The following is a 144,179-nucleotide window of genomic DNA, read 5'->3' on the forward strand; positions in this document are numbered from 1 at the left end:
CAGGCAGGGAGACGCAAGGCTTTCTTACCACCTCCTGTGGTAAAGACTTCATGGCACAACAACGTTTCCATGAAATCAAAACACTCTTAGTCATGTGCATTCTCTCGCCACCATATAAATCAAAGCATTGTTTTGTTGCAATTGTTCCATCGTTTGAGAGCATTATATTCTGCCGAGGTGACATTCTCAAGGTTTTATTTCTTATAACGGCTCGACAAAGGTTCTAGGCACTGAGAGGATCACCTCCCAGTAATATGAACCATTCCAGTATTGATCAGGATAAAGTTCTGTTAAATTGCAAATAGCACTGAAGTACATTATAGTCTCAAGAATTTCTCACTTGGCTAAGATCCTAAGGCAAATATGTTCAAATCACCACATTTTTTTGATGTGCAATTGTTATTCCTGTTTATTTGTGAAAAAAAGGTAGATTAGATATTGCTTTGTCTGATTTTCACAGATATTTGGTTTACGTACAAGAACATGCACTGTAAAAGGGTGCGAGACATGGCATAGGCCAGGCATAACGTAAAACAGACACACATTCATGAAAATAAAAAGACAGTTGACAGACTTCCCCAGTGCTTGTGCTACCTCAGTTTGCTATGAGACTTGGCTCAGTTTCACCAACGGTGTCACTACCACATCTACCTTGACCTGGACATCCTGTATAGCTTTGCACTATCCCTGACCACTTCTCTCTCTCCTTCTTCAGGCATATTTTACCGCAAGTCCTGCGCCTCGTCCGGGGCTTGCCTCATATCCTCGTCAGGCTACCAGCAGTTCTGCACTGGAAGGATCAACTCTGTGTGCATCTCCTGCTGTAACACACCGCTCTGCAATGGGCCCCGGAAGAAGAACCGCCCGGTCCCGTCGGCCGCCACCTCTTCATTTTCCTCCCTTCTTTTCCTTCTGGTCTCCCTCACGCTGGTCTCCCTCTCTCTGACATAGACCGAGAGGCGTCCATTTGTCCCCTGCTCTACCCGAAGATAACACTAGAGTATTATGAGAATACATATAGGCTACAGTACATAACTGTACGTAGTGTATTGGCCACATCAGACTCTAGTATCGTCTTTGGAGAGGAATCCTATACATAAGAGACTATCCCAGGAGGTTGGTGGTAACTTAATTGGGGAGAACGAGCTCGTGGTAATGGCTGGATCAGAATGAGTGGAATGGTATCAAAGACATCAACCACATGGTTTCCAGGTGTTTGATGGCATTCCATTTGCTCCGTTCTGGCCATTATTATGAGCCGTCCTCCCCTCAGCAGCCTCCTGTGGACTCTACAGCGTCATCTTTGGATCGGATACTCAAGAGCTTAAGACTCTTTGGAAGGATCCCCTTTTATAATCCTGGTGTTTTGAGTTTTTGAGAACTGAATGCTTGCCATTGCCTCCTTCTTCTTCGTCCCTCCCTTGCCCTCCAATCCCCCCTTGCTTACTCTGTAGGTTCCCTATTGGGGGCAATGGGCACTGACCTCATCAACGTCGGTGTTCTCCTGTTTATAGGAAGATCGAACGCTTCAGATCAATACTCCTGATGATTAGGAGTCAGACGTGATCATAGTCAGTGAGTACTCAGCAGCCGTTTAGCTGTGAGAATTGTGTTAACTCATCATGGATCTGAGTGTAGAGATGGTACTGACAGTTGAGGACATTGAGCAGTGAGTTGTAGGGATTTTGGAGATATATTTAGATGTCTGCATCATTTACTACTAGTACAAGTTCTTGTTACAGTAAGTACTAACTGCAGGATCGCATGTCTTATATCATTTGTAAGTACAGATGTGTGATCTTAATTTGACCAGTTTCTCACAGCAGGAACATATTCCTACAGCAACAAATCCTACAGAAATGTGAATTATTGTGTGGGTTATAATTAATGGACATTTTCGTAAGGGTTGATACATTTTTTGTTTGGGAAACCAACATTTTAAAGTGGAAAATACAACATTAGAAGCCTTTAAAAATCTTGAATACACTACAAGTTTGCTTTTCCTGCTGTGCAGAAAATTCCCTGCAAAACAGGGTGATCAAATTAAGATCCTATATCTGTATATACCCAATTACTTTCTTGGACTTCACATACTGCTGAAAGACACAAGGGATTTGTTCTTAAACGTTATATAAATTGACATACACTACTGTTCAAAAGTTTGGTTCACTTAGAAATGCCCTTGTTTTTTAATTTTAATTTTTTTGTCAATTAAAATAACATCAAATTTATCCGAAATACAGTGTAGACATTGTTATTGTTGTAAATGACTATTGTAGCTGGAAATAACAGATTTTTTATGGAATATCTACATAGGCGTGCAGAGGCCCATTATCAGCAACCATCACTCCTGTGTTCCAATGGCACATTGTGTTAGCTAATCCGAGTTCATAATTTTAAAAGGCTAATTGGTCATTAGAAAACCCTTTTGCAATTATGTTAGCACAGCTGGAAACTGTTGTGCTGATTAAAGAAGCAATTAAACTGGCCTTCTTTAGACTAGTTGAGTATCTGGAGCATCAGCATTTGTGGGTTCGATTACAGGCTTAAAATGGGCAGAAACAAATAACTTTCTTCTTGAAACTCATCAGTCTAAATGTGATTTTCTTTCAAAAAACAAGGACATTTCTACGTGATCCCAAACTTTTGAACGGTAGCGTATTCAATAACCTGTTATTAGCTGTAGTCATTTACAGGATGATAATAATAGTCTGTATCAACATCCAACTTCAACTTTCAACTTTAAAAACTTTTTTGGGGGTGTGGTTCTTCAAGTATATTTGAAGTCATTCAACAGTCCTTATAGTATATCTCCGCTTTTTAGTTGTAGAGCTTTATGCAGTTCTGTTATTCATAACTGATTCACAAGTTCACATTAAGGACATTTCAATGCAGGGATGCATATTATACCATTTTCTGTACAGACATGAGATATGTGGCTGTCATTGCTGGAAGGTCAGATTATAAGTATTGGTTATTGTAGCTACCTGCTAAAACTGCTTAGAGGAGCTTTTTAGTGTAGTTGCTCATCTGGAACTATTGACGATGTTCGTATAATGCTCATTCAGCAGCATAGGTCCTTTGGCACACAGTGACTCACGGAACGCTCACCATGCGCGGCGTGTCGTGGAATGGATCCCTTAGCTATAAGTGGAGAGGCATAGTTGATGGATGCATTTACTCACCAATGCATCATGTACAAATATTGCTCATACTTTTATGTCTTACTGAAATCATATTCTCTCTCTTTCTATTGATGTTTCCTATCTGATGGATTGTCACTTGAAAGTGCCAGAGAGCGCACAAACACAACTACAATATTTTGGATTGTGTAAAATGATCCACATGAACCATTGGAGTGAGCGACTGGTCCAAATGCTTCTATTGACCCCTGAAACTGACGTCACTCACGTATATCAGAGTGTATATGACTACTGAAGGTTGAAGTGACAATGTGGAGTTAATTTGACAAAAGGGTACAGACAACAGTGCAGTAGGAAATACATGACGAGGTGTTTATTTATGTTGGCTAGTGTTTCTTTCTTGGTTCTTGTGCCATGGGCTTTTGCCAGTCATCGTCAGTATTAGCTTTAGCAGTAGCTTTACAGTCATCTACTTTGTTTTTCTTTTCAGCTGATTCTATTGCCAGTCATCGTCAGTATTAGCTTTAGCAGTAGCTTTACAGTCATCTACTTTGTCTTTCTTTTCAGCTGATTCTATTGCCAGTCATCGTCAGTATTAGCTTAGCAGTAGCTTTACAGTCATCTACTTTGTCTTTCTTTTCAGCTGATTCTATTGCCAGTCATCGTCGGTATTAGCTTAGCAGTAGCTTTACAGTCATCTACTTTGTCTTTCTTTTCAGCTGATTCTATTGTCAATTGATGAGTTATTTATTCTGCTGAAAAGGCAGCACAGAGACTGAAGGGAAGACCATTCTTTTTGGAAATACAGCATATATGAAATGTAAATAGATTTCAGAAACATATCTAATAACTTACTCTCATTACTCCAATACAATTGTATTTGATTTGATTGGATTTATTCATTGGCCATTGTAATTATTGAAAGGCTTTGCAAAGAGATTAATGTAAGAAGTATGTCATGATGCATCCTTCAAATTAAAAGATAGTGGTTAAATTAAACGATAATGATACAGCGTTTTTTCCTTATTTGATGTTTATCTTGAATGTGTCAGGCATTGAATTAACAGGTAGACATGTTTAACAGAATTGGGGTATTATGGGTAATTTTTTTGATGGTCTCCCTTAATTGGTCTTCTGTGAAGAGTGATTGTATATTCTGCCCATGTGAAATGCAAATAAAGAGTTGTGACCAAAAACAATGCTTGTGAAACAGCAGACTCGCCATTCTGTTTTCAATATGTCATAAACAAATAACATATTTATAATAACATTTTTGATTTGATTAGTTGCTTTTCTTCAAAGGGCAGTTTACGTTGAATGACCTCGGGCATCTTATAATGCCAACCTCCTTTGTTGGGGAGTTAAGGCTTGTCTGTAAATGAGACATGGGCCTAGTTAGGTCAGCCTCACACTGGGAGAGAGAGATGGAGGATGAGAGCAAGGGAGAGAGGGATGCCCGACACAGCCGTGCACCACGTTTAAATGAGAGACACAGGGTGACGGAGGCTGTGAAATATCCTGTCTCGGAGTCTAGCTTGAAATTTCAGTGACCTCCAGCGGGTAGGGTTTATCTTATTATTCACCACCAGACACAGTACGCACCATGTGGACCTTGCTCCATGTATTGCACCGTCTGGAAAATGGATATCACAGGGAGATGTCCCTGCATTTCATATTTCTGTAACTTCCACACGGCTAGATGTAGGCTAGGGCAGAATGGAAAACATTGAAGTGGTTTCATCGATTAACGTTGACATCTACAGTTGAAGTCGGAAGTTTACATGCACCTTAGCCAAATACATTTAAACTCAGTTAATCACAATTCCTGACATTTAATCCTAGTAAAAATGCCCTGTTTTAGGTTAGGATCACCACTTTATTTTAAGAATGTGAAATGTCAGAATAATAGTAGAGAGAATGAATTATTTCAGCTTTTATTTCTTTCATCACATTCCCAGTGAGTCAGAAGTTTACATACACTCAATTAGTATTTGGTAGCATTGCCTTTAAATTGTTTAACTAGGGGCAAACGTTTCAGGTAGCCTTCCACAAGCTTCCCACAATAAGTTGGGTGAATTTTGGCCCATTCCTCCTGACAGAGCTGGTGTAACTGAGTCAGGTTTGTGGGCCTCCTTGCTCGCACACTCTTTTTCAGTTCTGCCCACAAATGTTCTATAGGATTGAGGTCAGGGCTTTGTGATGGCCACTCCAATACCTTGACTTTGTTGTCCTTAAGCCATTTTGCCACAAATGTGGAAGTATGCTTGGGGTCATTGTCCATTTGGAAGACCCATTTGCAACCAAGCGTTAACTTCCTGACTGATATCTTGAGATGTCGCTTCAATATATCTACATAATTTCACCATGATGTCAAGCAAAGAGGCACTGAGATTGAAGGTAATCCTTCACACATCCACAGGTACAACTCCAATGGACTCAAATGTTGTCAATTAGCCTATCAGAATTCGCCTATCAGAAGTCATGACATACTTTTCTGGAATTTTCCAAGCTGTTTAAAGGCACAGTCAACTTAGTGTATGTAAACTTCTGACCCACTGGAATTGTGATACAGTGAATTATAAGTGAAATAATATGTTGGTTAACAATTGTTGGAAAAATTACTTGTGTCACACACAGAGTAGATGTCCTAATCGACTTGCCAAAACTATAGTTTGTTAACAAGAAATTTGTGGAGTGTTTGAAAAATGAGTTTTAATGACTCCAACCTAAGTTGTATGTAAACTTCCGACTTCAACTGTAAATGGACAAAGCATCCACCCACGCACCTGTTTCACCACTCCCAATTTCCAATGACCACCAACTGTTGTAATTCCATTATTACAGACAATACTAATGCAATAGAAGTTCATTTGAGATTTTTTTTCTCAAAGATGACATTATTAGGTTTCTCTAATGACAACTATAATTGTGTTGGAATATGACGACCCATTCGTGACCACTTATTAACCAGGTCTTCAGAACATTGTCACTGTTTCGCTGTTTAGCCTTGAACAAACTAGTGTTACCATTATAATATCTGTCCATTTAACAACAATAATTCATTCCATTTGTCATGCACATTTCTCACACCCAAGATGCTACATTCTCCCCCACAGTAGGTGAGGGACTAAATCAACTGTACCGTATCATGCTACTTTCTGCCGTCCACTTTGCGTACCACACGATCATTCACTTTACATTGTCACCACCTTCAATTATCATGCTACGAAAAGCAATAAGGAGTTCGGTGCAGAGGCCAATTATAACCAAGCTGCTTCTTGCCATTCATTCATACACGTGGAAGTACACGTTTCACTGCAGTCAGGCACGAACAAGCAGGTGCTAACAAGCAAAACGATCATTTGCTTCAGGCAGGAAAGAAAGTAGAGAATGGTGAAGTATGTGGGTTTCTCCATAGTATAAGAAACTATTGATTGGACCTTTTGACGGTGATACAGCTCAAATGCGTGTGTAAGAGAGATCAGCTGTGTCAGGGTCGTCCTCTGTCTTCCTGGTGTGTGCGGTGACAGACAGCCCAGTGGAGTCATAATGTAGGCAGTGAGCAAGTCTTACGCAACACTCTTCCTTTTACATAGCACGGTTCTGCCATTTCGAGGCAACACAGACGTATGTGGCTCGAAGCAATAGAGTGATATTCTATCAGATGTCTTCAAATATACCTCGAAAACATTGCAAGTGCAACATTTGTTTACAAAATGGAGCCTTTGGCTTTCTCCCACTACGCATCTGTCTGGGGAGAGAGGGCCAGACTGGCTCCTCATACAAAAGAGGAGAATGAAGTATAGTTGACATAAATGTTATAACAAGGCTGGTGGAAAATGTCAGCGAAATAAGTTTTTTTGGTCAACAGTCAGCAGAAAGTCTGATGTGTCCTCTGCGAGCATGATTGGGCTTCTCCTGGAGTTAGCACTATCTCTGTGTGCGGGTTTCTAATAGCATAGACAAAAGCCCAGACTGCCCACTTTAGAGATAGTCACTGCTGGTTTTCATTCTGACCTGATAAAGGCAAAATAAAATAAGAGATCACAATTTTAAAACTCATGAATAAAAACACCTAGAGAAGCGGTATGAATACAAAGCGGCCATGATTGAAAACCTCCCCTCTAATGGTACTCTACACTGTTTCTCACAATGTCTTGCTGCTTTTTTCAAGCGTCTTGGAGGGGAATACAATTACACTAGAACACATTGAAGATGTGATTGTTATGGCTTCTCAACAAATAAACTTTTTGGGAAAATAGTTTTAGGCGTTTAACAAGATAACGTGCATTTCAGAAGGGGCTGCTGCAGGCATATAAGGGATTTAGAAACCGATTCTATGCGTCTCTCTAAGGCGAGTTTAGATTTTTTTTGGCGTAATTGGCCTATTGTCCAATCAGTCAGCTCTGGAAAATATGTTCAATGAATGGGCTAACGTGACGGATTAAAACACCAATTAGTGGAAAAAAATATTTAAATTGGACTGCCTGTGTAAATGCAGCCAAAATGACATTGTCTGTCAGTCTCTCATTGAATGCTGATTCACCAGGCCTAAAAGCCCCTTCAGTGAGACAAAAAGCCCCATGGTTCATTTACAAGCTCTGGCAAGGGCAATGGTGCCCCAGCGTATAGTCATTCCCGCAGAGATATAAAATCAATGCATGGAAGGCTCCTGGTGTATCGGCAAACACCTGGCACGTGTTCCCAACAAAAACCTTGGCTTTCTGTGAGCTGTACTGGGCCTTGAGGTCTCTGTTTCTGCCCGGTACGTTAGACTAGCATTAATGTCTCATTAAACTCATGAGCTTTTAGATGATGTGCTTGGAGGGGGGGGGGGTGAGGAGACATCTTTCACCGCCACCATTTTTCTTGTTGTTGTTATCTACTCTCCTTTAGGAATACGATGGTAACAACGAGCGTCCACTCTCATCCACATCAACTGTCATCCATGTCTGAAGTGAGGCTTACGTGCTTCCCATTTGATTGCGCAATGATGGACCAACAGCACATTTACAGTGTTAATAAGTCCCGGTAGTAATATGTCGAGTAAACACACACAAGCTCATAGGAGGAGGTACATGTGAGTCGGAAAGCAAGTACGTACTCTTCATACAGTACATGACGGTTAAGTCTCAGCCGGTGGGATAAAAGCATGCGGTTAGATGCACAAGATCGCAGAGAAACCACAGTGCTGAACACAGGCAAAGCGGACTTTCCGGTACCTTCTCGAACAGGATCATTAAAGCAGCGGCAACTGCACCCTGCAGCAGAAAAAGTGTTGGTGACAGACAGCGCTATTAAGCAGAGAGGCTGTGTGGAAAAGGAGAGAGCCAAAGGATTGCGATAGTAGGAGAAGAGGGGGTACTAACTGCAGACTACAGACCTCCAGGGGGTTAAGAAACAGCAAAAAGACAGATTATTAGATATAATAGGGCTACCTCTGCTTCGGCCCTAATGATGTTTGTGCAAACATAGTCATATTACGGGGTGCTGGTTGAAACACTCTAGTTGATGAGGGACTGAAACTCATGTTTGATTTGTTTACTTTGCAAGTATGTTAGCCAGGATGGCAAAAGTATTCATATTTTGGGAAGGATCGTGTACAAGGTAGTTTTTGGGATGGGGTAGAGGAGGTGGGTCCAAAACCCTAGGGGCATCGTAAACACCCGACTTCTAATACTGACTTGATAGGATTATTTTCAATGTGATTGATCTGAGTTATCATGTCACATGTGGGGGGGGTACCAGGCTTCAGCAGCAGACTTAAACAATTAAATGGCATCACAAGTACACTGCTAAAAAAATAAAGGGAACACTTAAACAACACAATGTAACTCCAATCGAGCACATCTGGGACATCATGCCTCGCTCCATCCGCCAACGCCACGTTGCACCACAGACTGTCCAGGAGTTGGCGGATGCTTTAGTCCACGTCTGGGAGGAGATCCCTCAGGAGACCATCTGCCACCTCATCAGGAGCATGCCGAGGTGTTGTAGGGAGGTCATACAGGCACGTTGAGGCCACACACACTACTGAGCCTCATTTTGACTTGTTTTAAGGACATTACATCAAAGTTGGATCAGCCTGTAGTGTGGTTTTCCACTTTAATTTTGAGTGTGACTCCAAATCCAGACCTCCATGGGTTGATAAATTTGATTTCCATTGATAATTTTTGTGTGATTTTGTTGTCAGCACATTCAACTATGTAAAGAAAAAAGTATTTAAGAAGAACATTTCATTCATTCAGATCTAAGATGTGTTATTTTTAGTGTTCCCTTTATTTTTTTGAGCAGTGTACATTCTGTTGCATACATGCACGGTCAGGGCAATGCACAGAACTTCTGGGGGGCAGGTGCTCAAAACAAAAGGACACACAAAAAGAACAATTTGTAACCGTGGTCTCCGACTCTTTGAGCAGTTATGTCTTTGATGATTTAGTTACATACAGTGCCTTGCGAAAGTATTCGGCCCCCTTGAACTTTGCAACCTTTTGCCACATTTCAGGCTTCAAACATAAAGATATAAAACTGTATTTTTTTGTGAAGAATCAACAACAAGTGGGACACAATCATGAAGTGGAATGACATTTATTGGATATTTCAAACTTTTTTAACAAATCAAAAACGGAAAAATTGGGCGTGCAAAATTATTCAGCCCCCTTAAGTTAAAACTTTGTAGCGCCACCTTTTGCTGCGATTACAGCTGTAAGTCGCTTGGGGTATGTCTCTATCAGTTTTGCACATCGAGAGACTGAATTTTTTTCCCATTCCTCCTTGCAAAACAGCTCGAGCTCAGTGAGATTGGATGGAGAGCATTTGTGAACAGCAGTTTTCAGTTCTTTTCACAGATTCTCGATTGGATTCAGGTCTGGACTTTGACTTGGCCATTCTAACACCTGGATATGTTTATTTTTGAACCATTCCATTGTAGATTTTGCTTTATGTTTTGGATCATTGTCTTGTTGGAAGACAAATCTCCGTCCCAGTCTCAGGTCTTTTGCAGACTCCATCAGGTTTTCTTCCAGAATGGTCCTGTATTTGGCTCCATCCATCTTCCCTGTCCCTGCTGAAGAAAAGCAGGCCCAAACCATGATGCTGCCACCACCATGTTTGACAGTGGGGATGGTGTGTTCAGGGTGTTGCTTTTACGCCAAACATAACGTTTTGCATTGTTTCCAAAAAGTTCGATTTTGGTTTCATCTGACCAGAGCACCTTCTTCCACATGTTTGGTGTGTCTCCCAGGTGGCTTGTGGCAAACTTTAAACGACACTTTTTATGGATATCTTTAAGAAATGGCTTTCTTCTTGCCACTCTTCCATAAAGGCCAGATTTGCGCAATATACGACTGATTGTTGTCCTATGGACAGAGTCTCCCACCTCAGCTGTAGATCTCTGCAGTTCATCCAGAGTGATCATGGGCCTCTTGGCTGCATCTCTGATCAGTCTTCTACTTGTATGAGCTGAAAGTTTAGAGGGACGGCCAGGTCTTGGTAGATTTGCAGTGGTCTGATACTCCTTCCATTTCAATATTATCGCTTGCACAGTGCTCCTTGGGATGTTTAAAGCTTGGGAAATCTTTTTGTATCCAAATCCGGCTTTAAACATCTTCACAACAGTATCTCTGACCTGCCTGGTGTGTTCCTTGTTCTTCATGATGCTCTCTGCACTTTTAACGGACCTCTGAGACTATCACAGTGCAGGTGCATTTATACGGAGACTTGATTACACACAGGTGGATTGTATTTATCATCATTAGTCATTTAGGTCAACGTTGGATCATTCTGTGATCCTCACTGAACTTCTGGAGAGAGATTGCTGCACTGAAAGTAAAGGGGCTGAATAATTTTGCACGCCCAATTTTCAGTTTTTGATTTGTTAAAAAAGTTTGAAATATCCAATAAATGTCGTTCCACTTCATGATTGTGTCCCACTTGTTGTTGATTCTTCACATAAAATACCGTTTTATATCTTTATGTTTGAAGCCTGAAATGTGGCAAAAGGTCGCAAAGTTCAAGGGGGGCGAATACTTTCGCAAGGCACTGTAAGAGCAAAATATGACCACATCTGAATGGCTAATAAAATGCCACATATTTAATGAAAATTTAACGACGGCTGGCAGGCAGTGTGTTCAGAGCCACAACGACTAAGTAATATATATATATATATATATATTTATTTTTTAAACCCAAAACAAAAGGACACTTTAGAGACTGGAACGTCAATGAAAAGGAGCATGTGCTCTACGCAGGTAGAGGCCTATAGGACATAGCATGTGCCTGCATGTGGTGTTCATTTACCACGGAAAAACGGGCGTGCATTATACACGATAGTGTCTTTGCCTCGATTGCTTTGTGCTCTCAGACATCCTGAGTTATGTCTAAACGTTCCAAGTTATGAGGATCAACTACACAGCCAGGCTGATCAAAACCAGCTAATTGACGAAAGTAAATGTTCGTTTTCTCTCCCACTCTCAAGTGATATAAAAATAAAGTGTCTCAACTTATCTTTTTCTCAAGGGAGCTAATAAAGAAAACGAAACTTAATAACAAATCTGTTTTGATCGATTCATCTGTGTTGTTAGGGATGGGAGCAAAAGAGGATCTATATCATTAGGCAATGGGAAAGCATTAACAAGCCTTGGGGCCTACACTAAATACATCAAGCCACCAGAAGAAAGCCAGAAGATAAAAGAGACTGTATTAATCGCAATAATGTTGGTCGAGAGAACTCTTGGTGCAATGTCCTGTCGTTTTACACTGATTAAAATAGAAGCCGGCACTTGGAATCCAAAAGTAATGCTTTATAGATGGAGACATGCAGTGATGGAAATGGATGTCTTGTAAAGTCAATCTAGTGTTCGTCCCAAATGGCACTATATTACCAATCTAGTGCAAAACTTTAAACAAGAGCCCATAGAGAATAGGGTGTCATTTGTGGCTCGCGTTAATCTAGTCCAGTCATTTATCTCCTAAAGGAAGATGTGATGTCTCAAAAGTTTTTTTTACAAGTTTGGGATAATCATAAACAGATTCCCACTTTTTCAGAGTAAAACATTGAACTGTCCCAGGATTCAGAATTGATAGACCCCTGACTATAGACTGAAATAACAAATTTGATTAGATAACAATGAAAGAAAATCTGACATTTTACTGATGTAATTTCTTGTTTTTCATTAGTGTAACATGTACAGCACCAGTCAAAATATATTTGAGATTCTTCAAAGTAGCTACACTTTGCCTTGATGACAGCTTTGCACACTCTTGGCATTATCTCAACCAGCTTCACCTGGAATGCTTTTCCAAAAGTCTTGAAGGACTTCCCACATATGCGGAGCACTTGTTGGCTGCGTTTCCTTCACTCTGCGGTCCAACTTATCCCAAACCATCTTAATTGGGTTTAGGTTGTGTTGATTGTGATGCACCACTCCATCACTCTCCTACTTAGTCAAACAGCCCTTGCACAGCCTGGAGGTGTGTTGGGTCATTGTCCTGTTGAAAAACAAATGATAGTCCCACTAAGCCCCAACCAGATGAGATGGCATATCGCTGCAGAATGCTGTGGTAGCCATGCTCATTAAGTGTGCCTTGAATTCTAAATAAATCACAGTGTCACCAGCAGAGCACCCCCACACCTCCTCGTCCATGCTTCATGGTGGTTGGAACCACACATGCGGAGATCATCCATTCATCTACTCTGCGTCTCACAAAGACACGGTTGTTGGAACCAAAAATCTCAAATTTGGAGCTGCAGAGGTAACTTTGGGTCTTCCTTTCCTGTGGCAGTCATCATGAGAGCCAGCTTCATCATAGCGCTTGATGGTTTTTGCGACTGCACTTGAAGAAACTTTCAAAGTTCTTGACATATTCCGTATTGATTGACCTACATGTCTTAAAGTAATGGTGGACTGTCATTTCTCATTGCTTATTTGAGCTGTTCTTGCCATAACATGGACTTGGTATTTTACCAAATAGGGATATCTTCTGTATACCACCCCTACCTTGTAACAACACAACTGATTGGCTCAAACGCATTAATGAAGGAAAGAAGGCACACCTGTTAATTGAAATGTGTTCTAGGTGACAAACCTCATGAAGTTGGTTGAGAGAATGCCAAGAGTATGCAAAGCTGCCATCAAGGCAAAAGGTGGCTACTTTGAAGAATCTCAAATATAAATATATTTTGATTTGTTTAACACTTCTTTGGTTACTACATGATTCCATATGTGTTATTTCATAGTTTTGATGTCCTCACTATTATTCTGCAATGTAGAAAATAGTAAAAACAAAATATTTATTATTGAATGAGTAGGTGTGTCCAAACTTTTGACTGGTACTATATGTATTGTATTTGTGATGCTGTAGATATGAACACTTACAGTACGTACAAAACATGCAATATCACACATATTCCATGTGGTATGGTGAGTATACAGTATTCCCTCAATATTCCATTGTTTAGTTATCACAACCGGCTGTATAACCTCTCTTCCCACAACGTGTATTTTCAGGTGTATGACTTCCATCCGTGTGCCTCTGTTAATCCATTGGAAGGTGATTCATCTTGACCCGGGAGTTTGCTCTACAGGTGCTTCGCTCTGTCACTAGTAAGCATTTTCATGAGCTCCTCCAGATTGATTGTCACAGGTTAGTTTGTCACCCACAAATAGTGGATGCTGTTGCACTTGATGCAAACAAAACGAGTCACCTAGGTATTGAGTGGTATTGCTATTGTTTTATGTGAATGTTGCTGTTAGGTTTACTTTAGGTATCTCATCCAACCTCCCACGCCTGAAGTCCCCTTTGGGTAACGCAAGTTATGATATTTAAATGGAATAAATAACTTTGTTGCATCAGATTCACAACAGTCACTTCAGATTGCATTATGTTATCATCATGGAGTAGGTCATAGTCCCAAAACCTCAAATAAACATAAATATTATAAATCAGGAAACGATGCCTACAGCATTTTGATCTTGTTCCCCTCAAGGACCACATATATTGACATTATTCATATTCATGCATTTGTCCTTTGGCCTGGCTATCTTTAAAACAAAAGTGAAACCAACGTTTGACATGTGTTTTGCAAAAGTGTAACGTAGACGCAGGGAGTCAGAAAAGTGCAGTGTGAGTTTAATAACAACAAACAAAAACAAGAGCCGTGTCGAACAAGGAAACATAAACAATACTACCCGATGACTGATGGAACAGAGTGCTAGATAAATGGTAAGTCATCAAGGTAGTAATGAAGTTCGGGTGTGAAAGGGGATGGGGCGCATGTGTGCGTAATAATGGTTGCCAGGTGACCAAGGTAAAGTTGTTTTTATATTCACACATTCAACAGACATTCGCCAAAAGCCATTTAAAAAAGTAAAAATCAATAACTTATTCACTGTTTGTCAAAAAAACATCAAACTAGGTATGATGTAGTCTATAAATGTCTAGCATACCTTTACGACCTTTGTGTTGAGGAATTTGATTGATTTGATAGAGGGCAAATAGTCCATCTAGAGGGCTTGTGGTCAAAGTTCTAATGAGTCTGTTAAACCCTATTAGAAGGGGCCTGGCAGAAAATTCTGCATCTTTAGTCATATTAAAATAGATTACAGGAAAAAACTACGGGATGAAGGGGTCAGGCCTGACTAACAAATAAGACAGGTGGATGGATCAAGAGGACCAAGATGATCAACATGGACATTCCACAGTGAAGACTGGCCCAAATCAGCACTACATAATAATTTCAGCAGGGAGGTGTGCAACTACTACCCATTATTTTACTAGGCAAGTCCGTTAAGAAACTATTTCTTATTTTCAATGCCTAGGAACAGTGGGTTATCGGCCTTGTTCAGGGGCAGAATGACAGTTTTTAACCTTGTCGGCTCAGGGATTCGATCTTGCAACCTTACTAGTCCAATGCTCTGACCACTAGTCTACCTGCCTAGTACTACCTACATCACCAACATAGGTATTACCATATCCCTTTAAATTCCCATTACTTGAAGAAAGAACCATTTGAAAACATTTGAAAACATACAGAAAGACAGTGGTCTTAGAAGGGTATTTCTACTTTTAAATACATTTTGTGTGAATGGATGGAAATTGAGCAATCCAATTTTTAAAAATCCAATTAAATTTGAAAATGTTCCTAATTGCAAAAGCATGTAACAGAATTTGGGTATTCGGAACTGTAATTTACATGTAAATAAACATAACCCTGTTTTATGTTTTTAATACTGCAGATAGAATGCTCTGTGTGCCAGAGATGGCACCATTCAGCTTGTCTGGGGATGACAAAGAAGGTCTTCAACAAAACCAAAATAGAAAATGATTGGAAGGGGCCTCATTACTGTTAGATTAGAGACGTATAAATAAATTACTGTTGTGCCATGTAACTACTTTAAAATGTGGAACTGTTGCACTAAAAATGCAAACATTGATTTGGCATACCATTTAAGATTGTAAACATTGTACAAGTGTATGTAAACATGGTCTAACTTCATATAGAACAAATTGCACTTAAAATGAACATTTCTTTAAAGTTATTGCAAATAAATGCATATTTTCACTTTTTTTCTGCGACAATCACTGAATTAGTTATTGATTTCTTCATCTTTAAATGCAATATTTGAGATTTTATGTATGTCTACCAAGTCAAAATTGGAATTTCTACTCAAAGCAAAGGTTGTAAAAGTATACTAGACATTTATAGAATAAATCATACACACTTTGATGTTTGTGACAAACAGTGAATTAGTTATTGATTTATACCACGCTAAATGGCAGTTTTATAGATTTGATGTATTTCTATCAAGTCAAAACTGGAATTTCTACTCAAAACAAAGGTTGTAAATGGATGCTAGACATTCATAGAATAAATCATATCTATTTCCATGATTCTGTGACAAACAGTGAATTAGTTATAGATTTTTACATTTATAAATGGCTTTTGGCGAATGTCTGTTGGGTGTCTGTTGAATGTGTGAATATAAAACCAACTTTATCTCAGTTGCCAGGTGTGCATAATAATGTTTTTTTATTTCACCTTTATTTAACCAGGTAGGCAAGTTGAGAACAAGTTCTCATTTACAATTGCGACCTGGCCAAGATAAAGCAAAGCAGTTTGACACATACAACGACACAGAGTTACACATGGAGTAAAACAAACATACAGTCAATAATACAGTATAAACAAGTCTATAAACAGTATAAACTGAAAAAAAAAAAAAAACATTTAAAAAAAAATGTGTTGCCAGGACCGTAAGTTAGTAGACCGGTGACGTCGAGCGGGAGTAGACATGACAAAAAGAGCTTGAATCCATCACCTCAAGGGAGTAAAACTGACTAAATAGTTGCATTTATTTTCTCATGCACAGATTTTGACAACAGCAACTAAGTCAACAGCAACTAAACAAACGGGTTTAGTTGCATTGGGGCAGGTAGCATTCTCCTGGCTTCCGCCAAACCCAGATTCCCAAATGCAAACGCGTTCTCTGAAGTGAAGAATCACGCTTCGGACTGCCAGATTGTGAAGCGTGATTCATCACTCCAGAGAACGCGTTTCCACTGCTCCAGAGTCCAATGGCGGGTAAGCTTTACACCACTCCAGGCGACGCTTGGCATTGCGCACGGAGATCTTAAGCTTGGCACGGCTGCTCGGCCATGGAAAACCATTTCATGAAGCTCCCTCCGAACAGTTTGTTTTTGCTGACGTTACTTCCAGAGGCAGTTTGGAACTCGGTAGTGTGTGTTTCAATCTAAGACAGGTGATTTTTACGAGCTATGCGCTTCAGCACTTGGTGGTCCCGTTCTGTGAGTTTGTGTGGCCTACCACTTCGCGGCTGAGCTGGTGTTGCTCCTAGACATTTTCACTTCACAATAACAGTACTTACAGTTGACCGGGCAGCTCTAGCAGGGCAGACATTTGACGAAGTGACTTGTTAGAGAGGTTGCATCCTTTGATGGTGCCACGTTGAAAGTCACTGAGCTCTTCAGTAAGGCCATTCTACTGCCAATGTTTGTCTATGGAGATTGGATGGCTGTGTGCTAGATTTTATACAACTGCCAGCAAGGGGTGTGGCTGAAATAGTCAAATCCACTCATTTGAATGGTGTGTCCACATACTTTTGTATATTTAGTGAATATTTCTGTCCAGGTCCTGTGCAATGATTGGATTGGCATTCATCCTCTCTTTCTATAACTGGGGTCTTCAACCTTTTTCTTGACCAGGGAACCCCTCCCGAGCAAATCAGAGACCCAGGGACCCCTTTCATACATTAGGAAAAAAAAGTTTTTTTTATTTTTATCACGTCTTGTCTTATCAACAGGTGAATGATAATGTCCAGGAGAAGTGTTTTAACTGTACCGCAATTGAGAATCGATTCACGTTTAGATGGAGTATATGGTAGATAGGAAGGTCCAAATAATGAACAACTATCATGACTCAGGATATGACCAGGATGCAGACACAGGAGGCAGATAGTTTGGTTCTCAGAATATGTATTATAACAATGGGCAGGCAAAGGGCAGGTCAAGGGCAGGCAGAGGTTTGTAAATCCAAGGCAGAGTCAATCAGGGACAGAATGGCAGGCAGGCTCAGGACAGGCAGAAAGGTCAGAACCGGGAAGACTAGAAGACAAGAACTGGAGAAATGGGAAACACACTGAAAAGACCTGACAAAACAAGACGAACTGGCAAGAGACAAACAGGCAAACAGAAAACGCAGGTATAAATACACAGGGGATAATGGAGAAGAATAGGAGACACTTGGTGGGGGGTGGAGACAAGCACAAGTAAGGTGAAACAGATTAGGGTGTGACAGGACCCCCCTCTGCCCACCCACCCCCTTAGGGGCGCCACCTGGCGTCCTACCCGGGCACATACCTGGTGAGTCAAGATAACATGATTTGTGATTTCTTAAGCCAAATTTACTTCTGAAATAATTTAGGCTTGCCTAAACAAATGGGGCAAATACTTATGCAACGACTATATTTGAGTTATTTAATTGTTATTCATTTGTAAAAAAAATATATATAGAAATATACATGTATATACGTATATACATATACACATATATACATATACATACATATTTTCACTTTCACATAGAGTATCTTGTGTAGATCAACGTTAAAAAAAGTACAATTTCTATTTCAATCCCACAAAAAACGTATGTGAAAACAGGGGGTGTACTTTCTATTGGTACTGACTGTGCATTGTACTGTCAAATGCATATTGCCACCTACTGGTGAAATAGCAATATACCCCAAGTATAATAATTTACTGTATGCATCCTCTTTCTTATAGCAGCCCTTCAAATACAGTAACTCTGGCACTATACATTTAATATTAAATGACTGGAATCAAATGTACCTTTGAAAGGTTTCTCAGCTAAACTGTATTTATTTGTCAGCTTTTCCTTATCCCATCCTAATGTCAACACAGTAAAGGAATGGTTTCTCCCACTGACTGGAGACTGGAGAGTACCGTTTGAACAAGAAGAGAAAGCTGAGGGCTTTGGGAGGATACAGGGAGTGAGGGACCACCGAAGTGAGCGATGGATGACTCTTCCTGGAGAGAAATAAGGCAATGTTCTATAAAGCTCAAGGATTGGATCTAGTGGAGCCGCAAGATGGTCCTCCATGATGGATCCAGCTCTAAGCCCCAGAGCTCTCTCGGCTAATATATCTTCTTTATCAGTGGCCTTCCATTCCATGTGGTCATGGTGGAAAGGAATACAATCCTCCTTGGCTGGTTGATGGGAGGTAAATCAATGATATCATCTTTAAACAGAGCAGATCGGTGGAGATGGTTTTTGTGGGGGCTGCAGTAGCCTATAGCTTCGAGGGACACATAGCTCTGAAAAACCGAAGTAAAGAAAGATTCAGGTTGGATAGTCGACGGCTATTTGCCTGTAGTTTTCCTTACGTCCACCAAGAGCAGTTAGTCAATAACTCTTTATCCACTATTCCTAAAACTTTCACACTGATTCTAGCTAACCTGATGGCATAGACACACATTGTTTTGCCGATTTAAATTTCACATAATTATTTATTAACATTTTTGAATTTCAAAAGCTCCTTGGTCATGTGACCTACTGACTTCAAACAAAGTTCAGAATGTACAGTCATGGCCAAAAGTTTTGAGTGACACAAATATTAATTTCCACAAAGTTTGCTGTTTCAGTGTCTTCAGATATTTTTTCAGATGTTACTATGGAATACTGAAGTATAATTACAAGCATTTCACAAGTGTCAAAGGCTTTTATTGACAATTACATGAAGTTGATGCAAAGAGTCAATATTTGTAGTGTTGACCCTTCTTTTTCAAGACCACTGCAATCCGCCCTGGCATGCTGTCAATTACCTTCTGGGCCACATCCTGACTGATGGCAGCCCATTCATGCATCAATCAATGCTTGGAGTTTGTCAGAATTTGTGGGTTTTTGTTTGTCCACCCTCCTCTTGAGGATTGACCACAAGTTCTCAATGGGATTAAGTTCTGGGGAGTTTCCTGGCCATGGACGCAAAATATCAATGTTTTTTCCCCTAGCCACTTAGTTATCACTTTTTCCTTATGGCAAGGTGCTCCATCGTGCTGGAAAAGGCATTGTCTGTCACCAAACTGTTCCTGGATGGTTGGGAGAAGTTGCTATCGGTGGATGTGTTGGTACCATTCTTTATTCATGGCTGTGTTCTTAGGCAAAATTGTGAGTGAGCCCACTCTCTTGGCTGAGAAGCAACCCCACACATGAATGGTCTCAAGATGCTTTACTGTTGGCATGACACAGGACTGATGGTGGCGTTCACCTTGTCTTATCCGGACAAGCTCCTTTTCCAGATTCCCCAATCAATTGGAAAGGGATTCATCATAGAAAATGACTTTACCCTAGTCCTCAGCAGTCCAATCCCGCGACCTTTTTCAGAATATCAGTCTGTCCCTGATGTTGAGAAGTGGCTTCTTTGCTGCCCTTCTTGACACCAGGCCATCCTCCAAAGGTCTTTACCTCACTGTGCGTGCAGATGCACTCACACCTGCCTGCTGCCATTCCTGAGCAAGCTCTGTACTGGTGGTGCCCCGATCCCGCAGCTGAATCAACTTTAGGAGACGTCCTGGAGCTTGCTGGACTTTTTGGGCGTCCTGAAACCTTCTTCACAACAATTGAACCGCTCTCCTTGAAGTTCTTGATGACCCGATAAATGGTTGATTTAGGTGCAATCTTACTGGCAGCAATATCCTTGCCTTTGAAGCCCTTTTTGTGCAAAGCAATGATGACGGCACGTGTTTCCTTGCAGGTAACCATGGCTGACAGAGGAAGAACAGTGATTCCAAGCACCACCCGCCTTTTGAAGCTTCCAGTTTGTTATTTGAACTCAATCAGCATGACAGAGTGATCTCCAGCCTTGTCCCCGTCAACACTCACACCTGTGTTAACAAGAGAATCACTGACATGATGTCAGCTGGTCCTTTTATGGCAGGGCTGAAATGCAGTGGAAATGTTTTTTGGGGATTGAGTTCATTTGCATGACAAAGAGGGACTTTGCAATTATTTAAATTAATCTGATCACTCTTCATAACATTCTGGAGTATATGCAAATTGCCATCATACAAACTGAGGCAGCAGACTTGTGAAAATGTATATTTGTGTCATTCTCAAAACTTTTGGCCACGACTGTGCACTCAGTGGCCCTACACATTGCACATCCTTGTTTGTCCATTTTCATCTCACAATTTTACATGAATATTTCAAAATGTAAAATGTCAATAGAGAATGTCCAATGACTACCCAACTATATTGCACACCCTTTAGTTTGTCCATTTTCATCTCACACATTTTTACATAAAATGTAAAACAATTCTAATTTCAATTGTTCCTTGGTCATGTGACCTACTGGACTCAAACAAGGTTCAGAATGTACAATTGTGGGCCTACATATTGCACACCCTTTTGTTTATCAATTTTCATCTCACACGATTTTACATAAATTTTTCAAAATTTCAATAGCTCCTTGGTCATGTGACCTACTGACTTCAAACAAGGTTCAGAATGTCTACTGACTACCCTTTTATATTCCACACCGTTTAGTTTGTCAATTTTCATCTCACATGATTTCGCATACATTTTTCAAACGTAATGTGACCTACTGACCTCAAACTACTTTCAGAATGTCCACGGACTGGCGGAGTTCTCTTTTCTTTGTAAAGGGCAGTGAGCCCTGGAATGGGTTCACCCCAAGAGAGGGGCCCAAGCCCTGGAAAGCATTGCGGTTTCAGCGGCATCTGGTGAGCTCTCCCTGGCCCTTGAAAATCCGGGAGAGAGGGTGTAAATCTCACTCCGGGCGGTACCCATATCTGCAGCAGGTCTCCAAGGCGAACAGCCTCTGGCATGTTATAACGCGCACCGGAAAGTTGGCAAAATCTGTAACTTCGGGCGGTTGGGGGAGCAGTCATTCCTCAGCCCTCCTCTCGCACCCATTGGAAGTTCATTGTGCGGCCCATCTTGCACCCATTGGAAGTTCATTGTGCGGCCCATCTTGTAGTCTCTCGTGCGTGGTCTCGCAAGGTCTCGCAAGGGGCTGCATGCGGGGGTTCGTCGGGGTGCTGTCTGTCAGCGGGCCGAAGGCGGAATGGTTGGGGGTTGGGTCCGGCAACTCTGGAAGCGCGCCGGGCCCTTCTCGTAGATCTCCCCAGCTACGGTGCTTGCCGGCCCCACACATTGTAGGTGGGGAGGTCTCCTCTATGCTCACTAGACTCGAGGCAGAGACTAAACCCATTGGCATTGCATGGATCTGGCTCATGCCCTATGAAGTGGGAAGAGGTATCTCCAGCTTGTCTGGGGAGGGAGGCCTATATAAAACAGACAGAAGAAGCCTAGGTTCCCACTGGGCACAGATCACTGAATGTCAACTTGATCAAATTCAAAGGAACATACCAACATGTCACAGTCACAATTTTTCCAACATCATGACACTTATTTGGAGTCTGTGGCTCAAGTGGTTTGAAAGCTATTGTCTATCCAACTTGAAACTGATTTTAACTCGGTCTCTGAAAATGATGGAAACTTTTGAGATGGTCTTGGGTGAAACTGATCACTAATGCAGTTTACTTCTAGGATAGAGAGAAGAGAGCTTGGTTTTCATGTTCACCTAAAAGGTCAACCTAACGCATTGATACAATGCATTTTAATGTCATTGATTTCTATAGCGTCATGCAATGTTCAAAGAAGATATTATATTCAGATAGTCTACTGCCCTCATATCAGTCGTCACAGAATCCTGTCCGTGAATTGACTGAACACAGTTATTCTGCTGCTACTACACAAACTATCGGTACATTATAGAGAATAATTGTTTAATATGTTTACATTACAATCAGAAAGTGTACATTCGCTTACCCTTCTGATAAGGTGCGATATGAGAAATGCTTTAACAAACGTTATGATCAGCGTCACGTCAGCCGCTTTCAACTTCCGCATCAGGTCATTGCGGAGGTAACATCACTCTGCGGGTTCAGGGTTCCGCCTCTAAACTAGCTAGCTAAATAAATGGTTATCCCTCTACCCAAAACAAACGAATTTCCTTTTTATAAGACCCATTGGAATAAAGCAGCAATTCACTATTGCACTCTGCAGTAGATATTTAAGAAAACATGGCTGGACGTCTACCGGCTTGTGTAGTTGACTGTGGCACAGGGTAAGTAGCAAGTGTTAATGCTAATAGCTAACTAACTGATTCATTGGCTTTAGCTAGATGCACCCAGACAGGTCAGAAATGTTGGGCGTGCAAAGTAAACCAATCAAGATAGCTAACTAGTCACAACAACCTTAATTTGCTTAATTTCGTTTAATCCAGCCAGCAAGCTAGCTAGTTAACCATTTTAGGCATTACAAGATGGCTGGTTAGTAGCTCATTTCAATCAGGGTTCCCCACTCGTTAGACGCTACATTAGTAACTTTAGTATGCATTGACTTTAATATTTTACCACAGTCTACGTGACTGTTTCAATTTATGGAAGCGTATAACTGGCCTAGTCCACAGACAGTTATGCCACCTTTTAAGATTAGTGGTTTCCAACCTTTTTCGGTTACTGTACCATCAACTGAAATGTCACTGCTCGGACTGAGTACCCCTATGTGCATTTTACCAGTAGGCCTATGGTCTCACGACCATATATATATATATATACCCCCTGTGGATGGCTAAGTACCACCAGGTTGTGAACCACTGCTTTAGATCATGCATCATTAGGATCTATATAACCCACTGAACTTTCTCATGCAATGCTTTTGTTGTAGGTACACAAAGATTGGATATGCTGGAAACACAGAGCCACAGTTTATTGTTCCTTCATGTAAGTATTTCTGTATCATACAGCAGCGGTTCCCCAAACTCTGTGCACATTTTGTTCCCCCCCCAGCACTAAACAGCTGATTCAAATAATCAACTAATCATCAAGCTTTTATAATTTGAATCACCTGTGTAGGGTTAGGGCAAAAACCACTCCCTGGGGTCCCAAGGACCGAGTTTGGGAAACGCTGTCATACAGTCTTCTAATGATAATGTACCATGTTCATTCATATGTAGCTCTTGATCATGAGAATCAGTTCCTTTCCATAACACATGAGTCATTGGACCGTACTGAGGAGTTTTGTTAAGAGCCACGACGCATTAAGACGCATCGCTTGCAGTATGATTTTGGAAGCTTAAGGACCTTATCTTTTATATCAGCGAGAAATAATTAAAATAAAAAATAGGGTTAGCGTTTCCACACGGCGATATGTCCATGTAAAGGTGCTTGTTTATGGAAAACGGACAGAATAAGGGCTAAATAGCTATCTGCGTCTCCAAACACCTGCATCCTTACGTTCAATATGACAGTCTGGTATGGGAATCTGAGAGTGAGGAGAAAAAACAAACTAACCAGAATAGTCAACACAGCCAGCAAAGTAATTGGTCGACCACAGGCACATTTGAGCATTCTGTTCTATAAAGCAACCAAAAAGAAGGCACTGGCTTTTGTTGGCGACCCCTCCCTCCCTCCCTCTACACGCTCAGTTCGAGAGGCTTCCCTCTGTCCGGCACTTCAGAATGCCCATGGCCAAGAAGAACGTGTTCAAACATTCATTCTTTCCTTGTGCTGTTGGACTACTAATTGCAAAGTCAATTGTATCGGTTTATGTACTTATCTATCTAGTGCAGTTTAGAAAGTGGTCGTTTGTGAGTGAATCTATTAATGTCCTCTGTTAGTGTATGCAACATGATGGACTGACTCGTTTAAATGTGTATGATGTGAGAATGTACAGTTTAAGTCGGAAGTTTACATTCACCTTAGCCAAATACATTTAAACTGTTTTTCACAATTCCTGACACTTAATCCTAGTAAAAAGTCCCTGTCTTAGGCGGGTTAGGATCACCACTTTATTTTAAGAATATGAAATGTCAGAAAAGCTTTTATTTCTTTCATCACATTCCCAGTGTGTCAGAAGTTTACATACACTCAATTAGTATTTGGTAGCATTGCCTTTAAATTGTTTAACTTGGGGCAAACGTTTCGTGTAGCCTTCCACAAGCTTCCCACAATAAGTTGGGTGAATTTTGGCCTTATTCCTCCTGACAGAGCTGGTGTAACTGAGTCAGTTTTGTAGGCCTTGCTTTTTCAGTTCTGCCCACAAATGTTCTATAGGATTGAGGTCAGGGCTTTGTGATGGCCACTCCAATACCTTGACTTTGTTGTCCTTAAGCCATTTTGCCACAACTTTGGAAGTATGCTTGTCCATTGTCCATTTGGAAGACCTATTTGCGACCAAGCTTTAACTTCCTGACTGATGTCGTGATATGTTTATTCAATATATCCAAAATCGTTTTCCTCCCTCATGATGCCATCTATTTTGTGAAGTGCACCAGTCCCTCCTGCAGCGAAGCACCCCCACAACATGATGCTGCCACCCCTGTGCTTCATGGTTAGGATGGTCTTCTTCGGCTTGCAAGCCTCCCCCTTTTTCCTCCAAACATAACGATGGTCATTATGGCCAAACAGTTCGGTTATTGTTTCATCAGACCAGAAGACATTTCTCAAAAAAGTGTGATCTTTGTCTCCATGTGCAGTTGCAAACTGTAGCCTGGCTTTTTCTATGTCGGTTTTGAAGCAGTGGCTTCTTCCTTGCTAAGCGGCCTTTCGGGTTATGTTGATATAGGACTCGTTTTACTGTGGATATAGATACCTTTGTACCTGTTTCCTCCAGCATCTTCACAAGGTCCGTTGCTGTTGTTCTGGGATTGATTTGCACTTTTCGCACCAAGTACGTTCATCTCTAGGAGACGGAATGCGTCTCCTTCCTGAGCGGTATGATGGCTGCGTGTTCGCATGGTGGTTATACTTGCGTACTATTGTTTGTACAGATGAACGTGGTACCTTCAGGCATTTGGAAATTGCTCCCAAGGATGAACCAGACTTGTGGAGGTCTACAATTTTATATCTGAGGTCTTGACTGATTTTCCCATGATGTCAAGCAAAGAGGCACTGAGTTTGAAGGTAGGCCTTGAAATACATCCACAGGTACACCTCCAATTGCCTCAAATGATGTCAATTAGCCTATCAGAAACTTCTAAAGCCATGCCATAATTTTCTGGAATTTTCAAGGCTGTTTAAAGGCACAGGCAACTTAGTGTATGTAAACTTCTAAACCACTGGAATTGTGATACAGTGAAATAATCTGTCTGTAAACAATTGGTGGGAAAATGACCTGTGTCATGCACTAAGTAGATGTCCTAACCGACTTGCCAAGACTATAGTTTGTTAACAAGAAATTTGTGGTGTGGTCGAAAACTAGTTTCAATGTCTCCAACCTACGTATATGTAAACTTCCGACTTCGACTGTATGTGATTATTTTAATGGAAGGTGATGCCAAAGAAAAATGTCCATCCTGGATGGACAGTGTTATTCTGTTCTAAATGGAAGATGGATGCCACAAATGTGTTTTCACTGAAAATGTCTGTCTGCTGCAACTGTTAATACAGTGAGTGTGCATCTTGCATTTGTGAAATTATTTTGACGTGATATGAGAGTAGAGGGATTTATGTTTTCAGAAACATACCGCAATTGAGATTCGATTCAAGTTTAGATGGAGTATTTGTCTGTTTTGGCTTTCAGAGCCAATTTACCCTTTAAATAGAAAGTCCTTGGTCTATTAGGATTAACTTTAGGCTACTTTAGTCCATTATTTGGCTAACTCATAAGGCGGACATACTGTGTGGTCATTAGTTAAATGAATCTGCTGAAAGCATTTTGGTATCGGTCCTTCCTGTTTTTCTTATCTGATTGGAGTGGTCAAAGGATGTAGGCGAGCACGCCTAATTCAACAAATGTAAAACCACAAAGTTTGAAGTTGGCCGCCGTCCTCTAGCATTGAGTCATCCAGAGGACACTAAATGGCAATGCTAGCTTGTTAGAGGACCGTAGACTAGTTACTCGGTGACCAATCCAAACCATTTTTGGCTATTTTCAATCATCTTAGCCTATTGACTTGTTCTCAGGACTTCAAAGCTGTCCAGACACAGCTTGAAAGGAAGCTGACTTGAAGTAGCCGGTAGATTGATGACGTACACTTTTAGAAGCCTGGATGGATGACAAGTAGGCCTAAACATTTAGAGGCTCCAAGGAAGTAGTTGAACGAGCAATGTTCATCGTTCGACATTATAATAATATATAATGTATGCCATTTTAGCACACTTTTATCAAAATTTACTTAGTCATGCGTGCATACATTTTATGTACGTGTGGGCCCAGGAAACCAAAGTGCTCTTGGTAAATCTCAACTTTGTCAATGAAGTTACATTATGCAGTTAATTAAAGGCCCAATGCAGCTGTTTTTATATCAACATCAAATCATTTCTGGGTACAATTTAAATACCCTACTGCAATAGCTTTCCATTAAAATGGTTAAAAAGAAACAAATGGCTTTTTAAGCAAAATATTATAATTCCCAAGCAGTAATGTTGCTAGGGCTGTTTGGGAGGAGTCTGAGTGGGGATGGGAAAAAATAGCAGTTATTGGCAAAGCGGTTTGGAACTCTCTTTTGTTATTGGTGTAACACATTTACCATCTTGTGATGTCATCAGGCAAGCCATAACTCCACCCATTTAAAAACCTGCTGATTAGAAGGTCCTGTATCGAATGTATTTTCAAATCAAAAGAGTGATGGCGCTCTCCCAGAAGCTTAGCTGGTGGGTAAAACACGTAAATTCAGACAAAACAAAGGGGTGTAATGGGTTGGCACTCAAAGTTGTTGGATAAAGCTTACCTCATTTATTCAATGTTGTGAAAATAATTAAAAACATAAAATAACGAATCTGGTTAAATGGAATATGTGACATTAATATTAGTCAAACATTTATTCCAGTGATAGAATTGTCTAAAAAGCACAAGTAGGTTAAATTTGGTCATAGAGTCAGTCGTCCAAAACACTTACTTATGGGTTTGGTTTTGATTTCAACCATGCCCATTACCGTGGGATACATATCTAGTTGTAAAGCAGAACACAGACAGCGAGACAGACTTACCCAGCAGCACAGAAGATCGGACTTTGTTTACATAAAACAACTCGTCACAAAAATATTTTACTTGAGAAATACTGCACCAAACACCTTAGCTAGATGTAAAACCGTGCGACTAAAAGCACCTCGGCAAAAACGTTTTTTTTTAATTACAGAATTCTTGAGTTACTATGAATTCCAAACCACTCCCATATTTGTGTATTTATTTTCCCTTCTGTACTTTAGTTATTTGCACATCGATATAACACTGTACATAGCTATATTATGACATTTGAAATGTCTGTATTCCTTTCAAACTTTTGTGCGTATAATGTTCATTTTTAATTGTTTATCCATTTCACTTGCTTTGGCATTGTAAACATGTTTCCCATGCCAAGAAAGCCCTTTTGAATTGATTTGAATTTAATTCATTCTGACTATTTTGAGAAAGTGATACTGACTTTATTCCTACGGTGTCTCATGAGGGACAAACCTCCGTAACCGCCACATCGAACCACACCCCCTGACTGAAATCTTGTTTTTCGTAATGAGCAACCGAAAAACTCATGCAGAGTCAGTATCTCTTTAAAATGTGGCTATTTTTCTTCTGATTTTATAAGACAAGTCGAAGTAATAGGCCTGCCGCTCATTGATTTTCCTCTGTTTAGCATAGGCAGTTTGCTTTCCCTATGCTTGATTTAATCAGCTCACCTGTGTAACGTTGCCTATCAGCACCCTCAAGATGTTCAGCCTATCAGCACCCTCATGATGTTTCAATCAACAATGTCCTAATCATATGTAGGCTGGTACTAAGGATTAATGGAGTTGAATCTGCCTAAACTTCAGGTATTGCCATCAAAGAGTCGGCCAAGGTTGGAGACCAAGCCCAGCGCAGGATGACGAAGGGGGTGGACGATCTGGACTTTTACATCGGTGACGAGGCAATAGACAAACCAAATTATGCAACAAAGGTACATTGCATTTTCCAGTGATGGAGGTTTACTTAAAGGGGAAGTCTGCAGTTGCTGCATACGTTTTTGGACTTTAATGATATTAGTTCTGGAAGAATATAACTTCAATATGCCTCATGGGCTTAGTTCAACTGGCATATCCCATCAGAACCGAAAATATCATCTATCATCTCCGATGTTTGTAAACAAAACATGGTGAAAACTACGATGTTGGATGGTCATTCTTTGCAACCATATCTATCTACGGATTTTTAGCGCGGTTCAATTTCTTCAGCCCAATTAGTCAGCTTTTCTCGAATCAACCGTGTCGGGGAGTTCGCTTTGTTATTGCCCCTTTTTAAAGTTTAAATGTAAAGTCATGTTGAAGGCCTGTTAGAACTGAGTAGCCTAATGGAGATATGTTGGGTGTGGTTGTTCCCCTTGTAACAGTGGCCCATTCGTCATGGGATCGTGGATGACTGGGATCTCATGGAGAGGTTCATGGAACAGGTCATCTTCAAGTATCTGCGGGCAGAGCCCGAAGACCACTACTTCCTCTTGGTACGTTCATAACATGCACGTTAGTGTGGAAAATATGCTATTTAGTAGCAGGAACCTATGGTATTTGTACTTTTCTTTTCCACAGACAGAGCCTCCTCTGAATACCCCTGAAAACCGAGAGTACACAGCAGAGATTATGTTTGAGTCCTTCAACGTTCCAGGTCTTTACATCGCTGTACAGGTAAATCCTCTCTGTTCTTGGTTGGTTCTACATAATCTCTTCCCTGCACCTCGTCATGTTCAAGGGTCAAGTCAAACTTGATTTTGAGTGCATTATCACAACTCTCAACACACTTCAAAGAGGAAATGAGGGTGTCCGTGAAACTCCTGGGTGGATCTCAATTCTGGGTCCCTTTTCAAAAAAGGAGTAGGAGTGCTGAGCTAGGTTCAGAACTCCCCTGACTATATAATTGTATTGATTTGTTATCTAAAATTCTAAAACTGATCCTAGATTTAGCACTCCTTTGCGAATACGGGTTGTCGTCATTAGTGGAAAGTGACACGGTCTGTGTTTTCCACCTCAGGCGGTCCTGGCGCTGGCAGCCTCATGGACCTCCAGACAATTAGGCGAGAGGACCCTGACGGGGACGGTGATTGACAGCGGTGACGGGGTCACCCACGTCATCCCAGTGGTGGGTGCATTCGTTCGATCATCATTCCATACAGTCTTTACTAGAACTGGGTCATGTTTAGTAGGTAGCAAACGTTTTGAAACAAAGTGGAACGGGGAGGTACTTCCTAAACTTGTCCAACAAGAGTACATTTTCTTAATCTGCTGTAAATGTTTGGAACCGTGTGCCCTACTGAACACTACTCGGATGTATTCTAACTATATACTATTGCTAACACATACATGGTAACGTTACGTTACTGTACGAGTGATAATAGATTGTGTTGTCAATCTGTGTTGTTTTTCTTCCAGGCAGAAGGCTACGTCATCGGTAGCTGTATAAAGCACATCCCCATCGCTGGTCGAGACATTACCTACTTCACCCAGCAGCTGCTGAGAGAGCGGGAGGTGGGCATCCCACCAGAGCAGTCATTGGAAACAGCCAAAGCCATCAAGGTACCAGCACATTTATAACTTTTTTTGTTCCCTTCACAAACCAAAGGAATTATTACCTGTATTATTTGTGAGCATGTCTCAGGTTAAACAGCAGAGGTCAGTAGTGCTGCACCATTGACCAGAGATGTACAGTCACAGATCATGACTCCTTGTTAACTCTTTGGCATCTACCCAGTGTCTTATGTACACTCGGTTATGACTTACAATTAATAATGGTTCCATATTGTGTTCCAGGAAAGGTTTAGTTATGTCTGCCCTGACCTGGTGAAAGAGTTCAACAAGTACGATACGGACGGCTCTAAGTGGATCAAGCAGTACACGGGCATCAACTCCATCAGCAAGAAGGAGTTCACCATCGACGTGGGCTACGAGCGCTTCCTCGGCCCTGAGATCTTCTTCCACCCAGAGGTATGATCCCATTGATTTTCAATATATACTGTTGTGCTTGTGTTATGTAATGTATTGTATCTAGTGCTGAGCGATTTTGGTTCGATTATTAAAACATAATCACAGATTTCGGTTTCAATATTATTTTGAAAACATGAAATGCGTTGTTCATTATGTGGGTTGAATACTGTAACAACACAGAATAAAATAATTAATAAAAGTTGACGTGTATAAAATTAATAATGCTGACGTGTATAAAATTGAGCACACAGCCATGCAATCTCCATAGACAAGCATTGGCAGTAGAATGTCCTTACTGCAGAGCTCAGGGACTTTCAGTGTGGCACCCTCATAGGATGCCACCTTTCCAACTAGTCAGTTTGTCAACTTTCTGCCCTGCTAGAGCTGTGCCGGTCAACTGTAAGTGTTGTTATTGAGAAGTGGAAACATCTAAGAGCAACATCGGCACAGCCGTGAAGTGGTAGGCCACACAAGCTCACAGAACGGGACCGCCAAGTGCAGAAGCGCATAGCGTGTGAAATTAATCTGTCCTTTGTTGCAACACTCACTACTGAGTTCCAAACTGCCTCTGGAAGCAACGTCAGCACAATAACTGTGTCGGGAGCTTCATGAAATGGGTTTTGATGGCTGAGCAGCCGCACACAAGCCTAAGATCACCATGCGCAATGCCAAGCGTCGGCTGGAGTAGAGTCTAGCTCGCCGCCCTTGGACTCTGGTGCAGTGTAAATTTGTTCTCTGTAGTGATGAATCAGGCTTCACTATCTGGCAGTCCGACAGACAAATCTGTGTTTGGCGGATGCCAGGAGAGCGCTACGTGCCCAAAAGCAATGGTCTGGGGCTGTTTTTCATGGTTCGGGCTAGGCCCCATAGGTCCAGTGAAGGGAAATCGTAACGCTACAGCATACAATGACATTCTAGACAATTCTGTGCTTCCAACTTTGTGGCAACAGTTTGGGGAAGGCCCTTTCCTGTTTCAGCATGACAATATCCCCGTGCACAAAGCGAGGTGCATACAGATATGTTTTTTTGAGATCGGTGTGGAAAAACCTGACTTGCCTGCACAGAGCCCTGACCTCATCCCCATCGAACACCTTTGGGATCAATTGGAACGGTGACTTCGAGCCAGGCCTAATCAGCCAACATTAGTGCCGACCTCACTAACGCTCTTGTGTCTGAATGGAAGCAAGACCCTGCAGCAATGTTCCAACATCTAGTGGAAAGTCTTGAAGAGTAGAGCCTGTTATAGCAGCAAAGGGGGGACCAATTCCATATTAATGCCTATGATTTTGGAATGCGATGTTCAACGGGCAGGTGTCATATGATGTACCTCGCAAAGTAACAGCTGCTCTCTATGTCACCTCACGACCACTCTTCTCTGTTCAGTAGCAAGCTTAAAAGAAAGACTGGACAAGTAGATGCACAATGGATTATGGTCATTGTAGCTAATTACCACGTTTTAATGCGCTAAACTATATAGAATATTGGCTTGTTGGAAACTACTACATTGTACAGTTCAGGCTGGATCTGATTTGTCTCTAGAGAAACTGTGAGACGTGCGGCATTGAGCTCACAGGGAAAAAAACTGAACGAATTGGAATTCAAATAATTGAACTGACATTTCTGTTAATCACTCGGCTCTAATTGTATCATAATAACATTGGTTGTACTGTATGTGTTGTACTTTCCTCCTCCCCCAGTTTGCCAACCCCGACTTCACCCAGCCCATCTCCGAGGTAGTTGATGAAGTCATTCAGAACTGCCCTATTGACGTCAGACGTCCCCTCTATAAGGTACGCCTGGGGAGTTCAAGTTTGTTTTTATCTCTTTCACATGACAGGCGACAAGAACATTGCGTTTGACAATAGAAAAGCAGTCCTTGTGATTTACTGAAACTATATACTTATGCCAGATACTGAGACTTGTCTCCATCCAGAAGTTATGAGATTAAGTAGGAGGATGAAATGTTTGACTTTCTAAGTGATCTATTCAGGAGTATGTCGAGGTTCCAAGTGTCTATTTACCTTGTCTGTTGCTGTGCAGAACATTGTGCTCTCTGGAGGCTCCACTATGTTCAGAGACTTTGGCCGACGTCTGCAGAGGGACATGAAAAGGACAGTGGACGGCAGACTGAAACTCAGTGAGGAACTGAGCGGTGGCAAGCTGAAGGTGAGAACCGATTTGACATTTGACCTAGTCAGCTGATGTACTCTATAAGGGATGCTACAGCTTTATGGGTGTTGTGGCTCCTAAAATGTTCAAAATGATGTAATATTTTTGAATTTAGGTGTTAGGTGTTATTGGCTCAATAATGACATGTTTCGTGTTCTCTTGCCAGCCCAAACCCGTCGACGTGCAAGTCATCACTCACCACATGCAGAGATATGCTGTTTGGTTCGGCGGATCTATGTTGGCATCAACTGTGAGTTCTAAAACTTAGTAACATGAGTTAACAAAGATCCCTCTATCAGATATATATATATATATTACTGCTCAAAAAAATAAAGGGAACACTTAAACAACACAATGTAACTCCAAGTCAATCACACTTCTGTGAAATCAAACTGTCCACTTAGGAAGCAACACTGATTGACAATAAATTTCACATGCTGTTGTGCAAATGGAATAGACAACAGGTGGAAATTATAGGCAATTAGCAAGACACCCCTAATAAAGTAGTGGTTCTGCAGGTGGTGACCACAGACCACTTCTCAGTTCCAATGCTTCCTGGCTGATGTTTTGGTCACTTTTGAATGCTGGCGGTGCTTTCACTCTAGTGGTAGCATGAGACAGAGTCTACAACCCACACAAGTGACTCAGGTAGTGCAGCTCATCCAGGATGGCACATCAATGCGAGCTGTGCCAAGAAGGTTTGCTGTATCTGTCAGCGTAGTGTCCAGAGCATGGAGGCGCTACCAGGAGACAGGCCAGTACATCAGGAGATGTGGAGGAGGCAGGGTGCATGTGTCTGCTCAAACGGTCAGAAACAGACTCTGAGGGTGGTATGAGGGCCTGACGTCCACAGGTGAGGGTTGTGCTTACAGCCCAACACCGTGCAGGACGTTTGGCATTTGCCAGAGAACACCAAGATTGGAAAATTCGCCTACTGGCGCCCTGTGCTCTTCACAGATGAAAGCAGGTTAGCAGGTTCACACTGAGCACATGTGACACAGAGTCTGGAGATGCCGTGGAGAACGTTCTGTGCTCGCCAGAGGTAGCCTGACTGCCATTAGATGCCGAGATGAGATCCTCAGACCCCTTGTGAGACCATATGCTGGTGCGGTTGGCCCTGGGTTCCTCCTAATGCAAGTCAATGCTAGACCTCATGTGGCTGGAGTGTGTCAGCAGTTCCTGCAAGAGGAAGCCATTGATCCTATGAACTGGCCCGCCCGTTCCCCAGACCTGAATCCAATTAAGCACATCTGGGACATAATGTCTCGCTCCATCCACCAACGCCACATTGCAACACAGACTGTCCAGGAGTTGGCGGATGCTTTAGTCCAGGTATGAGAGGAGATCCCTCAGGAGACCATCTGCCACCTCATCAGGAGCATGCCCAGGCGTTGTAGGGAGGTCATACAGGCACGTGGAGGCCACACACACTACTAAGCCTCATTTTGACTTGTTTTAAGGACATTGCATCAAAGTTGGATCAGTCTGTAGTGTGGTTCTCCACTTTAATTTTGAGTGTGACTCCAAATCCAGACCTCCATGGGTTGATACATTTGATTTCCATTGATCATTTTTGTGATTTTGTTGTCAGCACATTCAACTATGTAAAGAAAAAAGTACTTAATAAGAATATTTCATTCATACAGATCTAGGATATGTTATTTTAGTGTTCCCTTTGTTTTTTTTGAGCAGTGTATATATATTCTACTGATGTAAAAGCTAAAGACAGACACGTGGAGGCTTTGTTAGCCTTGGCTAGAATGTAAAATAGGAAACTTGAAAGAAAGTGTACACCAACAAATAATAACGGTCATATCTACTCTTTCATCAGCCGGAGTTTTACCAAGTGTGCCACACCAAAAAAGACTATGAGGAAATCGGACCGAGCATTTGCCGCCATAACCCTGTCTTCGGGGTCATGTCTTAAAAAGGACTTCCCTCAGTTATCACTGGAGCTTGCAGTTTGGAGCAGAGTGGACGGACAGAGGCAGAGTGGCATTACTGCGCTACGGTCGCTGCTTAATCCAGCCTATTTCCAGGGCTACGGTTAAAGACAAAATACAGGAAGAGAATGACAGAAATAGAATGACTAGATTCTATTCCTATGGAGAATGACTCATTCATCAACTGCAGACCAACTATCAGGCTGACAAACGGGGGGTGAATATCTATGTAAAAGAGAAGGAAATGGGGTCTTAAAGCATTTTCAGAGCAATTGTGTGGACACAGAATAATGTTCAAGATAATAAAGGCAACTCATGTATGGTTAAGTATGTGCCCGACGTATGTTATTATTATGGTATCCACACGTACAGTTGGATTATATTTAGTCAATAGCTCTTTTTTTCAGATGTTCAAGGGTAGAGCTTGTTGATATTTCATATTGAGTCTTTTTATATATAATATATATACACACACAGTCGTGGCCAAAAGTTTTGAGAATGACACAATATTCATTTTCACAAAGTCTGCTGCCTCAGTTTGTATGATGGCAATTTGCATATACTCCAGAATGTTATGAAGGGTGATCAGATGAATTGCAATTAATTGCAAAGTCCCTCTTTGCCATGCAAATGAACTGAATCCCCCCAAAAAAACATTTCCACTGTACAGGGATTGGACCGCTGAGGACTGGGGTAAAGTCATTTTCTCTGAATACCCTTTCCGATTGTTTGGGGCATCCGGAAAAAAGCTTGTCCTGAGAAGACAAGGTGAGCGCTACCATCAATCCTGTGTCATGCCAACAGTAAAGCATCCTGAGACCGTTCATGTGTAGGGTTGCCTCTCAGCCAAGGACGTGGGCTCACTCGCAATATTGCCTAAGAACACAGCCATGAATAAAGAATGGTACGAACACATCTACCGAGAGCAACCATCCAGGAACAATTTGGTGATGAACCATGCCTTTTCCAGCATGATGGAGTACCTTGAGTACCATAAGGCAAAAGTGCTAACTAACTAAGTGGCTCGGGGGAACAAATCATCAAAATTTTGGGTCCATGGCCAGGAAACTCCCCAGACCTGGAGCCCATTGAGAACTTGTGGTCAATCCTCAAGAGGCGGGTGCACAAAAAAAAACACAAATTCTGACAAACTCCAAGCATTTATTATGCAAGACTGGGCTGCCATCAGTCAGGATGGGGCCCAGAAGTTATTTGACAGCATGCCAGGGTGGATTGCAGAGGTCTTGAAAAAGAAGGGTCAACACTGCAAATATTGACTCTTTGCATCAACTTAATGTAATTGTCAATAAAAGCCTTTGACACACTTATGAAATGCTTGTAATTATACTTCAGTATTCCATAGTAACAGTAACATCTGACAAAAATATCTAAAGACACTGAAGCAGCAAACTTTGAAAATTAATATTTGTGTCATTCTCAAAACTTTTGTCCACGACTGTACACATGCATACACACACTACCGTTCAAAGGTTTGGGGTCACTTAGAAATGTTATTGTTTTGAAAGAAAAGCATCTTTTGTTCGTCCATTAAAATAACATCAAATTGATCATAAATACAGTGTAGACATTGTTAATGTTGTAAATGGCTATTGTAGCTGGAAACAGCAGATTTTGAATGGAATATTTACATAGGCGTACAGAGGCCCATTATCAGCATCCATCACACCTGTGTTTCAATGGCAAGTTGCGTTAGCTAATCCAAGTTTCTCATTTTAAAAGGCTAATTGATCATTTAGAAAACCATTTTGCAATTATGTTAGCACAGCTGAAAACTGTTGTGCTGATTAAAGAAGCAATAAAACTGGCCTTTAGACTAGTTGAGTGTCTGGAGCATCAGCATTTGTGGGTTTAATTACAGGCTTAAAATGGCCAGAAACAAATCACTATATTCTGAAACTCGTATTCTTGTTCTGAGAAATGAAGGCTATTCCATGTGAGAATTGCCAAGAAAATGAAGATCTTGTACAACGTTGTGTACTACTCCCTTCACAGAACAGCGCAAACTGGCTTTAACCAGAATAGAAAGAGTGGGAGGCCCGGGTGCAAGACTGAGCAGGAGCACAAGTACCTTAGTGTCTAGTATAAAAAACAGACTCCTCACAAGTCCTCAACTGGCAGCTACATAAAATAGTACCCGCAAAACACCAGTCTCAACGTCAACAGTGAAGAGGCGACTCCGAGATGCTGGCCTTCTAGACAGAGTTCCTCTGTCCAGTGTCTGCGTTGCCCATCTTAATCTTTTTATTGGCCAGTCTGAGATATGGCTTTTTTTTTGCAACTCCCATCTCTGTGTCGCCTCTTCACTGTTGACGTTGAGACTGGTGTTTGTTTCTCAAACTAGACACTAATGTACTTGTCCTCTTGCTCAGCTGTGCACCGGGGCCTCCAACTCCTCTCTGGTTAGGGCCAGTTTGCGCTGTTCTGTGAAAGATGGTCAGTTTTGTTGTTTCTTTAATCAGAACAACAGTTTTCAGCTGTGTTAACATAATTGCAAAAGGGTTTTCTAATGATCAATTATCCTTTTTAAAATAATGAACTTGGATTTGCTGACACAATGTGCCATTGGAACACAGGAGTGATGGTTGCTGATAATGGACCTCTGTACGCCTATGTAGATATCCATTCAAAATCAACCGTTTCCAGCTACGATAGTGAATGTTGTAAATGACTATGTCTACACTGTATTTCTGATCAATTTGATGCTATTTTAATGGACTCAAATGTGCTTTTCTTTCAAAAACAAGGACATTTCTACATGACCCCAGACTTTTGAACGTGTGTGTGTGTGTGTATAAATCATTTTTTGGGGGCCAGAACCCATAACTACCCATGTAATATTGACAGTAGATTTATTCTCTCAAACTAATACAGTCTTACCATCCACAGTTTCTTTTTTTTGTTGTGTGGTCGTGGATTGGTTTGGAATGATCCATGAATCCCTGAATCATACAATATCTTTACAAAGTAAGTTACATTTATCAGTTCAATTGAAATGACGGTTAGACCATCATTGCTGTCGAGGGTCTCGTGTATTTGACCATGTACCAAATCTGTGGATTTCAACGCCCACCCACATTCCAATAAAGGCAGACAGATATTTCTATAAATGTGTCTCGATGGATGTAACCTGAAAGGACTATTTTAACGGTACAGTAAGTGTATTAAGTCTAGAAGGTGCTTTCGCTACATTACTTTCAAACCAAGGTGAATGAACAATGCAGTGAACATGAAAAGTAAAGGATATTCAGCAATCTTAGTAGGACAATGGAATATTTCTTCAGAATCTCTCCCCCAACACATTCCAGGAAGTGTATAAGTTGGTGGAAAGATGGTGGATAAATAGAGATGTTTAATATGTCTGTTAACCATTTAAAATAAAGGTTCCTGTCGGTAGAGAGGTTCCATCTCATGCGGGAAAGCATGCTCACACGAGCTCACGGTTCCTCCATATAGGTTGTGTTCCCCTGCTCAGACATTGCATGCGTCAACCAATGGTTGTGTGCCGCTCATAGACGAACAGATTGCGATAACATATGTGTTTAGCCCTTAGTTGATATTTAAAATTAACTATCCAGTTGTTTTTAGATCTGGTATGTGTCAGCAACACCTGGGCAGAGGAATGCCCAATCTCTGGCATGCTCATGCAAGAGCATGCCAGTTACACAGGCAGGGCTTTTTTCAATGGAAAACTGCCCAATAACATTCAAGTCACTGCAATATTACTGTCTGATCACCGCATTTCAAAAAGAGGGCTCGCGATTTTAAACAATCGCCACACTTTTACAGCCCGAAAATGGTTCAATCAAGCCATACTTTTCCCTCGCCAGTGCATTTTCGTGACACATTGGACAGGAATCACTGCAAAATGTCAGAGTTGCCAGAGCAAATCAATTATTTTTGCCCGCAACTATCACAAAAAGCACCAATAATGCTGCATTCATAACCAACTGGAGATGGTAATTAGCCGTAAATACCAGTTGGATGCATTCGCATGCTTGAACTAGTTGAGAAACGTTGATTGGCTAATGGCCAACAAGGTGCGTTCACCATAAACTAAAAGTACAGCTACAGTGTCGTGCTTGTAAATAAATTGTAGTGTTCAAAACCAAATTAATGTGGGTGAAGTTGGTGCTCAGGAATGATGGTGGTTTCAAGACAACTGGAAACTTCCCCCTCAAAATGATGCTCAAATCATGACATCATTGATCTTCCGGTTGTAAAGTCAGAGCTCTAGCAAGATACCCGAGTTTCCGACTTGGAATTTCCCGAGTTGACCACTCAAGATAAAGGAGCTGGAATTCCGTTGATGACCACTCAAAACTATTTTTCCCAGGTTCCCAGTTGTCTTGAACGTACTGAAGTCGGAAGTCAGAGGTTTCCGAGTTCCTAGATCCGAGTAGCCAGTTGTTTTGAACGTGGCATCATAGATGTGTTTCATACTTGTAATTACGAATTGGAGGGGTGTTCAAGTGGATTCTTCCCAGTCGTATGTGGTAATACCATCTTCACACCTGGTTAAGACCGCAGCATACAGTGAGGCAAAAAAGTATTTAGTCAGCCACCAATTGTGCAAGTTCTCCTACTTAAAAAGATGAGAGGCCTGTAATTTTCATCATAGGTACACTTCAACTATGACAGACAAAATGAGAAGAAAAAAATCCAGAAAATCACATTGTAGGATTTTTAATTAACACATTTTGTCTGTCATAGTTGAAGTCTACCTAGGATGAACATTACAGGCCTCTCTCATATTTTTAAGTTGGAGAACTTGCACAATTGGTGGCTGACTAAATACTTTTTTGCCCCACTGCAAGTTTAAAAAAAAACTTGACCATTGAGTCAATTTTAAGCTTGTCTTAGAATGATGGGAGTCATGGGAGGTGGGAGTCATAGGTAAATGCAATTCAACATGGCTCCAGGAACATGAGTATGCCAACATAAATGGACGGGCTGGACAGGTCTCTTCTTTTCTGAAACACGGTTCTCGGACAAGATACCCCCCATGGCTATCCAACTCGATGGATTCTCCATTCACCAGACGGACTGGACAGTGGAGACGGGGACATCTAGGGGGGAGACATCAACACCAACTGGTATGCTAACTCGAACGCGGTAGAAGTGTTGACCCACTGTTCACCTGTCTTGGAATACCTGATGGTCAAATGCCGACTCTTTTACCTCCCGAGGGAGATTTCAGCTGTCATCTTGACTGTTGTATACATTCCACCACAGTACAAGAAAAATAACAACCTGGCACTTAACGAGCTTTACAAGGCTATAAACAAGCAAGAAACGATACATCCAGAGTCTGCTTTTCTGGTTGCCGGCGAGTTTAATTCCGCGTCACTAATACACGGGATGCCCAACTTCCATCAATACGTCTCAAATGCCACTAGGGGTGATGAAGTCCTACCACTGTTATTCTACCCACAAGTCAGCATACAAGACCTTCACTCGTCCGCCATTCGGCAAATTAGATCATGACTCCACACGTCTGCTTCCTGTTTACAAGCAGAACTCAAACAGGAAGTACTGTGACTCGCTCTGTTGAAAATGGTCACTAGAATCAGAGATAATGCTACAGGGCTGCTTTGCTAGCACTGATTTGAATATGTTTTGAGACTCTGTCGCCGGCATTATTAGAAAATATATCGGCGCTGTTAGCCTCTTCCCCAATTAAAAGCTCTGGAGTAACACAGAGGTTGGCGCTAAACTAAAGGACAGTGCTACAACACACAGAGCTATTGTAGACAACTCTGAGGCCATGGCAGAGGACAGGATAAGTACAAGAAGTCCCACTATGACCTCCGCGGAGTCATCATGAGAAAAAGGACAATATAGGAATAAGGTGTAATCATACTACCCAGGCTCCGACGCCCACCACGCATGGCAGACTACAGTCCATTACGGATGACAAAGAAAGACCCAACCGTGATCTGCCCAACGATGCCTCTTTACCAGACGAACTCCATGTTTTTTATGCATGTTTTGACAACAACAACATCGTGCCAGGTGTGAGGGCCCTCACCGACCGTGTGGATTGGGTGATCTCGCTACCCGAGGTCGACGTGAGAAAGGTCTTTAATCAGGTCAACACCCGCAAGGCCGCGGGGCCGACAGTATTCCAGGGTGCATTCTCGGAGCATGCGCAAAATAGCTGGCAGGCATATTCACGGTCAGTTTCAACCTCTTCTTGTCCCAGTCTGTAATCCCCACCTGTTTTAAGATGAACACCATTATTCCTGTCCCCAAGAACTCTAAGGCTTCATGCCACAAGGACTACCGCCCTGTAGCACTCACTTCTATAATCATGAAGTGCTTTGAGAGGCTGGTTATGGCACAGATTAACTCCACCATCCCAGACACCCTAGACCCACTCCAATTTGCATACCGCCCCCAACAGATCCATAAATGATGCAATCTCAATTGCACTCCACACTGCCCTCACCCACCTAGATAAGAGCAATGCCTACAGTGCATTCGGAAAGTATTCAGACCCCTTGAGTAGCTCAGTTGGCCTTGAACTTCTGTGGATTCAATGAGAACCGGCTGTCGTCCTCCCCTGCATTCGTGATAAGATATTTTTTTGCTAACAGACGACGGTGTCTCTGGCTCGCCGGTTTGCCTGGGCGGGGGTCCCGGGCAAGACAAGTTTGAAAACCCCTGCTCTATGGCACAGTGGAGAGGCAGGCATCAAGGTTTAGACAAACTTTTGCAAATCAAATGCTAGGCTACTAGCATGGGGAAATAATATCTAGATGCTTTTTTCCAGGGGAGATTAATTTAATGAATTGTCTTGCTGGGCTGTGGAACAGTAGACGCACATTGATAATTCAAATGGAACTGGTAGCAGGCATTACCCGGAGATAGGGTGGCAGGTAGCCTAGAAGTTAAGAGCATTTGGCCAGTAACAAAAATGTCGCTGGGTCGAATCCCTGAGCTGTCCAGATAAAAACATCTATCGATGTGCCCGTGAGCAAGGCAATTAACCTTAATTTATCCTGTAAATCGCTTTGGATAAGAGCATCTGCTAAATAATGTAATTGTTGTGAATAACTCCGTGCTATCAACCAATCAGGATCCAAACAACCTGTTCTTTAAAAAGTCAATAAGACCCTCGAACCGGGTAATTATCGTGAACCCTCCTAAGGGCTGTCACACGGTAATCCCTGGGTTCTCATGCCTTATTGCTTAAATATGACACAATGAGTGCGTGTTATGTCAGTGTATCCAAATTACGCCAAGGACATTGGCCACATGAACTAATTGTAACTCATGCTTGTGTTTCATTACTGGTCCTGGGTTTAGCTGAGGACACCAGAGGGGATGATGACATTCCCTAAGCATGACTGACACATCTGACTACCATGATTTAACATACCTTTAGGTTTGTCAAAGTTTCTTTACTTTGTTAGCATGCACTGGTAAAGTTATCGTTTTAGTATTAATGGGATTTATCAAAAAGTATCTTATTCCCTTTTGGTAGAATAGATTGTACTAATATTGCCAATGTCAAATGTTTAGATCTTCAATTAATGGTGAACTGAGTAGGACTCAAATACACGTAAGGCCCGGGTTATACTTATTTATGCTGGAATGAAGAAGTTTTGCGCTCGTTAGATATTGGGCGAAGATGGTAGGCAGCACATGGCTCATTTAACAGTTCTTCATAACGTTAGTATGGCTCGGGCAGGTGAACAATTGCTTTGCGTTTCGCTTGTGCCGAAGTGGCATCGTGAAATTTTGCTCCTTGCAATTGACAACTGAAGACTAAGTAAGTGGTAAGTGCGTTTTTAACTCATCAAAAAAAATATTTGAATTCTGTGCTGTCATTAAACGTTCCACAAAGCTAAATTAGATGTGTATTTAACATTTTCCCCTTCAAAGGCCCATGACCAGACGTCTGACATAATTCCCGAAGCTCACTGGAGCAACCCACTGAAAGATCTGTCCACCATCAGACTGTTCGGCATGTCCTGAAGTCATCAGGTGAGAATCACAACTTCACCTGTTGGTTAAATGTTTGGAGACACATTTTCTTTTGAACATTACTGAAGGGTTCATTGGTCTTTGTTTTTTATACTGTATCCTAATCTGTGATAAAGTTAATCAATGTACTTAACATTGACTGTCTTGAGTGAATTATATATACAGGTTTTATTTGAATAGTACACATTTGGAGCTAAAAGCTGAATTGCAGCATACAGTATATACTGCAGGCCCACATGCAACCGATTAAACAACATAGAAAGTACATGATCCTATATTCATCTGAAAGCAGACTGAAATGTATTTATCAAACACCTACGGACATTCTGTGTACTTTGTCATTTCAACTGAAATGTATCATTCAAATCACAAAACCTGTGAAGAATTTATGCCACTAATTTGTCTTAGTTACCAGTCCTTTCCAATTGGATGGACTTGTGATTTCCCGCCCACCCACACAGACACCCATATCTTCTTGAGCAGCCTCCTAAAGCAAAAAGGGTGTAGTGTGTATGCCTCTATACATTGAAAAAGCGTATTTTCCCTGTGATAGATGCATGCAAAATGTATTTCCTGAAACCTTTTCATATAATGTAAACTCCCATAGTGTACTTGTCAAAAAACTCTGCCTTTTCAAATATTATTATAACCGTACCATGTCATCTAAGATTTAGGTGCTGGGATTTAGAGTGTTAGACTGCTATGAGTAGCCCTTTCCTGAATTCAATGACCAAAAGTGCACTCTTTGGCCTCATGGGTGGAATGTTATTAATATATTTCATAACTAATAAGGATTATACACAAAATAAAACAACGAAAATCCAGTGTTTCTATGTCAAACGGTTTTGTTATATTTCAGTCTTCTGTGATGTATATAAAGTGTAATATTCATAGCTGCAGGAAGTAGTTTGGGGGGGGGGGGTTGAGACAGGTTATATCGGTCTGCTAATACAGGACTCGTAAAGGCCCAGTGCAATGCTGACTGCAGGAATGTCCACTAGAGCTGTTGCCAGAAAATGTTACGTTCATTTCTCTACCATAAGCCGCCTCCGACATTGTTTTAGAAAAGTTTGCAATACGTCCAACCGGCCTCACAACCGCAGACCAAGTGTATGGCGTTGTGTGGGCGAGCGGTTTGATGATGTCAACGTTGTGAACAGAGTGCCCCGTGGTGGCAGTGGGGTTATGGTATGGGCAGGCAGGACCTACGGACAATGAACGCAATTGCATTTTATCGATGGTAATTTGAATGCACAAAAATAGCGTGATGAGATCCTGAGGCCCATTTGTGAGGCAATTTCTTTTAAAGGTATTTGTGATCAACAGATGCATATCTGTATTGCCAGTCATGTGAAATCCATAGATTATGGCCTAATGAATGAATTTCAATTGACTGATTTCCTCATATGAACAGTAACTCAGTAAAATCACTGAAATGGTTACAAGTTAAGTGTATATATTTTCAATTCAGATTTTTTAGGGTGTGCTGCAGCACCCTCAGCACCCCTACTTCCCTTGGCTATGGTAATATTTGGATGCAAACTCAAAATTGAATACATTTCAACTCTATATATGACATGGTACATGTCTTTTTTTAAGCCCATAACCTTGTGTGTGAGTTGTACACTTTTGTTTCAAAGCAGATTTGTTTAAGACTACCAAGAATCACTGTGTGACCCTGATTTAGCTTACTGACCACTTTAAAAGGCATTTAGATGTACATTTAGCTGAGGTCAGCTGTGCACCTACTCTGTCCTATTGTATGCTTGGTAAGAGCAAGCATACAATACTGCTTCATGTGAGGTATTACAGTTTTTTTTTAATGTCAGCAAGGGCCAGTCATAATGGTCCCTTTGTGTCTTGGACGATGTTAGTAGTAGTTTGACATGAGCTATTACCATAGTTTGATTCTTAATACATTTTTGCCCAACACATAATTAACTTTTATGAAAACAGTGTCAGGTGTGCTGTTTGGGGTTAGCAGATGAAGCACACGAATGCTAGCTAGCTACTCAGCTTGCAAATCAGAGTTGAAATGAGGTAACTGTAGCTAGCTAATATTAGCTGGCAAGGATTTTAGCTAGTCCGTTTGTAAGCATTATAGACCTTTACATTTTTGGGGAAATATCTGCATCTCCATCATTCTGAGGTATGATGTCAGGGTATATTTGATGTTACGATCTTGCTTGCGTTGTGCTACATTATATATATATACAAAGGTATGAGGACACCTGTTGGTGGATTTGGCTATTTCAGCCACACTCGTTGCTGACAGGTGTATAAAATCGAGGACGATCTCCATCTGAAAACATTGGCAGTAGAATAGCCTTACTGAAAAGCATAGTGACTTTCAATGTGGCATCGTCATAGGATGCCACCTTTCCAAAAAGTCAGTTAGTCTAATTTCTGCCCTGCTAGAGCTCTGCCGGTCAACTGTAAGTGCTGTTATTGAGAAGTGGAAACCGCGAAGTGGTAGGCCTCACAAGCTCACAGAACGGGACTGCTCGCGTAAATATCGTCTGTCCTTGGTTGCAACACTCACTACCGAGTTCCAAACTGCCTCTGGAAGCAACATCAGCATAAGAACTGTTTGGCGGTAGCTTCTTGAAATGGGATTCCATGGCCGAGCAAGCCTAAGACCACCATACGCAATGCCAAGTGTTCTCTGGAGTGATGAATCATGTTTCACCATCTGGCAGTCCGACGGATGAATTTGGATTTGGCAGAAGCCAGGAGAATGCTACCCGCCCGAATGCACAGTGTCAACTGTAAAGTTTGGGGGAGGAGGAATAATGGTCTGGGGCTGTTTTTTACGGTTTGGGCTAGTTCCAGTGAAGGGAAATCGTAATGCTACAGCAAACAATGACATTCTAGACAATTCTGTGCTTCCAACTTTGTGCTAACAGTTTGGGAAAGGCCCTTTCCTGTTTCAGCGTGACAATGCCCCCGTGCACAATGCGAGGTCCATACAGAAATGGTTTGTTGAGATCAGTGTGGAAGAACTTGACTGGCCTGCACAGAGCCCTGACCTCAACCCCATCGAACCCCTTTGGGATGAATTGGAACGCAGACTGCGAGCCAGGCCTAATCGCCCAACATCAGTGCCCAACCTCACTAATGCTCTTGTGGCTGAATGGAAGCAAGTCCCTGCAGCAATGTTCCAACATCTAGGGGAAAGCCTTCCAATAGGAGTTGAGGCTGTTATAAAAGCAAATGGGGACCAACTCCATATTAATGGCCATGGTTTTTAAAGGAGATGTTCCACGAGCAGGTGTCCACATACTTTTGGTCCTGTAATGTAAGTGTCAGTGTTGGATTGAGGAGAGTGGTTTTTGCACTGCTGCTATTTGGAGATCAACATGTATTCTCTATAATTATGCCAGTATTCATCCTCTGAGTCCTCTCTCAGCTTCAGCCCACACTGTTGACACACTGCCTCCTCTACATGTGTGTCTCTTCATCATAAAAATTCACCTCAGTGTGAAATAAAAAAAAGGAACTATTAGGATCAATGTGGCAATTATTAATGTTGCCGATGGAATGGAAGCCTAAATGGAAGTGCTACAAAGTGAAAACCTACTTGTACACTTGCAGTTTTTAAATAATTGTGTTGTCTGCACAGTGAATAATAGTCATATGAATAGTATTTACATGCATTAATATTACCTCCCCCAGCTTCACGACTTTCAGGTATTGGTTATTTTTCATCATGACGATATGCATAATAGCTCATTGATAAAGCAGCGGTATTGTTAGTTATGTAAGAATGTGAAGAAGCTGGCAATGATTCATTTCCCACTGGGCAAAAACTGGTTGAATCAACATTGTTTCCAGGTCATTTCAACTATAAACCAAAAATTGTAGTAAGTTCGAATATACATGGAAAACTGATTGGATTTGCAAAAAGCCATCAACTTAAGTGAATTTGGGATTTTTTTCACCCAATATTTAACCTAACTGTAATGAAATGTTGAATTCACGTTGAATTCACATTAGTTGACAACTCAGCCAAATGTAAATCAAACTAGACATTGAACTGATGCCCAATGGGTTGTCCTTACAAAGGTACTGTTCACTAAGTGTACAAAGCATTAGGAACACCTGCTCTTCCTATGACATAGACAGACCAGGTTAATCCAGGTGATGTCACCTGTTAAAACCACTTCCATCAGTGTGTGTCAAGAACTGCAACGCTGCTGGGGTTTTCACACTCAACAGTTTCGCGAGTGTATCAAGAATGGTCCCCCACCCAAAGGACACCCAGCCAACTTGACACAACTGTGGGAGTCGTTGGAGAAAACATGGGCCAGCGTCCCTGTGGAACGCTTTCGACACTTTGTAAGAGTCCGTGCCCCGACGAATTGACACCGTTCTGAGGGCAAAAGGGGCTGCAACTCAATATTAGGAAGGTGTTCTTAATGTTTTGTACAATCAGTGTATACTTAACGTACAGCAGTCATGGATCATCTTAGCAAGTGCTATGCACATCCCATGAATGTGATAACCAAACAGATAATGAGCTCTGTTGATTTATTTTACAGTAACATAATTTCCACTTGTCAACCATTCAGTAAAGGTAACATGTATTTGGAAAGAGAGAGCATAAGTGAGTGGGCTCAACATGCCTTTGGGAACAGCCTGAGGATCTTGAAGATAGCTCCCCATGTACATATTCAGGCAGTGTGTAGGCACGCCAGAAAACCTCCAGTCCACGTGTTTTACAATTTTCTCCAGCGGGACTTAATCTAAGGTTAGCTCTTCAGGGAATGTGAGTGAAACGTTGTGAGAAATGTATTAGGCTACTGCAGTGTTCAACAGATTGTGGTCCTCGAAGCAGGTCAGTGAAGGCGACGGAACAGTGTTTCAGCGGTGCTTAACAGTATTTCAATCTGAACCAAGACATACATCATATCAAAACATTACATTTCAAGTCTTACTTCTAAAATTCAGAGGAACCAAAAAAAGACAAACACTTGACAAAACAATTGAATAACCCTTTTCCTCAGCTTTAATATCTTTTGAAAAATCAGCTGTAGCTATTTATTTTTTACTATCCCTTCTCCACGTGAAGCAACCCCAGTAAAACAAGTAACATATTCCGAGTCTGCTTTGGAGCGAGATGTGTCAGATATATTTTTCACAGAGGGAGAGAGAGGAGCAGCGACGGAAAAACTCATCACCAGGAGGCAACAAAGATTGAATGCAGCAATTGCAAAGTATTCTAGACACCGAACACATTTGATAGCAACACGCACCCTGAGCTTGGAGAAGTCTAGACCACATTTTCATTTGTCTTTATCAATTTGTCTTTACCTTCGTCAAAGGAAACTGTGTCCAATATGAATCAAACAGCCTGCGTCTCTCATCAAATACCATGCCAGTCATCTAAGGATATGGTAAGTGTGTTTATTTTATAATGCACGATGTGCACAACCTACTTATAAATTCAGATATATGTCATATTTTTCCTATACCTAAAGTCTACAGTAGCCTAATCCTGTAGCTTACAATGTTGCCTGTATAAGAAAGGCATTGTGAGCAATGGTTTGAACAGGTGTGTGCAAACAATCGAATTCATAGCTCCGTTTATCCATCACTGTCAATCACAATGGTGGGTTGCTCAGGCTAAAAGTAGTCTCTTCTGGACTTGAAAGATGAATGAGTATCTGCACAGCTTCTGCCTTTATAGAAAATAGTTATTCAAACAATCTAATCACCCAGAACCCAATCTTGTGTGTGTCATTTATAAATCTGTCACGAGACTCTATGCAAACAATTAAACCCTGTCATATGAAATGATTATGGTGGCTGCATATTAAATGGATATTACAGTATATTAATCAACATCGGAAATACCAAAAACAAAGTGACCATTACTGGTCTCTTAGCAACAACGGTGATTGCATGGTCTGCACCATAGAATTACAATCCAATGGGTTCTATTTCTATGTCTGCAAATGTAGTCCCTCTAGAGACCAGTGGCGGTCGGTGCTGTTTAAGATCAGGGAGGACGATTATTTTTGTTTTAATGAGCATGGCCTTTTTTCTATTACAGCATATTGGATGACTGTCATTCATATTCCATTCCCCTAGCTCAATGTAACATACGTGATAATCAAATTTTAGGTTTAGGTTGCTACAACCTACCCTGTGAAAGAAAGTGTACAATGTAGGTGCACAGGTCGAGAGAAATTTGAGTAATCAAGATGACAGACATTGACACATTCAATGTCGCCTTGCACAATCTTGCCTGCATCTAGCTGATCTAGGATGTAATCATAGAGTTACACAGTCATGATACCCATAACATCTAGTGGTAAAAAAAATGGTAAAAATGGCGCCCAAAGAAATGGCAGCAGTTTTACGGGCTCCCAACCAATTGTGCTATTATGTGTTTGTTTTTTTGCGTTATTTGTAACTTGTTTTGTACATAATGTTTCTGCAACCGTATCTTACGGCAAAAAAAGAGCTTCTGGAATTCAGGACAGCGATCACTCACCTCAGATTAGACTAAGATTCTTCTACAACAAGAAGGACGCACAAGACATTCTCCAAACACCCCACAGGGCCGACATACCCGTTATTTGCAAGAGGAAGCGATGCAGGTACAGAGGACAAACAGCTGGATGCCTGGTCAGGACCCGGAAAAGGCAAGTGGGAACGCTGTGCATATTTGTAAACAACAGCTGGTGCACGAAGTCTAAGGAAGTCTCTAGATTTTGTTCGCCTGAAGTAGAGTATGTTGTGATAAATAAATACTTGCCTAGAGAGTTTTCGACTATACTTTTTGTGGCTGTTTATTTACCACCACAGACAGATGCTGGCACTAAGACTGCACTCAGTCAGCTGTAAAAGGAAATAAGCAAACAGGAAACCACTCACCCAGAGGCGGCGCTCCTAGTGGCCGGAGACTTTAATGCAGGGAAACTTAAATCAGTTCTACCAAATTTCTATTAACATGTTAAATGTGCAACCAGAGGGAAACAAATTATAGATCACCTCCACATACAGAGACACGTACAAAGCTCTCCCTTGCCCCCCATTTGTTAAATCCGACCACAACTCTATCTTCCTGATTCCTACTTACAAGCAAACATTTAAGCAGGAAGCACGAGTGACTGAGTTTATAAAAAAATGGTCAGATGAAGCAGATGCTAAACTACAGGACTGTTTTGCTATCACAGACTGGAACATGTTCCGGGATTCTTCTTATGTCATTGAGGAATACACCACATCAGTCACAGGCTTTATCAATAAGTGCATCGAGGATGTCGTCCCCACAGTGACTGTACGTACATACCCCAACCAGAAGCCATGGAATACAGGCAACATTGGCACTGAGCTAAAGGGTAGAGCTGCCTCTTTCAAGGTGCGGGACTCTTACAAAAAATCCTGCTATGCCCTGCGACGAACCATCAAACAGGCATAGTACACCGGGGCCGACGCTCGTCTTATGTGGCAGGGCTTGCAAACTATTACAGACTACAAAGGGAAGCACAGCCGTGAGCTGCCCAGTGACACGAGCCTACCAGACGAGCTAAGTCACTTCTATGCTCGCTTCGAGGCAAGCAACACTGAGGCATGCATGAGAGCATCAGCTGTTCTGGATGACTGTGTTATCACGCTCTTCGTCGCCGACGTGAGTAAGACCTTTAAACAGGTCAACATTCACAAGGCTTCAGGGCCAGACGGATTACCAGGACGTGTGCTCCGGGCATGTGCTGACCAGCTGGCAGGTGTCTTCACTGAAATTTTCAACATGTCCCTGATTGAGTCTGTAATACCAACATGTTTCAAGCAGACCACCATAGTCACTGTGCCCAAGAACACAAAAGCAATCTGCCTAAATGACTCCTGAACCGTAGCACTCACGTCGGTAGCCATGAAGTGCTTTGAAAGGTTGGTAATAGCTTACAGTAACACCATTATCCCTGAAACTCTAGACCCACTACAATTTGCATACGGCCCAAACAGATCCACAGATGATGCAATCTCTATTGGGTCACACTGCCCTTTCCCACCTGGACAAAAGGAACACTTATGTGAGAATGCTATTCATTGATTACAGCTCAGCGTTCAACACCATAGAACCCTCAAAGCTCATCACTAAGCTAAGGATCCTGGTACTAAACACCTCCCTCTGCAACTGGATCCTGGACTTCCTGATGGGCCACCCCTAGGTGGTGAGGGTAGGTAGCAACACATCCGCCACGCTGATCCTCAACACTGGAGCTCCCCAGAGGTGCGTGCTCAGTTCCCTCCTGTACTCCCTGTTCACCCACGACTGCATGGCCAGGCACGACTCCAACACCACCATTAAGTTTGCAGATGACACAACAGTGGTAGGCCTGATCACCGACAACGACGAGACAGCCTATAGGGAGGAGGTCAGAGACCCTGGCCGGGTGGTGCCAGAATAACAACCTATCCCTCAACGTAACCAAGAGTAAGGAGATGATTATGGACTATAGGAAAAGGAGGACCAAGCACGCCCCCATACTCATTGACTGGGCTGTAGTGGAGCAGGATGAGAGCTTCAAGTTCCTTGGTGTCCACATCAACATCATACTAGAATGGTCAAACACACCAAGACAGTCGTAAAGAGGACACGACAAAGCCTATTCCCCTCAGTAAACTAAGAAGATTTGGCATGGGTCCTGAGATCCTCAAAAGGTTCTACAGCTGCAACATTGAGGGCATCCTGACTGGTTGCATCACTGTCTGGTACGGCAATTGCTTGGCCACTGACCGCAAGGCACTATAGAGGGTATTGCGTACTGCCCAGTACATCACTGGAGTTAAGCTGCCTGCCATCCAGGACCTCTACACCAGGCGGTGTCAGTGGAAGGCCCTAAGAATTGTCAAAGGCCCCAGCCACCCCAGTCATAGACTGTTCGCTCTACTACCGCATGGCAATTGGTACTGGAGTGCCAAGTCTAGGACAAAAGGCTCCTCAACAGTTTTTACCCCCAAGCCATAAGAATCCTGAACAAATACCCAGACTATTTGCATTGTGTGCCCCCCCAACCCCTCTTTTTACGCTGCTGCTACTCTCTGTTTATCATATATGCATATGCATAGTCACTTTAACTATACATTCATGTACATACTACCTCAATTGGGCCGACCAACCAGTGCTCACCTAATTGTCTAACCGGGCTATCTGCATTGTGTCCCGACACCAACCACCCACTTACCCCTCTTTAACTCTACTGCTACTCTCTGTTCATCATATATGCATAGTCACTTTAACCATATCTACATGTACATAGTACCTGAATCAGCCTGACTAACCGGTGTCTGTATGTATCCTCGCTACTTTTATAGCCTCTCTACTGTATATAGCCTTTCTTTTTACTGTTGCTTTATTTCTTTACTTACCTATTGTTCACCTAATACCTTTTTTGCACTATTGGTAAGAGCCTGTAAGTAAGCATTTCACTGTAAGGTCTACACTTGTTGTATTCGGCGCACGTAACAAATCAACTTTTATTTGATTTGATTTGAAATAGTTCAAATCATTTTTCCACCATTCATTTTTCCCATAGGGGATTTTAGAAACACTTAAAATACGGGCTGTGTTTCGTGTAGGCTTACCTTAGTGTGATGTTTTGATAACTGTGTAAATCACTCTACGACAAGGTGACTTTTATCAATATATTTGCCTGAATTTACCCCCCCCCAAAATGAAACGCTAATTAGCTGCTAATGTGGCTATCATAAAGAACTACAGATGAGGATTTGGACAAGACTGATCAAATGCTAGCTAAATGTAGTAATGAATAAATTGGCAAAATTACTTTAAATAGACCATTCTGTGAACTGTCTTGTGCAAATTTTAGATTGACACAATACCTCTTATTAAAGGTGTCAGCTAGAGATGACGTTCAGGAGCTTGCTAGGATTTGTAGTCTTGCATGATGTCTACTGACGCGAATTATCATTTTTTTAAATCTGAGATTAAATAGAGCCGAATATATTGATAAAAATCACCTATTAATCCAACTGTTGCAAATGAAAGTTTCTATTAGACAACTACAGGTTTGTTTATCCCTTTTTCGTTACATTTGCTTCCATTTCAGAAAGAATCGGCGGAATGAATACACCCCTGTTCACACGCAGTTCACTTTCATAGCAGCGACATACAAACAGCATGATCCCTTTAATCGTTGGATAATTCCTTCTCGCATCTACGCGCCTTCTTCCTCTCACCTTTTCCCTTCGCTTGTGGACTTCAGTGCACAGCACATCAGCTGTTTGTGACCAGGCGAAAAAACCTTTCCAAGTCAAACCTTCATATCATAGCCACTAACAACGACACACAGCCAACATGGTTGTCACCATGTTAGCTAACGTCAAGTCAACATACTACTTGAACTAACGCATTAGTAAACCCGCTACAATCATGCAGTACAGTGTACAGTTGGCAAGCAGTTTAATTTCTTCAAAACTGTTCAACTAGTGTCTTTCTCTCTCTTTGAATCAACTACTCACCACATTGTATGCACTGCAGTGCTAGCTAGCTGTAGCTTATGCTTTCAGTACTAGAATAATTCTCTGATCCTTTGATTGGGTGGATAACATGTCAGTTCATGCTGCAAGAGATCTGATAGGTTGGAGGACGTACTCCGGAAGTTGTCATAATTACTGTGTACGTTTATGGAAGGGGGTCAGAACCACGAACCTGCTAGGTTTGAATTGAAGTCAATGTACCCAGAGGAGGACGGAAACTAGCTGTCCTCCAGCTACACGATGGTGCTGCCCTACAGTGCTGTTGAGGCTATCGTAGACCTCCATTGCAAAACAACGTGTTTTAATCAATTATTTGGTGACGTTTATATGTTTTGTATAGTTTTTTCTTTTTAAATGTTTCACTCTTTATATTTTTCTGAAATTCACTGAGGAGGATTCTCCTCCCCTTCCTCTGAGGAGGAGCCTCTTCTGCTAGAGACATAGAAGGCTGCATCATCGATTCAAGGCAAGTGCTATGTTTGGGCAGTAAAATACACATTTCATTGGCTTAACCAAAGATAATATATATTTTTTTGCTTTGGTTTATCTTCACCTCTGAATGATATAGAGCATGTTTGGCACAGATATACTGTACATTTAAATCTGTGATATTGGAAGGGGGATAGGGATCTTTCTCTCCGAAGCTGACGTGAGTAAGTTTTTTAAACTGGTCAACACTTGTAAGGTCGCAGGGCCAGATGGTATTCCAGGGCATGTCCTCAGGGCATGTGCAGACCAGCTGGTAGACCTCTCCTTGTCCATGTCTGGAATTCCCACATGTTTCAAGCTGACTACCATCATCCCTGTTCCCCAAAACTTTATGGCGTCCTGCCGCAATGACCCTGTAGCACTCACATCTGTAATTATTAAGTGCCTTGAACAGCTGATCACTACACATCAACTCCATCATCCCAGACCCACTCCAGTTTGCGTACCACCAGAATTTGCACCCCACCCTGTCCTCTCCCACCTGGAAAAGAGGAATACCTATGTGAGAATGCTATTCATCGACTGTACCATAGAGCCCTCCAAACAACAAATTAAAGAACATTTTGAAGATTGTTCCACAAATAATACATATTTACCTCACATCTCTGCACATTGTACATTTGGTACTGGCACTGACCCCGCTTATAGCTTCCTCTCTTACTTCTCTTGTGTTTTCATTATATATATTATATTCAAGTACAGTGAAATGTTTAACTTGAAAGCTCTACCCCTTTAATCGTTGGATAATTCCTTCTCGCATCTACGCGCCTTCCTCCTCTCACCTCTTCCCTTCGCTTGTGGACTTGTGGACTTGTGGACGCTTGAGAGCTGTTTGTGACCAGGCAAGAAAACCTTTCCAAATCAAACCTTCATATAATAGCCACTACACTACAAATAATATATATATATTATTTGTTAAATTACACAGATTATATGATAATTTAACAAATAATATATAATATATAGTATATAATATATATTATTTGTTAAATTATCCTGCGTGTAGTGTAGTGGCTATTATATTATATGAATATATATATATAATATATAGTATATAATATATATTATTTGTTATATTGAATGATGCACTGTGGAGTAGAGCTTTCAAGTTAAACATTTCACTGTACTTGTGCATGTGACAAATAAAACTAGAAGGAAAACTATGATCCTCAAAAGAGCTGTGGTATTAGGATTTGCCCAAGGAAGTGTTTAACTCTATAAAGTGAAGCTGTCTCTGAGTGTGACAGGCAGGTTTTAATCCCCTCATTTAAATGCATGATTTATAGTGTGGATTCTTGCTCAGAATTCTGCTCCAGAAATGCTAATGTGGACTACAGCAGGTTTTGGAGGGTAGATGTGACCAAATAATTGTATTATTGCGGCTTGACTACTTCAAGATTGTCAGCAACTAATTTGTGTTTGTTTTAGTGTTGACACTTCGGTAACAAATACATTTCTCAAAATTACGAGAAATTATGTAATTCGGATATTACTTTTAACATGATTTCAAGTTCACAGATTAACACCCTGCTCACAAGTTTGTTTCATCTACTCAGTATGTACACTGAGTGTACAAAACATTAGGAACATTGAGTTGCATCCCCTTTAGCCCTCAGAACAGCCTAAATTCATTGGGGCATGGTCTCTACAAGGTGTCGAAGGGATGCTTGCCCATGTTGACTCCAATACTTCTTACAGTTGTGTCAAGTTGGCTGGATCTCCTTTGGGTGGTGGACCACTCATGAGACACACAGGAAACTGTTGAGAGTGAAAAACACAGCAGCGTTGCAGTTCTTGACACAAAGCGGTGCACTGGACACCTACTACCATACCCTTTTCAAAGGCACTTCAATATTGTGCCTTGCCCATTCACCCTCTGAATGGCACACATACACAATCCATGTCTCAATTACCTCAAGGCTTAAAAATCCTTCTTTAACCTGTCTCCTCCCCTTCATCTACATTGATTGAAGTGGATTTAACAGGTGACATCAATAAGGGATCATAGCGGTCACCTGGACTCAACTGGTCATCTACGCCATGGAAAGAGCAGGTGTTCCTAATGTTTTTTACACTCAGTGTGTATGCATTGGGAATAAGCACAAAGCAGGATCAAAAGACTGTCAGAAGCTCAATAAAAGCTGTCAGTGTCTCTTGTCTTTACAGAAAGATCATTTTTTATTTGAACTAGGCAAGTCAGTAAAGAACAAATTCTTATTTACAATGGCTCCCAAACAAACCCAGACGACGCTGGACCAATCATGGCCAGATGTGATACAGCCTGGATTCGAACCAGGGACTGTAGTGACATCTCTTGCTGCGCCACTTGGGAGCCCATTAAGTATCTGAGGATCATAGCGTGCTTCACACCCCCACCAGTCGACACACTGTAGATCCACAGACCATGTCGTTTCGATCAGACAGAGTGAAAACGTAGAGAGAAAGAGAACTAAGGCAGGTAATGCTGTCGCATAGCGGTAATGCATTATATTGAAGTCATCCTTGCTGTATGAATCACATACATGCACATCTCATGCTTGGCCACTAGAGGGTAACACTATCTTATTTGTACTGCCATCAAAGTGAACTACATCTTTATGGCTGAGGTAAATTAATGTAACCCAACATTGAGGATTAATTATGTCATTTCACAGTGTACAGGCCAGGGACAGAGGACTGATGGGATACAAGGTTAAGAGTACCCTTTAGGGTAAACAAAAATATGAAACGTTCTGTGGCTACCCAACATCCCTGCTCATGAAATCACTGTGGAGAACATCAAAGGCTGATGTAAGAAATGGACCATTTCACAGCAATCTGTGAGAAAATGTAAAGCCCTCAGCTAGGTGCTCTTTTTGGATAAATGGACATCTTTGTGAGTTGTTATACAGTTTTTCCACTGAGTTATGACAGTAGGCTGTATCCATCAGTTCTACAAGATGTTCTGGAACAAGAAGGAATTCTCTGTGGATAGTGTGCTGATAGACTGGAGTACCAGACTGTTATATCAACTTTAAACTTCATTAAAAGTAGCAATTTTCTGGCAGGAATAAACCTAGAACTATGTGCAAACATTGTGTCATGTTTTGTCATTTATTATCATGTCTTGTCCCTGTGCTTCCCATTCTATTCGTTTCCCTCTGCTGGTCTTATTAGGTTCTTTCCCTCTTTCTATCCCTCTCTCTCCCCCTCCCTCTCTCACTCTCTCGCTCTCTCTTCTCTCTATCGTTCCGTTCCTGCTCCCAGCTGTTCCTATTCCCCTAATCATCATTTAGTCTTCCCACACCTGTTCCCGATCCTTTTCCCTGATTAGAGTCCCTATTTCTCTCCTTGTTTCCCGTACCTGCCCTGTCGGATCCTCATTTATATTCACCGTGCTGTGTCTATGTTTTGCCCTGTCGTGTCGTGTTTCCCTCAGATGCTGCGTGGTGAGCAGGTGTCTGAGTCTGCTAGGTTCAAGTGCCTTCCCGAGGCAACCTGCAGTTCTCGATCAAGTCTCCAGTCTGTTCTCGTCTTTACGTGTAGTATTATGCTTTTTGTTTTGTAAAGTTTATTCTGGATTAAATACTCTGTTTTCGCCAAGTCGCTTTTGGGTCCTCATTCACCAGCATGACAGAAGGATCCGACCGAGGAATGGACCCAGCGACTACAGACGCTCGTAACACTGCCGTCGAGATCCAAGGAGCCATGCTCGGCAGACACGAGCAGGAATTGTCTGCTGCTCGCCATGCCGTGGAGAACCTGGCCGCTCAGGTTTCCGACCTCTCTGGACAGTTCCAGAGTCTTCGTCTCGTGCCACCTGTTACTTCCTGGCCTGCCGAGCCTCCAGAACCTAGGGTTAATAACCCACCTTGCTACTCCGGGCAGCCCACTGAGTGCCGCTCCTTTCTCACCCAGTGTGAGATTGTGTTCTCTCTCCAACCCAACACATACTCTAGAGAGAGAGCTCGGGTTGCTTACGTCATTTCACTCCTTACTGGCCGGGCCCGAGAGTGGGGCACAGCTATCTGGGAGGCAAGGGCTGATTGTTCTAACAATTACCAGAACTTTAAAGAGGAGATGATTCGGGTTTTTGACCGTTCAGTTTTTGGTGGGGAGGCTTCTAGGGTCCTGGCTTCCCTATGCCAAGGTGATCGATCCATAACGGATTACTCTATAGAGTTTCGTACTCTTGCTGCCTCTAGTGACTGGAACGAGCCGGCGCTGCTCGCTCGTTTTCTGGAGGGACTCCACACAGTGGTCAAAGATGAGATTCTCTCTCGGGAGGTTCCTTCCAGTGTGGACTCTTTGATTGCTCTCGCCATCCGCATAGAACGACGGGTAGATCTTCGTCACCAGGCTCGTGGAAGAGAGCTCGCATCAACGGTGTTTCCCTGCTCCGCATCGCAACCATCTCCCTCCTCTGGCTCTGAGACTGAGCCCATGCAGCTGGGAGGGATTCGCATCTCGACTAAGGAGAGGGAACGGAGGATCACCAACCGCCTGTGCCTCTATTGCGGATTTGATGGACATTTTGTTAATTCATGTCCAGTAAGAGGCCAGAGCCCATCAGTAAGCGGAGGGCTACTGGTGAGCGCTACTACTCAGGTCTCTTCATCTAGATCTTGTACTACTATGTCGGTCCATCTACGCTGGACCGGTTCGGGTGCTACATGCAGTGCCTTGATTGACTCTGGGGCTGAGGGTTGTTTCATGGACGAAGCATGGGTTCGGAAACATAACATTCCTTTCAGACAGTTAGACAAGCCTACGCCCATGTTTGCCTTAGATGGTAGTCATCTTCCCAGTATCAGATTTGAGACACTACCTTTAACTCTCACAGTATCTGGTAACCACAGTGAGACTATTTCTTTTTTGATTTTTCGTTCACCTTTCACACCTGTTGTTTTGGGTCATCCCTGGCTAGTATGTCATAATCCTTCTATTAATTGGTCTTGTAATTCTATCCTATCCTGGAACGTATCTTGTCATGTGAAGTGCTTAATGTCTGCCATCCCTCCCATTTCTTCTGTCCCCACTTCTCAGGAGGAACCTGGCGATTTGACAGGAGTGCCGGAGGAATATCATGATCTGCGCACGGTCTTCAGTCGGTCCCGAGCCAACTCCCTTCCTCCTCACCGGTCGTATGATTGTAGTATTGATCTCCTTCCGGGGACCACTCCTCCTCGGGGTAGACTATACTCTCTGTCGGCTCCCGAACGTAAGGCTCTCGAGGATTATTTATCTGTGTCTCTTGACGCCGGTACCATAGTGCCTTCTTCCTCTCCGGCCGGGGCGGGGTTCTTTTTGTTAAGAAGAAGGACGGTACTCTGCGCCCCTGCGTGGATTATCGAGGGCTGAATGACATAACGGTTAAGAATCGTTATCCGCTTCCCCTTATGTCATCAGCCTTCGAGATTCTGCAGGGAGCCAGGTGCTTTACTAAGTTGGACCTTCGTAACGCTTACCATCTCGTGCGCATCAGAGAGGGGGACGAGTGGAAAACGGCGTTTAACACTCCGTTAGGGCATTTTGAGTACCGGGTTCTGCCGTTTGGTCTCGCCAATGCGCCAGCTGTTTTTCAGGCATTAGTTAATGATGTTCTGAGAGACATGCTGAACATCTTTGTTTTTGTCTATCTTGACGATATCCTGATTTTTTCTCCGTCACTCGAGATTCATGTTCAGCACGTTCGACGTGTTCTACAGCGCCTTTTAGAGAATTGTCTCTACGTAAAGGCTGAGAAGTGCTCTTTTCATGTCTCCTCCGTTACTTTTCTCGGTTCCGTTATTTCCGCTGAAGGCATTCAGATGGATTCCGCTAAGGTCCAAGCTGTCAGTGATTGGCCCGTTCCAAGGTCACGTGTCGAGTTGCAGCGCTTTTTAGGTTTCGCTAATTTCTATCGGCGTTTCATTCGTAATTTCGGTCAAGTTGCTGCCCCTCTCACAGCTCTTACTTCTGTCAAGACGTGTTTTAAGTGGTCCGGTTCCGCCCAGGGAGCTTTTGATCTTCTAAAAGAACGTTTTACGTCCGCTCCTATCCTCGTTACTCCTGACGTCACTAGACAATTCATTGTCGAGGTTGACGCTTCAGAGGTAGGCGTGGGAGCCATTCTATCCCAGCGCTTCCAGTCTGACGATAAGGTTCATCCTTGCGCTTATTTTTCTCATCGCCTGTCGCCATCTGAGCGCAACTATGATGTGGGTAACCGTGAACTGCTCGCCATCCGCTTAGCCCTAGGCGAATGGCGACAGTGGTTGGAGGGGCGACCGTTCCTTTTGTCGTTTGGACAGACCATAAGAACCTTGAGTACATCCGTTCTGCCAAACGACTTAATGCCCGTCAAGCTCGTTGGGCGTTGTTTTTCGCTCGTTTCGAGTTTGTGATTTCTTACCGTCCGGGTAGCAAGAACACCAAGCCTGATGCCTTATCCCGTCTGTTTAGTTCTTCTGTGGCTTCTACTGATCCCGAGGGGATTCTTCCTTATGGGCGTGTTGTCGGGTTGACAGTCTGGGGAATTGAAAGACAGGTTAAGCAAGCACTCACGCACACTGCGTCGCCGCGCGCTTGTCCTAGTAACCTCCTTTTCGTTCCTGTTTCCACTCGTCTGGCTGTTCTTCAGTGGGCTCACTCTGCCAAGTTAGCTGGTCATCCCGGTGTTCGAGGCACTCTTGCGTCTATTCGCCAGCGATTTTGGTGGCCGACTCAGGAGCGTGACACGCGCCGTTTCGTGGCTGCTTGTTCGGACTGCGCGCAGACTAAGTCGGGTAACTCTCCTCCTGCCGGTCGTCTCAGACCGCTCCCCATTCCTTCTCGACCATGGTCTCACATCGCCCTAGACTTCATTACCGGTCTGCCTTTGTCTGCGGGGAAGACTGTGATTCTTACGGTTGTCGATAGGTTCTCTAAGGCGGCACATTTCATTCCCTCGCTAAACTTCCTTCCGCTAAGGAGACGGCACAAATCATTATCGAGAATGTGTTCAGAATTCATGGCCTCCCGTTAGACGCCGTTTCAGACAGAGGCCCGCAATTCACGTCACAGTTTTGGAGGGAGTTCTGTCGTTTGATTGGTGCGTCCGTCAGTCTCTCTTCCGGGTTTCATCCCCAGTCTAACGGTCAAGCAGAGAGGGCCAATCAGACGATTGGTCGCATACTACGCAGCCTTTCTTTCAGAAACCCTGCGTCTTGGGCAGAACAGCTCCCTGGGCAGAATACGCTCACAACTCGCTTCCTTCGTCTGCTACCGGGTTATCTCCGTTTCAGAGTAGTCTGGGTTACCAGCCTCCTCTATTCTCTTCCCAGCTTGCCGAGTCCAGCGTTCCCTCCGCTCAAGCGTTTGTCCAACGTTGTGAGCGCACCTGGAGGAGGGTGAGGTCTGCACTTTGCCGCTACAGGGCACAGACTGTGAGAGCCGCCAATAAACGCAGGATTAAGAGTCCTAGGTATTGTTGCGGCCAGAGAGTGTGGCTTTCCACTCGCAACCTTCCTCTTACGACAGCTTCTCGTAAGTTGACTCCGCGGTTCATTGGTCCGTTCCGTGTCTCCCAGGTCGTCAATCCTGTCGCTGTGCGACTGCTTCTTCCGCGACATCTTCGTCGCGTCCATCCTGTCTTCCATGTCTCCTGTGTTAAGCCCTTTCTTCGCACCCCCGTTCGTCTTCCCTCCCCCCTCCCGTCCTTGTCGAGAGCGCACCTATTTACAAGGTACATAAGATCATGGACATGCGTTCTCGGGACGGGGTCTCCAATACTTAGTGGATTGGGAGGGTTACGGTCCTGAGGAGAGGAGTTGGGTTCCGTCTCGGGACGTGCTGGACCGTTCACTCATTGATGATTTCCTCCGTTGCCGCCAGGATTCCTCCTCGAGTGCGCCAGGAGGCGCTCGGTGAGTGGGGGGTACTGTCATGTTTTGTCATTTATTATCATGTCTTGTCCCTGTGCTTCCCATTCTATTCGTTTCCCTCTGCTGGTCTTATTAGGTTCTTTCCCTCTTTCTATCCCTCTCTCTCCCCCTCCCTCTCTCACTCTCTCGCTCTCTCTTCTCTCTATCGTTCCGTTCCTGCTCCCAGCTGTTCCTATTCCCCTAATCATCATTTAGTCTTCCCACACCTGTTCCCGATCCTTTTCCCTGATTAGAGTCCCTATTTCTCTCCTTGTTTCCCGTACCTGCCCTGTCGGATCCTCATTTATATTCACCGTGCTGTGTCTATGTTTTGCCCTGTCGTGTCGTGTTTCCCTCAGATGCTGCGTGGTGAGCAGGTGTCTGAGTCTGCTAGGTTCAAGTGCCTTCCCGAGGCAACCTGCAGTTCTCGATCAAGTCTCCAGTCTGTTCTCGTCTTTACGTGTAGTATTATGCTTTTTGTTTTGTAAAGTTTATTCTGGATTAAATACTCTGTTTTCGCCAAGTCGCTTTTGGGTCCTCATTCACCAGCATGACACATTGGCTGTAATAGACTATATGTAGGAGTATCTAAATCTTCACCTTAGATTGACCTGTACTTCCTGTTTGTTTGTGTTTTTGTCGTTGTCAGTAGATGTTGCCCTGACTCAGAATGTGCCTCATAACGTCTATTAAAATTCAGCTGGATTTAATTAATGCACAAGGTTACCTACTGTAAGCTTCACAAAGGGTTTGGGTGTTCGGGATGTCTGTGTTCCAAGAGAGAAAATAAAGGGATTTATGAAACTGTGTGTCATGCAGGTGAAAGAGGACCCAAAAGCGACTTGGCGAAAACAGAGTCTTTAATCCAGTAAAGTAAATACAAACAAAAAACACAACTTTCACTCGAAATGACGAGGACAAACTGGAGACTCGATCTTGAACAGCAGGTGAACAGCAGGTTGCCTCGGGAAGGCACTTGAACCAGACAGACTCAGACACCTGCTCACCACGCAGCATCTGAGGAAAACACGACACGACAGGGCGATACACAAACACAGCACGGTGAATTCTAGACAAGGAACCGACAGGACAGGAACGGAACACAAAGGAAGAAATAGGGACTCTAATCAGGGGAAAGGATCGGGAACAGGTGTGGGAAGACTAAATGATTGATTAGGGAATAGGAACAGCTGGGAGCAGGAACGGAACGATAGAGAGAAGAGAGAGCGAGAGAGTGAGAGAGGGAGGGGGAGAGAGAGGGATAGAAAGAGGGAAAGAACCTAATAAGACCAGCAGAGGGAAACGAATAGAATGGGAAGCACAGGGACAAGACAAGATAATAAATGACAAAACATGACAGTACCCCCCACTTACCGAGCGCCTCCTGGCGCACTCGAGGAGGAATCCTGGCGGCAACGGAGGAAATCATCAATGAGTGAACGGTCCAGCACGCCCCGAGACGGAACCCAACTCCTCTCCTCAGGACCGTAACCCTCCCAATCCACTAAGTATTGGTGACCCCGTCCCCGAGAACGCATGTCCATGATCTTATGTACCTTGTAAATAGGTGCGCTCTCGACAAGGACGGGAGGGGGAGGGAAGACGAACGGGGGTGCGAAGAAAGGGCTTAACACAGGAGACATGGAAGACAGGATGGACGCGACGAAGATGTCGCGGAAGAAGAGTCGCACAGCGACAGGATTGACGACCTGGGAGACACGGAACGGACCAATGAACCGCGGAGTCAACTTACGAGAAGCTGTCGTAAGAGGAAGGTTGCGAGTGGAAAGCCACACTCTCTGGCCGCAACAATACCTTGGACTCTTAATCCTGCGTTTATTGGCGGCTCTCACAGTCTGTGCCCTGTAACGGCAAAGTGCAGACCTCACCCTCCTCCAGGTGCGCTCACAACGTTGGACAAACGCTGAGCGGAGGGAACGCTGGACTCGGCAAGCTGGGATGAGAACAGAGGAGGCTGGTAACCCAGACTACTCTGAAACGGAGATAACCCGGTAGCAGACGAAGGAAGCGAATTGTGAGCGTATTCTGCCCAGGGGAGCTGTTCTGCCCAAGACGCAGGGTTTCTGAAAGAAAGGCTGCGTAGTATGCGACCAATCGTCTGATTGGCCCTCTCTGCTTGACCGTTAGACTGGGGATGAAACCCGGAAGAGAGACTGACGGACGCACCAATCAAACGACAGAACTCCCTCCAAAACTGTGACGTGAATTGCGGGCCTCTGTCTGAAACGGCGTCTAACGGGAGGCCATGAATTCTGAATACATTCTCGATAATGATTTGTGCCGTCTCCTTAGCGGAAGGAAGCTTAGCGAGGGGAATGAAATGTGCCGCCTTAGAGAACCTATCGACAACCGTAAGAATCACAGTCTTCCCCGCAGACAAAGGCAGACCGGTAATGAAGTCTAGGGCGATGTGAGACCATGGTCGAGAAGGAATGGGGAGCGGTCTGAGACGACCGGCAGGAGGAGAGTTACCCGACTTAGTCTGCGCGCAGTCCGAACAAGCAGCCACGAAACGGCGCGTGTCACGCTCCTGAGTCGGCCACCAAAAGCGCTGGCGAATAGACGCAAGAGTGCCTCGAACACCGGGATGACCAGCTAACTTGGCAGAGTGAGCCCACTGAAGAACAGCCAGACGAGTGGAAACAGGAACGAAAAGGAGGTTACTAGGACAGCGCGCGGCGACGCAGTGTGCGTGAGTGCTTGCTTAACCTGTCTTTCAATTCCCCAGACTGTTAACCCGACAACACGCCCATAAGGAAGAATCCCCTCGGGATCAGTAGAAGCCACAGAAGAACTAAACAGACGGGATAAGGCATCAGGCTTGGTGTTCTTGCTACCCGGACGGTAAGAAATCACAAACTCGAAACGAGCGAAAAACAACGCCCAACGAGCTTGACGGGCATTAAGTCGTTTGGCAGAACGGATGTACTCAAGGTTCTTATGGTCTGTCCAAACGACAAAAGGAACGGTCGCCCCTCCAACCACTGTCGCCATTCGCCTAGGGCTAAGCGGATGGCGAGCAGTTCACGGTTACCCACATCATAGTTGCGCTCAGATGGCGACAGGCGATGAGAAAATAAGCGCAAGGATGAACCTTATCGTCAGACTGGAAGCGCTGGGATAGAATGGCTCCCACGCCTACCTCTCGCCAACCTCGACAATGAATTGTCTAGTGACGTCAGGAGTAACGAGGATAGGAGCGGACGTAAAACGTTCTTTTAGAAGATCAAAAGCTCCTGGGCGGAACCGGACCACTTAAAACACGTCTTGACAGAAGTAAGAGCTGTGAGAGGGGCAGCAACTTGACCGAAATTACGAATGAAACGCCGATAGAAATTAGCGAAACCTAAAAAGCGCTGCAACTCGACACGTGACCTTGGAACGGGCCAATCACTGACAGCTTGGACCTTAGCGGAATCCATCTGAATGCCTTCAGCGGAAATAACGGAACCGAGAAAAGTAACGGAGGAGACATGAAAAGAGCACTTCTCAGACTTTACGTAGAGACAATTCTCTAAAAGGCGCTGTAGAACACGTCGAACGTGCTGAACATGAATCTCGAGTGACGGAGAAAAAATCAGGATATCGTCAAGATAGACAAAAACAAAGATGTTCAGCATGTCTCTCAGAACATCATTAACTAATGCCTGAAAAACAGCTGGCGCATTGGCGAGACCAAACGGCAGAACCCGGTACTCAAAATGCCCTAACGGAGTGTTAAACGCCGTTTTCCACTCGTCCCCCCTCTCTGATGCGCACGAGATGGTAAGCGTTACGAAGGTCCAACTTAGTAAAGCACCTGGCTCCTGCAGAATCTCGAAGGCTGATGACATAAGGGGAAGCGGATAACGATTCTTAACCGTTATGTCATTCAGCCCTCGATAATCCACGCAGGGCGCAGAGTACCGTCCTTCTTCTTAACAAAAAGAACCCCGCCCCGGCCGGAGAGGAAGAAGGCACTATGGTACCGGCGTCAAGAGACACAGACAAATAATCCTCGAGAGCCTTACGTTCGGGAGCCGACAGAGAGTATAGTCTACCCCGAGGAGGAGTGGTCCCCGGAAGGAGATCAATACTACAATCATACGACCGGTGAGGAGGAAGGGAGTTGGCTCGGGACCGACTGAAGACCGTGCGCAGATCATGATATTCCTCCGGCACTCCTGTCAAATCGCCAGGTTCCTCCTGAGAAGTAGGGACAGAAGAAACGGGAGGGATGGCAGACATTAAACACTTCACATGACAAGAAACGTTCCAGGATAGGATAGAATTACTAGACCAATTAATAGAAGGATTATGACATACTAGCCAGGGATGACCCAAAACAACAGGTGTAAACGGTGAACGAAAAATCAAAAAAGAAATAGTCTCACTGTGGTTACCAGATACTGTGAGGGTTAAAGGTAGTGTCTCAAATCTGATACTGGGAAGATGACTACCATCTAAGGCGAACATGGGCGTAGGCTTCTCTAACTCTCTGAAAGGAATGTCATGTTTCCGAACCCATGCTTCGTCCATGAAACAACCCTCAGCCCCAGAGTCTATCAAGGCACTACATGTAGCACCCGAACCGGTCCAGCGTAGATGGACCGACAAAGTAGTACAGGATCTTGATGGAGAGACTTGAGTAGTTGCGCTCACCTGTAGCCCTCCGCTTACAGATGAGCTCTGGCTTTTACTGGACAAGAATTAACAAAATGTCCAGCAACTCCGCAATAGAGGCACAGGCGGTTGGTGATCCTCCGTTCCCTCTCCTTAGTCGAGATGCGAATCCCTCCCAGCTGCATGGGCTCAGACTCTGAGCCAGAGGAGGGAGATGGTTGCGATGCGGAGCAGGGAAACACCGTTGATGCGAGCTCTCTTCCACGAGCCCGGTGACGAAGATCTACCCGTCGTTCTATGCGGATGGCGAGAGCAATCAAAGAGTCCACATCTGAAGGAACCTCCCGGGAGAGAATCTCATCCTTAACCACTGCGTGGAGTCCCTCCAGAAAACGAGCGAGCAGCGCCGGCTCGTTCCACTCACTAGAGGCAGCAAGAGTGCGAAACTCAATAGAATAATCCGTTATGGACCGTTCACCTTGGCATAAGGAAGCCAGGGCCCTAGAAGCCTCCCTACCAAAAACTGAACGGTCAAAAACCCGAATCATCTCCTCTTTAAAGTTCTGGAACTTGTTAGAGCAATCAGCCCTTGCCTCCCAGATAGCTGTGCCCCATTCTCGAGCCCGGCCAGTAAGGAGTGAAATGACGTAAGCAACCCGAGCTCTCTCTAGAGTATGTGTTGGGTTGGAGAGAGAACACAATCTCACACTGCGTGAGAAAGGAGCGGCACTCAGTGGGCTGCCCGGAGTAGCAAGGTGGGTTATTAACCCTAGGTTCTGGAGGCTCGGCAGGCCAGGAAGTAACAGGTGGCACGAGACGTAGACTCTGGAACTGTCCAGAGAGGTCGGAAACCTGAGCGGCCAGGTTCTCCACGGCATGGCGAGCAGCAGACAATTCCTGCTCGTGTCTGCCGAGCATGGCTCCTTGGATCTCGACGGCAGTGTAACGAGCGTCTGAAGTCGCTGGGTCCATTCCTTGGTCGGTTCCTTCTGTCATGCAGGTGAAAGAGGACCCAAAAGCTACTTGGCGAAAACAGAGTCTTTAATCCAGTAAAGTAAATACAAACAAAAAACACAACTTTCACTCGAAATGACGAGGACAAACTGGAGACTCGATCTTGAACAGCAGGTGAACAGCAGGTTGCCTCGGGAAGGCACTTGAACCAGACAGACTCAGACACCTGCTCACCACGCAGCATCTGAGGAAAACACGACACGACAGGGCGATACACAAACACAGCACGGTGAATTCTAGACAAGGAACCGACAGGACAGGAACGGAACACAAAGGAAGAAATAGGGACTCTAATCAGGGGAAAGGATCGGGAACAGGTGTGGGAAGACTAAATGATTGATTAGGGGAATAGGAACAGCTGGGAGCAGGAACGGAACGATAGAGAGAAGAGAGAGCGAGAGAGTGAGAGAGGGAGGGGGAGAGAGAGGGATAGAAAGAGGGAAAGAACCTAATAAGACCAGCAGAGGGAAACGAATAGAATGGGAAGCACAGGGACAAGACAAGATAATAAATGACAAAACATGACACTGTGGACAAACAAGATGAATCCTTGAATTGTAAAACTTGAAATCGAGTAAATCTTGAAATCAATTTGTTGGTGTTATGTCAATTAATCAGTAATCCCTATTTTGTTCCATCCATAGCATTGCAGTTTACAGTATAGGAATAAGTGTTATGTGAATATTGGGGACATTATATGTTTAGTAGTTGCCCATAGCTTCCCCACTGTTCCCCCATTCTGTCAGGTCAGTATAAACAGGAACAGGTGTAAGCCCACCTGGTGCAACCAGCCCCAGAGCATCACTATAGGACATACAATGTTGCCTGGCTGCCTTTGCTGTGTATTCCTTATTAGTAAAGCTTTGCCCAAACAAGTAGAGCCCTCCATGATCCGTGATGTCACTCCAGGAGCAGACAGAGAAGGGGGAGGGCTATTTCTGGAGCAAGGGTGGGGTCAGTGGGGGCAAAAGCCTTCCCCATCAGCCTCATCTTTTGAAATGCTGCTATTAGCCATTCTTGTTCTCGTTCGTTTTACTGTGAAAGGGGAGGGAGGGGTGGAGAGGAGGATCAGTGTCCAGACCAGGGCATTCTGATATGGAACATTTCAATAATTTCATGTGGAAGAACACAATGGAATTCTAATCAATCTTACTTGTACTGTACACAGAACAGAAGGGAGATTTGATGGTTGGTTGTCTTGTCATAATGTATATTGAGGTACTGGATTATTTCTGGGTATGTAAATAAAAAATGAAGAGGCCAGGCCAGGGCTCCTCCCTGTGACATCTGCAGGCTAGATTAGTGGCGCTGATGCAATGTTTGGAAACACACTGGAACAAATTACACTGCATTACTGGCTGTGTTAACCTCTGGACAAATTACTCAACCGTTAAGGCGAAAAAGCTCAGTGCTAAAAGTGAATCTACACCGGGCAGGGGAGAGGAAATCAGCATATAAAAAAATGCTCTGATAGGAGGATTTGAATGGGGGAAATATTTCGATAAACGTTTCCAAAGACGACCCAGAAGGACATTACAGAGGTGAAGTGTGTTTTGGCGGATCTCAACACTCCACTTACATCCCCCCGATGGGAGAGGGGGTATGTCAGAAGGGAGTTTAGAGAGTGGTTGCCTTTGAGAAAACAGCCTCTGGATTTCTACCAGACAGGCTGTAGTCCCTGGAGGAATGCTGGATTAAGAGCAAGACAGAGGAAGGGGTAGACAGGGGAAAGGGATGTGAAGAGTAAGGATCCAGTGCCTGGCTGGAACGGATCCCTGGAAGAGAGATGGCCATGAGAAACATAGACACAGGCCCGGTGGCTAGTATGGATCCCTGGAAGAGAGAGGGCCATGAGAAACATAGACACAGGCCCGGTGGCTAGTATGGATCCCTGGAAGAGAGATGGCCATGAGAAACATAGACACAGGCCCGGTGGCTAGTATGGATCCCTGGAAGAGAGAGGGCCATGAGAAACATAGACACAGGCCCGGTGGCTAGTATGGATCCCTGGAAGAGAGAGGGCCATGAGAAACATAGACACAGGCCCGGTGGCTGGTATGGATCCCTGGAAGAGAGATGGCCATGAGAAACATAGACACAGGCCCGGTGGCTGGTATGGATCCCTGGAAGAGAGATGGCCATGAGAAACATAGACACAGGCCCGGTGGCTGGTATGGATCCCTGGAAGAGAGAGGGCCATGAGAAACATAGACACAGGCCCGGTGGCTGGTATGGATCCCTGGAAGAGAGATGGCCATGAGAAACATAGACACAGGCCCGGTGGCTGGTATGGATCCCTGGAAGAGAGATGGCCATGAGAAACATAGACACAGGCCCGGTGGCTGGTATGGATCCCTGGAAGAGAGAGGGCCATGAGAAACATAGACACAGGCCCGGTGGCTGGTATGGATCCCTGGAAGAGAGAGGGCCATGTGAAACATAGACACAGACCCTGAGGGATCTGAAGTGTGTCAGTGCTGTACTTGTTCTATCCCAGAGATAATTGTCTCCCTGCACTGACATACATAGACAGCTGTTGAACGGCAATATATTTTTATATTCTATGTAGACCTCAATGTCCCATAGGGGACCAGTATGGAAAAGAAGTATGGAAATGCATGCACTCCCTGTCTGCTAAATGACTGCAATGTAAATGTAAGGTTTGAAGCGGTTATCACTATGCTGTTGATAGTTGTGCTTTTGCTTTTGCCAGTTATGTACTTTAGCTGCATTGGGCGTTTATTTTGATGTTAATTCAGTTCCCTGTTATAATGCATCCTTATGTCAACTGGCTCTGGGCGAAGATGAATCCTAGTGGCATGTTTATCTCCTTCCATTCTTTCTCATTTGTTTCATTGGATTTCTCTAATCACAGCAGATCATCACCACATCGAAGTGAACCTTTGTAATGGTCTGCATGCTGATTTAAATGTTAGCTGTGCTGTACTGGTGTTTGATGGGAGGTGGGCTACTTGTTCCAATGGTAAGGACAGCGCGGGTCAACAAAAACAATTGACCTGTGCATTATTAGTGCCAACAGGAGTGGGTTAGAGTTGTTGAAACTTCCTCATATTTCTATCTGTCTGTCTGTGACTTTCAGTGTAACTATCTGTATGCCACTACACCTCCTCATTAACCCCACACAGTAGATAAAGTCAGGGATATAGTCGGTGTAGCTGGCGCTCCGACAATCTCCTTCTGAGCTGGTTCACTGACTATAGTGCTTATGTGAGGCAACGGGGCTATGTCCCAATTATCTCTCCTCCTTCCCGAAGTGTGCACTTCACTTCCCTTCACTGGTTTGAATGGGAAATGGCTGGCATCAGAAATAAGGTGGAAGCTCTCACTAGCCCGTGCCTCCACCTCATTCTATGATTTTCGATTTTTGGAAAGTAGTCGACGAGTGCACACTTCAGGAGAAAGGAGATATTATTGGGATGCACCCAGGGTAACTGAGGCACTGTGTGTTCAGTTTGGTGTTGAGCGCCGACTCTCTACACTGGTGTATTTGGGCTTTTCAAAGGCTTAGGCTAGCCCGTGGGCAGCACATCCCAACTCAACCATGCTCATTGTCTTCCAGTACATGTCCACTGCCTGTTTAAGTATTCAGAGGAAACGCTCTTTGGCTAGGTCAGTCTATTGCCATAATAACAGATGACTTGATGAGGACTCTTGTCTTGTTCATCCTCTCTAGTGTCTACCTCTGGATAGGAGGCAACATAACCTGTTTCAGAGTTCATGTTGTTCTGCAGTCCTGTTGTCTGAGTGCTTTGCTGTTTTCATCGCTACTGTAGGCGTCTGTTTAATAAGTAAATGTAGTTGATGCACTCTTGACCCCGTGCCTCAGAGTGGCGAAGTAGGCCAATGCGTAGGGCCTAGTCTGTTTAATGCATGATTGAGTTATGAGACTATAATCTGCAGCCGTAATTGAGATTGAGAGATCGACAGCCTCCTGCAGGATAATATTGTCTGTGCATTGTCTTCCGGAACACGGTCTTGCAGGCTCTCATTTGGGCCCTGGCGGTTAGGAACTCCTGGTCTGCATCCCGATTCCTTATATAGTGCACTACTTTTGACCAGAACCCTATGCCGGCCTAGTCAAAAGTAGCGCACTACATAGGGAATAGGGTGTTATTTGGAACACGTCCCTGGAGGTCGGCCGTTTGAGAGTATTTCAGATTAGAATATTTGATTACTGACATCAGTGGAGCTCTGGGCCTTGAGTAACACATGAAGCATGTGTCTTCTCCTTGCACAAGAGAGGAATGAAAATGAAGATTATAGGCGGTTTGTCTGTCCACAACGATAATATGTCTTTGACATTGCCCAACCAAAGATCACTGTGAAGATTCTTGGCAAAAAAAAAAAAAAAAAAGAAGTAGAGACTAAGTGACGACACCTCTTAGGAAATAGAGTTGCATCTTGCAAGCTCTCGTTTGAGTCGTTTCCAATGACCTACAATCCTAATAGACAGACGAGACTCCTGCCCTACCTCAGCCTCTCCCCCGCTGGGAGAGCACACCAGGCTAAAAATACCAGGATATCACACTTAGAAAACCACCTGGAGCTATAGACGAACCCTATTCATCGACTATCTATAAATGGTGTAGCCGACACATCGAGGTCAATTCAAATTGAGCTATGATGATTACGGTGTTTCAAATTGCCACAGCAAGATATTCATACGGGATTGTTTTGCATTGTGTTCTTCGGATGTTCGCCATGTAAATTGCCTCAATTAGTCAGAGCATGAGTAAGGAGAGAAGGGAGGAAGGCTCCTATACATGTTCATTGAGAATAGAACAACACAACATGGACTCTGTCCAGTCTAGAGGATATGACTGAACTTCAGCACTCTAGTGGAGGTAACACCTCTCCTTGAGTCCGAGCGAGGAGGATTTAAACACGCACGCATGCACACACGCGAATGCAACACACGAATACACACACACACACACACACACACACACACACACACACACACACACACACACACACACACACACACACACACACACACACACACACACACACACACACACACACACACACACACACACAGTCTCTGATTTCCTGTTTAAATATTTAATGGGAGAGTGGTTTTGATTTCTCTCTCTCTTCTCCTGCTCATTCCAAATGATGTTCTTAATGTGCACCCATCTGGTTATAGACCTGGACATAGCACCGTTTCAGCAGCTATGCTTGTCTTAAATGATGTGTTACACTGCCATATTTATAGACCTATCCAAGGCCTTTGATACTGTTCGAACATCCCCTACTCATGCAGAGGTTGTGTGAAATGGGCCTCGGCCAGGGAGCTATAAGTCAAGTTTCCTTGATTTTACTAAAGGTGTCCCGCTGGGGTCTATTTTGGGACATGTCCTCTTTACTATTTATTTAAACAATATTGGTCTATCCTCAAAAACCTGTAACATGTTATGTATACGATTGCCCCTACTGCTGACAAGGCTATGTTAGATCTTCAATCTGATTTTGTTGCCTTGCCAAAAGACCTTGTTGATTTAAAATGTATACCTAATGCAGGAAAAACTACATTTACGTTGTTTTCTAATTCTCATAGAAATATTTGAGATAATTTACACATTTATGGATTGGATGGTTCTCTCATCGACGAGGTTCCCGCCTATAAATAACTGGGCGTTTGAATTGACAAAAGCAATGGACATTTAAAAAACACACAGATTGAACTAATTAAGAAGCTGAAGCTAAAGTAGGGTTCTTTTATAGAAAGAGATCATGCCTCTTCCTAAACAGCAGGCAGCAGATTGTACAGGAAACCTTCCTGCCTGCTCTTGATTGTGGTGACACCATTTATCAGAACGCAGCAGCCACTACTCTAAAACCCTTGGATACTGTGTACCATAGCGCGCTTCGCTTTATCACAGGCGACAGGTTTTAATACTCATCACTGCATCCTTTATCAGAAAGTCGGCTTCATCAGAAAGTCGGCTGGACTTCTATAAATTCCCGTTGTTTTTTTTTTGCAAAGCTCTGCTGCACCAGCGTCCAACATATCTCACTTCTCTGTTGAAGTAGACAAATAGGAGGCACCAAACCCGCTCACAGGGTTGGTTAACTCTTGAGGTTCCTGGTGTCTCTACCAGCCGAGTTAAATCAGCCTTTAGCTTTAATGCATCCCTTGTTTGGAAGAATTTACGAACCTCATTGCGTCTTGAATCACTGGTGCCAATAGGGCACAAGGGAGGAAGGGATTCACTGAGGTCCGCGAGTGTTTTTTTGCTCGATTGTGATAAAGTATTGGCGTTGTTGAAACGTAGTGTATCCGTAACTGCAGTATTTTGTTGTTCCTTTTTGGCTGTTTTATTGGGTTATCATGTCGATTTGGGAATTGTTTGCTCTCAAGACAACATTGAGAATGAGACCCTGGTCTCAAATGGGCTTCCCCGAATAAATTAAAGTTAAATAATAAAACAAAAATGTCACTTATACAGCATCTCCCAACTCCACAAAAAGCCAATTGAAGAAAAATATCTCCAGGCTGTTTATTACCTTTCCTTTCTCCTTTGATTTTTTTTTAGAGAGGAGCTCGGGAGCTGGCTTGAATAATATGTAAAGGTCAATCTCAGTCACACCTGCTGCTGTTCTATCACTGATGTAACCTGGCTGCTATTCTGATATTTTGATTGGTCATATTTGTAAGTTAGAGTTCTTTAACGCAGATTTGGCGAGTTGGATCACTTTCCATATAGTGGTGCTTTGAGATGTCTTGTCATAGTAGTATTGGCTCTGTCCCTGTCCCTCTCTCAATATCTTCTATCTCTCTCTCTCTCTCTCTCAATCTTTTCTATTTCTCTCTCTCTCAATCACTTCTAAAGGGCCGACGAAAAGTATTCAGACCACTTGACTTTTTGCAAATTCTTTTATGTTACAGCCGTATTCTAAAATTGTTTACATGTTTTTTCCCCCTCATCAATCAACACACAATACCCCGTAATGACAAAGCAAAAACAGGTTTTTATAATGTTTTGCTAAATATCGCATTTACATACAGTTGAAGTCGGAGGTTTACATACACTTAGGTTGGAGTCATTAAAACTCATTTTTCAACCATTCCACAAATTTCTTGTGAACAAATGATAGTTTTGGCAAGTCGGTAAGGACAACTACTTTGTGCATGACACAAGTAATTTTTCCTACAATTGTTTACAGACAGATTATTTCACTTATAATTCACTGTATCACAGTTCTTGTGGGTCAGAAGTTTACATACACTATGTTGACAGTGCCTTTAAACATCTAGGAAGTTTCAGAAAATTATGTCATGGCTTTAGAAGCTTCTGATAGGCTAATTGTCTTAATTTGAGTCTATTGGAGGTGTACTTGTGGATGTATTTCAAGGCCTACCTTCAAAGTGCCTCTTTGCTTGACATCATGGGAAAATCAAAAGAAATCAGCCAAGACCTCAGAAATAACATTGTAGACCTCCGCAAGTCTGGTTCATCCTTGGGAGCAATTTCCAAACGCCTGAAGGTTCATCTGTACAAACAATAGTAGGCAAGTATCAACACCATGGGACCAAGCAGCCGTCATACCGCTCAGGAAGGAGACACATTCTGTCTCCTGGAGATGAACATACATTGGTGCGAAAAGTGCAAATCTATCCCAGAACAGCAGCAAAGGACCTTGTGAAGATGCTGGAGGAAACGGGTACAAAATAATCTATATCCACAGTAAAACGAGTCCTATATCGACATAACCTGAAAGGCCGCTCAGCAAGAAAGAAGCCACTGTTCCAAAACCGCCATAAAAAAGCCAAACTACGTTTTGCAACTGCACATGGGGACAAAGAGCGTAGTTTTTGGAGAAATGTCAGCTGAGACAAAAATAGAACTGTTTGGACATAATGATCATTGTTATGTTTGGAGGAAAAAGGGGAAGGTTTGTAAGCCAAAGAATACCATCCCAACCGTGAAGCACGGGGGTGACAGCATCATGTTGAGGGGGTGCTTTGCTGCAGAAGGGACTGGTGCACTTCACAAAATAGATGGTGTCATGAGGTAGGAAAATTATGTGGATATATTGAAGCAACATCTCAAGACATCAGTCAGGAAGTTAAAGCTTGGTCGCAAATGGGTCTTCCAAATAGACAATGATCCCAAGCATACTTCCAAAGTTGTGGCAAAATGGCTTAAGGACACAAAGTCAAGGTATTGGAGTGGCCATAACAGAGCCCTGACCTCAATCCCATCGAAAATGTGTGGGCAGAACTGAAAAAGCGTGTGTGGGCAAGGAGGCGTACAAACATGACTCAGTTACACCAGCTCTGTCAGGAGGAATGGGCCAAACTTCACCCAACTTACTGTGGGAAGCTTGTGGACGTCTACCCAAAACGTTTGGCCCAAGTAAAACAATTTAAAGGCAATGCTACCAAATGCTAATTGAGTGTACGTAAACATCTGACCCACTGGGAATGTGATGAAAGAAATAAAAGCTTAAATAAATCATTCTCTCTACTACTGTTCTGTCATTTCATATTCTTAAAATAAAGTGGTGATCCTAACTGACCTAAAACAGGGAATTTCTACTTGGATTAAATGTCAGGAATTATGATTAACTAAATTTAGATGTATTTGGTTAAGGTGTATGTAAAACCTCTGACTTCAACTGTAAGTTTTCAGACCCTTTACTCAGTAATTTGTTGAAGCACCTTTGACAGCGACTACAGCCTCAAGTAGTGCTTGCCTACGGAGCTGTGAGGGGAACGGCACCTCAGTACCTCCAGGCTCTGATCAGGCCCTACACCCAAACAAGGGCACTGCGTTCATCCACCTCTGGCCTGCTCGCCTCCCTACCACTGAGGAAGTACAGCTCCCGCCTAGCCCAGTCAAAACTGTTCGCTGCCCTGGCCCCCCAATGGTGGAACAAACTCCCTCACGACGCCAGGACAGCGGAGTCAATCACCACCTTCCGGAGACACCTGAAACCCCACCTCTTTAAGGAATACCTAGGATAGGTTAAGTAATCCCTCTCACCCCACCCCCCCTAAGTTTTAGATGCACTATTGTTAAGTGACTGTCCCACTGGATGTCATAAGGTGAATGCACCAATTTGTAAGTCGCTCTGGATAAGAGCGTCTGCTAAATGACTTAAATGTAATGTAATGTAATGTCTTCTTGGGTATGATGCTACAAGCTTGGCACACCTGTATTTGGGGAGTTTCTGCCATTTTTCTCTGCAGTTCCTCTCAAGCTCTGTCAGGTTGGATGGGGAGCATTGCTGCACAGCTATTTTCAGGTCTCTCCAGAGATGTTAGATCAGGTTCAAGTCCGGGCTCTGGCTGGGCCACTCAAGGACATTCAAAGACTTGTCTCGACGCCACTCCTGCGTTGTCTTGGCTGTGTGCTTAGGGTTGTTGTCTTGTTGGAAGCTGAACCTTTGCCCCAGTCTGAGGTCTTGAGAGCTCTGGAGCAGGTTTTCATCAAGGATCTCTCTGTACTTTTCTCAGTTCATCTTTCCCTCGATCCTGACTAGTCTCCCAATTCCTGTCGCTGAAAAATATCCCCACAGCATGATGCTTCCACCACCACGCTTCACCGCATGGATGGTGCCAGGATTCCTGTAGATGTGACACTTGGCATTCAGGCCAAAGAGTTATTTCTTGGTTTCATCAGACCAGAGAATCTTGTTTCTCATGGTATGAGAGATGTTAGGCACCTTTTGGCAAACACCAAGTGGGCTGTCATGTGTATTTTACTGTGGGGTGGCTTCCGTCTGGCCACTCTACCATAAAGGCCTTATTGGTGGAGTGCTGCAGAGATGGTTTTCCTTCTGGCAGGTTCTCCCATCTCCACAGAGGAACTCTAAAGCTCTGTCAGAGTGGCCATCGGGTTCTTGGTCACCTCCCTGACCAAGATCCCCAAACTCCCCACCTCGACACAATCGTGTCTCGGAGCTCTACGGACAATTTATTCGACCTCATGGCTTGGATTTTGCTCTGACATGCACTGTCAACTGTGGGACCTTATATAGACAGGTGTGTGCCTTTCCAAACAGGTTGCTAAATTGATAAACATATTTTTTTGTGTTGTCATTTATTATGGGATATTGTGTTGATTGCTGATTATTTAATCTATTTTAGAATAAGGCTGTAACCTAACAAAATGAGGAGAAAGTCAAGGGGTCTGAATACTTTCTGAAGGTACTGTATTTCTGTCTCTCTCTCTCTCTGGTACACACCCACACCATTCCACACACCCCACACACACCTTCAACACTAACTCAATGACAAATCAGCCCTGTGTTTGTGAGCAACAAGGAATTTGTACCAATTTGTAAATCACAAATAGAATCTTGCAGGACATGACGCTCATTTGGAAGAGTAATGATGTTGTGAAGAATATGCAGGCCCGCGTATGACTCACAGAGTCATTCAACAGGACTGGGGATGGATGGCTATTCTTAGAGCTGCTATGTGGACCATGATTGCTTGGCAGTGCAGCAGATAAAGGAACCCTGCAATCTGCATCATTAACTCAGGCTGGAGAGTTGAAACAGCTTCTTACTGTAATCTAGAGCCATAATCATTATGCTTAATTATATGTCCAAATTATAATATCTGGGTAAATAATTGACAGGAATGTGAGTCTTATTTAGTACATTTAGTAATTGCTTGCTTTTCTAAAGTCTACCGACCTTGCTAGCAGGGATTCTGCCTAAGATAGTTAGTTAGACAAGCTTGCTACTCTAACTTGATTGATAGCCTGAAATGGCTTCTTGGTACTGTACCTAGTTATGAGGTTGGGAGATTGGGAGCCTACCTGGGCTAACTAAAGCCAACTTCAAAAAATTGCTAGGAACTAGTAGTACTACAGAGAAACAGTAACAATGTAAAAAAAAATAAAAGGTACAATATTTTTCTATTATAGTTTTTTTTTACAGATATAATCTGAGGGGCCACGAGTCCCATATGGGCATGAAGCCTCTGCATGAAAGGCACTATAGGCCGCTAGTTTAAGGCTTGGCAAGATTATTTACTCAATGTCAATGTACGTGATATCTAATACTCCTTGTAATATTTCTGGTTTGTTAGATATATTTTGTTTCAGTGAACAAGTGTCCATTCTTTCAAAGCACAATGCCGTACTGTAGTTTGGAACTTCAGCACCATGGACAGCTCGCATTGAGCGCTGTATCCTTCAAAGTGAGAGATTCATTTATTCAATCTAACACTCACACTAAACTGGATTATGATACAAATGAAAAGACACATCACACTATTGACAGAACCCCTTGCCAGTCTAATTTGATCCAGTACTCTGAAAACTCTTGTCATGAACACGAAGTGTATTATTTTCCCGCCCCCTTTGCAGAGTGTGTGTCTCTTTTATTGTAGTGGGGGGGATATTTCTACTCGTGGTCGTGGATGTTTACAGCGTCAGCAACACACATCATACACTTTCTTTCACGGGATATTGCGTGCTTGAAAGAGAGAAGGGATATTTGATACACTGTGGGTTTGACCTTTTCTCCATATATGCTTTTTTGAAAAGCGAGCTACGGTAGATTTCTTGTAATCGTGATGCCCCCTGCTTGACTTGGGTTAGTATTTCTGGATTGTGTTGTGCGTCAAGCCCCTCGCCATTCTCTGGGTTGATACGTAGATATATCAGCTACTCCGAAAGGTCTGTGCATACATTGCACACATTATCGAGTCCATCTGAACGAGGAGGTCGGGAAAATCAAGATCCCACAATGACAGCTTCAAAGGAAGGAGAGGAGGTAGGATGGTACACGCTAATACTGGTTTTGATTGAGGCGTTGTGTTTGTGTAGAGATGAAGTGCTTATTTTCAGTTGAGTCGGTGTCAACTGCGTGATGGATGCAACAGATCCGTCATCATGCAAAACAGAACCGATGTCATAATGCAAGGGATTCGTTTAACCGGAAAAGACGTGAGGTGTATTTATCTCTTCGGATAGGCACTCTCTTTTTAATCCACTCTTTTTTTCAATTAAGATTTAGCCTTACATTCGTGGTAGTTTTATTCATTGACTCCCAATGATGCGTATTGTATTGACATCTTTCCCGTCACGACCCTTGCTACTACACCGTAACTGCTAAGATGAACTGTTTCGTAGTTTTCTGAAGTTGCCTTATGTTATCACAACTTACAGCAATAACAATGTCCTGAACATTCGAGTTCAGCACATGCTCAAACCAATATGAACGCTGTTATTAAGCCAACTCCCAGAGACGTAGAGCATGCATGCATAGGAGCCACATATACTTAGTCTCATTACAGATGTGACAACCTCAGTTAGTAAACCCCCATTCAGTTATGTGTAGCTTCAATCGAACATAAGTTTAGTTGATATTCACATTAGATATGTACATCTCATGGATTCAAGACCAAGACACACTGATCATTCTCCTAGGCAATTCACTTATTTCAAGATGAGATCTTATTACTTGAAAGTGATTCCTATTAATAACTAACAATAGTAATAATTTGGTGGGTGCTTATATTTGTCCTATTTCACACATGTACAAGTGTGCATTATAGGCATGTGTGAATAGAAAATCATTTTTTGGGGGGAATATCCTCCCTGGCTAACTCCCTCTGAGACACCCTTGGAGAGTTGGGTCGCGGCCAGGGTCTGCGGTTATCAACGACGACCCTGGAGCAATTAGGGTTAAGTGCCTTGTTCAAGGACACATCAGCATATCTTTTACCTTGTCTTCTCTGGGATTTGAACCCAGCGACCTTTTGGTTACTGGCTGAACTAGAGCTGGGATGATAAACCCGAAAATGATCGACACAGACCATACTGATATCATTCATTATGATTAGTAGCCTATACCAGAGAAATATGAAGTTTGAAATGAAATGGGACTGCTAATATGGGTGATCGTTAATGGGACAATGAAAGGCTACAACCATCAAACTAGTAGTATTAGTTTAAAGGATGCGGCGTAATAATGTTATACATGAAACCTATTTATCATTACCACACAAATTAAAAATGATTATTTATTGCAATACGGATTTTTGTCCATATCGCCCAGCTCTAGGCCCAAAGCTCTAACTGCTATTGTAGTTGTCTGAGTAGGAAGTGCTATTGAGTAGAGATTTCTTAATGTATGTATGTATGTGTGTGTGTGTGTGTGTGTGTGTGTGTGTGTGTGTGTGTGTGTGTGTGTGTGTGCGTGCGTGCGTGCGTGCGTGCGTGCGTGCGTGCGTGTCCGACCAACCCTGCCATGTGGTAACTCCAGCTCTCTGGGATCCATGAAGATGATAAACTTCATATACAGGGACAAAGGAAATAATTTAGCCCATTGCACATTTTGGAAATAACTACGGTCAGGTGTGTATGCAAATGTAGGCATGTTAAAAACGCTCCCCAAATGGTGATTCGATGTCAGGGAATCTCTGAGATCTCTTACACAACTGACAATCATTGTATGTTTGTTGTACAAATCCTTTCATTAGCCGAACACATTGAGAAGGAGTAGAGTTCCTCAGCCAGCCCCTGCTGTTTAATCTAGATGGTTTAATGTTATGTAAAACCACTGGACTGCAGTTCTTACCGGCCTTATTCTCTGGTTTTCATTCATGATTCCCGTTTTCAAACACAGTTTTAGGCGGTTTCAGGAGAATCTGGCCAGCTCTCTGCTCGGGCTTTATCTGGCTTTGTTAAGTAGAAGGATAGCTCCGATGCGTGTTTAACAAATACTCTGGGACTTGTAAAGCCCAGTGCTCTGCAGTGACTGCTCAGGCAGCTGGTGAGTACAGCGGAAATCCTATTGATAGACATGTAGTCTCAGTATGAAAGAGCATGATTTATTATATATCTTCCCTGGATTAGGAGCATTATACAAATCTGGCCCTCTGTGTTTCTGTGTGTGTGACGTGTGTGTCTCTCTGTGTGTGATGTGTGTGTGTGACATGCTCAGCCTTTCCCTTACACTACACCAACCTCGTTTGTGTGAATACTCTGACATTGATAGAACCGTCCTCATACGTGTGTGGCCTAGTTGCATATTTGAACTCTGAAAGTTGTCCCGACACAACCAAAGGAGAATGCCCCTAATGACTGGAGGTCATAGTGTAGTAGCCTATTCTCAAATCAAATAAATGTGTTATTTGTCACATGTTTCTACCGGTGTAGTCTAACAGTGAAATGCTTGCTTGCGGGATCCTTTTCCAACAACGTAGAGTTCAGATAATGATACAAAATGTCATGAAAAATGTACATAGTGACACGAGGAATAAATACACTGTGAATAATGAATAACAGTAACAGGCACAGGTAACGTGGGAGTACCAGGACTGAGACCTTAGGTAGCTATTAGGGCTGGGAATTGCCAGGGACCTCACCATACGATATGTTCACGATACTTAGTTGGCCGATGTGATATGTATGATATATGATACGTTTTTGTATAATACAAATCGATACTGTGATTTTATTGTGATTCGATGTTCCAAACATATTGCTCACCGTATGTAAAATAAGACTTTGGTTTTGTAAAAAAATGAAACACACACAAAAAAAAAACCCACTAGTATCTATGTACAGTTAGGTAGGGGTAAAGTGACTAGGCAACAGGATAATGCAGATAATAGACAGAAGTGGCAGCGTATGGTGTGTGTGAATGTGTGTGTGTGATTGTGGTTGCGGGGTGCCAGTATGCATGCGTGCGTGTGCTATGTGTGTGTATGTGTGTGTTGGGATGTCCGTGTAAGTATGTGTGAGTGTGTGGGAAGAGTCCAGGGTGTGTGCATAGAGTCAGTGCAAGAGAGCAAAAAAAGGGTCAATGCAGGTTGTCTGGGTAGCCATCTTATGGCTTGGGAAGTAGAAGCTGTTCAGGCTCCTGTTGGTCACAGATTTGGTGCACTGGTACCGCTTGCTATGCGGTAACAGAGAGAACAGTCTACGGCTTGATGGCTGGAGTCTTTTGAAATGTGTCCTGGGTGACAGGGAGCTCGGCCCTAGTGATGTACTGGGATGTACTCACTACCCTCTGTAGCGCCTTGCGGTCGGGTGCCTTGCCGTTGCCATACCAATCGATGATGCAGCCAGTCAAGATGCTCTTAATGGTGAAGCTGCAGAACATTAGAAAGATCTGAGGACCCATGGCCAATCTTTTCAGCATCCTGAGATGAAAGAGGCACTGACTTGCCCTCTACCCAACTGTACTGGTGTGTGTGGACCATGTTAATTCCTTAGTGATGTGGACACTGAGGAACTTGAAGCTGTCGACCTGCTCCATTACAGCCCCGTCGATGTAAATAGGGGCATGCTCGCCCCTCCGTTTCCTGTAGTTCACGATCTGCTCCTTTGTCTTGCTGACATTGAGGGAGAGGTTGTTGTCTTGCACCACACTGCCAGGTCTCTGACTTCCCTATAGGCTGCCTATTGTGCACTCACATCATGGTCCTCTTTTCAATGGGCTGAATACAGTGAACTAGAGGGAGAGAGTGAGACATTACTCGTCTATACCTGTCTACAGCTCCGCTCTGATGTATGGCGAGGCTGGCTAGCTGAATGTACTGCCAACAGATCTCATAATGAAACCACTACAACAGTACAACTAACCTCTAAATAATTCAAAATTCACTGAAAGCTGCCCAGTAGGGAGTTATGGGTATGTACTGTATAGGGCCCAGGGGTAACTCCACCTACCTATTTGATTCAATACATTCATGACAGGTTAGACTGAGTTAAGGTTGAGTCGGGGGCCTTGGGAAATCAAATCCATCTATTTTCTTGGCACGTATCTGTAAATATTATATTCATATTAGCTCTAGTCCTGGGTGTGAATGTGTTTTCCTTCACAGGCTCAGCATTAGCAAGTCCCACTAACACCCTGGACCAGAGCTAGCTTTAAAAGAATATCTGTTATGAATTGGGAGTCATAAAAGGGGTCATTAGGGGCCAGGCAGTGACAGGTGGCCCTCTGGTCACAAACAAGAAGAGTCTGACAGCAGAGTGGAGGGGAGATGTGTTCTGTAAGGACTTGGCAAGGCCTCACTCGCCCTAATTGCACTTGTTTGTAGTGGCTGGCACATAGTCAGGAAGTTAATGAGACTCAGTGACTGCATGGGGAATCCTCCCTGCTCTCTGTAAATCCCAGTGCCTTGAGAAGATGATCTGTCAAAAAAAATCACTATTCTATTGGATGATGTGTTAGAGTGTTTTTTTTTGTACAGTAGATTTCTTGGGAAAGCACAGAAGGTTCTCCATGGTAGGCTCGACGAACAGGTTCGGACTCACAGAGCCGTGACTCATGCCACAATTGCCTGCAACATGACCTCGTTAGTATGTTTGTCTGCCCAGCAGTGTCTCACGTTACGGGTGTTACTTACGGTGTTGATTACCTTGCGCTGGACTGCCTGCCTGTTTTGCATCCTTGCTTGTCTATTTGCGTCGTTCTGACGGATGGTCTTGTTTCCAAAATGTAACAGGCAGGAAACATGATTGTCCGGATGTTGCCGTCCCCAACTATTTTCTTTTTTGAATTGTTATAACCACCTCATGACAAACTAGCAAAGGATGAAAAAACACCTAGAAACGCATTTACCAAAAATCTGTTTGGATTTATAGTTGTTATACATGTTACATTAACAGGTCATAGGTTACAGGCTGTGAACCAATCACGTTAATCCGGTAAGCTTTTACAGTAATTCTGCATTCTTACCCAAATCAATTCAACCAACCATGTACAGCTGTAATTCTATATAATTACCAACATTAGATTAAATGGACATAATGTATTTATGTATAGAATATAGACATACCCAGAAATCGATGCACCAAGCCAGGTTAAAACGGTCTCCCTCTATGACTCAGTGTTTTTAGAGGAGAAATGACAGGGCCCTTTTGAATGTCTCGGGGAGTATCCTCTCTGGAGATAGCTCCTTGAGAGCAATCGATAGTTTGTGTTTCCACCACTCTCTGCCCTCCCTGCGTCCCTTATGTGCTGCGAAGGGAAGGCTAGGTGGTGTACTGTAACACCCATCTGTACACCTCTCAGCTCTAATCACGTCATCTCTGGTCAGTCCAAATATTTGCTCGACACACACCTATTCACTTTGGCATGTTCAGAATGTTCATCCTGAAAAGGTGGACGCCTACTGCTTTGAGACAAAGACATGTCCATTGATAGCAGTCTGATCGCATTTAATTAAACCATAAGCTTGCATTGACTGCCTGGCACTGTAATTATATTAGGGATTATATTGTAGGAAGTGGTGGGGTTGGATCCCATTGCTGACACCAAAAGTGGACTCTACTTAATTCCAATTTGGAATTACAATCTTACAATATTGTTTTATTAACAACTCACAAGTGCATAAGGAACACAGTATTTCCCCGTTCCATAAAAGCCTCTATGTTTCATCGGAACCTCTAGTACCAAACATGTTTATGTCTGATAGTAATCATTACATTTGTTAGTTGAAGAGTGTTCTCAGTTTGCTTCGTGTGTTTTTTTCCAGGACTTTGTGCAAGTAAGCCCTGAATCGAGGAACTACAAAGGAATAGCCATCTCCCTGCTGGTCATAGTGGCAGTTTGCTCCCTCATCACCATGTCTGTCTTTGTCCTCACACCAGGTACTGTACCCACCAGGGGACCAAGAGACCTCATGGGGTTTCTTTTTTAGGGTCATACTTACTGTAGGCCTGTATTCTAACTAACCGAATATAAGAATCAGACTTTCTCCTGGTCAGGTTATGTATTCAGCGCCCTGAGTTCTTCAAAACAGTTTCATGATCTGGGTAATATTAACTGTTATGTGTGTATGAATAACAGTTATTTCCCTGTGTGATTTTATCCTCATCAGGCTGTAATATCCGTATTTTGATAACTGGCCTGACACTGTTATCCTATTTGCAGTGGAACTTCCTGGTGCGGCTAACTCCAGACTTACTGTGCTGGACCTGTTCAAGCCAGAGTTCTCGGTGCACGATCCTGAGGCCAGGTGGATAAGTGGTAAGTACTTTCAGGATACCCGTCTAACATTCCTGTTGTAACGAAGCATTTAGACTGATCCCTATCCTCTCGATCGGATTGAGTCTCACATGAAAAGGTTTTTTAAGCCCTCATCAGTCCCACAAAGGGTCTGCCCAGGAGGCTACTATTACATTTACATTTAAGTCATTTAGCAGACGCTCTTATCCAGAGCGACTTACAAATTGGTGCATTCACCTTATGACATCCAGTGGAACAGCCACTTTACAATAGTGCATCTAAATATTTTAAGGGGGGGGGGGGGGTGAGAAGGATTACTTTATCCTATCCTAAGTATTCCTTAAAGAGGTGGGGTTTCAGGTGTCTCCGGAAGGTGGTGATTGACTGCGCTCTCCTGGCGTCGTGAGGATCTATATTATAAGAGAAAGGGTGTGGACAGGTTGGCTAGTTTCTGGAAGATATTACGCTACAGTCTATCTGATAGTTGGACGAGGGTGACAGAGATACCATTCTCTTAATATGATCCTAGAATCATAAAGAAACGATTAAATCATAGATTTTAGTTTGTTGTTGTACATTTTAAACGTTGTTGCACTCAGAAGCTCAAGCATGGGAGTATTCCCGCAAGCTTCCATCTCATCGTGAGCTATAATGACAGCTGAGAGTTTAGCATGGCATGGGAGCAACACCTCCTGACCCGTCAGCGTAAAACAGATGGCCTCCCAGTCATGCCTCAATTCTGGCCGGTTTGCCAAAACAGGGTGGACTCTATCTCAAGCCATCACTGGGAGCCCCTCTGGGATATACTCTCAGGTCAAATCTCCCAGCCCCGTATCCAGGACAATACCCCTTTCTCCAAAACCTAGCAGGTTTCATAATAGTGTGAGAGAATAATTTGGGGTGGCAGCGCTGGTGTCTGTTCTGTTGCCTGAGCTAGTGTGGTTCCTCTTCCATCTTCTTGGCCACAGCGAGCAGGCTGTCTTCCAGCCTGTGTATGAAATGGAGGCCTGGAAGCCTGCGGAGAGCTTTTCCATCCAAGGGTAGCAAATACAAATGACTTTTTCAGTCGCCTGTTGATTCTCATTATGGGGATTGGAGTGTGATGCCTTCTCGCACACTGTGTTGACCTGATGGACTGCATTATGGGCCTCCCGTCGTTTTTCAGAATGCCTTCCTTGATGGATCAAGTCATATCGTCCGCATCCCTCGTCCGCTCACGCCGACGTTTCTCCTTCTGTAGGACACATCATTAAACCCCCCTCAGTGATTTCACCATCACCACCTCTCTCATGTTAGCTGACATTACATTACAGTGGTAAATATTGGTGAGATTAGAGCCAAGCTAACAGGTGGTATGAAGACAGACATAAAGAAAGACAGACAGACAGACAGTCATGTAATGGTGAAAGTCAGTGGTCTGCCATGGCACAGTTTCAGAGACAGTTCCTGCTAGGAACTCATTACATTTTGGGGGGATTATCTTGGTGAGTGCTCCCTGTCTGCCTGCTGCTAGCGTGCTCTGCTACAACACTATCAGACTGTTTCTAAGTAGACAGAACCCCTTAGAAAAGCTGCTCAGGTTTAGGCTATTACCATCATACAACTCGTTAACTGAATTGTACTTTTTTGACAACTTGTATGAAATGATCAGTAGTAACTGTGTATCACATGTCGTGTTCATTTCACATGTTGTAAGCAGTGTTGTAGTAGTAAACATACTCTTGCTGATCATGATATGTAGTATGGCCCTGGTTATTTTCTAGTTCATACACTACATGAAATTCCAAACAACCTGCATCCCAACAATTGATTTCAATCTCATACAATTAATTTGTGTAACCCGATTTCCTGAATATATTGTACGCGGTGTATACGATTCTCTACGGTCTGGGGAAGGATAAAGAACTGTTTGTTCTGGCCAGTGGGATGTACTGTATATGTGACTCCTGTAAACGAGAACTAAACCCTACATTTTCACCCCACATAGTAGTCAGAACACATCTTCATGCATTTTAATCAGGGAAGAGGACACAGTGTTCATGCCAATTATAGCCTCGGAAATGTCAACACCACGCACACTCTGTTTACCCCGTTAAAATGCGGTTGTCCGAACATATAGAATGTGAAGTGGTCGTCCATAAACATAGAATATGAAGTGTAAGTTAAACTACAAATTAGAGACATTAGACTGGAAGCTGCGGTAGGTATACCCCGGGGGATATGATGAGTGATTCAATATAGCACCAACTTCATCACCACAGTCCGTACACGTGCCCAGTGTGATCATGACTACCAACATATGTGATTCCATAACCTCTGACGTGTCTCTGTAATAATTCATTATTCATGCTCAACTCTCTATTCATATATATTCTCATGTCCATGTTCTGGTGACTGACACAGTATTTCTATTCATCACGAATACCGTCGTAGTATCTCAAATTGGAAGACATATTTTTAGCAGGAGCTTTTATCCAAAGTGCATACATTTTTTTCGCATGGGTGGCCCCAGCAGGAATCTAGCTCATAATTCTGACCTTGCTAGTGCCATACTCCATCATTCGAGCCACACGGGAACACACCTTTTACCTGATCACGGTCTATACAGATAATGGTTGAATGTCATCTGAGGAAGGCTATCTAAATATTATAATTGCCTAGCCTTGTGGACATAGGAGGGCTTTTCATTAACTGAGTAAAAATGTATTTCTAATGATGTCACTGAGGCAGCGACTGCAGTGGCTGAGCAAACGGGCCATTTAAAGGTTATAGAGTCACATGAGCTCCAGTTAGATAATGTGACTCACCACATAGGCTACAGGCTTCGACCTGGGCTTGTTGGTTGTGTTATTCCTAGTTCTCCTGAACTCAAAGTATGACTAAATGGTCTGTAGTAGGCCAGGGTTTCTCAAACTCAGCCCTGGGGCCCTCGCTGGGCACACGTTTTGTTTTTTTGCCCTATGACAACACAGCTGATTCAAATAGCCAACTCATCATGAAACTTTGATTATTTGAATCAGCTGTGTGGTAGCTAGGGCAAAAACCAAAACGTACACCCACGGAGGGCCCCCGGACCGACTTCGGGAAACCCTGTTGTAGGCTACCCTTTTCACACTACTGAGCCAGTCTGAGCCAAGCTGTACTGCGCTGGCCTGGTTACACATCCACCATAGTTGCTGGAATATCATCATGGTTTACCTGTATTATCATGTCAATAGTACAAGCTGAGGTGTCATTCAAATATTACAATTGTGTTGGATCTGTGGAGCATGTAGCTTCCTTCTCCTCTCCATCAACCTCCCAATGGATCAGTTAGACATGTACAGTACATCCTCCACGTTTTAGGAACCGCCCCTCCAGAATAATTCATGCTTTGGCATGTTTTTGTGAGATGTTTTGAGTGAAAACACAAAGGTGTATTTACAAGCAGTAAGCTAATATTCCAGACCTCGCAATGTCCTTGCCATTGAAAACATTTGAGCATTGCTAGGTGGCGTTGTAGATTTGTATTACATGTTGCTTTGTGTTGATTTGAGGAATTCAGTTCTATAATTTAATATAGTGCTGATCAAGTGTATTACACTCGTTCTGCATGATTTATCATACCAGTTATGTAGCTGCATTTGAGATCACAGTTTTACTCAGAGCAACAACAGTGAATTGGGAGCCATATTCCTAAAGATAGAGTGTGAGATTTGTAATGCCAAATCAAAGGAAGCCATTGCGGTAATGTGGCTGGCTGGCTGGCTGACTGCAGGTCAAAAAGGTTTTGCTCAGTGGAAATGAGGAGAGGCACTCTTGAAATGAACTGCTGGAAAATTAAGTGCCAGTCAGTCTAGCGATGGGGGACTAAGAGAACGCTCTCCCCCCTCTCTCCATCTCCTTCTCCCTCTCTCTATTTGGGGTCTGACATGGATCAGAATGTGTAAGCTTTTTTTCTTCTTCTTATCTAAAATATGGTTATCAAATTAACATTTGACAACATTTTTCTTGTATTATTTTACAGATTCAGAGGTTTTGTACAGGAACCGAGACGGCCATGTCATCAAGTTCAACTTTGCTTTAAATGAAACAGAAATGATCCTGAGAAATAGCACATTTGTAAGTAGCTTGCCACCTATGGACGCCCCTCTCTAATCTCAATTGACGTTCATAACACAATACCATATTGACACATCAGCATTCATAACACAGAACCATATTGATCCATCAGCATTCATAACACAGAACCATATTGATCCATCAGCATTCATAACACAGAACCATATTGATCCATCAGCATTCATAACACAGAACCATATTTCTCCATCAGCATTCATAACACAATACCATATTGATCCATCAGCATTCATAACACAATAACATATTGATCCATCAGCATTCATAACACAATACCATATTGATCCATCAACATTCATAACACAATACCATATTGATCCATCAGCATTCATAACACAATACCATATAGATCCATCAGCATTCATAACACAATACCATATTGATCCATCAGCATTCATAACACAATACCATATTGATCCATCAACATTCATAACACAATACCATATTGATCCATCAGCATTCATAACACAATACCATATTGATCCATCAACATTCATAACACAATACCATATTGATCCATCAGCATTCATAACACAATACCATATAGATCCATCAGCATTCATAACACAATACCATATTGATCCATCAGTATTCATAACACAATATCATATTGACACATCAGCATTCATAACACAATATCATATTGACACATCAGCTTTCATAACACAGTACCATATAGATCCATCAGCATTCATAACACAATATCATATTGACACATCAGCATTCATAACACAATACCATATTGATCCATCAACATTCATAACACAATACCATATTGATCCATCAACATTCATAACACAATACCATATAGATCCATCAGTATTCATAACACAATATCATATTGACACATCAGCATTCATAACACAATACCATATTGATCCATCAACATTCATAACACAATACCATATTGATCCATCAACATTCATAACACAATACCATATTGATCCATCAACATTCATAACACAATACCATATTGATCCATCAGTATTCATAACACAATATCATATTGACACATCAGCATTCATAACACAATACCATATTGATCCATCAACATTCATAACACAATACCATATTGATCCATCAACATTCATAACACAATACCATATAGATCCACCAGCATTCATAACACAATACCATATTGACACATCAGCATTCATAACACAATACCATATTGATCCATCAACATTCATAACACAATACCATATTGATCCATCAACATTCATAACACAATACCATATAGATCCACCAGCATTCATAACACAATACCATATTGACACATCAGCATTCATAACACAATACCATATAGATCCACCAGCATTCATAACACAATACCATATTGACACATCAGCATTCATAACACAGTACCATGTTGACCTATCACCATTCATAACACAGTACCATATTGATCCATCAGCATTCATAACACAGTACCGTATTGACTCATCAGCATTAATTATCCATTACCATATTGACTCATCAGCATTCATAACACAGTACCATATTGACTCATCAGCATTCATAACACAGTACCATATTGACCCATCAGCATTAATTATCCATTACCATATTGACTCATCAGCATTAATTATCCATTACCATATTGACCCATCAGCATTCATAACACAGTACCATGTTGACCTATCACCATTCATAACACAGTACCATGTTGACCTATCACCATTCATAACACAGTACCATATTGACCCATCAGCATTAATTATCCATTACCATATTGACTCATCAGCATTCATAACACAGTACCATATTGCATACAAATATCAAAGCCCAGCACATTGTCATTATTTGCCTCCCGTAGCATTGTGATGAATCAATTTAAATATTGAAAAGGTGTGGGCTACGGAGAAGAATATGGCATAGACTGCTACAAGCACTGGAAAGTTCCAGGGGATGAAGGATGGGGGGGGGTGTGGTTGTGAGACATTGAGGTGGGAACGTGCGTCTGAGCAGGTGTGATGTCATTGATGTTTGTTGAAATGTGTGTCTGTCTGTTTATTGTCATTTGTTTATGTATGGTTAATATTGTTTGAGAATGTTTTTTTTGTAAAAAAAAAAGAAATAATAATAATCGTAAAACAAAAACAACATCTGACAGGTCATGTTTTATGTGTTGCATAAAGGCTAAGCGGCTTTGTACTGTCATTGGCAGACTTGCTATTTGCCATTTAATAATCTAACTGTGCGGAAGGCAGGGCACCATTAATCCCTGTTTAATGTTTAGACATGCTAGCAACAATTTTGGGTGGAATGGTCATATGCCTGTGATTGTAATAGTATGGTGGCCCTAAGGGGCAAAGTACAGTATACAGGCCGTGTATTGGTTTACCATCATCTGAATGACTTCTTAGATCTACAGTGCATTCGGAAAGTATTCAGACCCCTTCCCTTTTTCCAGATTTTGTTACGTTACAGCCTTATTCTAAAATGGATTATTAATAACAAATGAAAATAAATACCTTATTTACATAAGTATTCAGACCCTTTTCTTTGAGACTCGAAATTGAGCTCAGGTGCATCCTGTTTCCATTGAACATCCTCAAGATTTTACTACAACTTGACTGGAGTCCACCTGTGGTAAATTCAATTGTTTGGACATGATTTGGAAAGGCACACACCTGTCTATATAAGGTCCCACAGTTGACAGTGCATGTCAGAGCAAAAACCAAGCCATATGAGGTCGAAGGAACTGTCCTTAGAGCTCCGAGACAGGACTGTGTCGAGGCACAGATCTGGGGAAGGGTACCAAAAAAATGTCTGCAGCATTGAAGGTCCCCAATAACACAGTGGCTTCCATCATTCTTAAATAGGATAAGTTTGGAACCAGCAAGACTCATCCTAGAGCTGGCTGCCCAGCCAAACTGAACAGCAATCAGCGGGAGATGGGCCTTGGTCAGAGAAGTGACCAAGAACCTGATGGCCACTCTGACAGATCTCCAGAGTTCCTCTGTGGAGATGGGAGAACCTTCCAGAAAGTAAACCATCTCTTCTGCACTCCACCAATCAGGCCTTTATGGTAGAGTGGCCAGACGGAAGAAACTCCTCAGTAGAAGTAGCGTGACAGCCCGCTTAGAGTTTGCCAAAAGGCACCTAAATGACTCTCAGACCATGAGAAACAAGATTCTCTGGTCTGATGAAAACAAGATTGAACTATTTGGCCTGAATGCCAAGCCTGGAGGAAAACTGGCACCATCCATACGGTGAATCATGGTGGTGGCAGCATCATGCTGTGGGGATGTTTTTCAGTGGCAGGGACTGGGAGACTAGTCAGGATTGAGGGAAAGATGAATGAAGCAAAGTGCAGAGACATCCTTGATGAAAACCTGCTCCATAGCACTCAGGACCTCAGACTAGGGCAAAGGTTCACCTTCCAAGAGGACAACGACCTTAAGAACACAGCCAAGACAACACAGGAGTGGCTTCAGGACAAGTCTCTGAATGTCTTTGAGTGGCCCAGCCAGAGACCGGACTTGAACCCGATCGAACATCTCTGAGACCCGAAAATAGCTTTACAGCAACACTCCCCGTCCAACCTTACAGAGCTTGAGAGGATCTGCAGAGAGAAATGGAAGAAACTCCCCAAATACAGCTGTGTCAAGCTTGTACAACGACCTTAAGAAAACAAGCTTGAAACACACTGTTTTTGCTTATGGGGTGTTGTGTGTAGATTAAGAGTAAGGCTGTCACGTAACAAAACATGGAGAAGGTCAAGGGGTCTGAATACTTTCCCAATGTACTGTGTGCACAAGATACTTCCTAGATCTATGTACAAGATACTTCCTAGATCTATGTACAATATTTATTATTCACCTTGAGATGTTTTATTTGTGACTTCTGTCTTTCCTTTGTCCTAGGTGTCTTTCAAAGTAGCCAAATATTCTCTCTCTCCAGACATGAAATATGTGCTATTTGCTTACGAAGTGAAACAGGTAGGATATGAATAGTCGTTAAATGACTGTTGTTTGTCGATTACCCTTACACTTTGAAATAGCAGTTACGAGAGATAAACATGTCAACACATACAGTACAACGTCACAGGGCGTTATTAGTGCACCAAATGTCAACTGAATACAATTGTCCTCCACCAGAGCAGTATGAGATATGGATCACCTTTCAGCCAAACAAACAATGATATAAATAACCAAACAGCTACAGAATGAATCAGTGTTTCCCATGACCCTAAGCATAGTTTCAATTGCAATTCCTTGATTCCTCGCCTCCTCTCTCCTCGCCTCCTTCTGAGAATGCATAGCAGGAGATGGTCCGAAAGAAATCGCCAATCTTCTGTTTCAATGTGTTTTGAGAAGGAGTTGAGGAGAGAGGACTCAAGGATTCAAGGAAATTACAATTGAGATTCACCCATAGTCTGACCGGGAAGGAGACCAAACAGCAAATAGGCTCTGATCAGAAATCGGATTGTACCACCTGGGTTAACGGCAGGTGTACTAACCTCATTGAGTTTTAATCTTCTTTCTCTTTCTTCATTCTTTCTTCATCCTTTATGTGGTTTTCCGTTTGAAATATTTAGGCCCTAACCAAGGATCTCTCATTGATTTCCTCTTTTTTTTAATGGCTGGATCGCATGGCAACCAAAAGCTTGGAAACATTGCACCAGAATGGGCTTCCCTAGAGAATGGACTAATCCAAATGTTGTTTAGTTGTGTTATGCATTATTATTATGCAGTATCGGTGGTGTGCAGCCAAGTTTGCCTGATGATTAACCTTACCTGACAACTGAAGACTTGCGTTGGCTTCCTGAGCTGTGCGGGCTAACACAGTCTTCAATTCCTTTTGGAAACAATTACACTGTGGAATCCCGACACGTGGTTTTCTAACATGATTCATTTGCATCATATATGCTTTATTGTTGTCTGTTATTTATTGTAACATTAATTGTCAATACTTTTCATTTCAGGTGTATAGACACTCCTATACGGCGTCGTACATTGTTTACAACATCCACACAAGGTAAGAGACTGAATGGACTGGTTGATGCTTCGTGTCTTGTATGGACATGCATGCTGAAGAACATACTGCATTATGTATGACACACCCCATCTTTGACACCTCTAGTTCAACAACAGATGGGGTTTGTTCATGTCTGTCTGCCTGTCTTTGTGTACTTTTGTGTGTGTGCTTGTGTTTCAGGGAGGTGTGGGAGTTGAATCCTCCGGAGGTCCAGAATGCAGTGCTCCAGCATGCAGCGTGGGGTGTGAAGGGACAGCAGCTGGTGAGTCTCTCCTCTTCTATGATGCCATACACTTCCTCGTTTCCCCCTCTCTCTCTCACCCAATCGGAAGTCAACCCATGGGCAGAGCTCCTAGGCTGCCATAGATGCCTCATCACAAATATGAAAGAAATTGATAGGTGTGAGCATTATTGACGGCTTTTGTACAGGGTTCCATCAGTATGTGTTGAATGTGCTTTTATGGCATGCAGGAGACCCGGTTTCAAACCCAGTCGTGTCACTAGGGGTTAGTATCAAATTTGCTGTATTTATATTTATTGTGATGGCCAGTTGTGGTACAGTAGAAAGAACCATTTGTTGTATATCAGGCAGCCATTTTGAAAGCAGGTGGTCCTGTTACAGATGGGGATGCAGACTACACTTATCCAGACCAGACATCTTTGAGTTTCTGTTACTCTGTTCAGAGCTTGTTTGGTCACAAACAAAACCCAGCGTGTGATTTTTGTCTGGGCAGACATCTGGCGACCTAACGAAGTACACTTGATTGTTAAAAGGCTACAAAGGTGAACGTGTTCAAGGAACTGATTGAAAAAGAGAATACTGAAGTTTAGCAATATATAACAATTAATCAAACAATTAATCAATATCAAATCAAATGAAATGCTTACAGTGAAATGCTTATTTACGAGCCACTAACCAACAGTTAGGGGGGAAATGCAAATAGTCTGGGTAACCATTTGACTAGATGTTCAGGAGTTTTATGGCTTGAGGCTAGAAGCTGTTTAGAAGCCTCTTGAACCTAGACTTGGTGCTCCGGTACCGCTTGCCGTGCTGTAGCAGAGGGAACAGTCTATGACTAGGGTGGCTGGAATCTTTGACAATTTTTAGGGTCTTCCCCCGACACCGCCTGTTGTCGAGGTCCTGGATGGCAGGAAGCTTGGCCCCAGTGATGTACTGAGCAGTTCGCACTACCCTCTGTAGTGCCTTGCGGTCGGAAGCAGGGAGTACAGGAGGGGGCTGAGCACGCACCCCTGAGGGGCCCCTGTGAGGAGGATCAGTGTGGCGGATGTGTTGTTACCTACCCTTACTGTACCACCTGGGGGGTGGCCCGTCAGGAAGTCCAGGATTCAATTGCAGAGGGAGATGTTTAGTCCTAGAGTCCTTAGCTTATTGATGAGCTTTGAGGGCGCTATGGTGTTGAATGCTGAGCTGTAGTCAGTGAATAGCATTCTCACATAGGTGTTCCTTTTGTCCAGGTGGGAAAGGGCAGTGTGGAGTGCAATAGAGATGGCATCCTCTGTGGAACTGCTGGGGCGGTATGCAAATTGGAGCGGGTCTATTGTTTCTGGGATGATGGTGTTGATGTGAGCCATGAACAGCTTTTCAAAGCACTTCATGGCTACAGACATTTAGGTAGTCATTTAGACAGGTTAACTTAGTGTTCTTGGGCACAGGCACTATGGTGGTCTGCTTAAAACATGTTGGTATTACAGACTCGAACAGGGAGGTTGGAAAATGTCAGTGAAGACACTTGCTAGTTGGTCAGAGCATGCTCGCAGTACACGTCCTGGTAATCCGTCTGCGGACTTGTGAATGTTGACCTGTCTAATGGTTGACCTGTCTAAAGGTTTTACTCACATCGACTGCGGAGAGCGTGGTACTACCTATTATGGTGCACTTTAATTCCTGACATGGATCATAGATAGAAATAAGTCATAATTTAAAATAAAATCACTACCATATTTCCCTGGCAGTGAGCTAGTGCTGTATTGAAGCAGGATACTGATGGGAATCAGAGTCTGGCTTTTGCTGTGTTATAGTTTTTTTTAGCCACCGTGCAAAGCACAATTGCAATTCTCCTTACTCTCATTTCAGATCTACATCTTTGAAAACAACATCTATTACCAATCAGATGTGCAGAGCAATTCCCTTAGGATTACTTCGTCGGGAGAGGAAGGAGTCATATTTAATGGAATCGCTGACTGGCTGTATGAAGGTTTGTCTGAATGCCAATTTACAGGTTCAGGGCGTACCCAAGGACACAATGTCAGGAAAGGTATTCCAGGCATTGGAAATAAATAATGTTCAGCCACAAAGGAATTCATCACTTTCACAGTTGAACGGCTCTCAGTCGCATTCGGGGACGGATGGAATAAGAATTCAAAATGAACACTACTAACGATATTTGTCCCATTTCCGAAGAATAATTGAATAAATGAGAACTAAATCAGATTTTTTTTTATCAAAGTTAATTAAATATAGATGAAGGAATGTCATTATTTCACTACAGCAGTGTTAAGTCTCCTCATGAATGGGCCATAATCTACACATTGTTCCATGCTCAGGGATAGCAGAGACAATTTCATTCATAATTTGCACTTATTAATTACACCTTAAGGATGGATTGTAGCCCTGACTTAATTAAGACCAATTTTATGTTTTTATCTACATCAAATCAAGTTCCATAAAAAAACTGTAAGATTCGCAATTTGTCATCCTTTTGACATATTTTCAGCGAGGTTGTGTAAAACACCGATTTCCAATTGATGCAGATACAAATTCGAACTTTCTCTTAAACTTCACTGACAACAACAAATTGATTTATACAGTATATAGCAGCTTCAAGTGCTGGTGTACAGAAGATGCCTATATTCACGTGCATAGGACTAGATCCAGAGGGGAAAAAATGATAGTGTAGTTTCAACCTTGTGTTTTTAGAGGAGATTCTGCAGTCACACATAGTCCACTGGTGGTCACCTGACGGAGAGAGACTGGCCTTCCTCATGATCAACGATACCCTGGTACCCAACATGTTCCTGCCCCGGTTCACTGGCAGCCCCTACCCCAGATCACAGGAGTACCCATACCCCAAGGTAATGGAAAGATGCAATATAATGGGACCGCATGCTGCTGTAGAAAGTGCATGCATTTGCCTGTGTCATTATTTTGGTGAAATTGTGCTTGTTTGTTGGGAAAACAACACTATTGGTTTTTAGCAACAACAACAACAACAAACTGTTGGCTCAAGAAAAAGTCATTTCAGTTCTGATGATATAAGTATTGTGTGTCTTTGTTGATACACACAGCATGCTAAATTTGAGCTTTGGAAGTCGTGTCTCTGTGCTATCGACTGATCCGTTGTATTATGTGTACTGCATGTCGACACAACAACTATGGCTGTCCAGTTATCTTGATTATCCTGTGCATGGAGTTGGTTACAAACACTGCACACATCAAGGTCTTATATTCTGATAGATCAAGTATTTATGGAGCCTCAACAAAAGGGAAATTGGAAACTGAATAAATGACGAGACAAAATGATCAGAACACTGCTCAGATTTTATAGGAGGAGGTAATAGCGCGTCTAACCAAGGCTGTGATGGTTATGGAATTTTGGATTACGGTTATTTGTCAGCCAAATGGTCACGGTTATAGTTACAAGTATAACTGTTCGAATAGCAACAAAAAAAGAAGCTGCACATCTTCTCCTTTGGCTCCTGACTGCACGTCTGGTCTTTTTGAATGCCCGGCTGTCTACAGTCAGCTGTTCGTTCCAGAACACCAAACGGGCTAGTTTCATCTTCTCTCATCTCTCCTGTTAGATGTGAATCAGGCTTACTCTTACTTACTGCTTTTAGGTGACGTTTGTCGACTTAGACATAACGTTCTTCATCCATAATCGTTGTTTACCGTGCCAGCCCTACTTCTATCACATCTCAATCTGTCTGAACAATGAAGCCTGCCTTTATGAAGTATTCACAATGATATTCTGCCAGTTCATTCCTTACCTCCAGGGATTTTCAAAAAATGTATGATTTGCTCGGTCATCTCTGAGATGACCTCTGGTTGGATGTTAAGCTAGGACAGACATCCAAATGGTCCAGGCAAAACAAAGATGTTAAGCTTGGACAGACATCCAAATGGTCCAGGCAAAACAAAGATGTTAAGCTAGGACAGACATCCAAATGGTCCAGGCAAAACAAAGATGTTAAGCTAGGACAGACATCCAAATGGTCCAGGCAAAACAAAGATGTTAAGCTAGGACAGACATCCAAATGGTCCAGGCAAAACAAAGATGTTAAGCTTGGACAGACATCCAAATGGTCCAGGCAAAACAAAGATGTTAAGCTAGGACAGACATCCAAATGGTCCAGGCAAAACAAAGATGTTAAGCTAGGACAGACATCCAAATGGTCCAGGCAAAACAAAGATGTTAAGCTAGGACAGACATCCAAATGGTCCAGGCAAAACAAAGATGTTAAGCTAGGACAGACATCCAAATGGTCCAGGCAAAACAAAGATGTTAAGCTAGGACAGACATCCAAATGGTCCAGGCAAAACAAAGATGTTAAGCTAGGACAGACATCCAAATGGTCCAGGCAAAACAAAGATGTTAAGCTAGGACAGATATCCAAATGGTCCAGGCAAAACAAAGATGTTAAGAAGATAATAACCTGTGAGGTCATTTGAAACATTGATTGTTAGCATAGTTTATAATGAGTTGCTGAATATATCCACTGTTTATGCACCTTGGTTTGAAAGCGGTGTAGCGACAGTATTTGTTTTTCTCAGCATACTTAATAATTGACTTTATGAGGATCTGTTTGCTGACAGGCTGGCCAGCCCAACCCTACAGTCAGGCTGTTGGTGGTGAACCTGTATGGCCCCACACACACTCAGGAGCTGGTACCACCTGATGGCTTGAAAGGAAGGTGAGGAAGACACATCATTCTGGCAGCCCCTTAGTTCTTTTAATCTGCATTTGTAATTTTTGTGGTGCCACCAGGCATGTTAGGTTAGTCTTTGCATATTATTTCTTTGCTAACTGTTCTGACCAGTATTCGACAATTGAATCTGTATGGCTGCATGTTTAATTGTTTCCAGGGGCAGACGGGGACCAGAAATCGGTATTGTCATTTCTAACACACCGGCCCATTTTTTCCTCGAGTCCCCCACACCTGTCCATTATATTCATAAATTATATTCCCCCATTATTATCCAGAAAGTGATAATTCTGCATGAAAAATCCAAGTTAAAGAGGCCCATAGACTAACAAAGAACCAGCCAGTCTGCTCCTGATTGTTGCAGTTGTCGTGTCTTTACGATCATTAAATGAAGACTTTTTCGTTTTTATCAAAGATTCTCTGTAATTACTATTACGCGATTAAACTGATTAATCATGTAACTGTAATTAACTAGGAAGTCAAAGTTACAATTTTCCTAATATAACTTTTCAGATATCTTCATATCTGATCAATAGTCTTCTGAATTAATTAATTATTTATTTTACCTCCCGTTAGTCTCATTCCAAGCATCGTAAATTGTTGGCTATCTGCACGAACCCCGTCTTCACTATGAGTCATCCATACATCAATTGTCTTAAATCATTTATTTATTAACTAACTAAACAATCACAGAAGTGCGCACACAAGCAAACAACGTAAATATGGTTACAAGAAATGATAAGGGAATGTGACCTAGTGGGCTAAACCGGCATGGCGGCTTGTTGTACAAAAGGGAAGTGGGGGTCAGCTGAGATAAGACAACACACAATTAATAATTATAACAATTGAAATGCTAATTCTATGCACATGAACGCTCACTCATTCGGGAAGAATTGCAATCAATATATATATATTTACACTCAGTGTGTCGTTGGGATCTCTGCTGAAAAGTTAGTTTCTGTTGGAGAGTTTGTCCGCCCTCTCTGTCGTGGTTAGAATGGATAGTTCAGAGTAACATTCATTCATGTCGTTATGGATAGATGTTTCGGTGGTTGTCGGTCTTCGCATTCAATGATACCGAATTCCTGGCTGCAGACTAGTAATTAATATCAAAGATTTGTTCTTATTCGGTAGGTATCGATTGTCTCAGAGTTTAACCATGTGGGATGGTTAAGAGATTCAGCAGTCTGGTCTCAAACCTTGGCCCTCTCGTTATCGAGGTAAGCTGGTCTGCAACCTTTGTCCTCTCGTAATGGAGAGAAACATGGTCTGTTGAGAAATTCTCAAAGTGGGTTTTTTATTCGGGAGTTGCAGAAAAGGGTCTGTCCCAGGATGCCCGACCCTAACTGGGCTCATGGGTGGTCCTCTGATTTAGTTAAACTCAAAAGGGAATTGGAGTTTCCTTCATTAAACAGTCCAAAATCAAACAGTATCATCTTCACTCATTCATCTTATACAACAATTAGATGTAAACCTCATATCTGAGGCTATTATATAAACAGCATTATGGTAATGTGGCCGTATTGCCTCCCATGAGTTTCACCGAATTGTACCAAACGGACCAGTTCGTAGCTGGATTCTTCATCGATCTTTTATACCTTCTCCAGAACATAAATGTTGCTCGGACCTCAAGTTCTGTGAGGTGGAAGAAATTAATTTGTTCTCTATGAAAATTCACTCTGTCTTTATACTGTGACCATGAGGAGATAATCTCCTCCGGGAATTTACGACCTCTCTCTGACCACAGCAGCCTGTGTGTAGGAGACAGGGAGAGGGGGATGGGGCTTGCTGTACCCAAAGAGGGCAATGTCATGACACAGTGCATGTTTGATCAAGTGCTATTCACAAGTACACAACCATAATTCAGAAATATGATTCAAATGGCCCAGAGAAGTAGTTGCTATACGTCTGAATGTTTGTCTGACGTCGACCCAGAGAACACTATGTGAGTATGGTGAAGTGGATCAGCAACACCCATGCAGCGGTTCGATGGCTCAACCGGCCCCAGAACGTGTCCTTCATCACTGTGTGTGACGCCACCGTTGGATCCTGTGTACAGGTGGGCTTTTCCTTCACCTACACTAAGATGGTCCTCACTAGAAATGGGTTTTATTGGTGTCGTCTGTGTCGTACTCCATGTTGGATATAAGACGTGTTCCTTCACTTGAATTTCAGAAACATGAGGAAGCTTCAGATCTCTGGCTCACCAGACAGGTAAGCTGAAATATAAATGTTCTATAATATTAGCAATTCATATTTCCACCGAGTAGCATTTTATTTGAATGCTATTGTGGGCTCGATTTGCTCCAAATTGTGCTGCAATTTTAAAACAGTGAGTATTGTATCTATATGCTAATAGTAAAGAGGAAATTGATGCACGTTGACTGTCCCTTAAATCCAATGTCCTCAGAACCAGGAGCCAGTTTTTTCAAAGGACGGGAGTAGGTTTTTCCTGACCATACCGGTGAAGCAGGGGGGACAAGGAGACTTCCATCATATTGCCATGTTCACCAAATCGGTGGGTGCTGTCATACTCCAATTCTGAAACACACATTGATTGTCTTGTCATTCTCCGGATTTTTCATTGCTCTCGTTGTCTTTTAAATTTTTTAAAACATGTTTTTTTATCGAAAAAAAAATCACAATTGGTCTTTTCTCAGTTCAGAAGTGATCAAAATGATGCCCGTCACTTGACGTCAGGCAACTGGGAGGTGACCAAGATATTAGCCTATGATGAGGGGGAGCAAACCATGTAAGTGTGTCAGATCCGTTCAGATCAGTTATGAGAATAATTTCATGTCATATTTCGTGTCACAGATATGAGCTTCAACAAGTGTTGACCTTTTTTTCCTCTTTTCAAACATCTCTTCTGTTGAAACTATTCTATTTGTTACTATAGATTCCTGTACTTGCCCTGGTTAAAGTCATTCTGCTTTCACCTACATAGATATTTTATCGGTACTCAAGACTCCCCACAAAAGAGACACGTGTACAGGTGAGAAATGATTCTAAAACATTTTCCCCGTGATGAAATGCGCATGGTGAAAATATTCTGCTCAATATCACCAGACATTTCAGCCGCATTCTAGTAGCTGTTAGCCCTATTCAGCTCCAGTTTGACTTGCCAATCCGTATTGCATAGATGTAGTACATTGTTGGCATGCAATTATCTCAAGAATGTGAAGAAGTGCTAAACAAACAAACAAAAAGATCCCTCTTTCAGTGCATCTACTATTGGTCTGTTCTCTCAACGATGTTTGACCTGTGAGATGAACCAGGAAGCATGCACGTTCTTTGATGCAGACATCAGCCCGAACAAACAGCATGTTATTCTACAGTGTAAAGGTACGAGCCTGGTCTGTGTTTTTCCTTCTGGAAATCATTCCGACAAATACAGCTTCATATGGATATGTTACAGCCACTCTAGTAAAAACCCAACCTATTCTGGGTAATGTATGAGATATTGTTTAGGGAGTAATTATGTCAATTATGCCATTATGTATTTTATGATATAGTAGCAGATGGCGCCCGGGTCTCCTAACCACTGCTCTAATAACTATATCCCAACGGGTGACGTCGTTGGGCTTACATAGGCTAGGGTAGCTACAATACTACTATGTTAGAATATCATAGTGTTTGTTCAGTCTCAAAACGATGCAAAGCAGTATTGCTTGTGTATCTTCTGTTCCACAGGTCCCGGTGCTCCATCTGTGATGCTGCAGAGTTTTACCGATGTAAACAGTGAGTAATACTACGTATTGATATGAACTCTCGTGTCCTGTACTGTACTGTACTGCTTCCAGCCTGTTTTAATGGTTCCTATTTCATATTTGGCCACGAGATTGTTGGCTGTGTTTCACATCGTGTGAAATAGATTTTCAACAGCTGTCCAAATGAAATGTTCTGGCAAGGTTTAAATGAGCATCTGGGAAGTGTTTTTAATGCAAATGATATTGAGTTGTCTTTTATATGCCTGGGTGCTTTTCAATGATCCTGAATATGAGGCATAATTGTACTGAAATGATGTGATTGTTGACAGTCTAAAACAAAGGTTCACAGGACATGTGGTTTAGATGCAGTGGCCTATGTGAAGTCAGCCAACTGTATTAGAAAAATGTACAACTCAAATGAACCTGCTTCTTGAAACAATCTGTTGATTGATTTTCCCATCACAGTTTAATACCCAATATAATCAGTGTCATTGTGTCCCTTTACACACAGTGTGTTAATGGTTACTTTCACACTTTATCCTCACAGCTTACTTTATATTGGACAACAACATGCCTCTGAGAGCTGCCTTGGAAATCAAAAAGATCTCTAAATCAGATGTCAGGGTTATTCCAAGTGAAGACTTTGGTAACTAACCATTTCTCTCTGTGTATATTTCTTTATTTTTATAGCTCTCTCTCTCTCTCTGCTATATAGTCTGCCGGTCACTTTTTATTCCTCGTTCTCTCATTCTCTCGCTTTCTCGCTACAGTATATTGTTTATTTTAATAACTACTGTAATTCAATATTTTCTTCTCACAGAGCTGCCTTTGAAACTCACCTATCCCCTTGACTTTTCTGAATCTCTTCTCTATGGCCTTCTTTTGATTGTGTAAGCATCGCTCCTCTTTCCTAGTGTTCTAATATAGTTACACAGTCATAAGTACATTTTCATTCAGCAATACGCTTAGAACTGAAAACTTTACCTTGAGAACAAACACAATGATTTTCTAACTCCAACTCCATGATGTGAGATTATGCTTTCTTTAATTCAGGGAAGATGTTTTCACATAATATGGAACTTTAGATGAGTTAACTTGTTTAAGAAGCTTAAATCAACCACCCTCTCTCTCTCTCTTTCTCTCCCTCCCCCTTCCGCCCCTCTCTTAGTGATGGTGGGCCTGGCAGTCAGTCAGTGAGTGATGAGTATGAGCTGGGTTGGGACTCGGTGCTGGTCAGTTGTGATGAGGTGATTGTGGCCAGGCTGGATGGCAGGGGGACAGGCTTCCGGGGCCTGAGAGTCCTGCAGCAGGTCCACCAGCGCCTGGGTACCGTGGATGTTCAGGACCAGATAGCTGCATTGGAGTATGTAACCTCCGACCAGCATGTGACGTGATGAGATATGACATCATTTTTGGGTTGCATACACATATTTAACAGACGTATTACGGGTGTAGCAATATCTAACAATACACACAAATATAAAAGTAAAAGAATGCAATAAAAATATATAGACATATTAGGATGAGCTATGTTGAAGCCCAGAGTGCAAGTTCTCCCACTTAAAAAGATGAGAGAGGCCTGTAATTTTCATCATAGGTACACTTCAACTATGAAAGACAAAATGAGAAAATAAAATCCAGAAAATCAAATTGTAGGATTTGTAATGAATTTATTTGCAAATTATGGTGGAAAATAAGTATTTGTTTTCACAACACATCAGTCAGGAAGTTAAATATTGGTCGCAAATGAGTCTTCCAAATGGACAATAATCCCAAGCCTACTTCCATTATTGTGGCAAAATGGCTTAAGGACAACAAAGTTAAGATATTGGAGTGGCCATCACAAAGTCCTGACCTTAATCCTATAGAAATGTTGTAGGCAGAACTGAAAAAGCGTGTGTGAGCAGGAGGCCTACAAACCTGACTCAGTTACACCAGCTCTGTCAGGAGGAATGGGCCAGAATTCACCCAACTTATTGTGAGAAGCCTGTGGAAGGCTACCTGAAACGTTTGACCCTAGTTAAACATTTAAAAGGTAACGCTACCAAATACTAATTGAGTGTATGTAAACTTCTGAACAATATATATATATATATATATGTATATGTATATGTATATTTAATTATGTCTATACATTAATATTTAATGTATAGACATTATGGACGGAATATAGAAAGAATATATATAATATGTATGTGTAATATACATAACATACAATATGGCGGCAGGGTAGCCTACTGGTTAGAGCATTGGACTAGTAACCGAAAGGTTACAAGTTCGAATTCCCGAGCTGACAAGGTACAAATCTGTCGGTCTGCCCCTGAACAAGGCAGTTAACCCACTGTTCCTAGGACTTAATTGAAAATAAGAATTTGTTCTTAACTGTCTTGCCAGTTAGATAAAGGTCAAATAAAATAAAAATATACGATGCGATATACACTATTAGATGATAATATACTATATACAATGCAATACATGAGATGTGATATACAGTGTGATATGATGCCATACAATATGATATAATACAATACCATAAGATAAGACAGGATGTGATATGATACAATATGATGTAATATGATACAGTATTTTCCCCTTTCCATTGAAATCCATTGAAAATGTATGGCATGGTTGTACAGTCTTAAACTTCCCTGTCAGTCATCTGTGTTAAAGCCCTCATGAAATGTCTGGAAAAAGAATTAGTCATTCGGTTTTGGGTTGTTTTTATTGACTTATTACAGATACTTGATGACACTCCCATACATTGACCGCGCGCGGATCGGAATCTACGGCAAGGCAAGTTTAACTGCTGTCTTTCAGTTGATCACCATGATTCACACTGTGCGTGTTCAACAAGTGAAGGTGTTTCTTCTCTTTCCAGGGATACGGTGCTTACCTCACCTTGATGCTTCTGAGGTCCACTGCGCTGATTAAGTGTGCAGCTGCTAATTCCCCAGTGATTGACTGGAAACTTTACGGTGAGTAATGTTTCCATGATCTTACCCTTTCGTTCAGCTTCCTTGACAGAGATTAGACCTAGTCCTGGATTGAAAAGCAAGCTGAATGGACAATCTCCATTGAAATAGCTTTTCAGTCTAGGTTTAGGCTCAATCAAGGATTGGGAGACCGGTGCTGTGTGTTTTGCGTGAGTACATTTTCCACAACAAATGACATGAAATACTGTACAAATTTGATTATCAATGAAATTGGAGTTGAAAGAACTGAATACATTTTTTGAAACATTGTGTACTTCCTCTACACAAAGCTTCAGCATTTTCAGAGCGGTACTTTGGCCTGACGTCAAAGAACGACAACAGTTATCAAGTAAGTTGTTTATCACAGTCAATCTGTTGGTGTTATTGATGGTTTTCTATTTGTGGGTTGTACAGTTTATCACAGCAGATTGGGGAACAGTGGGAACTGTCACACTGAAGTGTGTGTGTGTGTGTGTGTGTGTGTGTGTGTGTGCGTGCGTGCGTGCGTGCGTGCGTGCGTGCGTGCGTCGTCGGGTGTTCATAGGCCAGGTATTGTTCATCAGTCAGAATAATAACTTGTCTGAGATTACAGTGTAATCGGTGAAAGTGTTCCCCTGAAAGTGGGTTGTTGATATGTGGGCCACACAGTTCGAGCCATTTCAAATGTAAATGATGCGAGTCCAGAGAAGCAGGTCAAGATGATCGTTAAAAAAACAGCAGGGCATCACTCATACAGTCCTGAGAGGTAGATGGAAAAAGACATGAACACGTTCTGTTAATGAAGCAACACACTGGATCGCCTGGGGGTGCTAGACAGGTTTGATCCAGTCCTGTATTGTAGCCTGGCTCAAACAGACGACACTGTGCTCAGCATTGATTGTGAAGTGAAGGAATAAGTGAGCAGTCTGATTCAACAAGGCTAGTTGTATATCGTAATCTTTTCACAAACTCTTTATTCACTGCTGTGGTTGGTTTTCCCTCAGATATTGCTTTCTGTTCAAACCTGAGGTTTTGTTTTTCTTATTTATGTGTATATTGATGTGTATAGTGTATATTGATGTGAATATTGCTGTGTGAATATTGCTGTGACTATTGATGCGTATATTGATGTGTATTTTGGTCTGAATATTGATGGGAACATTGATGTGTGTGTTGATGTGTATATTGGATGTGAATATTGATGGGAACATTGAAGTGTGTATTGATGTGTATTGATGTGTTTACAGGGCTCATCTGTGAAAGAGACCTTGGTCTCAGCATGACTCCCTGTCAAGATCAAGGTTCAATAAAATAGAAAACCTTGAGGTTACACTGTCTCCCATGTCTATTCTCTAAGGTTTCTAGAGTGCTTCCAAATATGAAAGGACTGCAAGGAAACATGATGAAAGGACCCCAAGGACCGGATTTTCTGTTGATTCACGGAACAGCTGATGGTAATTACCCTTTCGTCCAACAAAAATGGAAAATAGACGATCCTAAGTACGTCGTAATCAGCGGTTGGCCTTGTGTTGTTTTCAAAGACAATTTGTGAAACCAAATTGGTGTTTTTTTTGTTCTTTTCTCAGCAAATGTTCATTTCCAACATTCAGCGGAGTTGATTAAGCACTTGATCAAAATTGGAGCGAACTACACAATGCAGGTACGAGCCGTGATCCACAAATTTGAATGAAAATGTTGAATGAGTGATTACGTAATGTGATTATTGAAGTGAATTTGATTGCTAGCCAATATATTTGCGACACACACACACACACACACACACACACACACACACACACACACACACACACACACACACACACACACACACACACACACACACACACACACACACACACACACACACACACACACACACACACACACACACACACACACACACACACACACACACACACACACACAATATGACTCAGGAAAAACATTAAGTGACTTTTTTATTCCTCCTAACTAATAAACGAGTAACCACACTTCACTACAGGAATGACAGTCCCAATGACCTTGTGTTTGACCTTTGTTTGAGACAGCTTTACCCAGACGAGGGCCACTTCCTGTCCCTGCAGAGCCAACAGCACCTGTCTGAGTCCCTGGTTGGCTACTTCAGAACATGTTTTCAGGACTTCAGCACACCGCTACCTGAAGAGATAGGCAAAGAGGATGATGACTGACAGGGTTGGGGTTAGATGGTGACTGACAGGTTTAGGGTTAGATGATGACTGACAGGATTAGGTTTAGATGGTGACTGACAGGAGGACGTGCAGACGGGCCGTGTGTGGATCTGGGATCGCTATGTTAAAGCAGTACAGTGACTGCTCTGCCCTCGCGAGGGCTGTTGGCTGTTGATTAGGTGTCCAATGTAGGCAAGACATAGCTGATGTGGGGTAATGTGGTGTGTGTGTGTGTGTGTGTGTTTGGTGTGTGCGTGCGTGCGTGCTTGCAAAATGCAGGACTACAGATCATGGAGGCTTTCTATTGGTAGAACAGCACAATGGTTGGACAAAATCTGAGAGTTAAATGTTATTTTTGACATTTTTTAAATTCCACTCAGTGATACACTGGTTTCTCCCTTCACAGCTTTTACCATCAGCTGTATCGTTATACTGTGAAAGCATGCTTTTGTTGAAGCCCACGTTTACCCACATTATTCCAATTGTACTAAGCATCATCAACACAATTCTACCGCTTTCCGTCTATCTTACCCCATTCCTATCTGTGCACTAATAATGCTTCAATTTTACTTTCAGTTACTGACATGCACACATATTAGGTGACGTTACATACGATATAGCGCCATATTATTTGATAAAGTGCTATTTTTCATGTCTTTATGATACACTGTTTTCAGCTGTACGTTTACAGTAGACAGTGTGTATATTTCTGAGATGTGTGTTACAGGGGGGTGATCTATTAGAATATTGTGTGAATGAATAGTCTTTGTTTTTGCTGCGGTTTGTTACACTTCAGATGAATAGCCATTGTCTTTGGATTAATTGAACAATAAAGAACTTAAGAAAACAACTATGTTCTGCCAATGAAATGTCCATGACAGGTCTCTCTGGGTCTCATATTGAGAGACTTTCTGTTGACTTTTCCATCTGAGAGCCAAGTAAATATGGGGCTCAAAATGATATATTCTGCACAGAATTCAGATGTCTGGAACGACCGTGAATCTGAGGTTTTTAATCCTGCTTGAGTAACCATTGGCTACTCAGTGTCCCAGTGGTTCAGAGGGTAAGTTATGAGAGCATACAGGTTGGAGGTTATTGCTGTTCTCTTCATTTATTGCATATAATACAAGCAAATGCACACATTGGGTATGATATCCCTGTTATAGTAGTTGTTTCCCATTCATCTTCACTTGATTTTATTTGAAAGGGGCAATGCACATTAATCAACATGTGTGAAAATATCTGTGCCAGATTAGCCAGCCGGCTACTGTAGTCCCATGGATCTAGCCAGTGGCCTGTGTGATTATTTTACAGACAGACTGACTGTTTGCGTCCTGAATGGCACCCTTTTCAGTGCACTACCTGCAGAACCATAGAGCTCTGGTCAAAAGTAATGCACTACATAGGGAATAGGGTGGCATTTGGGACGCAGACTGAGAGAAATGTAATTACTTTACAGGACAAATTAAACACTGCCCTGTGAGTCAGCTTCATACCGCGTCTCCTCTGACCGAATGAACCTATTTGAGAGAAGGAAAGTGCAAAATAGGTAGCCTCAGAGCCATCTACTGTATATTAATACACAGAGTTGTCTATGCTTCCCCATTGTGTGAGACAATGGTGAGCGAAGCATTCAGTCTGGTTTAACCAGGCTACAAAATAGGCCTTGAGCTTGTGTGATGTGGAGGGATACAGGGCCAAATGACAATAGCACACTTCTCCCATCTCTATATGAGGAGATCCCACTGTAAGCACGACGGATTCACTTGCGATGGGCATTGCACTACGTTACCATTCATGCATTTTAGGGTTTCTGTCGGTTGCCTCTTTCTCTTCAAAGTCGTCGCCATGAGGTCATTCATCATTGTGACGTAGGGGGTCGCTCTCACCACCCTAGATAGGAATACAATTCCAACCTGGCTGATACTATGTCAAATGGACATTGACCATAGCACTGCATGGTTTGTTAGCCTGTTAGGCTATTATGAGCAATCCTAGCCACTTAGCCAGAGGACGCTTTTACACATGGATCACGGAAGAGCCTAAACTGTGCTAGCTGGATTGGTTTATTGTATTGTTCAGAACAGCTGCTTATCTCCAGAATACATCTTATCATACAGTACATGGAGCGTCTGTAAGATCCTTTTCTCATTCTTACACCTGAAGCCTCCTTCTCATACTCTGGTCCCAGATCTGTCTGTTCTCTTGCCAACTCCGTTGCTTTCATTGTCGAGCCAAATATTGTTTGGCAATGACAATGAGTGGCGAGGAGTTGGTACGATAGGACAAATAACCTGGTTCTGAGGCGATCCTTCCCAATGCCTTGATAATATTCTTATGTCTACTGTCAGTTCTGGTGAAAGTCTGTGAGAGAGATGTTGAGCAGAAAGCAAAAGCTAGGAAATTTTTCTTTGTCAGCAGCTATGCTTTTTATCCTCCTCTACCCCCATATTCCTCATGTTTTTACAGTTGCAGCCCCTATACAAACGTAGGATCTGAATTTGACCCAGTTTGCTACAACAGGAAAATAATCCTGCAACAACAGGAAATTTGAATTATTATGTGGATTATAATTCATGGCTATTTTTGTAGGGGTTGATACATTTTTCGTAAGGGAAAATCTGGTCTGCATTTCCAAAGTGGAAATGACAAACTTCAGAAGCCTTTTTAAACCTCAAATACACTGCACGTTGAAAATGTCTTGCATGCAGGAAAGTTGCCTTGCAACAGGGTGATCCATTTAAGATCCTACACCTGTATCGAAGCTGTAAATAATAACGGGTTGTTGTGGGCCATGTTAGCCTCTGCAGGCCCTGAGGGTCTGTTTCCACGCTCTGCATCCTACTCACTTGCCACTTGCGCTGTGTATGCAATGTGAAGTTTAAACTAAAAGTCACACATATCTCCATGCTGCTAAAGCTCTCCTTAGGAATAGATGTTGCCTCAACCATAAATGATTAGCTGTATATATTTATTTGTGTTACTTAACACCTCCTCCCGTTCCTATCATCTTGCTATGTAATTGAATGAATACAACAACGCACGACCTATACCGACAGTGTGTGTATGCATGCGTACAAATGGATTATTCCGTCTATATTGGCTGGATTATCTGGAGGGGAAAACATTTGAAAAATATCTCCAAGCCCTTTGCACTAGCTAAATCTGAGTAGACACACAGTATTGTTGTTTGCATGTACTTAATGATGTACTGTACATTCCATTGACCTATTTTTTTCCTTTTTCCAAGTAAGCTAATGTTATGGTTAAGTGGCTCAAATAAGGATGTTAGCACTACAGGCTGTCCCCATAGGAGAACCCTTTGTGAACCCCTTTCGGGTTCAAGGTAGAACACGTTTGGTTCCAGACCTAGACCTATGCTATGTTCCTATGTTGAATAAATGGCTGATAAGCCTGCCATCGAAAATAAATGGGATCAATTGGCTTGCAAGTAGTTCTCAAATGCCCTTCCAAGGTTCAGATTCCATGTCAGTGTACGGGGCCCCGGGTCTTCCCTGATCCTTCTATCTGTCAGGCTATGATCCTACCTGGTCGGATGTCTCACTCTGTGGTGGGGAGAGGGAATGTGGCTTAGTTGGCTGCATGTTGGTTCCTCCCTCAGCCTCAGACAAACCACACTCTATAAACACTCAATAAAAGAGTATTTCATTCAATTCCTTTGGATATTATCGAATGGAAGCCAGATATGAATTGTTTTAAAAAATCACAGAGGACACCACTAAGATTGTGTTACCGCTCACTATTGCCATTGTTTGAGCTGATTGCACTGCATACAAATAACCTGTTTCAACGAAGTCATAGCCCTCAGGCAGTCACTCTGGCTGCGTTTAGACAGGCAGCCCAATTCAGATATTTTCTCCAATTATTGACAAAAGAGCTGATCTGATTGGTGAAAAGACAAATTAGAATTGTGCTGCCTGGGTAAACGCAGGCTTTGTGCCGAAATGTCGGTTCAGTATTACATACTTGTGTGTAATATCAACTTTATTGATTTGTCTCGTAGTCCATTTGACTTCTGAGTAAAGTGCCCTGAACCCATGTACTGAAATAGTCCTACCCACGTGAACCCTTACACATAACCCTTTACAGCAGGCGGCCAACAGATGTATTATTGTGGTGGAGGTTTTTGATACTGATAAACATGAAGTTATTTTTGTGATAAGACCAGTGACCAGAAATATGATTCCTATAAGGAAGAAGTTTCCAATCCCATCCTCAGGTAAAGATGGGGATAGCAAAGCCGAAAGCAAAACGTAACCAGTACAGACATAAAGCCAAGCCATAGACGTGTATGCATTGCTCAATACATCTTCCTTTCTGATAAAAGTGAAAGCACTGCTCAACTTGCTGCACCATCAGTCTTCCCTACAGAATAACAATTGGTCCTATTGCTTTGGCTCTCCAGACAAGACCAGACAGGGGAGAGAATGAAAGCCCTGTGGGCCTGATGGCGTGTTTCTCTGCAAACCCTCTTACCTCAGACAAGAAAAAATCGAGAGGATGACAAGATGAGGATTTATGACTCAACAATTTGCATCCTTTCACCATGACCAAGGGCTCAGTTCTTGCCATTAGCTAAATGCTCCTCAAACCAGGTTTGCGTCCCAAATAGCGCTCGATTTCCTGTGTAGTGGACTAGTTTTGATCACAACACATAGGGCTCTGGTCAAAAGTATTGCACTATATAGGGAATAGGGTGCCATTTTGGACACATGCATGTTCCTGATGTAGGCCTATATTTTTCAGCTGTTCAACCAACCTGCCTATTTTCTTCAGTAAACATGTGGTGTAATAGCATACATTGTAATACATTCCATTATGGAGACCTGCCTCTAAACAGCATGTTGGTATAGGTTTTCTCACGGAATATCCATACAGACAGTTACAGTATGAGAGAGGAAGTAGGCCTATCACTTTTGATTGTCAGGGCTGTATTCATTCGGCACCAAACGGAAGAAAACTGACTGAAACAGGGAGGGACTATTTGAACACCTCCAATAAGACATTTATCTTTGTCTCTTGCGAAGCGTTTTGCTACGATGTGCCCTAAGGAATAACCTCCAGTTGTGTCTGAGTTTCAGTTCTGCGGCCGCCTGCCTAATTCGTTCACTCCAATGAAACATTTCGGCGGTGGGGGAACCACGTGAAGACATCTGCACCATATTAGTGGCATGCCAACCATTAACAATCGCTGTCACAGCGCTCACCACACCTGGCGGTGGAAATAGTGCCCGTCAGTGCCGAGTAATAGATTGCCCATTCTCTCGGCCTCTGACCTTTAAGTGACCATCGCCATGACCACCTGGCTTTAAAAAGCAAACAGAGTTGAGCTTTAACAAGGTTTGCATTTCACTGGATGGGGATTTCACTGGACCTGTCACACATGTGGGAGCCACTACAGTCAGTAAACCATTATTAATCAGTGCTTTCCCTTAAAACTCACCATACCTCATACACATATAGCCTAGGCCTAATGCTAGGGTTTACAAAAATCCAGTAGGTGTCGCACTGAAATGCTTCCCCCTAACTCGTCTCAGGGCCAAACTCCAGGGGGGTCTGCGCATTCTGGTGGCAGTGAAGGATGGGGAAGATTTGCAGTAAATTCCAGAGCATGACCCTCCACTAATACCTCCCAGCAGAGACATCTGGAGCCGTGGCTACTGCAGATCAGCTCTACTGTATGCTGGAGCAGCTGCTCTCAGCTACTGAGGGTGGGTGGGAAGGAAGGGGGAGGGACCAGGGTGGGACCTCCATGAGTCCTGAATAGCTAGTGGGGCACCTGTTATGCCCAGGTTGCATCAAGCCATCTCGTTCTGGTCAACCAATCAGGTCTCTTGCTACAGTTTGTCATTCCAGAAACAGAGAACCAGACAGTCCACTTGGACAGTGTTTCAGCTGCTGAAAGCACAAACCATGAGTGCATTTCGACCTGCGCAGTCATTCAGGCTTGTATATGAACACACGTATACAATAGCCACTGAACATGAACTAGATTGACAATAGATTGTCTGTTGATTCAATACAAATGAATTCCATCTACGATCTTACAACGAGGGACAGACAACATTATCAGCCAGTTCCTGCCATACAGGTGTATTCTTCTTTTCATACCAGTTGATAGATTACAGCTTACTGTGCATATGATGTTACTACAGTGAGTGGAATGTAACCACTGATTCCTGGCTCTCTTAATTCGCCAAGACAGCCCCTCCAGGCTCCCCTCAAAGCCATATAGAAAGTGGCTGCTTATCTGGTACTCTGCAGGACATGGAGGTCTGGAGGTCTGCTCAGCTCTAAACACCTTCACACCCCATTGGTGACAACTAGCCAGTCCTACTGAAGAGCTAGCAGGGCTCCAGTGGCTCTAGTTCAATGCCATCTGTGTCCCAGTCATCCTAAACACACTGCTAGATTAATGAGCAACGGAGGCTCTAGGGATTTATAGAGCCAGAGCCATAATGGTGGATACATTTGCCAGTACCACCTCAACTCTGGTGTGAGAAATGCCAGGGTGGAAACTGGGCACAGTGATGGAGACTGATGCTTAGATGGACAGCTCAGCAGTCAGCGTTCATCAACCACTGCTGTTATAAACAATTGAACTAAGTACTTGACATTTAGAAATATGTAACAGTCTATATGAATGAAATAGAGATGTGAGTGCAGTGTTACAATCGACGCATGTTGTCTTGCATGACACTGGGTAGAATGGAGATAAAGACTGTAGCTAAGGAGGAAATTACAGTACTGAACATGTTATATGGACATGGTGCCTTTTCACCTGCAGGTGGTGCTCTAATCTAACTGTTTCGTTTTGGACAGGTGCGTTTGAGTATTTTTGCTCACCACAGGAGAGCGCTGTTGTCCACATGCTGTCCAATCCTAGGCTAAATGCTGGATATCCTAATCTATCAAAGTCAAATTGTATTTGTAATGTAATCCTTATACATTCACCAGAAGGGAACAACATGCATTTATTTTTTATGCAGTTACTAATTTATTATAAATGTAATTTAATCCTAATACAGCACCGCTGTGAAAACAATAGCAGCACATTCGCTGTGAAGACGTTCATTTAATAGAAGTAGGACTACCTACATCTGCTTATACATTGCCCTCCCAGAAAACATTGGATTATAGGGATTTTTTTTTTACATTGATTTCATTAATCAAGTGCCCACATTGGATTCTAAGACACTGTTTTGATGATCTGTAGTTTGATGTTCCTACTATCCTACAGAGCCTGAAATCCTTGGATACTTGAGCAAGACTAGGATCTTCCGTCCTCTTTCCCGTCTGTCCTCTTAGTACTGAGGCAGCTCCATAATGATGTTCTCTCCAGCTCTTAGAGGTCATCACCTGGCCAATGAAGCAGAACTAGAGAGAGGAGATGTTCTCCAGTAGTCTGTTTCTAATCAGGGAGCCTCCTTCATCTGGCTTCAACCTGTCTTCACCTGGTCTCAAGAGCAGCTCGGAGACTCCCTATGGCGTTATATGCTGACGCGGTGTCTTGAGGCTGCAGTCTGAGGTAAAATGTGTGAAGCACTTCAATATTACTTGTGATACTCAGGGTCCTCTTCGTCATCATCTTCCTCCCCCTCGTCATCATTCTCAGCAGCGTCTTCAAGCATCACCATCTGATCTAATATCAAGACAGTAATGTAACCTAGAACTGACCAATCCCCCTTTATTTTCCTGAGTGTCTCTTTCTGAATCAGTCGATCATTAGCTCGCCCTCCTCCGTGCCAGGGTAAGTGACGGGCGAGGGGCTGAGAGCTGCTCCGTGCCAGAGTAAGTGTTTGAGGAGCTGAGAGCTGCTCCGTGGGGTAAAAACCTAGTTTCCAGGTGAAATCACAGGCTTGACAAATGGCTCCAAAACCTGAGGTGTCTGTATTACAGCGGGAGAGACGTTCTATTAGAATGGCGGAGGCCATCATGGACTGTGAATTACGGCCAGGTAATAGAGTTGCCAGTTTTAATGACTGAGGAGCAGGTGAATTCGATTAAGGCCCCTTTGTTTTTAAATCAGTCATTTTCGGGGCTTTCCCGTTCGGTTAACCTTCAGTGTCACGGGATTGGTCGTGTAATTATCATGGCTTAATGTCGAACGTGATAATAATATGAATAATTATTCATTTCGTGGATGCTTATACCTGTCCCGGGTAGTATAGCATGTGTGAATTAGAAATATGTGTATTTTGCATATCCCAACTCCTGAGACCCCCTCAGAGAGTGGGATATCTGATTATCCCTTCAGGTTCCCCCTTCTCTTCTAATCGGTACTAAGGTTTTGAGTTCATTAAATTCAGTTATTTCCTGTAGTACTATTGTGCTTGTTATTATGGCACTATTGGACTACAAGCTCTACTTAAAAAAAGACATTCTGACCAAAGGACATCCACTTTAAAACTGTGATTTGTTTTGAAGTCTTATTATTTTGATATCTTGTTTTCTGTGTTGCCCATTTCGATATTATGTTCACAAAAACTGTTGCAATATTGCTACTAAATGATCTGATTCATACACGAAACCCAAACCGGCTGCATGCGTGCGCCATCGTGCGCCATCATGCGCCATCGTGCATAAATTGATTTTGTCCCCCCACACCAAACGCGATCACGACATTCAGGTTCAAATATCAAAACAAACTCTGAAACAATTATATTAATTTGGGGACAGGTCGAAAATCATTAAACATTTATGGCAATTGAGCTAGTTAGCTTGCACTTGCTAGCTAATTTGTCCTATTTAGTTAGCTTGCTGTTGCTAGCTAATTTGTCCTATTTAGTTAGCTTGCTGTTGCTAGCTAATTTGTCCTGGGATATAAACATTGAGTTGTTATTTTACCTGAAAGGCACAATGTTTCCTACTCCGCCAATTAATCCACACATAAAATGGTCAACCGAATTATTTCTAGTCATCTCTCCTCCTTCCAGGATTTTTCTTCTCCTGACTTTATATTGCGATTGGCAACTTTCGTAAATTAGGTGCATTACCGCCACTGACCTCGTTCGTCTTTCAGTCACCCACGTGGGTATAACCAATGAGGAGATGGCATGTGGGTAATATAATAATAATAATAATAATATATGCCATTTAGCAGACGCTTTTATCCAAAGCGACTTACAGTCATGTGTGCATACATTCTACGTATCGGTGGTCCCGGGGATCGAACCCACTACTATGGCGTTACAAGCGCCATGCTCTACCAACTGAGCTACAGAAGGGTACCTGCTTCTATAAACCAATGAGGAGATGGGAGAGGCAGGACTTGCAGCGCAATCTGCATCACAAATAGAACTGACTTCTATTTTAGCCCTTGGCAACGCAGACGCTCGTTGATGCGCGCCAGCAGTGTAGTTGCAATAATTGAATAATATAGATTTCTACATTTATTTTGCAATGCTTGCGCACGCGACACAAGCCGTGAATTCAGCCTGTTAGGTACCGAGAAAAATGAGGCATCTGATTGAATAATTCCAGGGTTATTGTCCAATTCCTACTTTTTAATCAAGTATGCTAATTATATGAAGCAGCTATCCATGACAAAGGGCCTTGTGGCGGCCTCCTCTCCCTGATGAGAGCCAATGAACAGCCTTGACACTGTCTGGTGACACCAGACATAATAATACACTCAATGTACTGTCACACTCTGTGACTTCCATGAAACGAAGCTCATTAAACCCTCCATTGCAAAATGTCTGATTCGATACGTCAGTTCTACAAATCAAGGTTATAATTTTCCAACAACATGATGCCCTAGTTGTTAACTAAGAGAATTGGTGATTTGGGGGAAATTCTAGAACAGATGGGCAGAGGCTGAGGTGCTCCTGTTTTTGCTTATTTATGGCCACATGCACATACTTGCACATGTGCACTCACTCACTCACTCACGAGCACACACAAACAGACACACACACACACAAACAGACACACACACACACACAAACAGACACACACACACACAAACAGACACACACAAACAGACACACACACACACACACAAACAGACACACACACAAACAGATACACACACACACACAAACAGACACACACAAACAGACACACACACACACAAACAGACACACACACACACAAACAGACACACACACACACAAACAGACACACACAAACAGACACACACACACACAAACAGACACACACACACACAAACAGACACACACAGACACACACACACACAAACAGACACACACACACACAAACAGACACACACAAACAGACACACACACACACAAACAGACACACACACACACAAACAGACACACACAGACACACACACACACAAACAGACACACACACACACAAACAGACACACACACACACACACAAACAGACACGCACAAACAGACACACACACACACAAACAGACACACACACACACAAACAGACACACACAGACACACACACACACAAACAGACACACACACACACAAACAGACACACACACACACACACAAACAGACACACACAAACAGACACACACACACACACACACAAACAGACACACACACACACAAACAGACACACACACACACACAAACAGACACACACAAACAGACACACACACACACACACACAAACAGACACACACACACACAAACAGACACACACACACACAAACAGACACACACACACACAAACAGACACACACACACACAAACAGACACACACACACACAAACAGACACACACACACACAAACAGACACACACACACACAGACACACACAAACAGACACACACAAACACAAACAGACACACACAAACAGACACACACACACACAAACAGACACACACAAACAGACACACACAAACAGACACACACAAACAGACACACACACACAAACAGACACACACAAACAGACACACACACACACACACACACACACACACACACACACACACACACACACACACACACACACACACACACACACACACACACACACACACACAACACACACACACACACACACACACACACACACACACACACACACACACACACACACACACACACACACACACACACACACACACACACACACAAACAGACACACACAAACAGACACACACACACACACAAACAAACAGACAGACACACACACCCCTTAAAAGAGCCAGCAATATGAAGAACCTACTTCCTTCTTCCTCCCAAACCCACATAGTCCTTTCCTCTCCTGCTGCCAATGACAGGTGTAAGATTAACTTTGTTAGGTGTCGGACTCATTCGAGCAAGCCAAATTAAATTAATGGAACAAATTTCCCACGTAATTAAGATAAAAATTCATGTCAGCTGTAACCTTGCCGTGTGCACTAATTACGCACAAATGATTTATCATCTGTTTCGCCCCGAATATTAATCTCAACCTCATTGATAACTACCAGCCCAGTGTTAAGAGATGAGACTTGATTAACACTGACAGTTTGGAGCAACCGAAAGGCTCGCAATCCGCCAGCCAATCAGAATCCACCATTCTCAAGAGCGCAGACTTCCTCTTTCTTCATTCAATTAGCGATCATTATAGGTGCAGGAGGGCAGAACGCAGCTTTAAGACGAGAATGTATTGCCTTCATGGGCTCTAAGTAGCACGGTTAGTATGGTTCGTAATGCGCGTATGGCTGCCGGCCTGCTGCCCAGTATTCTTAATGGATGGGTCTGGGCTAATTAGATAACTGAGGTGGGGGGAGTGGCTGGGGGGATGTACTGGCTAGTGATCGTGCTTGAGTGGACTCTAGTACCTGAATGTGCCAGCCAGCAGACAGAACAACAAAAGTATTTCCTTTCCTCAGCCTATATAACTGTATCTCAGGCAGTAGTCGGTGCTACTGTTTAATAACAAATGATACCTTTAAACAGCCAGCAAGGCCTTTCAAGCTGGCAGGGCAGCAAACAGTAGAGGCAAACCCTGAGATGAGGCCTCTGAAAACCAGCTGCACACAGAAGGGGAAAACACAGCTGCAACCACTGCAGTGGCGGCCTTCTGCTATTGTTCCTGGGACTTTTATTACTTGAGATGATTTGTGTTGTTTTCCCCTCTCAATCGAGGTGTGTGCACGTGTGTGTGTGTGTGTGTGTGTGTGTCTGTGTGTGTGTGTGTGTGTGTGTGTGTGTGTGTGTGTGTGTGTGTGTGTGTGTGTGTGTGTGTGTGTGTGTGTGTGTGTGTGTGTGTGTGTGTGTGTGTGTGTGTGTGTGTGTGTGTGTGTGTGTGTGTGTGTGTGTGCACACGTGTGTGTGCTCAGACACTAGCAGTAGGGGGCACAAGGTGGCCAGCGCTCTGATAGTGACGATCCACAGGAGTTTCAACATGTTAAACAAACAGCATGTTTTTTTTGTTAATACATTTATGGCTTGACTGCTTTATTCATTTGGCTTCATTTGCTTACAGCTGAAATGCGGCTTTAGAGTCAAGCAGAATGTGCAGAAATCACCACCGATATTACCTCTCTCTAATGCTTTGTGGGTTGCTGTCTCCGAAACCATAGCCTATAATGGTCCCACAGAATCGATCACAAAGGATGATGCATAGTACCTTATTGTTGTCTTTACAGTGGCTACAAAGCTGGCATTGTTTAGTCTTTGACGTTTTGCCAAACCCATTTTACTGTGAATATATTTCAGCCATTCACACCGTCAGTTAAAGGGTATGTTGGAATGCATTTGTGAGGACGTGTACTTTATTCTGGGGTGAAATGAATGTCCTGCACAGCAGCGAATACACTGATTACTTAAATACAGAAAGACAGACATTTCGGGAAGTACAATGAGAGGACAAAAAAATGTTGATTTTTTGTCAAGTAAACGCTTCGACTAAAGACGGCCTCATCTGTAGTTTCTGAACCAAACACCTTGACTAGAGAGGGAATACCATTCTTTATGTGCCTTCGCGATGCTAACAGGATAGATATGGGTAAGGAGACGCTAGATCAGATTAGGTCTATGCATACATATACCTTCCCCTGGAGACTCCTGGGAAGATACAGTCCTATTAGTCATATTTCTCTATTCATTTGGACCTGTCGTTTCTCCTCCACTGCTTCTTCCCTGGCTCAGACGCTGCCCAGCAGATGTCTAGCTGGTCTCCACAACTTGTCACAAGTAGTTAGAACGATTTCTTGATCTGTCCTTACTCTGTAGGAGATTGGGGGCTCTCGCATATACAGTGGGGCAAAAAAAGTATTTAGTCAGCCACCAATTGCAATTGTGCAAGTTCTCCCACTTAAAAAGATGAGAGAGGCCTGTAATTTTCATCATAGGTACACTTCAACTATGACAGACAAAATTAGAGAAGAAAAATCCAGAAAATCACATTGTAGGATTTTTAATGAATTCAATTTGCAAATTATGGTGGAAAATAAGTATTTGGTTAATAACAAACGTTTATCTCAATACTTTGTTATATACCCTTTGTTGGCAATGACAGAGGTCAAACATTTTCTGTAAGTCTTCACAAGCTTTTCACACACTGTTGCTGGTATTTTGGCCCATTCCTCCATGCAGATCTCATCTAGAGCAGTGATGTTTTGGGGCTGTTGCTGCAGCACGGACTTTCAACTCCCTCCAAAGATTTTCTATGGGGTTGAGATCTGAAGATTGGCTAGGCCACTCCAGGACTTTGAAATGCTTCTTACGAAGCCACTCCTTCATTGCCCGGGCGGTGTGTTTGGGATCATTGTCATGCTGAAAGACCCAGCCACGTTTCATCTTCAATGCCCTTGCTGATGGAAGGAGGTTTTCACTCAAAATCTCACAATACATGGCCCCATTCATTCTTTCCTTTACACGGATCAGTCGTCCTGGTCCCTTTGCAGAAAAACAGCCCCAAAGCATGATGTTTCCACCCCATGCTTCACAGTAGGTATGGTGTTCTTTGGATGCAACTCAGCATTCTTTGTCCTCCAAACACAACGAGTTGAGTTTTTACCAAAAAGTTCTATTTTGGTTTCATCTGACCATATGACATTCTCCCAATCTTCTTCTGGATCATCCAAATGCTCTCTAGCAAACTTCAGACGGACATGTACTGGCTTAAGCAGGGGGACACGTCTGGCACTGCAGGATTTGAGTCCCTGGCGGCATAGTGTGTTACTGATGGTAGGCTTTGTTACTTTGGTCCCAGCTCTCTGCAGGTCATTCACTAGGTCCCCCCGTGTGGTTCTGGGATTTTTGCTCACCGTTCTTGTGATCATTTTGACCCCATGGGGGGAGATCTTGCGTGGAGCCCCAGATCGAAGGAGATTATTAGTGGTCTTGTATGTCTTCCATTTCCTAATAATTCCTCCCACAGTTGATTTCTTCAAACCAAGCTGCTTACCTATTGCAGATTCAGTCTTCCCATTCTGGTGCAGGTCTACAATTTTGTTTCTGGTGTCCTTTGACAGCTCTTTGGTCTTAGCCATAGTGGAGTTTGGAGTGTGACTGTTTGAGGTTGTGGACAGGTGTATTTTATACTGATAACAAGTTAAAACATGTGCCATTAATACAGGTAACGAGTGGAGGACAGAGGAGCATCTTAAAGAAGAAGTTACAGGTCTGTGAGAGCCAGAAATCTTGCTTGTTTGTAGGTGACCAAATACTTATTTTCCACCATAATTTGCAAATAAATTAATTCAAAATCTTACAATGTGATTTTCTGGATTTTTCTTTCTCATTTTGTCTGTCATAGTTGAAGTGTACCTATGATGAAAATTACAGGCCTCTCTCGTAATTTTAAGTGGGAGAACTTGCACAACTGGTGGCTGACTAAATACTTTTTTTGCCCCACTGTATCTCCCACTTTCCATTGCGTGAAAAAGGGTGGGAAATGTTATTGAACAACAAAATACTTGAGGATGTGAGGCAACCAGAACAATTGGCCATATGGTACTCGTGCCTCACTTCCAAACCGAAGAAGATGCGTGTGTGGACAGTCACTTCAAGTAGTTCTGACATTGTTTTCTTTAAATGGATTTTGATAAAGACTTCGTAATGCTCTATCTATTTTCATATTATCTTCTTCCTGTACAATTGATTTGTGAAAGAAAAAAAAACACATCAGCTAATGGTAATTAACTCACATTTACATCTGCATTTTCTGCACTATTCTGGATCATCATTATCCCACATAATCCAATTCCCAATGGCTCCTCCACCGTGCTAAATGTAATCCCTGCAGTGAGTGTTTTCCCAACAATTTGTCACTGTCTGTCCCAATTTGTCACCGGAGCTTCGGCGTCAATGGGATCTGGGCTAAGGTTGTTTCAATACAAAATCTTCGTCAGGGAATTGAACTTACATGCAGGGGGTGAAGGGTTAATAAGAAACAACTGAGGGGTCGGGGGGGGGCTGGAGGTGGCTGATCATGTGGGGGCAACTGCACTCATTATGGGGGGGTCATTTTAACGAGACGGACCCCGGTAGAAGATTTATGCCAGGGTTGTGACACTGGGACAAATAGTGCTGATAACTGAAGGACCCTCAATATTGGGCCAGCCGGGATGATGAATCGGGTGCCAGGTCGGATTCACTTATCATCCGGAGGAGGCTACTGCTACTACCGACCCATCTGACACCCTAATAGGGATCCCCCCACCCATCTTCTCTCTCTCTCTCTCTCTCTCTCTCTCTCTCTCTCTCTCTCTCTCTCTCTCTCTCTCTCTCTCTCTCTCTCTCTCTCTCTCTCTCTCTCTCTTCACTCTCTATTCCTCCTCCCTCTCGCTCTCCCTCTTTCTACCATCTCATCCTTCCCCTTATCCCCCTTTTTCCTCCCTCTATCCTCTAGAGATATAACCCCCCCCAGCCTATTCGTTCACATTAACTGATAAGTGCGGTGAGCTGCTGACAGCCCTGAATTAATTTACAAGCAATGATGCCATTAAGCAGTGATAACCCCTTCATATATATGGACAGGAACAACACCTCTGAGCCTCCCGCTGAAGAGCAGGAGCCGCGGTATCACTGTAATTATATGGGAGAAGGACCGGGGCTCTGCTTTATTGCAAATGCTGCATTATCATTTGATTGCACTTGCCTCTCAACCTAGGTCATGATGTGTGCTGTTGAGAGGATGAGAAAGCTTTGAGCATGGATCCTCCATTACAATACAACCGTGACTATTTTTCAGCCTTGACAGAAATACTGTGTCTTGCTGTCTTCTTCCTAGGGTTCCAGGAAATACGAATTATATGCCACTTAGCAGGCGCTCTTATCCGACTCGAGGCAACTTACAGGACAGCGAGTGGGAACATGTTCAGTATTTGGATTGACCAGAAAGAGAGGCATAGGGACAGTTTTACTGAATGGAGGCCTGGCTCCACTTAATCTGAATGTCCCTAACTTGTTTCCAGCAGAGCACACTGAATCCCTGGAAAACGTGTGCGTGCGTGATAATTGTTGTTCCCCTCTAGTCTCTCACAACTTACTCACTTAACACATACGATTTACCAAAGCATGAGGTCTAAAGGATTTAAGGCTAAGCTGCTAAGTAACAACAACAACACAAATCAAGGTGGATTAAGGAAATCTCTGCAGCTTGCACTTGATTCCTGCTTTTGTTAGTCACTCCAAGAGTTGGCCATTTATACTTTAGAGGGTATTACACAGTGTGTATTGTGCAGGGTTAACGGTTCAGAATCCTTATAGAAACCCATTCAAGAAAAGAGGCTTGCATGAGGATCAGTGCATTTGGAGTTGCTTATAGCAGACGATTTTGCTCTCATCTCATTTCCATGTTTTGAGGTGTACACTCATAATATTTCACCCTTTGACTTTATGGGTCAGGCTTTACGGCACACCTGTAAAACTTTGCATTACCAAGTGTAGGGGTATCCATTTGCCAAATGCATGAAATGGTGCCGCCAAGGGAATGGCCACTTTTGTGTAGGCCACCTCAATTCTAAACTTTACTGGGAGCCTGAGACTAATATGAGTTTGGATTTGCTGCGGTGTCGGTTGGATTATGCATTTTGAAGTGGCTGGGGCTAAGGGGGGCGCTGAGGGGGGCAGACTTGATCCACATTTTTGGAAGAAAAATGCTTTTACGAGGTGTGAAATGATCGATTTCTCAAAGGCTGCATTTGGCGGGCAGCTGCAGCGGGTGGGAGTCGCATGGCGGTGAAGGAAGTTCAACTGGTCGACACAGGCATCGTGTCATAAATTACCCAGGCAACGTACAATAGGGCCTGGTAGACATGTAGCAACCCCTTGTGCTCTTCCTGATTGCCACATTGAGCAGGCTCGTACATTAGATGGACTCATGCAAAGTAGCACTACACGGTTGAAAAGTCATCTCTGTTCCATGTGATGTCATCTCTGTTCCATGTGATGTCATCTCTGTTCCATGTGATGTCATCTCTGTTCCATGTGATGTCATCTCTGTTCCATGTGATGTCATCTCTGTTCCATGTGATGTCATCTCTGTTCCATGTGATGTCATCTCTGTTCCATGTGATGTCATCTCTGTTCCATGTGATGTCGGTCTAACCGCTTGGTTCGAGTATTCAGAACTCACCTCGGACAAGTTGCCATCCCATCTATCTGAAATGTTACGGTTATTTTGCCCAGTACGTGTCTTTTTGTAACCCCTGTGCTCTCTCATTACAGGGACTGCAGTGCCAGTATCATATTGCTGAACTCTTGCGAGACCAACTTGTTTTTTTGGCTCAGCCCAAGATGTGAAATCCAAAAGCTGAAATACTCCATTAGAGCCAGAGTCATGCAGTTAGACAACGCCAGACAGCTTGGTAAATCATGAGCTGTTTGCAGTTCATCTGACGGGGGGCAACAATTAGCAGCAGTGTGTTGGCCACGGGGTGTTGTAGCGAGCCCCTGCAGAGACCCTGGAGGCCGGTGTGGGGTGATGCGGAGAAGGACCAAACGCCTTGATCCGCTGTGAACAGGCCTAGAAAATGTGCACCTGTCTGTCAGACATTGCCTACTGGAGCCCCATCTACTTACCATACCGCCAGTGTACAGGTGTAGGATCTTATTTTGATCACCCTGTATGTAGGAAATGTAAAACCTGTAGTGAATTTGAGGTCTAACATGTCTTCTGAACCTTGTCATTTACACTTTGAAATTTCAGACTGATTTGCCCTAACGAAAATGTGACGATCCCAACAAAAATGTCCATTCATTACAATCCACATATTAATGAACATTTCCTGTTTCTGCAGGATTATTTTTCTGCTGTAGCAAACTGGCTCAAATAAAGATTCTATATCTGTAGCATCCAAAAGCACAACTGTCTCACTTGTGTCCTGCCTCTGTGTATTTGACTCATTCTCCATAGACTACCCCTTGGCAGCTTGTGCCATGCCTTGTTAAGATGTTGTTACAGTTCAAACGATGGGCAGTTGGGCACTCACATTCATACGCTCTCACACTGGAAGGCTAACACACACGCTAACACACACACACATTTGATGGTTCTGTGTTTTGTTTGGTGTGAACCAGTGCTCTCCAGCATATATATTTTTTTCCAACCCAGACTGACCGCTTGGCGCCTTGATTTCTTGCTGCAATGATTTATGTCATATCATTTATCAGAAACGTAATCCGAAAAAAAAAAAACTCTTCCCGTGAAAAGGAATCCCACTATAATAAAGACATAATATTTTAGCATATTGGGATTATTTTCTTGTATTCAATTAAGAAATGTAATACATAAATAAATAGAGTACACCTAACAAAACAAATGACAGCAGAATCTTGTGAGGACAACCCTGAATATTTCTAATCAACAGCATCACACAAGATGTGCTTTTAAAAAGGATGTTGAGACCCTCCTCCATGATCCACAGCCGGGTCTTTGAGCAAGCCTCAGCAGGTGCCAAACACTTGTCTGTGGAACGCCAGTAGAGCAGTGCAGCAGACAGACCTCCCACGACTAACGTCCTCCATGTTGCTCGAATCCAGCAGTCACTTCACCTCACCTCCAGTCTGACCCTCTCCTAGAAGTTAATGCAGTGGCCCTTAGGAGCCATGTAGGGTAACCTTGAGTGATGAAAACACTGAACATTTCCTATAGAAAGCAACAGTGTTTTGTTTGTTTTTTGCCTCTGATTTAGCATTTTTGTCCCTGTCATTATGTCTTATTTAGTACATTTTCAACTGTTATTAAGTAGTCAATATTTTCCTGTATGATGTCAGTCATCCATAAGGTTGATTAGCAATACAATAATTCAAAATATGGGCATTATGACAATAATCGTCCCCTACTTCCCTCAACCCCCCTTCTCCCTCTCTCTTTCTTCTCCCTCTCTCGTTCTTCACCCTCTCTCTTTCTTCTCCGTCTCTCGTCCTCTCCGACTGTGACATTGTCCCTTTCCCCCCAATCCCTTTTGTTGATCCGGGCCACATTTCAGCGTAGTGCTGGAGTTTGCTCTTTGACATTGGGTCTCAGTAAATTATGTAAATCCTAGATTGAGCGGGAGCCTGTGAGCAGATAAAACCTGAGCTAAGTGGATTACCTTTAATTACATTAATATTGTGTCTCTGTGTGACCTTATCGGCCCATCCCTCATCGTGTGTGGCAGACAGGCTTCAGTTCACCCAGAGATACCACCTTGGATGATACCGGTGCACACACAGGTTCGGAAACACACACACACACACACACACACACACACACACACACACACACACACACACACACACACACACACACACACACACACACACACACACACACACACACACACACACACACACACACACACACACACACACACACACACACACACACACACACACACACACACACACACACACACTCAGTCCTCTAGTCCTCTAGTCCTCTATGTTCAAGCACAGCAACAGAAGAATATGAAAATTCGCACCAAACTGCAAATAGCGTGACATCACCTCTCCAATGCTTATGATAGACCCTCATTCACTGGTTTCTAACACTGGCGTGTATTGAAAATTGGAAGGATATTACTCCCCTGACTGGAAGGTGGATGAATAAATCCCCTGATCTTTTATTCAAGGTCCAGTATCATCACTTTAGTAACATGCAGCCTAAATGACCATGAATCAGCACTGAGGCTACGTCCCAAATGGTACCCTAACCCATATGCAGTGCACTACTTCTGACCAGAGCCCTATGGGCCCTTGGTGAAAAGTAATGCACTACGTAGGGAATAGGGTGTCATTTTGGGACTCAAGCCAGAGTGTCCTTTCCTCTGTCTGCCTGTCCTAATGCAAATGAATGCTGCCGGCCTCCTTTTGGCTGCCACCACCACAAGCAATTAAGATGAATATTCTCCATTTAGGGCTGTTCTGTGTGTGCGATAATCCCCCATTTCCCCCATCTCCTCTCCCCTTTTGAAAAGCAGATCATGTGGAAAGTTTCACGGGTAGTTGTTTTGTGGAGTCATTTTCATCAGGAGTGTGAAATAGAGTAAGTGGAATGACACTGCTGCTCACTGTTTGAAAAGCTTAAACAGTCTATTATTGCAGGTTATTAGTTCATACGAGTCCTGTTTCACTCTTGGCGTTCTGCAAAAATCATGTTCAGTCGACGAGGGTCAACGCCAAGGAGAAAGTGCTCGCACCAAAACCTTTGGTGTGCTTGAAAGATGAGGAACTTTCCCTTGTCTTCTTTTCCTATTAAAACATTTTGTGTATCCCTTTTCAACCCTGGTGATGCAGCTGTATTGCACGCTACCGATTTGACTGCACATATTATATCTTCTTCTCTCTCTTTTGAATCGGAGTCTCTGCCATTTAGACCAAATCAGAAAAGCCATTAGCCCTCCTGCTGGTTGTGAATGGGGTTGGTATACATTTGCATCTACTTAGAGAATTAAACTGGCAGTCCATCTGGTATCATCTCTTTCACAATACAACTGTGAATTGTTTTGGAAATACAAATGAAAAGAGTGTGTTCCATAAGAAACAATTCAATTGAAAGCAATCGTTGTTAGTGGCTATTTAGCTGCCAACGATGATAGTCAGAATCATTACTGCGCCAGTACAGTATCTAGTACTAAAACTGAATGGGTCACGATCATTTGTACATACTGAGCTTACAACAACATCACACAGATCACTTCTTCTAGGGCTCAGCTCAGGCATCGTATTCAGGCATCTTATTCAGGCATCATATTAAGGCATCCTATTCAGGCATCATATTAAAGCATCAGATTCAGGCATCATGTTCAGGCATCATTCTCAGGCGTCGTATTCAGGTGTCGTATTCAGGCATCATACTGTATTTGTCCAGTGGATAATTGACATAACCATCTAAACATGTTGTGTTTCCACAATGAGAAAAGATGTTTCTGCTATGCCATCATTACATGATGGGATACCGGTACGTGATTGGTTTGAGAGGAACATTCAGCTGACAAAGGGGAATTACAATTACTTAAAGAGGTTGTCAATTGAGGCTCATTGTACAGTGTTTATGTGTGTTATTGTGTCTACGTGTGAGTATGTCAACATGCACAGGGCTGAGTGTACATGTGCTCGGAATTGGGTAGGTGATTTTGTAAAGGGCGTGGGCCTAGAACGAGTCATGTGGGTTAAAGCATGTACACGCGCGCGCACACACACACACACACACACATGCGGCCCCCCCAGTTAGGGTGAAACAAATCCATTTTTAATAAGGGTTGTACCTAATAATCCTCTCAGCACCGGCAGCAGGTGAGGAAGAACATATGGGGTGAGCTGAAGGAGGACAACTACTCCAGCAGCTGTTTGTTGTAGCTGAGTCAGTGAGCTACGGAGCACGCTCAGTGTGTTTTTGGGCTGCGGTCCAACACAGGGAGGCAGACAGGGAAGGACACACACACATACGCAAGCAGGTATACACATACATACACACACACACGCGGTCTGTCCTTGAAGCAAATGAGCGGTGAAAAGGGAAAGAGAGAAATAAGAGAGAAAACAATGTCCTCCTCTGCATCAACAACACACTTGTTTTTCTGTCATTTTCTCGTTCGTTGCTAATAGGTGGTCAATTTTTGCGTCCAAGATGGTGCTCTCTGCAAATGAGGCTATGTGGTCTTACATTGAGCATGTTTGTTTTAAAAGAAGGACAGAGTTTGCGGTAGTGTAGCATACTTCTCTGTGTGAAAATTCTACCTTTAAATATACAATAATATAGCTCTTAGAACCCATTTACCCCCTTATACTTTTACACAGAGTGAAAATACGTCTTTTGAGCAGAGTGAATGGGTTAGGCACGCAAGCGAGTACATAGGTAAATGTGTTTACATAGGTAACTTCGCACTCAGCATAAGTCATGCAGTGAGTGGCTCCGAAAGCATGTTTGTTCGACCCTCCATGGGATTTTCACACTCTGTGAGCTTTAAAATCTCTATAACCTGACATATTGGAATAGGGAAATGGAAAAAACTGAAAGCATCGGTCTCTATTCTCTCCTTTCCCTTCTGCCTCTCTTCTAAAGTGAAATCAGGGGGAGAACTCGGCCGAATCCAGTTTAATGGGGGTGACAAAATGAATCACAACTACTCAAGGCATCCATCACTGGTTACGAGGTGACCACAGATGATCTGTGGACCACTATATATTGATTACTCATGTACTACAAGTGTCGGGTTTCATGTCGGAGGGCCGCAAAAAAGGCGGGCAAGACAGCTGGAGGCTTAACTCTTCTTTGATAGATTTTAATGGTGAATTATTGATTTCTGTCCAGCCAAGGTCTGCCGGTACGGGCCAAAGTCATTTGTTGGATGATGCCGGACACCCAGTTTGCTAGTCACAATCAATCATTTTGGCAACTGTGCACCGAAAAACTGGCAACAAACAAAAAAAAAAAGGATAGAAGGGAGAGAAAAAAAATCAGAGTGAAGCAACTTGGACCCGAAACACAATTCCTGTTGGCTGTTCCTGTTTTACAGAAACCTCTGACGAAATAGGCTCGCCGTTACCTGAAGGAAATGAATGGAAAATATGAATCACGTGTCAGTTTATTGAGTGGCGACGGAAAATTGCACCCGACGTGAAACAGTTTGAGTGCCCGAGAGAGTGAAAATGAGAGTCTCGGTTAAAAAAAAAGAAGAAGGATGCTCTGTTTTATTTCAACATCCTTGAGGGAGAGACGGGAGCGACTGGAGGTTCAGGTAATCTGTTGTGTTACAACTCAGTGCCCGTTCTCCCCCCCCATCTCGCCCCACCCTCATAGTGATAACACACAGCCACTAATAGGAACCCATCAATCACAATAAGCTTCCAATTTCGCCTGTGTCTCCCCACTCCCAGCCACTGTTTAAAGCTCCCTAATAGCGGTGATAACATAGTTCTATGGCTCCGATAGCGCTCGCCGCTCCTCCTCAGCCACTCAGAGGGTCATAGTCATTCCCAGATTGCGCAGGCTGCAAAGTCAGCATCTCTTTTACACGTTCGGAAATGAATACGGGGGAATGTGACAAGTAGCCTGAGAAGACAAGGGGAGGATGAGAGGTGGGTTGAGGTGGGTTGAGCCGCGAAGGAGGGGAGACGAAAATGTTGAGTGGGAGACTTGAGATACCGGTAGCTTGTCAGAGCACAGGATACACAGATGCACTGGGGATAATGGCTGATTTGGTTTTGATTATCTTGCTTACCTAATGATTTTTGCTCCAGCGCCTAGCTCAATTGCACTCGTAGGGGGAGAGGCATTCTATTAGGGTGTCAAGGAGGCTGGAATCGTTATCTGAGGGAGGGAGGGCCCAATGCACAGGGAGGGAGGGCCCAATGCACAACAACCTCTTCGGTGCTAACTGTTAAAGGGCCTGTGTGTGTGTGTGTGTGTGTGTGTGTGTGTGTGTGTGTGTGTGTGTGTGTGTGTGTGTGTGTGTGTGTGTGTGTGTGTGTGTGTGTGTGTGTGTGTGTGTGTGTGTGTGTGTGTGTGTGTGTGTGTGTGTGTGTGTGTGTGTGCGCACTTTGCCTGGCTTTGCAGTGCCTTAATTAAAATGCCACATTAAAATAGGCTTTGGACAGAATCTGCTTCATTGACCTTTGCAGTGTATATTTTGCAGTGTGTAAACAAACACACTAGGGTTCAATTCAAAACCAAAAGACTGCAAAACTAGAAGACTGCGCACTGCTCTTGATTGGATCATTGCCGTTTTAATAAGCTTGGCGTGATACCTAAAGCTTATTAAAGAGCAGTGATACCATCAAGAGCGGTGTCCATGTTTCTTCTTCTTCCTCCTCATCTTATTCAACTGTTTCCATGCACCTGCAACAAAGATCAGCTCAGATGTGCGATTGCCTTTAGAATTTCTAAACGCGAAGACTAAAACACATAGGATGGGTAGAAGAAGAATACTTTACTACCACTTAAGACAACGCAAGGTCACAGTAAAGTCTGTGATACACAATCATTTGTGCATGCAGTGATGTCCAAATCTATATTCAGCATAATGTTGATCGTATTTCTATACTTTTTATCTCAATGGATTTCAACCTCTCAAATGATTGTTAAAAGGTGTATTCTGAGCAGCCAGAAGGGGGCACAAAATCACTGTACCCAATATATATATATAACGGTAGATTGAGGCCCACGTTGAACAGTAATCAACTCCCACTGTCAGAGGACTGCCGGGCTTCTTCGATAGACTGCAGGGAAACTACTCCAATTTTTATGACCAATTATCTTCTTTTTTTTTATGAATTTGAAACATTGAAAAAACATAAAAATGGTTAACAATAGGTTAAGATCGTTGTATGCTTGAAGTATTTATATTTAAGTGATTTCAGATACATGTCAATAATGTAATGTCATACATCCCATAGTATTGTTATTTCTCAGTGTACTATCAACATTATAAATAGCATATGTTGTATTCAATTGTATTTCAGGATGAGGAAAATATTATTTTATGCATTTCCATTTTTGGGACTAGTATTTCAGAATAAAGTAGCATTATTTTTATGTATTGTTTGATACAATAATTGAAACACTCTTAACTATCCGAATCGAAACCTAGATACTGTGTATAAAAAATACCTTCCAGACAATGATAACATTGCTGTCTTAGTTATTTGAATTGCATTATCCTATATTGGTTGATTTAAAAAAATGACTCCAATCATGGATAGTAATATCTTGTTACCATGGATAGTAATATCTTGTTATCATGGATAGTAATATCTTGTAATCATGGATAGTAATATCTTGTTACCATGGATAGTAATATCTTGTTATCATGGATAGTAATATCTTGTAATCATGGATAGTAATATCTTGTAATCATGGATAGTAATATCTTGTAATCATGGATCATGGATAATGTAATGTGTAAAATATCTTACTCTTGGAATTGTAGAATAAACTATTTTGGTTTGATAAAACAAATAAATATATATATATTAATGGAAAACAGCATTTTATATAAAACATGTAAGCTTATGTGCATATGCACAGCTCTTTCTCTGTGTGTGTGTGTGTGTTTGTGTACTGGCATGGGTGTGTGTATACCTGCTTGCTTGCGTGTGTGATTGTGTGCATACAAACATGTATGTGTGTGTTTTCTTGCATGTGCTCCTGTTTGTGTAGTAAACAATTTAGCCTGTGAATAAGAATCAGTGTGAAGGTTAATTAGCTCAGAAGCCTGGATAAAGGCTTTACTTCCAAGGTGGTTTTGTCACCTTTAGTGATAAGTGCATTGGCGGACTGAACCTGTCAATCAGGACTTTGAACAGGAGTCAAAACACCATGTTGTCCCAGCAACAGGACAACAACAAAGTAGTACCCAGGGCTCTTTAAGGGCGTCGGGGACATATGAGCGCAACAGAAACCCTGCGATTGTTCCCAGTAAATTCACCATGCAACATGCGATGTGCTACAAAACTGCTCAGAGACTGGTGCAAAGATGAGAAGGCAGGAACAATATCCTGGATGTGGATGTTGTCTCCGTCAGACCTCATTTCCAGCTTAAAATATACATGTTATCTTCTGAGTGGGTGCAGTGTTTAGGACCTTTATGAACATTCTCTAAACGTACGATGTCGGGGTTTTGTTGATTTGAAAAAATAAACACACATTTTGTCGATTTTGACCCGTAAAGACATCTGTCTATTTCTGTGTTTTTATCAGTTGGTCTTTCATTCTAATAAGCAGTCTGACTGAACACACTCTCTTTAGGCATTATTGATTTTTGTCGCATGGAGGGTGGATGACGTTTATGGCATTTTCGGGGTTGTGTTAGCTCCTCGAACAGACCGGGGACTGAAAAGAGGAAAACAGAGGACGGATAGAGCAGATTGAACAATAAAATGTTCCTCCAGTTAGCGGAGCACAGACAGGTCAAAGTGAAGAGTTGATTTGGGAGGAACAATGGTTGCAGTCACACACGAGGGGTCTGAGTGTTGTTGCATGTTTGCTCCCCCGAATCCCTGCAGACAGCGAAATCACTGGCTTATTAAACCAGCAGATGCTACAGCTCTCGAAGAGAGAACAATATTATTCAGACTGTGCTGAATCCCAGCTAGGTGGTGTGTAACGGAAGAAAGACAAAGAAGATTGAGGAGGAAGATACATGGAAGAGGATGTCATCATTATAGCCGGCAAATGAAGAATCCTGTTTCACTTGGATTTGTTGCAAATCATCCTTATTAAAACTATTGATTCAATCGCATTTCCTACAATGCAATTTGATAGTGTGAATGTTTACTACTCCTTAGGTGACATGGACACATGCAATTGCAGCATTGCTCTTAAATGCGTATAGGAGATATCCCATGACTGAAGATATCCAGAATGAAAATTAATGGATGAGCAATGAAATCGAACTTACTGAGGACATCAAATGTATTCTGCTTTTGACAGAGAAATATCTGTTTGGGAGCATATGGGAACGTCATTACTAAGTGATTTGCAGTGTTGGCATTGAGGTCTAGGAGACCAACCCTCTCAGAGAACAACCCTCTCAGAAACCCCAACCAAGACCTGGGAGGATAATGTGAACCATAGAGTGAGGGAAATAAATATATATATATATATATATATATACAGTGGGGCAAAAAAAGTATTTAGTCAGCCACTAATTGTGCAAGTTCTCCCACTTAAAAAGATGAGAGAGGCCTGTAATTTTCATCAGAGGTACACTACAACTATGACGGACAGAAAATCACATTGTAGAATTTTTGATGAATTTTAATGAATTTATTTGCAAATTATGGTGGAAAATAAGTATTTGGTCAATAACAAAAGTTTATCTCAATACTTTGTTATATAGCCTTTGTTGGCAATGACAGAGGTCAAACTATTTCTGTAAGTCTTCACAAGGTTTTCACACATTGTTGCTGGTATTTTGGCCTATTCCTCCATGCAGATCTCCTCTAGAGCAGTGATGTTTTAGGGCTGTTGCTGGGCAACACGGACTTTCAACTTCCTCCAAAGATGTTCTATGGGGTTGAGATCTGGAGACTGGCTAGGCCACTCCAGGACCTTGAAATGCTTCTTACGAAGCCACTCCTTCATTGCCCGGGCGGTGTGTTTGGGATCATTGTCATGCTGAAAGACCCAGCTACGTTTCATATTCAATGCCCTTGCTGATGGAAGGAGGTTTTCACTCAAAATCTCACAATACATGGCCCCATTCATGCTTTCCTTTACATGGATCAGTCGTCCTGGTCCCTTTGCAGAAAAATAGCCCCAAAGCATGATGTATCCACCCCCATGCTTCACAGTAGGTATGGTGTTCTTTGGATGCAACTCAGCATTCTTTGTCCTCCAAACACGACGAGTTGAGTTTTTACCAAAAAGTTCTATTTTGGTTTCATCTGACCATATGACATTCTCCCAATCTTCTTCTGGATCATCCAAATGCTCTCTAGCAAACTTCAGACGGGCCTGGACATGTACTGGCTTAAGCAGGGGGACACGTCTGGCACTGCAGGATTTGAGTCCCTGGCGGCGTAGTGTGTTACTGATGGTAGGCTTTGTTACTTTGGTCCCAGCTCTCTGCAGGTCATTCACTAGGTCCCCCATGTGGTTCTGGGATTTTTGCTCACCGTTCTTGTGATCATTTTGACCCCACGGGGGGAGATCTTGCATGGAGCCCCAGATCGAGGGAGATTATCAGTGGTCTTGTATGTCTTCCATTTCCTAATAATTGCTCCCACAGTTGATTTCTTCAAACCAAGCTGCTTACCTATTGCAGATTCAGTCTTCCCATTCTGGTGCAGGTCTACAATTTTGTTTCTGGTGTCCTTTGACAGCTCTTTGGTCTTGGCCATAGTGGAGTTTGGAGTGTGACTGTTTGAGGTTGTGGACAGGTGTCTTTTATACTAATAACACGTTCAAACAGGTGCCATTAATACAGGTAACGAGTGGAGGACAGATGAGCCTCTTAAAGAAGAAGTTACAGGTCTGTGAGAGCCAGAAATCTTGCTTGTTTGTAGGTGACCAAATACTTATTTTCCACCATAATTTGCAAAGAAATTCATTAAAAATCCTACAATGTAATTTTCTAGATTTTTCTTTCTAATTTTGTCTGTCATAGTTGAAGTGTACCTATGATGAAATTTACAGGCCTCTCCCATCTTTTTAAGTGGCAGAACTTGCACAATTGGTGGCTGAAAAGTTTTTTGCCCCACTGTATATATATATATATATATATATATATATATATATATACATATATATATATAGAGAGAGAGAGAGAGAGAGAGAGAGAGAGAGAGAGAGAGAGAGAGAGAGAGAGAGAGAGAGAGAGAGAGAGAGAGAGAGAGAGAGAGAGAGAGAGAGAGAGAGAGAGAGAGAGAAACAGAGAGAGAAACAGAGAGAGAAACAGAGAGAGAAACAGAGAGAGACCGAGCGAGCGAGCGGGGCTCCAAACCATTCAACATCTTTCTCCTTTTGCTTTCCACATCCGTAGTTAGTCCTAAAAGCGAGAGAAAGTACACTCCACACCATCACTGAATATCTCTTATTTTCAACTTTTCTGGAAGTAACCCCCATGTAATATAGATTACTGATGTCAATGCATTATGGATATAAGAGTAACACTAAATGTTATCCTTGTCAACATATTGTGTGATTCAGTGGTGGCTCCTCAGTGGAGAAAGGGGAGGACCATCCTCCTCAGTGAATCTCATAAAAAATAAAATAGTGAAAAATGTCATAAGTTAATAACTATGAAAACACACTGTTTTGCAGTGAAGGTCTACAGTAGCCTCAGCAGCACTCTGTGGGGTAGCAACATGCTATAGCCGGGGGACAGATGGCTTCCGTCCTACTCTGGGTATATTGACTGCAACACAAAACCTAGGAGGCTCGTAGTTTTATTATATTAGTTATATTTCATGATTTCTTTTCACAATCACTTACTTATCTAGCTAGTTTAGTCTACTCAAATACCTGGCTCAAAAAGAGGGATGATATGTTACCTAGCTGGCTATGACTATCCAACACTGGAACTCTTCCAAGTCAAGGTAAGCTTTTGGTTTTACAAATGTATTGTCACCTGGGCCCGCCGGTGTAACTGCTAAACTGCTTACTGACTATACACTATACTGCATGATTGTAGCGGGTTTACTAACGCGTTAGTTCTATTAGCTACAGAATGTTGACTGTGAGTTTAGCTAATATGCTGACAACGATGTAGGCTGTGTGTAGCAGTTATGATAGGAAGGTTTGACTGGGAAAAGTTTTTTTGCCTCGTCATAGACAGGTGAGAGGAGGAGAGCGCATAGATGTGAGAAGGAAACAACAAGCTGTTTATATGTGGCTATGAAAGTGAATTCTTTGCGTGTGATCAGGGGTGTATTCATTCCGCCGATTCTTTTAAAACTTTTCTTAAAACTCTTAAGGATCTGACTCCTTTTTTCAATTTTCACCTAAAATGTCATATCCAAATCTAACTGCCTGTAGCTCAGGACCTGAATCAAGAATATGCATATTCTTGATACCATTTGAAAGGAAACACTTTGAAGTTTGTGGAAATGTGAAATTAATGTAGGAGAATATAACACAATAGATCTGGTAAATGACAATACAAAGAAAATCATCATATTTGAAATGCAGAAAGCCCATAATGTATTATTCCAGCCCAGGCGCAATTTTGATTTTGGCCACTAAATGGCAGCAGTGTATGTGCAAAGTTTTAGACTGATCCAATGAAACATTGCATATTTGTTAAAAATGTTGCATCAAGACTGCCCAAATGTGCCTAATTGGTTTATTAATACAATATCAAGTTCATAATTGTGTGCTCTCCTCAAACAATAGCATGGTATCCTTTCACTGTAATAGCTACTGTAAATTGGACAGTGCAGTTAGATTAAAAAGAATGTAAGCTTTTTGCCCTTTTCAGATCTATGTCCTGGGCTTTCTTTTTGTGTTACTTACAACCTCATGCTAATCACATTAGCTCAACCGTCCCATGAGGGGGACACCGATCCCGTAGAGGTTTTAAACGGATCCGGCCACCATTGGTGTGATCATATAACAGTGCATACAGTACCTAGCAATGTCCCTGCTATTTCATTTGAAACTAATCCACCATTTCAACCCATTGAATTCTGGTCGTGTGCCGTAGCTTGAAGATATTGGCTCCACCGGTTCTTCATTCGATAACCACTGACACTAAATAAACCATGTCAATGCTTTAATTACCGAAATCCACTGTGGAAAACAAATAACGCCATTCCCCCACAACTAGCTCCTTGTCACTCCTCCCTGAAGAAATAGTTCCTTTGGAAGACAGACAGAAATCACTGGAGGCGTCTGTCCACCCGAGTGTACAGTCCCCTCACTGAGGAGGAACTCAATAAGAGGACTGAGTGGATTGACAGATTGATATCATCGGTGACTTGATCAGCTAGACCTAGCACCATAGACCCCTAATCATTGAAGTCTTGGTCCCGGTTAACGGGAGCTACTATTGAATGGAAATGCCATTGATCTGGAAGGTCTGCTAATGTGAGCTCATTATTGAATTAATTAAGCCTTGGTTAGTTGAGACGAGAGATAGAGGGGAGAAGAGAGCCGGAGAGAGAAAGAGCCAGAGAGAGAGAGAGAGCAAGAGAGAAAGAGAGAGAGAGAGAGAGAGAGAGAGAGAGAGAGAGAGAGAGAGAGAGAGAGAGAGAGAGAGAGAGAGAGAGAGAGAGAGAGAGAGAGAGAGAGAGAGAGAGAGAGAGAGAGAGAGATGGATGGATGGATGGATGGATGGATAGAGAGGGAGAGAAAGAGCGAGAGAGCGAGAGAAAGAGAGAAAGAGAGAGAAAGAAAGAGAGAGAGAGAGAGAAAGAGGGAGAGAAAGAGGGAGAGAAAAAGAGAAACAGAGAGAGAGAGAGAAGAGAGAGAGAGAGAGAGAGAGAGAGAGAGAGAGAGAGAGAGAGAGAGAGAGAGGAGAATGGCTATGGTCATTAAAACAACATCTTCAGAGGATGGTGGGATCACATGACATGACCTTTGGTTATTCTTAGAGGAGAGAAAGATGATGGTCCACAACTGTTTCCAGTGACTTGTGGTTAATTAATGGTTTGGGTGTTAGTCTCATAGCATAACGTCCCTGTCTAAATGGAAATACCAGCATTGGCTTTAAGATCGGATAGTATGACCAAAATATTACTCCTTGGTAATGGCACTCTTCTTTATATTTGCAGATCAGTAAGGGAAAGAGGATCATATTTGTATGTCTAGTCAATGGCATGTACTAAGCATTTCAATTGATTGGTTCAACATTGATAGGTTCAACATGAAGTATTTTGATGTCATGTGATACATTTTGTTTGTGCTGTTTGGAAATACTGCCATTGCTATCATTTCCATTCCATTTGAAAACCCCAGACAAACGCTCTCACCAGAACAGAAAACCAAATGTAGAAGAGAGAGGGGAGGGAGACCAGACATCTCATATATCATCGTATCGCTTTAGGTGTGTGACTCGTGCTGCACTTTGTTGCAGACGTGCCCGCGACAGTGCTGCTGTGAAGGGTTAACCGGCTGTGAATGGCGTTGAAATGGCGTTGACTACCCCCACAGGGGGCGGGGTTAAAGCGATAACCCCGGGTTCTAACCCGAACAGCGGTAGGGGCCGTCAACGCCGCCACCCTGCGCTGATGTCATGATTGGATATCCGTGACACAGCTCGCGCCTCGGCCACCCCCAACACAATATGCCGCTTTAATTAACCTAATCTCCACAATCACCGCGTCTCCAAGACCAAGGCTGAAAATGAATGAGTCAAATGACCCTCTTTCATTGGAGCAAAATTGGTTTTTCTAAAAGATTACGGGATTAAACTCCCTGTTTAAATCCTTAAAGTGCTCCAAATACCCCAAATATTCATTACGCATGATACAAAAGGAAGACAGGAGCCACTCATAATGACTTGCCTTCTAATCGTTTCTAACCAGGAGCTCACCATCTTACAAGCCACTGGTCATCATACAAGAGCCTTTCTCTCTCATTATCACAGGGGACATTTACATGACATAAGGAGACACAACAGGCTGGAAATGTATGCATGAATGAATAGGGATTGTTTTTGATCAACAGTGTAGCGTTCCCGGCCTGGATTGGAAATCTCATCCCTGAGAGTTGAAAGGCAGCGCTGTTGTCAATCGGCTTCAGCTACAGTGAGGCTCCCTATCTTACTGATGCTAGGCTTAATCATTTCCTGATGTTAGTGGGTCTGATGCGCGTGAGGTCTGGCTCCCATAGATATTTTTGGACTGAATAATAAATCAATAGCTGAAGAGCCATCCCACCGAGCAGACAGCTTGGGCTTTCCACCAGGGTCCTCTTATGGAAGAAATGTCCTTTAAAAGGTTCCCAGAGAAGATTTTAATTGAAGGTGATTGAGCGCACTTCTCACCATGTCCTTTTTCCACACAGCAGGTGGTAGCTTGTTCTCTGACAGCGAGAGAGAAAGATTGTCTTACAGTGTGTGTGTGTGTGTGTGTGTGTGTGTGTGTGTGTGTGTGTGTGTGTGTGTGTGTGTGTGTGTGTGTGTGTGTGTGTGTGTGTGTGTGTGTGTGTGTGTGTGTGTGTGTGTGTGTGTGTGTGTGTGTGTGTGTGTGTGTGTGTGTGTAAGGGAGGGAACGCTGACTTAACAAGAGCAGAATTGACGTTTTTTGGGTGGAACGTCATCTTGATGGTTGCCAAGCGTTGCTGACATTCAATTCCACAAAATATTGTGGTGGGTTTTAAAGGTCAGGACCAAGGACAAGACCCCACAACGAGATCTCTGTGAATCCCAGGGAATTCTTAGTATAGTTAGTGTCCAGAATAGACTTCAACTGTAATTGTAGGATTAAATGTATCAACTTCATATTAGTATGACTGGAAATGTAATTCAAAGCAATTTATGTCCTAATACTCATAATATTCCAGTCAAACACCCACAGGAACAAACGCATTTCAAAGTTATACAAAACAAATGATGTTCATTAATAGTACAAGCCATTTAGCAGACTCTTTTTCCCGAAAGCGACTTCCAGTCATTGCAGGCATACGCTTAACATGTGGGAGGTCCCAGGAATCGAACCCACTACCCTGGCATTACAAGCACCATGCGCTACCAACTCAGCTACAAAGGACCGATGAATAACATAAGTAATAGAAGAGATACGGTACAATCTACACACCCCATCTTAGGGGTAGGCATCGTGTGGTAGCAATGATAGCAACTATGTGGCGATCGACTGTTCAGGCTTGAAGATAGCAGTTATGACGTTCCCGTACTCACACAGTCAGATAGGACTGATGTATAGCTAACACGTTAGAGGCCGACTCGGGGGTCTAAGTGAAACCTCGAGTTGGTCCTCACACCGAAGGGTTAGGTGTTCTTTCCCTATGTTAGAAACTGTGGCTCGTTCTACCATCATGTTTAAATAGCTCCTGATGATCCCGATAACACCTTGTGTGTGTTTCTGTGTGGGCGGCTGTACCAACTCAGACAGTGAATCGCCCCCTTAGACCGGTTAAACATAACTAAATGTAATCGAGAATGTAATTTACGTCAAGTTGTGGAAACGTCTCAAGGGTGATCAATGGAAACAGGAAGCACCTGAGCTCAGCGTCGAGTCGTATATCAAAGGGTCTGTAATACATTATGTAAATAAGGTATTTCTGTTCATGATTTTTAATGCATTTGTAAAAATGGCTAAAAAACCTGTTTTCGCTTTGTCATTATGGGGTATTGTGTGTAGATTGATGAGGGCATTTTTCATTTAATCAGTTTTAGAATGAGGCTGTGACGTAAAACAAAATGTGGAAAAAGTCAAGAGGTCTGAATACTTTTCGAATACGTCACACTTCAGTTTTTCTCTCAGAGGTCAAGCCACGTCATGCTTTCCCACATATGCCAGCCAATAAAATGTGTTCATCACAGCCCCTCATTGTGTGAATGTATGAATGCATCTAGGTCCCACTGGGGTCGACGTGGATCTGAGAGAAAAACTTGGCAACATTGGGTATGGAGCTGATATGATAAGACAGAGTGGCTGGGGGTTTGAGGTGGTGACTGTGTGTGTTTGGGGAGGTAGAGAAGGTCCTGGGAGGTCCCAGGGGGCCTCTTCCTCTCTCAATGCCCAGAAATTAAGAGGAAGCCTGGGGAGTGTTATCTCCCAACCCCTGGCGGTGTGCTGGAGATGCCAGGTGCACCGTTCGGCATTCAAAGGGACCCAGTAGATACAAAGGTGACATTTTAGCATTGAAAAGGCGGAGGGGGGGGGGGTGAACAAGGCTGAATGGAGGGGCCGGATGCCCATACTCACAGGGGAACTGGGGATACGAACCCTCCCCTTTACAAACGGCGGCTCAGCACCGGCTTCCTTAAAAGGTGAGTAGCAATATAATTAGAAAGATAAACCCGATGAACGTGGGGACCTGAGATAAGCGCTAATGAGAAGGAGATGGAGGAGGCAGGATAGAGAGAGGGGGAGGGAAGGAGGGAGAGTGGGTGGGTGAGAAAGAAAGGGATAGACAGGGAGAGAGAGATGAAGGGAGGGAGAGAGAGAGAAAGAGGGAGGAGATCTAGAGAGAGAGAGAGATAGAGAGGGATGGATAGAGGGAACGAGAGAGAGAGAGAGAGAAAGAGAGAAAAAGAGGGAGGGAGGCAGACAGCCCTTAGGGTTATTAGTGCGAGATGACACTCTGGAGGAGGCCAGGACCGCCAATCTGATCTCTCTTCCCTCCCGCTGGTAGAGACTCCTTTATTTCCATCTGGGTACAACATCCACACACTGTGAGGTGTCACTGATTATCTATATCACCCCTTAGAAAGGCCATCAGACGCCCCCTCACTGCTCACATGGAAGGCCATCACCTGCCTCACACTGGCCCCCCTTGCCCTTACTGCCCCTGGTGACATCATCAAAGAGGGACAAAACGTCGTCGGGTTCATCAGAGGAACAATATTTAATACCGAACCAGTGATTGTATCGATAAGAACGGCCAAACTGGTTGAGCTACCAGAAATAAGATGATCAATCAATGTTGGGTTCTCCGGTCACCTGTTTTAGCTTCTGCATTAATCCAATCACATTATAAGAGAGTATAATGGATTTGTGCACTCTAACAGAAAATGGCTTTGAAACCACATACAATTAGCAAAATAGTTGGGGAATCATAGCCATATCAACATAATGGGAAATAGCCCAAGGATTTGAAATGAATTAAAGAAGGGGTAAATATGTATGGAAAGTTTTTCGACTTTAATTTATTATATTAGAATAGACCATTCATCAAAACAATTTGAAGTGAACATTTTTGTATTGATTTTAATCTGCCTTTGCTTAATTTCCCTCACGCTACTGTATTTTCTCTCTCAGTTCTCTTCTTGTACAAAGCATTGGAGTCAATAATGACCAGGTTAACCACTAATCTGGGATATTTCGTGCCATTACGGAATATATCATAACATATTTTGTTTGAATGTAAAGTTATGAGTCTACAGTAAAAATATGAGAATTTGACATTCAAAATGGTGCTGGTGCATTTTAAATATGGCCTCAATCATTTCACCTAGTAGACACAAAAATGGAGTAGAGGAAGCATTCAATTGCAGTACAGTAGTCTCTCTCTCTCTCTCTCTCTCTCTCTCTCTCTCTCTCTCTCTC

The 144,179-nt window shown here is 42.8% G+C and overlaps 3 protein-coding genes across 4 annotated transcripts in view; all 3 read left to right on the plus strand.

Moving 5' to 3' along the window:
- LOC124011651 (ly6/PLAUR domain-containing protein 1-like) overlaps nucleotides 1–2,229 on the plus strand; it is a 9,042-nt gene extending 6,813 nt beyond the window's left edge. The window contains exon 3 of the mRNA XM_046325110.1: nucleotides 716–2,229. Coding sequence (XP_046181066.1) covers nucleotides 716–951 — 236 coding nt within the window. The 3' untranslated portion in view covers nucleotides 952–2,229. The remainder of the gene's footprint in view (nucleotides 1–715) is intronic.
- A 20,372-nt stretch (nucleotides 2,230–22,601) lies between these two features.
- LOC124010963 (actin-related protein 3-like) lies at nucleotides 22,602–35,092 on the plus strand. Its single transcript, XM_046323807.1, has 12 exons — nucleotides 22,602–22,828; nucleotides 23,431–23,486; nucleotides 28,515–28,639; nucleotides 29,069–29,179; nucleotides 29,265–29,360; nucleotides 29,704–29,811; nucleotides 30,102–30,245; nucleotides 30,480–30,653; nucleotides 32,351–32,443; nucleotides 32,694–32,819; nucleotides 32,989–33,072; nucleotides 34,654–35,092. Exons 1-12 carry the CDS (start codon nucleotides 22,785–22,787, stop codon nucleotides 34,747–34,749), a joined length of 1,257 nt encoding a protein of 418 aa, XP_046179763.1. The 5' UTR covers nucleotides 22,602–22,784; the 3' UTR covers nucleotides 34,750–35,092.
- Nucleotides 35,093–47,640: 12,548 nt separating this feature from the next.
- LOC124011646 (inactive dipeptidyl peptidase 10-like) lies at nucleotides 47,641–108,976 on the plus strand. Of its 2 annotated transcripts, none has more exons than XM_046325104.1 (26): nucleotides 47,641–48,171; nucleotides 84,758–84,872; nucleotides 85,156–85,251; nucleotides 89,237–89,331; nucleotides 93,219–93,293; nucleotides 94,280–94,332; nucleotides 94,513–94,594; nucleotides 96,428–96,548; nucleotides 97,271–97,425; nucleotides 99,167–99,264; nucleotides 101,212–101,335; nucleotides 101,452–101,490; nucleotides 101,687–101,794; nucleotides 101,937–102,028; nucleotides 102,224–102,271; nucleotides 102,500–102,621; nucleotides 102,970–103,017; nucleotides 103,534–103,632; nucleotides 103,807–103,876; nucleotides 104,155–104,349; nucleotides 105,725–105,779; nucleotides 105,865–105,961; nucleotides 106,249–106,307; nucleotides 107,295–107,391; nucleotides 107,524–107,597; nucleotides 107,986–108,976. In XM_046325104.1, the coding sequence occupies exons 1-26, from the start codon at nucleotides 48,115–48,117 to the stop codon at nucleotides 108,124–108,126; spliced, it is 2,415 nt and encodes an 804-aa protein (XP_046181060.1). In that variant the 5' UTR covers nucleotides 47,641–48,114; the 3' UTR covers nucleotides 108,127–108,976. The 2 variants fall into 2 exon arrangements, with proteins under 2 accessions (XP_046181060.1, XP_046181061.1); XM_046325105.1 differs by lacking the exon at nucleotides 47,641–48,171 and adding an exon at nucleotides 78,666–79,035.
- Nucleotides 108,977–144,179: the final 35,203 nt, after the last annotated feature.

The sequence above is a fragment of the Oncorhynchus gorbuscha genome, linkage group LG23 (assembly GCF_021184085.1).
Source record: "Oncorhynchus gorbuscha isolate QuinsamMale2020 ecotype Even-year linkage group LG23, OgorEven_v1.0, whole genome shotgun sequence".
NCBI lineage: Eukaryota > Metazoa > Chordata > Actinopteri > Salmoniformes > Salmonidae > Oncorhynchus > Oncorhynchus gorbuscha.

Coding starts and splice junctions, on each gene's coding strand:
- LOC124010963 (XM_046323807.1), top strand. CDS start 22,785: ATGGCTGGACGTCTACCGGCTTGTGTAGTTGACTGTGGCACAGG. Junction 29,361..29,703: donor GTCTTTACATCGCTGTACAG/GTAAATCCTCTC, acceptor TTTCCACCTCAG/GCGGTCCTGGCGCTGGCAGC. Junction 30,246..30,479: donor AAACAGCCAAAGCCATCAAG/GTACCAGCACAT, acceptor ATTGTGTTCCAG/GAAAGGTTTAGTTATGTCTG.
- LOC124011646 (XM_046325104.1), top strand. CDS start 48,115: ATGAATCAAACAGCCTGCGTCTCTCATCAAATACCATGCCAGTCATCT. Junction 97,426..99,166: donor AGGAGTACCCATACCCCAAG/GTAATGGAAAGA, acceptor GTTTGCTGACAG/GCTGGCCAGCCCAACCCTAC. Junction 101,795..101,936: donor TTGCCATGTTCACCAAATCG/GTGGGTGCTGTC, acceptor GTCTTTTCTCAG/TTCAGAAGTGATCAAAATGA.